At 47.3% G+C, this 138,559-nt stretch overlaps 9 protein-coding genes and 1 long non-coding RNA gene across 20 annotated transcripts; 6 read left to right on the forward strand and 4 right to left on the reverse strand.

Annotated features, from left to right (window-relative positions):
• The first annotated feature begins 4,751 nt into the window (after positions 1-4,751).
• loco (regulator of G protein signaling family member locomotion defects) lies at positions 4,752-17,465 on the forward strand. 2 transcript variants are annotated; one of them, XM_011150837.3, is made up of 15 exons: positions 4,752-5,815; positions 5,972-6,586; positions 7,085-7,202; positions 7,355-7,803; positions 11,746-11,856; positions 11,973-12,197; positions 12,461-12,681; positions 12,775-12,967; positions 13,602-13,811; positions 14,146-14,419; positions 14,546-14,694; positions 14,789-14,872; positions 14,972-15,119; positions 15,255-15,346; positions 15,487-15,656. In XM_011150837.3, the coding sequence occupies exons 1-15, from the start codon at positions 5,168-5,170 to the stop codon at positions 15,490-15,492; spliced, it is 3,543 nt and encodes a 1,180-aa protein (XP_011149139.1). In that variant the 5' UTR covers positions 4,752-5,167; the 3' UTR covers positions 15,493-15,656. The 2 variants fall into 2 exon arrangements, with proteins under 2 accessions (XP_011149139.1, XP_011148967.1); XM_011150665.3 differs by having other exon boundaries at positions 4,755-5,815; positions 15,506-17,465.
• Positions 8,206-9,930, reverse strand: LOC109504363 (uncharacterized). The gene is made up of 2 exons (XR_002163005.2): positions 9,169-9,930; positions 8,206-8,873 (listed from the first exon to the last, which is right to left on the reverse strand). It is a non-coding gene; the product is annotated as an uncharacterized LOC109504363 (long non-coding RNA).
• A 574-nt stretch (positions 17,466-18,039) lies between the features above and the next one.
• LOC105189068 (M-phase inducer phosphatase) lies at positions 18,040-71,099 on the forward strand. Of its 8 annotated transcripts, none has more exons than XM_011151129.3 (5): positions 18,040-18,724; positions 19,609-20,264; positions 33,483-33,528; positions 66,688-66,874; positions 68,824-71,099. In XM_011151129.3, the coding sequence occupies exons 2-5, from the start codon at positions 20,093-20,095 to the stop codon at positions 70,324-70,326; spliced, it is 1,908 nt and encodes a 635-aa protein (XP_011149431.1). In that variant the 5' UTR covers positions 18,040-18,724; positions 19,609-20,092; the 3' UTR covers positions 70,327-71,099. The 8 variants fall into 8 exon arrangements, with proteins under 8 accessions (XP_011149431.1, XP_011149588.1, XP_025161199.1 ...); XM_011151286.3 differs by having other exon boundaries at positions 19,896-20,264; XM_025305414.1 differs by lacking the exon at positions 18,040-18,724 and having other exon boundaries at positions 18,750-20,264.
• Positions 71,100-71,884: 785 nt separating this feature from the next.
• On the forward strand, positions 71,885-74,092 carry LOC105190106 (uncharacterized). The gene is made up of 3 exons (XM_025305411.1): positions 71,885-72,179; positions 72,439-72,720; positions 73,071-74,092. The coding sequence occupies exons 1-3, from the start codon at positions 71,885-71,887 to the stop codon at positions 73,517-73,519; spliced, it is 1,026 nt and encodes a 341-aa protein (XP_025161196.1). The 3' UTR covers positions 73,520-74,092.
• Positions 74,093-74,097: 5 nt separating this feature from the next.
• Positions 74,098-75,417, reverse strand: LOC109504333 (uncharacterized). Its single transcript, XM_019843783.2, has 2 exons — positions 74,494-75,417; positions 74,098-74,401 (listed from the first exon to the last, which is right to left on the reverse strand). The coding sequence occupies exons 1-2, from the start codon at positions 74,668-74,670 to the stop codon at positions 74,231-74,233; spliced, it is 348 nt and encodes a 115-aa protein (XP_019699342.1). The 5' UTR covers positions 74,671-75,417; the 3' UTR covers positions 74,098-74,230.
• Positions 75,418-75,456: 39 nt separating this feature from the next.
• Sou (required for meiotic nuclear division 5 protein souji) lies at positions 75,457-78,185 on the reverse strand. Of its 2 annotated transcripts, none has more exons than XM_011151637.3 (7): positions 77,888-78,185; positions 77,222-77,505; positions 76,966-77,103; positions 76,593-76,891; positions 76,398-76,500; positions 76,157-76,311; positions 75,457-76,078 (listed from the first exon to the last, which is right to left on the reverse strand). In XM_011151637.3, the coding sequence occupies exons 1-7, from the start codon at positions 78,021-78,023 to the stop codon at positions 76,015-76,017; spliced, it is 1,179 nt and encodes a 392-aa protein (XP_011149939.1). In that variant the 5' UTR covers positions 78,024-78,185; the 3' UTR covers positions 75,457-76,014. The 2 variants fall into 2 exon arrangements, with proteins under 2 accessions (XP_011149939.1, XP_011149860.1); XM_011151558.3 differs by having other exon boundaries at positions 75,457-76,096.
• Positions 78,186-79,243: 1,058 nt separating this feature from the next.
• Positions 79,244-80,692, reverse strand: LOC105189547 (V-type proton ATPase subunit e). Its single transcript, XM_011151770.3, has 4 exons — positions 80,429-80,692; positions 80,098-80,145; positions 79,929-80,016; positions 79,244-79,767 (listed from the first exon to the last, which is right to left on the reverse strand). The coding sequence occupies exons 1-4, from the start codon at positions 80,524-80,526 to the stop codon at positions 79,744-79,746; spliced, it is 258 nt and encodes an 85-aa protein (XP_011150072.1). The 5' UTR covers positions 80,527-80,692; the 3' UTR covers positions 79,244-79,743.
• Positions 80,693-81,125: 433 nt separating this feature from the next.
• RagA-B (Ras-related GTP binding A/B) lies at positions 81,126-83,959 on the forward strand. Of its 2 annotated transcripts, XM_011151880.2 has the most exons (7): positions 81,126-81,392; positions 81,656-81,815; positions 82,031-82,130; positions 82,405-82,789; positions 82,920-83,135; positions 83,212-83,327; positions 83,403-83,959. In XM_011151880.2, the coding sequence occupies exons 2-7, from the start codon at positions 81,804-81,806 to the stop codon at positions 83,492-83,494; spliced, it is 921 nt and encodes a 306-aa protein (XP_011150182.1). In that variant the 5' UTR covers positions 81,126-81,392; positions 81,656-81,803; the 3' UTR covers positions 83,495-83,959. The 2 variants fall into 2 exon arrangements, with proteins under 2 accessions (XP_011150182.1, XP_025161205.1); XM_025305420.1 differs by lacking the exon at positions 81,126-81,392 and having other exon boundaries at positions 81,540-81,815.
• A 305-nt stretch (positions 83,960-84,264) lies between these two features.
• CAHbeta (carbonic anhydrase beta) lies at positions 84,265-88,740 on the forward strand. The gene is made up of 5 exons (XM_011152079.3): positions 84,265-84,443; positions 85,620-85,704; positions 86,448-86,635; positions 86,788-86,979; positions 87,068-88,740. Exons 1-5 carry the CDS (start codon positions 84,351-84,353, stop codon positions 87,275-87,277), a joined length of 768 nt encoding a protein of 255 aa, XP_011150381.1. The 5' UTR covers positions 84,265-84,350; the 3' UTR covers positions 87,278-88,740.
• Positions 88,741-121,829: 33,089 nt separating this feature from the next.
• Positions 121,830-129,310, forward strand: ich (zinc finger protein ichor; the record flags this gene model as incomplete). Its single annotated transcript, XM_019843641.2, has 2 exons — positions 121,830-123,671; positions 123,752-129,310. Coding segments are annotated over 2 exons (3,984 nt in total), but the record flags the coding sequence as incomplete, so codon positions are not given.
• Between the last annotated feature and the right edge of the window lie 9,249 nt (positions 129,311-138,559).

The raw sequence follows: 138,559 nt of genomic DNA on the forward strand, positions 1-138,559 counted from the left end.
AAACAATGCGGGAGTATCGATATCTACGAGAATATTCGCGAATGCATGCGAGGGAAGATTAGATAATTAGAAACCGGTTACTCCGAGGGAGCATAAAGAGAGAGAGAGAGAGGGGGAGAGAGAGGGAGAGAGGGAGAGAGAGAGAGAGAGAGAGAAAGAGAGAGAGAGAGAGAAAGAGAGAGAGAGAGAGAGCGAGGCAAAATTTTCACGCATGATAATTCCATCACGACGAAGTTTGCTTTCGCGATACTTTGACGAAATGAGAATTTAAGCTTTCTTTGTTAGAAGCGCAGGTAAAAACGCATATATTGATAACTGCGGTCGCGATATTCAAAGGCACGCGAGCGAGGATACCTCAAGCTCGACGTGCGCTGGCGCAATTTCTGCGTGCATTATACGCTACTCGAGACAGTAGGGATCGTAATGAATGGACAATATTGCCAAATAATTGTACAGCCTGTTTTGGAAATAAAAGAAAAGTAACCAACGGTATCGTCATTTTTGCGTATGAATATATTTTACACGGTCAATTGAATATTGTCAAATAATTGTCGTTAAATAATTCTGCGGCCCGCTTGAAAAATGAAAATAAAGCAACTGATGACGGTATCGCGTTTGTAAACATGAATATCTCTTATTCAAATGAACATCAAAAAAGAATCATTCGGTATTTTAAATCTCGTATGCAATGCAGGCTATCGATCAAGTAATCCCCTGATTGTTTCGAGCAATGTATTTTATTCAACACAACACAGTCACAAACACACACATGCAAGAATCTATTTGCAATTTGCATTGACTCGAACGATATTTTTTAGTCCCACATCTGTCAGAATTTTGTTTCTCTTTTTATTTTGACTCACCGAAACGACTTGCAGTCAGAGCCGGCCACGTTCCGCTTCAACTCTGTAACAAAAAATTCACATTCGTTCATTAAATTTGACCAACGAGTGCGGGTGAGTAAAAAAGTAATTTACCCTCTGCGATCGTAATTCAAGTCTAGTCGGAAATTATATCCCAGCTCTAGATCACCAAGGGTCAAACAGAGGACTATAGTAAACTTGTAAACTTACCTTCAAGCCGACTCTGCTTGGCCCGAACCGGATCCTCCGGTACGGCATCCGCGTCCGCCGGATTGCTGTTGCTTTCCGCAATAACTGAAACAGAAAAATAATTTTCCCGGTTAATAACCTGCGGTAGAGAGAGAATATCTTTGATCGGGACGAATCGAAAATACGGAAACATTTTGATAAGGAATTTTTATCTTTATATTTTTGTTCCAACATTGAAAATTTAAATGAGACTTGAAGCTTTCAAGAGAGCTGATGAGGAACAAGTTGCAAAAGCAAAGATTTTAAAGGGTTTAACACAGATGTGTAAAAAATTTGTAAACTTTACCTTCCGGCCGACCCTGCTCTGTCCGAACCAAATCCTCCGGTGCGGCATCCGCGTCCACCGGACTTGCTTCCCGCAACGTCTGGAACAAAAATTTAGCGTTCCTGGTTGGTAAGCTGCGATAGAGAAAGAATGTTTGGTCGGGATGAGTGGAGAATATTCGCTACGATTGTTTTTCTTCATTGACATTGAAAGTCTAGATAGGAGCTCTTGAAAGAGCTGACGAAAAATAATGACAACAAGGAGCGGAGACAACAGTTGTGTGCTCTCGAAAATACTCTTTTACGAATGGACATTTAAATTTAGACCCGTAATGAGAGTAAACAGACTTGAAAGAAGCGCTGATCGAAAACAAAAAAGATCGCAGTCTAAGAAGCGGTATGACGTTGAATATTCTACACAAGACCGGTATATTCATACAGTTGGGAATTATTCAGAATGTTTGATTAAGAACATGATGAATTACAGATTCGCGGTCATGGACCGTTATCCGTCTCTGTCTGGATCAATATCTCTTGTATACAACAACGCAATAAATAGATAGACAGACAGAGATTAACGAGAGTAATTGCATATTCATAAAGTCATGGTTACTAGTCGGATGATGACGGATTGTGAGTTCGCGCCGAGCGCGAAATTCCGACTTCTTATTCCCGGAAAATTCGTCAAACGTCCGCTCTCGTTATCGAAGATCTCCCGCATAATATATAATTCCACATACCTGGAAACGTGACGTATTGCTACCAGCGTCCTACTTCCCAGCTGCTGGAGTCCTTCGGATTTCACTCGCTCACGTTAATGCCGATATTCGCGATTCGACCGTGTGGTTAATCAACGCGATGCCGACGCGATGCCGATTGAGTATCTCGAGGACCGACGAGATACATTTCTTTTAATTACACGAGACGGAAGTGATGAGTGCGTCCCGCACGGCTGCTGTTGATGGAATGAGGTCAAATACACGAGGTGCGCAAGTATTATACTACGAAGGGCAAAAAGTGTCGTCGCTCGTGAGTCGATCAACACAATCGGCGCGATGTAAACATTGCGAGCCTCGGTGGCGGTTGAAGCAAGAGAGACTTGCCCTTGAGCGTCTCTTCTTTTCTCGAAGGTTCCGGAACGACAAGGGGAATGCGAGGAGGCCTTTCAGCTGTACGCGACATTGATGCACTCTATTTATTGATTGCTGAAAATAAAAAAATTACTCTGTCGAAGCATCGGACATTTGTTAGCTTTATGTTAATTAAAGAGGAATATATACGATTAGAAAATGTGTTAGTAACTAATTGTATAGAGTGTAAGTTGTTGTGACGCCGTTTTCGGAGAATAATTAAAGGTCATGGTAGCGTTAAATAATGGAATTTCATCCCATGCGAATTTAGTCTCGTTCTTATTAAATGTTAGTCCTGCATAAAATGTCGTATTTAAAAGTATTGTTTCGCGTTCACGAGATTTTGTCGTGATTTCTACTTTGCGGGAATCTCAGATTGGATCACGGGCCAATACTTTTCAATGCGATGGGGAATAGAACGTGAAAATCTTGTATGCCTCTGAATCCGAAAACGGTTAGGAGAAGAAGTGAATATTTTTCAATATGAAAGTTCGCATTTCAAAATTATCGATTGCGATTGAATACAAGGCATATTTGAAACGAATTGAATCCTTATTAATGCGAAGCATTTACTACTGCCATCTCGCATTTAGCGCGGTGAAATTTAATGGGAACTAGTACTTTTTAGTCCCTTTCTTCGGATCAGAAAGCAGAATTCAGACGTATTCAAAATGTCAATACTTTTTAATATGTTTCAGTTCGACGTTTTATACAGAGAGATTATCCGCTGCGTACAATAACTCTTCTACTTTTCATCTAATATTCAATGATGATAAATAACATTTAATTGCATTCGTTTGACTTTTTTTATTTCAAAAATAAAAAATATACAGGGTGTCCGGAATGTGATCATTATTATTTTGTGTGCTGGTAGAACTCGTTAGAACAATTAAAAAAGTCCTGTGCCATTTTACAATTTTTTCAATATTTATTCCGTAATTAATTAAAATGTGTAAACGAATGAGCGTACGAGAAAGCGACAGAACGGGCTCTGTATATAAGAAGATGGCTTACCTCGCGCGGCGAGAGGCAACCGTAAGCGACAAGAGACGTGCGCGCGCGACGAGGAGCGAGTGAACGCGAACGACGCGAGCGAGCGCAAGCGACAAGAGGCGGCCGCCCAGCTCTCTCTACGCGCTCATTGGCTCATATGTTTCAATTAATAACTCGATAACTATTGCCAATTTGACAATAGGTCATTATTATGGTACATGACTTTTCTTCTCGGCTACACCCAATTTACCAGTACACAAAATATTAATAATCACATTCCGGACACCCTGTATACCAGGGTGAGATTTCACCCATGACAACATCAACGTGATTTTCTTTGATGCTTTTTTTAAAAATTCAAATATTTCGTCGACTCGCGGGATATTTATAATCGGAGTCTCGTCGCGTTAATTAACGTGCTCTTCCGAGCGGATCGAATGCTCACCGACGACCACTGTCAGTGCCACGAGCGAATGTCCGGAGCGGACGGGATGCTGAATTGAGAAACAGGACGAAGGGAACGGGGGACGCGGGCAACGATACATCATGCGTCTCCAGACATGTCAAATTGTTTATTATAGAGGAGATTTTGATACAGCAACATGTATTCGAAGATTTAACATTTAATACGTACTTTTATTTTCTCTGCTCCTTCCTTCTCCCTCCGCTCTTTTTAGACCATCAGGCATAGTCTGGCATAAAGATGGCAACTATAGTTGCAGCACGGACATAAACCGCCTGAAAATGGATGTAGCACGGACTTCCACCACATGAAAGTGAATGTACCATCGTAGTTCCCCTCTCAAAATGGATGCAAATGGCGTCCTTTCCCAGTGCGGAAAGTCGGTGTCGCAGAAAATGTCGTGTTGTCCGCTCTCAGGTTTCTCTTTGGTCAAACTCACTTAAATAAGGGGTCTACCGTATTCATTAGACCCGTTATTTAAAACCCCTTTTTTTAACGGGTCAATGAAGGATTTTCGCGGAATTATCAATAACGATTTTGTAATAACATCAAACAAACAACTGTCGTCAAGAAGATAATCAAGAGAAACATCATACGATAATCGATTTCGGCAGAAAAAAATAATCAATATCAAAATAATCAAGGCGACGTCCATCATATAATTACGTCCTTGAAAACATCAGCGGGAGAGCGCACCCTACAACGTGATCATCATTTCATAAACTTTCGAACCGTGGCTATTTAATGCAAGGTCGATCACCTTCTTCTCTAGCCTCCTCGATCGAAGCATTCCAAAACATTCGGTCGTCATAGAACTTACACAGAGTTTACTAGGTGCGAGGCGCTCCCGACTACGAGTGAGGGAAATCGGTCACGAATGTGTTTGAGACATCGCAGTCCGACGAACATTTCTATTATTTTACGTCGAATGGACCTGTGTTTGGTATTCAATACGGCCTACGAATGATCAGAAGAGGTGGGACTAGCAACCGCTACCACTCGGGAGCAATTTCGAGCGACTTGGGTCGTCGCGCTGGCGAGTCGTTGGACGAGGAATGCGCGCTGTAAATACGCGGAGCACGAATTATGGAGCCGGGGAATCGTCGTGGACGCGATCCCGGAAGTGTCTTCGGCAACGGTGGTAAGCGCACGTGTTTTCTCCACGAGGATCTCTCTTGACGAGCCGCGAGCACAGTGCGAGAAGCATGCACCAGAACCAGAGGAGGAAGAAGAAGCGAGTGAATTACGGCGTGCGGGCGGTCGAGGTGATTCGCGGTGCGAAAGGCTTCGGCTTCACGATATCGGGCCAACAGCCATGCATACTGAGCTGCATCGTGCAGGGCAGCCCAGCAGAGAACGCTGGCCTGCGTGCTGGCGACTACCTGGTGGCTGTCAACGGTCACAATGTCAGCAAAGTACCGCACGACGACGTGGTGCAGCTGATAGGCAACTCCAAGGGTGTGCTACGACTGCAAATAGCTGAGAATTACTATTCTGATTCATCCGATGAAGAAGGTCTGGCTACTGTGAGATCCAAGCCCAAGTATGCTCACAAACCTCGTGCCACTAACGCTGGTGCTCTGCAGTTGCAATGCAGAGTGGCAAAGGTAGTGAGGGATTTGCAGAGCGGAGCTATGTTTCATGCAGTTGGCTCTAGCACAATGTCGGAGAATAAGGATCATTATGGTTACTCTGGCCTACACTATCGCTGGAACATGACGAGTCCTTTGCCACCGCCACCTCCTCCGGTGTCGCACAAACGTGATTCTGAGAAAATCGTTCATAGAACAGTTGTTGGTTATCTCGGTACCATTGATATACCGAATCAGTTGCACTCGTCGTGTATGATGCAGGTATGTTTGTATTTAATTATTACAATTGCAAAATCTTTTAATTGTTTCCATTATGATTCTCTACTTATTGCAATTATTAAAATTCTTAAATTAAGTTATCTTATTTAATTCAATCAAGTACACAATGTGATCTTTCATCTGATGTTATTGTTGCAGGTTTTGAGAAAATGTATCAAAAGACTGAAGGCGGAAAAGAGAAACCCGACGACTGTTCTTCTCACAATTCATGTTGCCAATATCAAGCTCACTAATTCGGAGAATCGTGTCATCGCGGAATATCCCTCTTATCGAATAATATTTTGTAACTCTTTCTCCGAACAAGATAAGCAGTATTTTGGTATATTGACTAAATCCATGAGAGATACGGACGACATCGTCTCCAACTCGTGTCACGTCTTTACTATTTATTATAAGTTAATCGATCACCAAGTGCATTCTAGTGCGTGCAATGTGTTCGGATTTACGTGCACCAAGTCGTCCGAACTGAATGTTTGTCAAGAGTTCCCCGATAGCTGTACAAATCTTATCGGTGCCATACAAACATTGTACATATCGGATTGCACGAATGGCGAGACGAACCCTTACAACGAAGCGCGCATACGTTTGGACGCCGCTTCGCCTCAGCCAAGTAACGTTAGCACATCGACTGCTCATTCCAGCAACAGTGATTCCGGGATTGGTTTTAAGGATGATTATGGCAGCTGCTCAGGCAAGAACACGGCGAACGACTGCGGACGAAGAAGACAGTGCCCCTCCAATATGCAATATAGGGTAATTCTGGAATTTATGATTCCTATAAATTTACTATCTATGTAAAAAGAATGGGCAATGTTAACACACGATTGCCAATACATGTTTGATATATCATCTACGATACATTCATCACATGTAAAATAAACGTAAAATGTATCACCGGCCTTTACTCAATGAACAATTTTTATCTTTCTCCGGCTTCTCAGGAGAGATAAAGATTTTCTGCACTTATATGAGTCAGATTTCATTTCTGCTGTTTTGAACTACGCAGTCGCGTCTTAATATTTTTGGTAAAATTATTTGGAGTAAGCTGGTATATACGTACAGCTTTATAAATTAAAACAACTCTTATCGAGTATTTAATATAAAAAAAAAAGAAATAAATGATAGATAATAAATCTCCGGCTACTGAACGTTTTATTCTATTTGAATTAATCGAAACCAGCTCACTGCTCGTCCTGATTAATCCTGTCGCGCTACTGATTGTATTTTGCCTAACAAAAGATCGCTTTTCAGAACGTAACCGCGCGGACATCTCGGGAGTCCATCAGCGAGGCAGCGGGGCACCGGCTGGCGGTTCGCGCGACGTCGGAAGTACGGTGGAACAAGGAACTAAAATTCGACCCGGCTAAAGGTAAAGCCAGCATGACACACGCCGAAACGCGCGATGTGCGTTTCACGCCGCGTCGTAATTCGCGTCTCTTCACGTACTCGCTTTCGGCCGTCAGACGGTCACGAGTAACAATGGAGAACGGTGGGGAACTACTACGAGGGCACGCGTTTCAGAGATGCGGTTGACGGTGGGGAATAGTGGGGGCACGACCACCACCTGCGTCCCTGCGGGAACATCTGCCCCTGTAGCAGCGGCGGTAACGACGACGGCGGTACGAGGCTGCGCTTTGGCCAGTACGTCCGTTGGTTCCCTCGCGTCGGTTTGCACCACGGCGATGCTCGACGGTATCGAGGACGACACCGCCGAATCGTCCAGGACAACGTCATCCACGGAGAAGACGAAGCAGCGATTCACGGACGCGATCAACAACAAGCTCAGCCCGAAAGTGTACTGCGGTCAGGTGACCAAGTCGTTGGTGCACAGCCTGGAGGACGTGAACTCCAGCATGGAGTACGCGCGACCCTTCTGTCACTCGTACACTGGCAAGCAGGACAAGCCGCGGCCTTGGGGAAGCCTGCAGGAGATACGGAATCTCGGCAACAGCGTCTCGGACAATTGCATAGTGAGTCTTCAGCAGTCATCCTCTTCAGCTCTTGAACCACTTGTGTGTTTATTTTGTTTTCTAGCTATTACTGTTAATTCTAGTTTTGCTGTTAGTTCTTAGATTATTATGGGCTCGCGTCTCGGGCTTAAATTGCTTGACCTACGGGTAGCGTTACGATGAAGTGGCCTGTTCTTTTTGGAAAGATTAGGGTGCATTTTCGGAACTTGAAAAGAAACAGATATACGGTTGAGGCTTGATGAAAGAAAAAGGAAGAGGGGTGGCATCGTACGCAGCGAAGAGGAGCATATTAAAGATATTGAGACTTTTTTCATCTCCGCGCGCTTTTGGTGCATCGCTGTGCTAACTTTCGTTGAGAGAGAAACATTGAAACTAACTTAGAATCTTTCGAATATACTAATATTAACGATGGCAAAGTTTTATTGATTTTACGTTTATGCTTCTAAATATCTCCCCCTCCTTTTTCTCTCTTTAAGGAAAAACAATATCCTCTTTGAATCACTTCCAGAAGCATGCGTTGATAATGCTCTAACGTCCCACAGGATTTTTCGTCGCCTTTGAACGACTTCCGGTTTCTCTCGTGTACACATTATTCAAGCCGCGTCATCGTTTCCTGCCTCTGATTCGCGCGTACACAGGCGAGGGTCAGGCGAAAACGAAATAACCAGAAACCAGATCGGTGTGCGTGTGTGCCTCCGTGAACGCGTTCCCGCGTCGCAACACGTTACGCCACACGCTGTCCTCGCATACTCGTTTACTTTATTCGGCATGTACGTGCTTCTACGTGTCTCCTGCTTCTAGGAATGGAATTACAATAATAAGGTCGCGACGTGCTACGAACCCCCGTCGAGTCGTCGAAATCGCGCCGTAGAAATTCGTCGTTCGTACAGGAAGCCCCGATGTGGTCGCGTGTTTCCTCTCGCCTGCAGAATCTCGGACGAGTTCGAAGTCAGTGTCTTTTAGTAAGAGTCAACTGGTAAGCCACTGCTGCGGCCGTTCCCTTTCCAATTTTCTCCACGGAGCGTATCCCGATGCGAATGAGCCTCAACACGTGAAATCTTCTTTCAGACCTAACAGAAAAGTAAGAAAAGAGTAGGAAGAATGTTCGTAGAGGATAACAAGAGGATCGTAAACGTTGAAGTTCGATTTGCAACTGTCGTTACGTGGCCGCTGACACCGCTCGAGCCGTGAAACGCTTTTGCTTGAATTGCACCGACAATAACGGAGCCGAAAATAGCTCCCGACAACTGCGTCGCGAGCACGGTAACGTTCGTGATGATATTAAAAAGGAACGTTCCCGCGAGAGAGCTAAGGGGTTCATACGCACGGCGTATTCATACACTTAGGTGCACGAATAGATCTTACAACGATAGACGCAGGATCGGACGGTTCGCTGTCTTTTCTCGTTATGATGAGCTCATCCGTTCATTATTCGGTGGTCACTGTAGAATCCTGGGATGAGCCTTCAGAAGGCAGATAGATGTTGGTAGGATCGATTCTGTGTCAGCAGCACGTATCACTTAAGGTGCCGCAGATGTGACTGGCTGACACAGCCAGATTAGTCCAGCCTTCGTTTACCTGTCTTCTTCAGGCTCAATCCGGTATATTATAGAGCTCACTGGGGATACATTCAAGAAGCCCGAGGATCAGCTGTCGCGTCTCATCGGGCAACTCTCCGCATGCGGCCCTGCGTAGATGTTAAAACGAGGTTGAGTGGCAGAGTCTGGGGGAGACAGAGAGGGAAAGGCCGTGTGACGCGCTGGTGGATGGTAGTAGTGCGAACATCAGTGGTGGTGTGACTGTGGGAGCGGAAGAGGCGCGGGGGGGAAGTGGGGTCGGCGATGAGAATGAATCAGTCGCACAGCGAGCGAGGGAGAAGGACGGCAGGAGGAGAAGAGGAGGGGGAGGAGGAAGGGAAGTGGGCCTTGTTCGACGTAAAGTGGCCTAGCCTGGCGAGAACGCGGTAGTAGTAACTGTGCGAGGCGCACGTTGTGTATGCGGTCGCGTCACGATGATCACGAGCGGCGCGTTCGGAGTATTCGTGGCCGTCGTCGTCGTCGTCGTCGTCGTCGTCGTCGTCATCGTCAGCAGCTCGTAGAGCACGTTGGTGCGGGCACGTCACGTCATATCACACGTCACCTCGCATCGCGCCGCGTTCCGTCGCGCAGATCCTGTCAGCAGCGAATGTGATCGCTCGCTTTCATCGCTCGCGTCGTTGGGAAGCGCACAGCAACGGCGATGCCCGGCGGCCGTCTTGCTGGGCGGAGTCCTCGTTACCCGAGCGAATTGCCCGTTTAGCTCTTGCAGTCGTCGTCGTCGTCGTCATCGTCATCGTCATCTTCCTCCTTCTCCTCGTTGTCGTCCTTGCCGCCGTCCTCCTCCTTGCCGTTGTTGCTCGCGCGACTTTACCTATTTTGCGTCAAAGTATGCGAACGCGTTACGCACACAAACGCGCGTCCCAAGAGGCTGATAAATGACACCGCTGCCGCTGCCGCTGTGAGAACGTACTCGGGCCGCGCGAATCGTGACATGGAAGCGAAATCGGTAGGTAGAGAAGAAGAAACGGGAGGGTTTACTCGTGGAACGTTCTGCGCGCAGGATGTATATATATTTGCCCGCCGTCGTCGCGTCGGTTCCTCGATGAGACGCATTACCTCGGCGAATTCGGAGCAGATTTGTGCGCGCTTAAAGGGGTAAACTGTGTCGTCATTCGTCGCAATTACCGCACGTCGGCCTGGTGCGCTTTCGTCCGACGTAAACACCTTTCCTTCTTCCGCGGTTCTCCGAAAGGATTAGCATTCTATCAACCGCGCACAGGATGCCCTTGTTCTGCCGCATTAAATTCGACATCCCGCGTTATTAGATGAGCAAGTAGTAAAGTGAACACAGGAGAGGTCGATGTTAATCTAATTCAAGTGCGCGCGTCTCCCAATGAGCAGCCGCTTTATGAATCAGACGCAACGCAGGACGAAAGCGTCGCAAGTAAGTAGCGAGCGAAAAGGACGCGGAGCGCGATTTTAATTCAGCTAATTGACTCGGAATCGGCTTGATTCGATTGTTCATTCGGTGGTGCTTACGGCGCTTTGGGTGCTACAGTCATGACGTAGGCATTTCCTTAATTATTGGTAATTATGAGCTTCAAACCTCGTGAGATCATGAGACGACGAGTCATATTTATCATCGTTTAAACCGCATTCCCCGAATTGACTGATATACAGACAGTTTTCGACTTACTCTGGATTGTCCGGAAGAAGGAAAGAAAAAGAATAAGAGAGAGGGAGAGAGAGAGAGAGAGATTATTATTCCTACTTATTCTAATTTCTCGCCAATGATGTTCTCAAGTTTACTCGCTTCACTTACATAATATCAATTGAAAGAAAAAATCGTGCGTGAGAGGCTGAAATATTGCGCATTAGCTGGAAGAATATGAGGAAGGAGGATGGGAAAACGGAGCACGCGAAAGGTGAGCGATCCAAGAAAGCGTTTTCTCATAACGCGCACCTGTTGCGCGCGCGGCAGGTGTGGAACTGTAAAGGTTCGAGATAGAAATGCGCAGGAATAAATATCGGGATGTCGTTTGGTTGGAAGTTGGACTCAGTTTCACAAGTCGAACGATGGACAGATAACTTTGCGCACACGATGGAAACGTTGCTTGTTGTGTGCGTCAGAAAGGAAATTGAATTGAATATAAAACTGAATTAAAAATTAAAATAAAAATTAAATTGAATATAAAACGAAATTAGATTGAATGTAAAACTGAATATACAAGATAAGATTTCTCCCTCTTTTATTCGTTATTTCTACTTTTTCTATTGTCCTCTACTTTCCTCTTCTGTCTCCCATTTATGTACTTACTTGCAGCAATATATTCACTCACCTTGAGATAATCACGGCAGCATTTTTTGCTCAATCTAATCAGTTGAATGTATGTGTTTGTTGCAGCATGGTAGCACGGAGTCTTGCGACAAGAACAATGACTGCAAAGGGGTACACATGTGGGCGAATGGATTTGAAAAACTTTTGGACGATCCAAAGGGCTTGCAAACATTCGCTGTGAGTACTTTTATGCGGTCTCTTTTATATCAGTTAAATATTATATACATGTATATATAATATACATATCGTACGAGTATTATGCAACTATATTAAATTTATCGTTTTCATTCAAGGAGTTCCTCAAGAAGGAGTTTAGTCATGAAAACATATATTTTTGGGCTGCTTGTGAGAGATATAAAGATACTAAAGACGCTGCTACGCGGCATCGATTAGCCTGTCAGATATACCAACGTCATCTGTCGAGTACAGCCGCCGAGCCAGTAAACGTGGATAGTCATGCATCGGGACAGATTACTCAGGAACTGCTCGACGAAGCACCTGCGGATCTATTTTTACAAGTATGTGTCACTACACTAAAATCCTACGCACTACTATTAATTACGCGTATACTGTGTTAAGTCACATTGCATTTAGCGCTCATTTCTAACGAAAGCGTTATTATGTTACATTCTCAAGGCTTTTAAAATATTACTTGTTTCCAGTGAATCGATGATACTTTTTGAGGATATATTCTACTACTGTACTTTTTTATTATAAATTTTTATTATAAAGTTGAATCAACAAATAATTGTAATTCGACCAACGTTTTTTATCGTTCCAGGCCCAGAAACAAGTATTCAATTTGATGAAGTTCGACAGTTACCCGAGATTCCTACGATCGGAACTTTATCGTGCCTGCTTGGAGGCAGGTACCGCCATAGTTAATACGGAAGACTGTGATCTACATCTTACGAGTTCGCCTAGTGTAAAGTTGAAGAAAAGCCACTCCGATGCGGAAGATCGTTGTCGAAAGTCGATTCTTCCTTGGAACAGAAAGAACAGGTAAGCTATTTGCGAATTTGTATGTTTGTTCAGGAAAATACCCTCGAATATATTCAAGGAGAATAAAACGTATATTTCGTCTCATATTTTCAGATCTAAGTCGAAAGATCGCGGCGAAACCGAATACAACAAAGTCCCCAGTCGAAGTGAGACTATATATAAGAGCTTTACAGCTATTAAAAGAGAAACAGAAGGCAACAATAATGAAGACAGCGTGTCGATATCTAGCAGTCGATCATCGTTAGCGTCGTGGGATTTGGCACTGCGGCAGTCGTTCAACAAACATGTAAGCATCATTCAGCTATACATATATTTACGAAGATATTTAGTTTGACTAATTGCTAGAGTTTGCTTTACACATTAATAAAATTTCCTCTATCTATGTTTGAGAGTAAATTTCTATGATAAGTCTTCCTCATTATTTTTTGAGTTATTAGTTGTCAATGAGTGTGATGTGTGTCTGTAAAGTCTGCTACCGTAGAGAATGCGATTAGTCAGACTTACATATTTCTTGAGAAGGTTGTTATTGTTATTATACAATAATCGGGTGAAAGAGTAGTATATATGTCGCATTAATCCATAAACTATACATTAGCTGCTCTGTAGAGTATTATAATATTGGTAGATCCAATTTGTTGCTATAAAACTTTTTGGCTATGCATCTCTTGTTGAAGATATTCCAAAAATACATTATGTAGACGTTTAACAACAAGTTCTTCAGGAAAAAGAATGAAGATTCTATCAAATCTCTTCAGTCACATTGATTTCTTGATATTTTTAAAAAAATAATATATTGAGATCTTTTTTTATAATTGTCAAACGATAGTTGACAATCTTCTTGATCAGATCTTGATAGATCTTGAAGTGTACATGTCAATTTGAACATATATTTAAACGAGTGTGTGCGCGTGTGCTTGTAGTCTGTATCGTCCTGCGAAGGACAAGCGAACGATAAGAAAGAAGCTCGCAACAAATGTACGGGATTGTGTCGAGTAATATTGCCTGATGGGTCCACTACAGTAGTGACGACTAGCCAAACCGACAGCATTAAAGACGTCGTTACCCGTCTCCTTGATAAGAGAGCTCTACGATATATTAACTATGACGTACTGATACTAGCGACAGATGAGGTTTGTGCTGCCTGTTACTCGTTAAATGCATGCTGAAAGTAGAATTTTTACGGAATGTCGTAGAGATGCATTTGAATATGGCGAACTGTAGTGATTTTTACTTAACTTGGTGGAGGAAGAAACCAAAATTGTTTTTTCTTTGCATTATATTTACATTTTAAGTCAGAAATGTTACTTGCTATTTACATATATGCTATACTTTTAATTCGCTATTTAATCGTGAATTAATCTTTATATCATTTAATAGTAGTACACTAATATATCGATATTATGATATATATTAATGCTCTAAAATACAATAGTTATATAGTAAAGTAAATGTTGTTGTTTGCAGATGGTAGACACAAAATGTCCTTCATCAGTATTAGCAAGTCAAGAAGTGGAAGTCGTTCTCACGAAGGTTCTGAAGGTGGAATTACCTTCGCGAAGAATAATAAGCATTATCGCACATAAGGGTAAAACGCTGAAGGATGTCTTGAGGCCTCTTCTAAATAAATACGGTTTTAATTTAGATTTAATTAGTATTTGGAGCGAGGGTCATTGTGTTCCTATGGACGTTATGGCCATCAATGCTCCTACACGACTTATTATAATGGCGAATGAGGAAGGTTAGTGTATTTCATACACACATACACACATATAAATCAATAAAAATTCATTAGATAAACATACAATAGATAAAAATGCAAAACAAAGTCATAATTTAAGCTTCAATAAAAATTTTATTCTTACAGATTTTCAACGGGAGTTGCATACTGCCAAGTATCTGGACGAATTACCACACGCACAACCAACTTTGGATGAAATTACCAATAAAGTATTCGAAGAACTCTTGGTTGGAAAGAGTAGGAATAAATATCAGTATAGCGAAGGGTCATGTAAGGTAAGATAACCGAATACCGAAAGGATATAATAAAATGTGTGTACAATTTCATATATACTGTTATTTTTAATATCATTTATATTATTTCATGTAGTCTGATGATCAGCGCTCGGAAGGATCTTCCATATTGTCCAGTAAATTTTTCCTTCGCGATTCAACGATTCACGGAAAGAAGAAGGTAAGGCACGCACGTATATATCGAATATATATGTTTTTACAAATTAAAACTTTTGTGACCTTAATGTAACCATTTATTTTCAATTTTTCTTGATTCAAGGCAAAATCTAAATGTTGCAATACAAGCGAGAAAGGTAATACGAATGATTGCATACACGAGGGAGCGCCTGTTAAATCTCAGCCTCCATTGATCGCAAAGTGGCGTAACGGTGTGAAATTGCAGCTTCCAGGCAGATTCGACGGAGATGGTAAGAATAATATTTTTCTCTTCTGACTTTATCCAACAATCTTCATGAATCTAATCTAATCTTAAAAGTGTAAATAAATTATGGGATTCTCTTACTTAGTCTTACTAAAACAGTCATGATTACTTTTCTTTGCAGATTTATACGAGGGACTGAAAAGAGCACAAAGATCCAGACTGGAGGACCAGAGAGGAACGGAAATCAATTTCGAGTTACCGGACTTTTTAAAGGTACAATTGCACGTATATTATAATATGTGGTGTTTGGTCTATCTTAACATATTGAAAGTTGGTAGCAGTAGAGAGCATTACGTGTGCATAAACATAAAGTTCTTAAGATCTCTATATCATATACGTTTCGACTCTTAAAGCTATGAAATTACTGATCAGAACAAGGAGAATGGGAAACCGTCGGATTGTAACAAGATGCGAAGAAGTCGAGTAGTATCGGCCAATTGCGAGGGTACCACGAAGTTTTACGATTCTAACGAAGATAAGCAAAGCTGCAGCAGCGGATACGAGTATCCCGCGCACGTGACAAACGGAGGTGGTGTGAATGAACGATTCTCGGCCCTGGTTAATATTACGGAGCCTCTGAGTAAGTGCCTCGATAGCTCGTTCACCTTAGACGGCGATAGAACGTTAGTGGATGGAGATCAGACGGTCATAGAGAACGGTACGAGTCCCCAATCGAAGACTCTACACTCAGGAAGTTACGGTGCGGACGCGTCTCGCGCGAAATTACCCAAACCTCCGCCGTTACCGCCGAAGCCGAAAAATCTCGTCGTGAATGTAGTGAAGAGCGGTTACATCATGTCCCCGAAATCCTTACAGAGGTCTAATCATGTGATCGAATGAAGCAATGGAAGCTTGTAGTATTTCATTGTAGAAAGAAAGAGATATTTTTCGCTTAGTATTTCGCGCGATGTTGCACGATCGATCATTCATACGCCGTAACGTAAAGTATCGTCGTGCGAATCACATTTGCATCGTTCGACAGGCAGAGATGTCTATTTCATGGCGTGCAAGTTCACAACTTGAGCGAAAGATATGTTAGGAATGATTAGTCGCATTCTCTTCCATTACGCATTTATATTCACATTCCGCAATTTAGATTTTAACAGAAACATTCTGTCCTGTCTATGCCTTAAATATTAGGTGATACATTAACCGCGCGCGATATATATATATATATATATATTTTTTTTTTATATATATGCCGAATTTTTACTGTCAAGAGCCGTCTTGACTACAGAGAAACGAGAAATGTGTCCAGGTGACGACAATTCATGCGCTTATTAGAAGATTACATAGGAACAGATTTTAATAAAAAAGAAAGTTCCAAAAGTTGAAACGCAGTAGAATAGATTAAAAAGAAGAGGTATGTTTCCGCAGTATTCTAAATAACTTTATCGACATACACGAAATTTATCGTCCTGTAGAGTAATTTTCATTAAGTTATCGCATTATGCACGCCGGAGAGTTACGCGTGCATTGCTTTGTAACAACGAAGATATTCATTGCAGAAGATTACGCGAAGCAAATCATAACATGCTATTGTGACATGCTAATATATTGTATTACCTGATTACCTGAATTAAATTAACATATTTTATAAATTTTATGGAAAGAAAGGAACTTTATGACAATACTTCGACGTTGTGCTGTCTTTAATTATTTGGTGGAATTTGCTGTTGAGAGCGATCAAAGATGACAAACGTCTTTCTTGTGTTATTCCTTCCAATTTTACATGTACTATGTAACAAATACGATGATGTAACGAGATTCTAACAATTTTACGATGATGGACAATTTGCAACGCCAGTGATATTTAATGTACAAATATTATATACAAATATTGTACAGGTATTATACAAAAGAGATCACTAGTAAAAACGATTTTTCGCAGTGCTGCAAATATGGCATAGCCATTTTTTAACGTCACAGTAAAAACATAAAGTGCTCGTCGTTAGTGATTGCAAGTCATTGAGCAGCTACATGTAGAGACTTTGCAAACGAGAATATTAATATTTGGTGTCAGCATGTCGACAACTACAGGATTGTTTCTCTGGTAATACAATTGTTGAATCTTTCGTTATGTATTAAAAACTGATCACAGCATTGTAAATATATGACGTATTTATTACACACAGATATATAATATAAATATTAAATATATACTTATAATGCTGTGTGTTATATACATATTAAAAAGGAGCATTGTAACGTAGCTCCTGGTTGTAAGGGCGTTGACAACGAAGACAATGAATTTATAAATCTGCGACATAACATTCTTACTTCATATAAATCGATAAATAAATTATGTGAAAGTTTCGTTTTTTATAGAGTATATTTGTGTGATCAATCATATTGCGCTGCATTCGCTGAAAGTGTCACCAAAACTCACCTACTCTAATCTTTTTTAATTTAATCATATAGAACACAGTTTTATTTATAGTGCAGTGGCAAGCACAAAGTAAAGAGTCAGAAGTGTAGCAGCAGTTGTTCTCTTTATGTAATCATATGTACATACATATATATCATACATTCTTTTGACTTTGCTTTCTATTATTAATTTTCACACGTTTTTTAATCCTTAAAAGTCTGTTGAAGCTTGCGTCAGACTAGTTATTGGGAGCAGAGGGTTGTAATTTAAAGGCTATACAGAGAAAAAATATTTTATTGTTAAGAACAGTGACCATTTAGTTTACTTTTCTTCTTTTAAGCAATGATTATTTCCGACAAAGAATATTTTCTTAACAATAGTCATAAAATATACTCATTACAAAATTTATAGAAAAGCTCATTATTATATTCAAAAGAAAAATTTATTTATTTCTTTTTTCGAGAATATTATGAAACTTTTTATATAGGAAGCGAACCGAATTTGTGTTTTAATTTAATATCCTTGATTTCACTAGAATTGCACTGAATTTCACTAGAATTCAGAATATATTTTAATTGAATTTGACGCTATATGATGGACTTATGGTGGATATTGAAGTATATAAAATTACGAAATGCTTGTTTCAAGCAACACTTGGTTGTGCGTGTGCGAGTACGATGTATATTTTCCTATGTACAGACTTTGATGAATCAACAAATTGCACGCAACTACACGCAATCTTCAGTCTGCGAATACTTCATTGTCCGACACGGGACATTGAAGCAGAAGTAAATATTGTTTCTCCTATTCTCTCTCCTGTCGCGATCTGTTTATGTATACATTCCCCTTCTACCGATGTCCGTTGTCACAGCGCCACATATGATGCGCCCGCGCGATCTCCTTAATTCGCGCCATCTCGTCGTTGGCGGCAGTGCGGCTTGCGCTGTTCTTATCGCATTTGACTAACGAGATACACAACGGTCAGTCTGTATATCCGGGAGCGTCGGGCCGGCCGAGCTATATTTCTCGCGTCTTCTCGGGCTATTCGCAAACAAGTCGGTAGTGCTGTACAAACTCGCCGCTGACATTCGTCGACCGACATTTCTCGTCGAAAGTCTGTTGTGCCGCGGCGCGCGTTATCACTGACTCCGGATATGGTTACTGGACGCCGCGATATACCGCGAGTGCTACGCCGGTCAATTGTCGAGTGACGAGGATGCTGTGTAAGTCTGACGTGTTATGTTCATCGGTTAGGTGCTCAGGATCGTTCGCGTCGGCGATCGATAACCGCGCGTGAGAGACGCGCGGTTTTCCGAGCTTTCCTTCTCTCCGCGTGCTGCATCTCTCTCTCTCTCTTTCTCTCTCTCTCTCTCTCTCTCTCTCTCTCTCTCTCTCTCTCGTGCACGATGTGCATGAGAATTTGGCCGCCTGTATTCTTTCACGATCAACGAGCGCGGCCTGAAGCGTTCCGCAATTGACGTCTCCTCGAGCCGCCTGTCGGCAGGCGTAATTGCCGCTGTCGGCATGAAAGGTTATTCGTGCCGAATCGTAACACTGAATCACGCTCTCAATCATAACATCGGGTCTCGGTCACAATATTAGCCACGAGGGTATAAATAAACAAGCGGTCATTTCACACGACGGGTTTTGCTTTGACGGAATCTTATCTCGAGGCGCGGCTGGTTGAATATCCGTTCTCAGAAAAATTGGGATACTTTTTATTTGATCAATCATCAATATTTGAAACGGGGGAGAGAAACGTGTGTTGAGAAGCGGAGAGATTCTCCTCGTCGTTGAAATTGAAGTCGCGGTTTATGGCACATCCTGTGTACGATTCAAGTCGCGAAGTCCCACCGGAGCTTCCGGGAGACGTCATTCGGATCGACTTGTACGGCTTCCACGACGGGGAAACGCGTTCTTTCTACCCGCATGGTAGATGCACCGCGTCAACCTTGCTAAAAGACGAACGTGTGACGTGTCACAATGCTAACGCGAGGTGTACAACCCTTCGGTTGTACTCGTAATATTTATTCTACCCCCCTTTCGTTTGCTCTCCTCTCTGCGCGACACTCATCGGATCTCTTTGTCTTGTTCGGATCATTTTCAGAGAAACTGTGACTGCTTCCTGACAGTGATCGGAATTTGAATTCACGCATGTAAAAATCGATCGGATGCAATTTGCGACATCTTCCGTCGCTGTCAAATAACACCGTGGAAATTTTGCAAAAACTTCACGCGAGGTGTCACCGGCACCGGTGTTGAAGACAGCCGCGATTTGCCGGCGACTTCAAGTCGATCCTGCGATCGATCGATTAGGCTCCCGCTCGAGAGACAGCGGAGAGACATCGACTCATTAGCGCGCGCGCCATATCTTTCCGTCTGGATATCCCGCAGGCAAAGAAGGGAAGACTATTCTCTCTCTCGTCGAAGGGCCTGTCTGTCGACAATTGGCCGGAGGCACCAACGTTGCGCTCGTAAGAACGTTCGCGATCGAATCGAGACTTCGTCGCTTGATTTGCGCCGACACTCACTTCGCCGATACGTAGTGCGCGAACGTGGTTAAGAGACATCGGTGCCGTCGTCGCAAAGTAATGTCATTGTCGGACATCGCCGAGATGGACGAGAGATCGCCCGGGAGATTCGGCGAGGAATCATTAGCCGAGATGAGCGCGTCGCCGATGTCCAACATCGCCCACGATCTCTGCAAGTCGTCGCTCGATCCCGGCGGTAACGCCAAGAAGAAGCGGCCCCCTCAACGTTCATGTAAGTCTTATTTATTTATTCATGCTGGATACTTGGATCGATGTAAGAGACTCGTCGTGCGTCTCTGCAACAAATTTGAGAATAAAAATGTTGTCCCCAATCTCGGGATGAGTCTCGTTGACAAAGACAGACCTGGATACGTGCATTTGCCTCTACTTCGATAGAAGCCGCCTTTTTAGCCGCCATTTTGCAAAGCGGCTCGGGTCGCGCGGAGGTGGTATATTTTTGAAAACGCAACGCGATGAGAGGAGCGCGACGAAACTCTCTCGAGCGTCGACATAATATGTGTCGGATCGTTGAAGCCAAAGCTGGATCTAAGCGAGCGATTAGCTTAATAGCGCCGGTAATTAGCGCCGAGCGATTAGCTGATATTGGCGATATCAGCGGAATTTTTTTGGTAACGGTGGGCGGGATGGAGGACGTCAAGTTGATTACGGATAAAATGGATATTGATGAAGTGGAACGTGAGAGAGCCCGGCGCGCGCGGAGGCTTCAGAGAAAGGGGGAAGGGAAAGGGATTAAGTGGGATACGTGTTAGGGATTTCCCCGTCCTTCAGCGATTTGTTCGGTCCGAACCCCGCGAACCCGAGTTCGCAGTCTCAAATGTCAGTGTTTCTCATTTTCGCGGTCCGTTTTAGCGGCGCCCATGTTTTCTTTCAGCAGCGTCGAGCGTTAGCTTCGCTGCTAATCTCTTCAGATACGTATCCGCGATATTTTTATTATTATTGTCGCAATGTTATACCGGCGTCGCGCGTCATCGATTCAGGCATGGTTTTTAGTTGAGATGAAACACCGTAATATTGAGAGAAATATTATCGATAATGCCGTCAAACTTTTTTTCAACGATCTTTCGTCTCCCGCTAATTGTAAGGGAACTCCCATTTTTTTTCTTCCATGAAGTACAAAGGCTATTCCATTCGAATTGTTGCGCACGGTTGGCTAAGCCGTTTAAACCCCACGGTCTGCTAGCAACCCGCTGCACATAATGCGCCCTATTATTCAAATCTTCCATTATATTCGATCTGTGTACTGACCTGAGGATTCGCTAACTAAGCATCGCGAAGCTCGGTAATGAACATGGATAAAAAACTCTCCCCCCGATTGTTTTTCTCAGATAAGAAAACGGATAGTTAACTTTCTAGTCCCAACAGTGCCGTTTGCATTCCCCGATAATATCACTCGAATATCACTCGTGTATTTCGACCTATCGATTGACAGATAAGATAAGATGGATAGCCAAGACAACATACAACGGTTGTTGAAATTGAAAGCTTCCTTTATTTACTGCCTAGTTGATGAAGATAATTTTCTCCCTAATCGCTATATCTTCGAGGCTGCGATATAAGTATATCGACGAAGATGAATGTTCTCTCTCTCTCTCTCTCTCTCGCGATAAGCAATCCCAGGCATGCAGAGGAGATTACGGAAACCGCGAGGTAATCGACGATCATTGAGCACCTCTTCCTCAGCCATGAGGCAAGTAGCTCGTGCCGGGGTTACGGACGACCAGGTGCTCACCTGCTCCTTGTTGGGTGGCTGGTTAGTTTGGCGCCCCCTTTTATTCATACCTTCGGCAAAAGCCCCACGGAGGTTCGCAACGTGCGCCCGGCGAACGGTCGCGTCTCGGGCGCGAGAGGAGCGAGAGAGCGGGAACCGTGTGCTTCGGGGATGCTTACGGTACTTAAGCGCTATTGGGCTATCGATAGCCGGGGTTCCCTTCTCGACGAGTATCGATGCATGGGAAAGCGTCGCCAATCGTTTCCTCGTGGACACGTCATTTTCCTCTTTCCCTCTCTCCCTCTTTGCGATCCAACCGCGCGGCAAATATTCTCAACAGATATTCTCTATTATTAGCTTTTTTTAGATTTTTTTTCGATTTAGTTTAAAAGGAGAAAGAACTTCTGTAGAACTTCTCAAGTAGTTTTTACATCTTAAAAGTCACATTTGAAAGGTCCAAGTGATTCGGAATCAATCGCGTGCGGTTGAAAAGATATAACGCGAGCGGTTTTCAAAATTGGGGCACAGCTTTGTTGCCTCGTCATTACATACCTCAGCAATCGCCTCTTGCGCGCAAAACGAGGAGGATGTCAGTAATTATCCGCAGTGCGAATAAATGTGCGTTAATGTCCGGTCAAACTTGAGGTACACTCGCTCAACTACACTTTGCACGCATCGATACTGACCTACCCTCGTTGGTCGTCAACACACTGAGAGAGACCGTTAAGGATACAGCTGTCTCGCGCGAAAGACCGGGCTCCGGTATACCTGTCTCTCTTTAGCGCCGCGTTTAGCCAGAAAGGTCACTGTCCGCGACCGCGTTTTACTTACGTAATGCGATGATGATCGTATTCAATGTCACGGCGAGAGAGAAAGTAGACGTCCGCGCAAAGCACGCGGACGGAAGAAAGTCTATAAATTTTCTGCCGGTCTGATGCGACAAGATAAACAAGCGAGACAGCAATTGTACACAATTGTGGTGTGCAATGCGTGTGCGCGCACATCCGTGTATGTGTGTGTGTGTGTGTGTTCTAATGAACATACACGTGCGATGACGACTAATTAGAATTTCGTATTCAAATTAGACAAGACTGGACTAGGCTAGACTAGATTCTCACACGGACGACGGGACTAATCGATATAGAACAGAAACGAAGCTAATATTCGAGCAATTGAAACAACGCACGATGTATACCGGGTAACGATTGCTATTGATTCAACAGCTTTCTCTTCTCGTGTGGGATAACGTACGTTTACGTATTGTCGTCGTTCGACGCGATCTTCCGGCAAAACACGAAGCAAATTGAACGGTTCGGCGATTTTGTCGAAGCGCCGCGTCGTTTTCAGACTCAACTTCTCCAAAAGCCGCCGCTCTCGAGTCGCGCGTTCGCTCGGAAGGAGGTCGCATCCCCCCTTAGCCGATCACCTTGCCGGCATATAATTCGGCTAAAATAATACGGCATTTCCACAGGAGGCAGGGGCTCAGCCGGATCAAGCGGTATTATGCGTCATAGCGGGATTAACGTTTCGTCGGGCGACTGGTCGGCGCTCGCAACGGACCGCTCGCTTTTTCGCGCGCGCGCACGCGCTGATCTTTTTCGCGGTCTCTCCCCGATCGTCGAGAGACGTTATCGTTAGCTCGCCGTTGCAAATGTCATCGGACGGCGGGCGCATGCAGACCCGTGAAAGTGTTGTGCGCCGCCGCCGTCGCCGCCGCCACATGGCGTTCTCCGTTCTCGTCCGTTGCCTTGAAAGTACGTTGTGCGAGGGGTACGACGATGGGGCGAACGGGGCACCCCTATGTATGCGCCGTTCTAGTATTGAGCGTTATCCGAGACGCGTGTGCGCTCGATAGCTAGACACGGTCGACGCCATACGCCGAAGCGTGCCGTGCGCGTGCAAATTGGCTAATTAGATAGGCGTGCGCGCGCGCGCGCGCGTCTTCGACGTCGACGACACGTTGTCTGATCTTCAAGCCGTGCACTTGCAAGCGTGAGTCATTTAAAGTGCAACGGTTGCATAAGTCAGCAGTGACAATGCGTCGCACATTTCCAAAGGACGCGATTCGCACCGCATCGTCCGGACGTTCTCGCGCAAATTGGCAGCTGGAAACGTAAAATGTAACACGAGAGCTGAACAATCAATCAGGATATCGCTTTGGGTTTGTGTTCTCGAGGGAGGGAGATGAGATTGATAAATTTGATCGAAGGCCGAGGTGATTAGGACTAGGTTAGGTGGTTAAAATCCTAGTTGCACTCTTCCTAGTCGCGACTCTTCCGTTTTCTTCCAGGTAGAACTACGCGAAGCGATATTTTCTAATTAGTCGCTGATACGTCTTACGTTTACAGTCACGTGCGAGAATCTCTGGCCTCGTATTCTGAATTTTCTTTTATCGCTAAAAGTGACTCTGAAGGTGGCTGATAAGCCTCCTGATTGGCTGTAAGCCATTTTTAGAGTCACTTTTAGCGATGAAAGAGGCTTCAGAATATGGGCCTTTGTATCTCGTGAAAATTATGATAGCGAGCGCCTATTGTCCTTTCGACACTTTGAAGCGATTTTGATAATTGTTCATTAGGTCCAGATTTTCGACCGTTTTCTGTTTTAATTTCGCGGCAGAACGTGTCGCACACAGCGGACCGTGCGAATACGTACGGTAGAATGAATTAGAATAACTCTTTGGAGTTCTCGTCGCGCGATATTGTTACGTAACAGGAAGCTACATCTTAGAAAAGAACGCTTTGATCTCTCTCTCTCTCTCTCTCTCTCTTTCTCTCTCTCTCTCTCTCTCTCTCTCTCTCTCTCTCTCTCTGCATTCTAATGCTTCACCAACGCGCGTTAAAAGTCGCGCTGGGTTCCCACATTCTATAAAAAGCGTCCCGATGCTGGGAGAGACAGTAGCCGGCGGAATAAAAAGAGTAGCGCGGCAACCGTCTCGACGCGGAGAGAAGAACATTGAACGGCGCTCCTTTGACCAATGGCTTTCCTATCAAGATTTAATATTTAAATGCCCCGAAGTTTTATGCTAAGGCAGAGCAAAGCAGAAGAACAGCGAAGGGAGGAGCGGCGAGGGGAGGGGGGACGAGGGGAGACGACGAAAGCAGTAGGAGAATGAAAGAGGTTTGGATTCTCCTCAGGGTCCTCGGGGTCGCAGGTCATTAACATATCCTGTAAGGCCGGTAAGGCAGGTCTCGCGATATTTCAGAAGGCGAAGGTTGCACTTTGGCAACCTTAACCTTAACGGTCACCGAAGGCCGAATTGCGGATCCGCGCGAGTCTCGGGACGATGCATCGCTGCATCGCGAAGATACGAAAAAGCACGGCCGGAGGATGAGGATCGCAGCGTCGTCCCTCGCGAACCTGTCAACGACACCTTCCCCCTCGGTCGACACGTATCCGACCTCGTTGCTGTGTGTGTCAACCCGCTGTTTTCATTTCAACATTTCAAATGGCCTGTTCGCAAGGACGTTAATTGCAAGTCGCGCGAGCGCGCGGCAGATGCTTGTAATATCCGCTCGCATGTAAGTTGCACATCCGAAAAGCAAATGGCTGGCATGCTTAGCGCACCGTGGAACATATCGTGACGTCTGCCATCTGAGAATTCCAGTTTTCCCTCCTCGAGGTTGCACACCGAAGAAGCACCTTGGAGATCCGTTGGATGAAAAATTCGTTGAGCGCGTGCCGGCTGCACGACTCGTTGTACCCCTCGTCTTACCCTCGCGGGACTACCCTCGCCAATGCAGAAAGACGGAAGAAGCGAGTGAGATAGAAAAGAGTGAACACCACCCAGTTATCGAACAGGCCGACCGACCGACCGACCGACCGACCGACCAACCAATCAACCAACCAACCCCCCATTAGATGCTCTTTGCTCGTCGCGTTTCCTTATCTTGGTTTCTTGTGTGTCTCGTTCTGTCTGGTCCCATCCCCCGTCCCCCGTCCTCCGTCCCCCGTCCCGTCTCGCGACAGGGCGCACGCTTGAACTTTTATTCCGAACGACGACGACGTCTCTCCTCTCATCTGTTATTCAACGTTTCACTCCACTTTTCCTTTGTTTCACTCCACCTTTGAAGACGACGACGACGACCACGGCAACGATCGGTTACCGTAATCTCGGCGAACTCGATTCCCACAGATACGAAAAAATACAATGCCGTAAGAGTGAGAGAAAGTCACCTTCGCGCCCTTTCCCCGAGTATAGATTCCGATACGTTTCCTTACCTTTTACTGTATAGAAAACGGAATATTAATTTTACATTTTTTCATTCGCGCATCGAACTGTTGCGGTTGTTCTTGCGATACTCGCGCGATCGCGCGCGTCCCTTATCGCTTATCACCGCAAAAAAGTGGGACGGTTGGCATGGGGTTGGCCACCCCTTTTGGGGGACCTTTTGGGAAAGCACACGGTGGGGCACGACGGGACGGTACGACGGGATGATTCACGCACGCACATTAAGCACGGGGCGCCTAACAACCGAGCATGGAATCCGACTAACGAATCATTTTCAACCGGCATACATCGTTTTTTCGGCGAGCGGACAGCCACGCGAGGCGCGTCCGCCGCTCGGCGAGCACGAACAAAGCGAGATGCGCGCGGGTAAATTTGACTACATTAACAGTACACAGGTAGACGCGCGCGCGCAGGTAAATGTGACTATATTAACGGAGACAGCGGGGAGACGAATGACCGCGCGATCCGACCCCGCGGATGTTCGTGAAACGCTTGAATGTCGGGATGATACCTGCAACGATACCTGCGTCTGCAACGCATTCCGTCCGATTCGCGTGGTAACGTATCAGCCTCTTCGCTGACATGACAGACTGAACAATAACATCGCGAGGAGAGACTTCTGGTATCCGGCCGAGTGAACGATACGAAGGTCCTTTGAGAGACCGCGCGTAATGAAAATTTCAAAGTGAGAGGATCGCGAATTTACTTATCGCTCGACCGCTTGCGGTTTTGCACACGCCATCGGCATCCCCCGACTAGAAATTTTGATCAGGTTCACCTAACATTGATGAGGACCTAATAGAGTGAATGAAAGGTAATCCTAAGTAAGTTAGTCCTTATAATGTCCTAACGACAAATGAGTAAGGAAGACCTTTATAAGGTTATAATGATTGGGTCCACATTAGGACTTTAATGTACCAAACTAGTGTATGGTATAATATGCTTCAGTTAATCAGGTCCTTGTCAGGATCTTATTCATTGTATCTAATATAATTTGCATTATCAAGTTTTAACAAAACAATTTTTGGATATCATTTCCAAATATAAAGATTTGCATTGAAAAAACACTTCAGATCACTTAAATATATTTGTAAAATGCTGTAGAAATTATCCTTTTTTTAGCAGTCAATAAATAGTTGTAAAATTAACGTGACATGCAACTTTTCTCTTTAACACTACTTTATGTCTTGTCGCCTTGTGATACTTTATGATCTTATGATATTCATTTTATGTTTCTTTTCCGAAACATTTTACAAGTATGCTCAAGCGATCTAAAATATTATTTCATGCAAATATCTTTTTATTTGGAAATGACATGAAAGAATTCTCAGCGTGTCATCTCTTATTTCTAATGTCATCATCCAATATAGCCGTGGCGAGTAATCAGGAGCCATAATTTGAAAAAAAAACGTAATAAGGATTCCATAAGGTAACTCAATAAGGACCTGACTATGAATCCTTACTAAGGTCCTGATATCCACGCTGCATGACTTACTAGGACCCTCATTGGGACCTGATGTCCAAATGAAGTTAACCTGATCAGGATGGGATAAATTTCTAGTCGGGCCGATCGACACGATGTCTGCCCGCTCATAATACCGTCGACGATCCTCTCACGTCGTGTAAACACCTCTCGTCGCCGTGCGAGTTCTTACGCGAGTTTTTACGACTTTCCAAGATCATGACGAAGGTAAGGACCCGTTGCCGACGCGTATAATGAGGGCCGCGCCGCCTTCGACGGACACGGTGGGGTAGGTTACACCTGTGCAGGCATGTTAAAAATATGTGCGCACATGGTGCGCACGTTCTGTCTCGTTGCACCGCTGCACCGCTGCGTGTCTGGCGAGCCGCTGACGCCGCTCTGAGATGTCACGGAGGGAAGCCTTTCTCTCGCCTTTCTCTCTCTCTCTCTCTCTCTCTCTGCTGTCCTCGCGACGACGGCCAATTCGTTTGTTTATTCTCATTCTCTGCCGCGCTCGGACCTTTTCGCGAAAATTGTACAATTCCTCTCAGGCGGAGGGGGGGATCCCCTCGATCCGATGTAATTACACGCGTGCGCGCACGCGTATCGCTCGCGTCGGCGAATTCGTAGCGCAGTCTGTGACCGTGGCACGCGCCGGTTGAACCGGTCCGCCAATCGATATTGGATAGGCGAGTACGCCCCTTGGTAACGTAGACGAGGAGGAGACGTCTCTCCCATGCGACACTTACGAGAAACATTTTTCTGTGCGACCGCTTGCCTCGCCAACCGCCTCATTACTTTGCATTCGTTGTGTTCTCATGTTGAAAGCTGTTGGCATTTTGTAAGATAAATAGATTATACGCTGAATCTCTCGACAAGGAAAGCAGACTGTATATCAATTTTTTAAATTAGTTTAATTATTAGTCTGATACGTAGCAAAGTTAGGGTCGTTTGTTCCGATTCCTTGGTAAGTTAAACTGATAGTCAAATCATATGTTTATCTTGGTTTCTCCTTCAATTCAGACAAAGATTTGAGACAAGACAGACATATGATTTGACTATCAGTTAACTTACTATTATAAATTGGAAGAACCTGCCCTTAGTCGCGAAGAGATTCGCAATTCTAGCTCAGTTGCCCGGAAAAATTTGGGAAAGTTGTGTAGACTGTCAGATCCTGAGACGATTGGTGAACGTCTGAAGGTCAATTGACGAAATTCGCATGTTGAATTTCTCGAGTCCTCTCAGAGTCCACGACGCGCTTCTCGCTCCGACCGATCGCCTATAAAGGATCATAACAAGAATACACGAGGCGACGGCACGGCGCAAGGTTCGGCGGTTAACCGAGAAGGATCGCCGAACGGCGAGAACGGCGCGCCTAACGTGACGGCGTTTTCTGCTCTTGCATATTCGCTCGCGGCGCGGCGGGGCACATCGCGCGCCAGCGGCGAACTAACGCCACTTGGGGGGCAGACATATGAGCACACATGGGGCGGCAGTCACCACCTGGCACAGCGTAGTTGAATACCGAGCCACCCCTATACGCACGTAACTACATACGCACCCCGAACGCGCGGCGCGGCGCGCCGGTGCGACCCCAACCCCTCGACTTGGCTCGTGCCACCGTACATTGTCGTAGGATAGCGCGACGCTTCTCGCCGCTGTTCGGTCGTAAGGATGAAGGTGGTGGAAGAGAGAGAGAGAGAGAGAGAGAGAGAGAGAACGCGAGCGATCGAAGATGCGTGTCGCCGGCGAAATCGGGTTTCCTCCGCTCGTCCTTTGGATCCTTTCCCACGTGTCTACGTTCTCTCCGGCCTGCTCGGTCCGTTTGACGTTCGTTCGGCGCTCGAATTCCCAATTCGGCGTACGTCGTCGTCGAGCGTCGTCGAGCGATGTACGCCAGTGACAAGACAGAGACAGGAGTCAACGAACGCTAACCCAGCTCGATACGGTGATTGTGATATCGATTACTGCGAGCTGTGTATGCGCGCGCGCACGCACATATACACACGCACGGTACTTTTTCCTTTTCGTGCCCGATGGTGCATACCGGTGGCGAGTGAGGGTGATGACGGTGAGGGTGAGTACATATGAGCCGGTGAATACTTGTTTCCCAGCCCGACCAACGGCGAGATTGTATTGCGCATTGTCGAGGGTCGATAGGTTATCGGTTAACCGGCTCGTGGATGCCACGTGCGGGTACGTTATGTGCGAATGTATATATGTGCGCATGCGTGCACGCGTGCGTGTGTGTGTGTGTGTGCACGTGCGTGCGTGCGTCGTTTGTCGCGGGCAATGAGAAAGCGACAGTTGATCTTCCGATGTAGTGTGGCTTCGCTTCTCTCTCTGCGAGAACCTAACCGAGCCTAACATTTCCCCCCTCGCCCGTCTACATACGTGTATACTTTTCTTCGAAAGATATTTTCGAAAAAAAAAAATTATCCGTCGGCTTGACAAGTTCCAAACTGAGAGAGACGGGGAATCCGGAGAGATCGAATTTTTCCTACGAGGTGTGCATTTTCTCTTTCCGGCTCCCTTACAATTTACCCCTTTCATGAACGTTAATTAGAGTTAACTCGAATTTAATTTATTCTTCGTCAGTCCTTAGACACAAGAGTAGAGAGAAAGAGAGAGAGAGAGAGAGAGAGAGAGAGAGAGAGAGAGAGAGAGAGAGAGAGATAGGTAGGACTCTCAACTGAAAGCTTCGTTATAATTAATATTTAGCTGAACACTTGGTGTCTCTCTCTCTCTCTCTCTCTCTCTCTCGCTGCAAGAACCGTCGTATAATACACGGCACTACCACACCCGTTCGAGTCGAGACGCGAGTCAGCGATCAGCGCGCAGAGGTAACGAAATTTCTCCCTGCGTGGATCTCGCCGGGCACGCGGCCTGCGCAGGCAGGCTGCGCTTTATTTTTAACCGCACTCGCGGGATCTGTACCCTTAATCGTATGAGCCCCCTGCGCCGGAAAACGGCTGGCGTAGGTACGTGTTTCTGACGTGCTTGCGCGTCGGAAACGGATGTCGAGAGGCGTTAATCTAAAATTAGAAGTGTCCCTGATACGATTCTCCGTCTCCCTCTCTCTGTCCGTTCCTTTTCGCTCGCCCCCTCTTTCTATTCCCCCTCGCGGAGTATTAGTATTATGATTTGGCCCGCTTGGCGTACACGCGTTTCGTGGCTTCGCTCTAGGCGCCTGAGTCACGACCGTTGGAGCGTACTTGCACATGTTACACAGCCGCAGCCGCTGCTGCTCGGCTCGGAGCCGCTCGGTGGCCTGTCTGTCGGTGGAATGTCGCGTTAATTAGCAGGGGGCGACCGATGGGTGGTGTCGTTAATGTAGCTGACTTTACGCTGATACGAAATGGCGCTGCGTAATTTTTTGGCAATCAAGGACCAACATCCGACGTCGGTGCTCTCGCTGAGCACCTTTCATTCTTATCCCGTGTTTGTAGCATCGCTATTCGGTACCGCTTTCGTTATCCGCCGATTATCTTCAATCAGTCATACAGCTAGCTCTTCCCGCGAAGGTGAACAGCGTTAAAGGACTCGTTCTCCCGCCTCGTTCACCGTTCGGGTGAAGAGAGCGAGACGGAGAGAATGGGAGTGGGATGTAAGTATCGACGCGAGGGTAGCGGAGCGAGAAGGAACGTTGAAAACAACGATACGTTGAACCGCCGACCCTCTTCCACGAGGGCCAAGGTTCTCGACTTCGTAGGCTGCGTTGCGCCCGCCTGCAAACTCGCGTCGCCAATTCGTCCTCGGCGAGGCAGCGCCGGGCGGGAGTCGGGCGAGCGAGGAGACAATATTGCGTATTGCGAGGGTGCGCGTTACGGCGAATGCCTCGACTTCCTGCGGAAGTTTGTCACGGTGCGAGTAGATACAACACGAGGAAGAGGGAGATAGAGAAAGCCGGGGGGACAGGAATCGCGGTTGTTCCTCCTCTAATTCCGCTATTACGTTGCCCGCTGAGATTACGTCCTTAACCTTCCTGCTTGACCTCCTTGAGATCGACATTCCTTGAATATCCCTTCTTTGTTTGGTACTTTTTTTTCTCTCGCATCTTTCGTCTCGCCTCGGCGACTTGTATGAGGAGACTTCTAAGGGCTGCATTTTCTTGTGTCCACTGAACGGTAATGCGACTGTATTCTACCGAGGACTACATTCGCGAGAAAATAGCGCAGGAATATTGTGACCGGAATCCACGTCCTTTGTGGTCTTTTTCCTCGCTTTTGACGGGAGTCTTTCTTTCTCTCTCTCTCTCTCTCTCTCTCTCTCTCTCTCTCTCTCTCGCTCTCTCTCTCTCTCTCTTTCTCTTTCTCGAGTTGAGAAACGCAACGTGGGAGACACCTCCCACATTCCCGTTTAAGGGATATAAAATTGCTCGCTTCGCAGTAGGCGGCAAAAAGTAGGGAAAAGGAATAAGAAATAGCCTGGCCGAAAATAAATATTGCCTTTGCGGCGTACGCCTACAGAGAAGAAATGACGCTAAGAAGCGCCATTTTTATGGAACCTGTCACAACTGCAGAATATATCCTGATAGGCACATTTTATAGCGATAATTAATTGTTTTTGTCGCAAAGTCACATTAAAACGGTCCAAATGCGCGAGTACTTTCTCCGCCAGTTATTATGAGAGGTCTTTATGGTGAAAAATATTTCTACACCATTTGTCGTTATTCTGTCCGGATTTCGGACTGTGTGTACTTTCGTATTGTTGTATTTTTCGGGGGTGACACCGTGAGATAAATCGAAGCGAAAGATACACGATACGAGACACGCGGTGCCGTTGCTGGAGATGCTTAACGTGCCGACCGTTTCGTCCCCTCGTCGCCTCATTGGTGCGACATGAAACGATTAAACGACCGGTCCCTCTATGTCTCGTGTTCTTCCGGCCGACTGCAGACTGGTCTCGCATTATGCGGGAGATAGGGATGACTTTGTGCGCATTCTGCAACGCGACGCTCGTATTCGCGAGGAAAATATAAGAAGATGAAGAGAGGTGGATTTCCTTCCTTTCCAGCAGTTTGCTGAAACAGAGTTGCGCGTGTGATTGCACTCATCACATTTTTGTCAAGCCACCCGATTACTCCGTAAAGATCATGTCTCTTGCGCTCCACGCTCATCAATCAATGTGATCGATGTAACGATAATTTATCAATTATCTGGAGCTCTGTAGGGAAATTTTATACGATTAAAGATAAGTTTAGATAACGCAAGAAGGTTTGATCCAAGGTTCGAATTCGGGACATTCCGTGTCCTTTCATGTGGTCCGCATGTGTGACGTATTTTTCTCGAGTTTCGAGTCTTCAGCGATGTGGAGGCACTTGCCACGTGGAAATCGGCTCGATTGTAATTTAGCACGTGTCGCAGGGAGCGAGTGACAGATGCGAGGACATGTCTTATAGAAAGATACGCCGCTAACAATGCGATAATAATGCCGACGGCGTGATAGCTCTCCCCCTCCCCCCTCTCTCTCTCGCGGTGTGATCATTATCTCCCCGTAGTTTCGTCTGTAGGTAGTACGTCTGTTCGGGATCGAAGACGACTGATTATTATCGGGCCGGCAGGGGAGGAGGGGAGAGGGAGAGAAGAAAACGAGAAAGCCAACTCTGCGGCAAATAAAAAAATGACCGACCGACCGCGAGACACGGGTGATTTTCATTTTCAGGGCCGTTCCTCTTTATGATGACAGCATCCGTGCGCGCTGTCGCGCGGCGCGTCTTGCATGCGGTTAAGAGATTCGCGAGAAATCGGCATACGGCCGGCATAGGTCCCATGTGCGGCCCTATGAAAGAAAGACCATGTGTTCCCTTCTTTCGTTAATCACGGTTATACCGGTCGGGCCTTTTGTGCGGATATCCTCCGTCCTGCGGCTCCGTCGTGATTTCTGCGCTTATTCTGATTTCTCGCATCGCGCCTCGGCTAGCTTTGCGAGAAATTGAGGCGATTTCGGCGAGGCGCGTTTCGAACGCGAGCCGCACGGAACGTCATAGTTACCTAAACCTTCTTCAACCAAGTCCTCTCTTGCTTTTCAGATACCTTCGACACCTCTCGTCGAGTGAGCGGCCGCAGGAGCGAAGGGTGAGTCGCAATTATAATACATAAATTATGCATGTTATATTTATTTATATTGCTGGTATATCGTTATGAATTAGTAGTACCTATCGCGATATGTTGTTTCGACGCTTCGTCAAGCAACCTGCTCGACGTGTGGCTGCAACATAAAAAGATTCAGGGCTCTTGATCGATTACGTCAAAAGCGAGAAATACACGATAAATAAAAAGCAAAATAGCCCGAACGCCTGCCTTTTTTACTGTAACGATCAGTGCGACGAAAATTAACGTGACGTGGCATTTTTAATCCTTTTGCGTAATTCTTTCGCGTCGATTTTCGATTTTGTCATTTACCGACTGTCAGAGTAAAAGAAAAGTGCTCGGGCTATTTTCGAGATAGCTGCGGAGAACGCAGTCGAGGGGCTAAGAAGAAAGAGACGCGTCGGAGGTTTGATTAAAGCTCCGAAACGCCAATATTCACACGTCCGCCCCTAACGACGACACGATTTTATCTGCTATAATCCGCGAGGGCTTCTCGTCAGACGCCGATAAAAGCCTGTTAAGTCGCCGACTCGAGTCGAGCGCAGCTCTGTCGCCGTCACGGAACGTTCGCCGGACGCGCTCGAGACGCGTTATCCGGGCTGGCCGGCTGAAAAAAGCGCAGCTCCCCGCCGAACAGATCAGAAATTGTCCCGCGATTATTAATAAAAGTAGGAACACGTTTTATAGGGCGCGCCAGTTTCGTGAGAATTGACCCTTCGCTTTTCCACTCGTTACACCGCCGCGGAGGGCTTCATTCATGCCCGCGGCGGCTCATTCATCGGGTCTCCAGAGAGGTCCTTTCTCTCCTTAGACTCTCGCTCGTACTATCGCTCCTGCCGCCGTTCCCGACGAAGCGGAGATCTCAGACTGACCCGATGCTTAAACTCAACTTCGTGCTCAGACATAGATTTCGACCTTTCTACCTCCCTCCCCCCCCCATCTCTCTCTCTCTCTCTCTTTCTGTCTTTCTCTCTCGTTTTCGTTCTTTTTCCATCCTCCGGCGTCTTTTTGATCCGACTGGCGGGAAATGACGGCGCCCTTCTGGTCGCTAAGCCTTTGCGCCTCCCGCGCCTTCCCGACGCGTCGTATGCGTGTTCGTTAGCCATAGGACACATCCCGCTTTATCTCGTGATCTAGGCTATTGTGCACTTCTTCTTTGGCCCTTCCCGCGAGATGCACGTGCCACTCGCGCGCGCGCGTGCGCGCGTGCGCGCGATTGTCTCGATCGGAACACCGCGGGAACACTTTGCGCCCGGTCCTCGTGCCTGTGTGGTCCTGCGGATTTAATTACGCGTATTAGATCCTCGGTTGGAGCACACAGAATGTATAAAGTAACACGGGATATCTGAAACGCGCGCGACGATGGGCCAAGAGAGCCGGATGTACGTCTTTGAAGGTCGCCACACCTACACCCACCCTCATAGCCCTTTGTCCTCGACAGTTCACCAGACGATCGTGCATATCGCGTTCGTGCGAAAGTACGCTAAGCAGACAGAATAATCTTATCATGCATGGTTAGGTAAGATTGTTAGGATCTCTTGCTCGCACACGTTATTGACTGATTCTTTATCGATTGTCCAGAAGCGGGAACAATGTGATAACTATATGTATATGTTAATAAACATTATTGGAAACGAATAACGTGCATTGAGAGAAAAGGATGTAGAAAATAAGAAAAGATATTTATTTGGTAAATATTAATAACAAATTTGAATTAGATCTGAATGTCTTTGTTTCAAAGGAATTTAATTTGTTTAGAAAAAAAATTATTTTCACACATTGTTGATGACTGAAAAAATAATATATATTCTCCAATGACAAAATATGTTTCTTTTTTTTTTTTTTTTTGAAGCGTAGTTCTTCGCGAAAACAATTTTTTTTCTCTAAACAAATTAAATTTCTTTTAAACAAAAGAATTCAGATTTAATTCAAATTTGTCATTAATACCAAATAAATATCCTTTCTTATTTTTTAGATCTTTTTTTCCCAATGTGTATAAACATAGGTAAATGCATAATCAGTACCTACCGCATAGATCTTTTTTATATCTTTAAAGATATCTTTTCTTGGCGTACCTGCTTTGAAAATACTAGTCACTTTACTATAGTAAGTGCTAAGATTATTCTGCTGGTGTACGTCTTCAAAACATACCCACATCATTTGTTATTATACAAATGTTGCACAAGAATAAAAAAGCAGGTAGAGAAAGGCCGACTTATTCGTCAATTTCAATGACTTGTTGTTTCTTAATGCGATTGTGTGTTAAAACGCGTTAGATGCACTGAGATCAATCTCTCTTTGTGTCTTCATTACGGGCGCGAACACGCGGGAGCTTAAAAGAAAAAGAAAGAAAAATAATATCCGGTTGAACGAAGTGCGTAGAAAAGCCTGAGACTTCTTTGTTCCAAGACGAAGAATTTATGTCCTCCTCACAAGTGCCGTGCTTCTTTCAAGCCCTTTCTTGATAGATCTAACGTTCCCCGTCCCCGTTGCCCCTCCTGCGTTCCTTCTCTTTTACCGCCCCTCACATCACTTCTATTTATCTTGGAATGAAGAGAAGTATACGGCTGAACACAAAGTATACCTCAGTAGAACGTGTTCTACTACGAAGTATTTCGAAAGACGCAGTATACGCAGCAACGGTTAGAATCTTGACGACCATGCGTTAGGAATTCAAATGACTGTGGTTGCCAGTCATTTGATTCGTTGTTCCTAATTTACGAGACGTTACTTTATACTTTCCTATTGTAAGTTCCTCGTCCATTGACGTTGAGTTCAATGCACCACAGACATTATGTTATGCGGCTCCGTTGCAAAGATTGTAGCGCAAATATTTTTAAATCGAAATATTATCATTTCAAATCGAGTAATATCATTTTCAACCAAAATTTTGTTTTATATCCGAATAAATTAGTACGGGTGAAAATAATATTTTGCCACTAATTTTAATAGCAATTTTCGCCATCAGTTCAAAATGCCGTTGATCCAAGGAACTAATAATTGACGTGTACATTTTTTTTTTTTATTATTTCGTTAATGTAAACTCTTGAGATGAAATCTTGATTAGAAATGGAGTGTGTTTGTTATATCCTTCAAATCTGTATACATCAATAAGATAGTAATGAAATGATAAGTACGAATTTGTTGAGAACAGAAGTATCGATTCGCGCACGCCGGCAGAAGGTTGCACGCGGCTCGGTCATCATGAATTTTGGTCGACGGCACTTTTTTATCGAACAGTACCGCATATTGTACGATTCCCCGCTGGATCGCGAGGAAGCAGCTGATTCTACGCGCGCGCGCCATTCTTGTCGGTCGCATTAAAGAAGGGAAGACACCGACACGGAGAGAGGCGAGCTTTAAACTTTATCTTGGCGTTAAGATAACTTGACATGATATTTGAACTTCGCCCTTTCCACGAACTTATATCGTGAAAACGCACAATGTAGAGCGCTGATAACGATGTTTGCGCGTGCAAGCTAATCAGCCAAAATAAGTAGAGATCATCTACGAGGAGAACCCGATTGCCTCAGAAGGAAGAGAGTGGAAAGAGAGAGAGAGAGAGAGAGACAGAGAGAGAGAAAGAGAGAGAAACTAAATTGTGATTGTATGAAATGTTGAGAATATTGACGCTAAAGTGGCTAAAATGTAGCAAAATCATAAAAGTAGCTCTTCCCACGGAAATATAATATTTCTTTTATACAGATAAGATTTAAAGTTAAAAAATGGGCGGTTTGCAATTTCTTTTACAAATACCCAAATTTTACATAACATTTTATGCATTCAATGCATAATATTGCAAATGCATTTTATGTTTTCAATGTGTGAACATTGAACCAAAACTAAAATAAATAAAAATTTTCGCTCTTGTATAACATATTTTTTTTTTATTTTTTATTTTATTTTATTTTATTTTTATTTATTTTTTTTTTTTTAATTGTCATCTCGACCGTTTCGTTAGAAATAAGTCATCGTCCATGGCTTCAGTGTTAAAAGATTACGAATAATTCAAATCATAAAGTTCTCCCACCCCTGCTCTCTACCCGTCATTTGCCGATCAACCATCAAGCTGTTGAACAATACTCCCGTGTACAGTTCATACTTAAACACCGTTTTCGCAGCAGTGTTTTCAACAGCCTTGCGGAAATAAACATCACCGAGAGACACAGTCAAGGACGACAGAAAAGTGATCGTCTTCTCCCGCGAGATGAGAGCCCGTATAAGTCGATGAATTAAATTTCCAAAAGGACCGTCCCATTGCGATACCCCGGTACCCCCGTTCCTTATGAGTCCGAGAGAAAGAGCGGCAGAGAGGGGGAGGGGGAAGAAGAGCGTGATGTCGATGATAAGGCGCTCGAGGAGGAGAGGACGAACGAGCCGAGGTCAAAAACCGCGACGATCCCGCGCCGAGTGAGAGAGACTGTACGCACGAGCGTGTGCGACTACACGCGCGGAGAAACTTTAACGCGCGCATCTCTCTCGCGGTGAATGCAAATGCTCGCCGGTTCTCGTTCTGGGAAGCGTTGGTAGAGCTCTTTGCCGGACGCCGGCTCTCTCTCTCTCTCTCTCTCTCTCTCTCTCTCTCTCTCTCTCTCTCGTCTCCACATTCCAAACAGCGAACAGCAACAACGCTACACCATTGGCCGGTGTTTCCCGCCGAGACGTTCCGATACGGGAACCAGTTTCTCCGACGCGTCGCGTCGCCTCGCGCCTAGGGAACCTCAGCTGATCGCGCGGTCGCCCGACGCGGACAGCCCGGCGTTGCTACGTCGAGCAACGATACGATTTCCTCGTTCCCGCGTCCGGAGGGAAGGGAAACCCTGGTCGCTTTTCGGCGATGTCTTTAACCTCCCTCGACTCGCCCATATCGGTCTGTCAGAGACCGTCGATGTTCTTCGGAAAGCATAAACGTTATCGTGTGCGAGCATCTCGTAGCGTGGAAACCAATATTTATGTCGCAACGTGTAATGTATTCCGTCCGTATTATTGAAAACTTGGTCCCACTATTCGAGCATGAGTCGCTTTGTGCGGATGAAGAAAATACGGAAGGTTAAAGCTTATGTATAGGTGCTTATGTACACAATGCGTAAACGAGCGCGTGATAACTCTCTCTCTCTCTCTCTTTCTCTCTCTCTCTCTCTCTCTCTCTCTCTCTCTCTCTCTCTTTTCTCTTTCCCGTGGGATTTTATCGCCTCGCTATAAAATCCGCGTTATCAGCATTATCTTTACCAATAAGGACTTCCTCAGGTGTCGGACGGCACGTTCGGTAAAAAGAAGCGTCTTTTGTAACGTGTTACGTTAAACAGAGGCGCCTCGTCTGCGGCTGCGATCGCGAAAGTTCCCGCGCGTTTTCTCCCGCCTGCGGACCAAGCCAGATTCTCTTCTCCCCTCTTTAACTCTCGTCCTCTTCCTACTCCTTGTCGCGTCCTCCTCCCTCTAATCACTGCAGCTTTCTTTCATCCGAGCCGAGCCCGCCTTTTTCTCTCGGAGGGATCGATCCCGATCGGATACGGAGTCTGAAAAGTCTCAAGTTCAATCCTTGTGGGCAGATGTGTGGGAAGACGTTGGCGAGTTTGTGTGTAGTACCTGTGCATCGTCGGGGTTCATACTACGCCACCATGGCTCGCATATGCACTTACCTGCCCACCGTGCGTAGTAGGGCCCCATCGAGAGCGAGGGAGAGGGAGAGGGAGGGACCTGTTGCTGACTGGCATCCCTTTTACGCGCTACTCTCTCTCTCTCTCTCTCTCTCCCCCTCTCTCTGTATAGAACCTGCTGTCGTAGATTCCGCTCGATTTGTTTGCCGTATCCGCCCACATCTTCAGTCGCGATAGATTTTTGCCATCCCTTTAAATCGCGGTGACACTCATATGTTCGCGACGATGCGCATAGGCAGACGAGCGTTTTCCAAAAGTGACCTTCTCCACGTTGGGTCTTCTCCATCTGACGGCCTCTGATACGGCCGGATTATTGTCTATTGTATTATTGTCTGAATGCACAGAGTGTCGCAAATGTTATTTGCCGAGCATTATCCCGGTAGGAAACGAACTCTTATACTTTGCGCTTTTAACATTTCATTGCGCTCAACATTTCATATCTGTATTTTCGCGCTTGTCGTTGTTTCTTAACTTGAGCCTTCTGATGTCTTCGATTAAAGATCACACTTCCGATCGAATATTTCGACAAAATCGAATTAAGTCACGCGCGAAGGTCTGGAGAAGGCTCGATCGTCTGGAGACGTCTCGTTCGAGCAAACATCTCAAGAGGAAACAGCCAAGCGGCGACTCTAAAGAAAGCCTCTTTGGCATTTTTGGCGGGAAGGGAACTCAGACGTTGCACCCAGGCAAGCCTCTTAGGAGTCTTGTTACACACGAACAAACAGGTTCACACATCCGCCTACAATATTTATCGGCGAACACAGCGGTCGTTCTCTCGGGATCGGATAACCGATCTTTTCCAACGCGTGCTGACCTAGCGTACATGTGTCGTCTTAGCTGTGTGTATGAAAGATTTATCGGAAAAATTATCTAAAAAGGGAAAGAAACCTATGCGAATTCTACGATGACCTAAAACTTGTGGAAGGCTACTCGCTAGAAGCGGAAGCGATACTCGAGTGACTTCGAAGGGCGATCGAAATTCTCGTTACAATGTTAACACTTTGTCGTCCTGTCTTGTTGCTGAAGATGTCACTTTGACGAATGGCACTTCCTTTAGCAGCGCATCGGTCTCTCTCAGAGACCGTTAAGATCGACGCTTCTCCAGGCCCACAAACATTATCGTGTGCCAGCATTTCAGCTGAGAAGCAAAATTAAAGCCCGAAACCAGTTTTGGATATACATTTCTATTATTTAAAACTCGATCTCGCAGCCCGAGCACCAGTCTCCATGTGTTCCTGTGTAAATAATTTTCACGCGAGAGTCATTTTAAGATCAATTTTGACGCTATAAGAGCGTCACTTCCCTGTGAAAATGGCTTTCGCGCGAAAACTTCTCGAGTATTCCTCGCTCCGTCCGAAATCCGAGACAACTCGGGGAGAAATAAACATTCCGATTTTGTGCGCCCATCGCCGAGACCGATCGAGCTCTCCTCTTCACGCGCTCCCCCCTCCCCCTCCTCGACCCGGGGGATACCATTTCATTTATATTCTAAAATACCGAATGGAATAAGGTTTTTACGAAGATCCTTGGAGTCTTAACGTTTGGTGTGCCGTTCCTCTTTTTCTTAAGCCGCTGTCGAGGGCCAGAGGAAGGCGCACAACGGAAGATGAACCGTGAGACGACGAGTTACTCGCCGGTAGGGACGTGCGTTATAGTCCCTTCTTCCTTCCGCGGATGTGTAGATGTCTCGAACGTGAGACCCTTGGACTATGTGTACGAACGTACACAGCGGCGAGCAGGCGCTCCGTTCGCGTGTGTGTGTGGGCCCCCGAGGGAGAAACCAGCAAAAGGAAAAAGAAGTATCAAGGGCTGAGGCCGTGTAGTCGTCGCCGTCGCCGCCGCTGCCGCTGTCGTAGTAGTGGTAGTGCCGGGCTTTTAAATCGGCCCGTAGGAGAGTTTTAAAAATGGCCGTTTGCCCGGCCGGGTCTCCGTCAGCTGTGCGTGTGGAACACGTCAGCTGATTAGTTTTGGCGGGAAAACGGCGCGCCAGCACGTACGGGAGAAAAAGAGGCGCGCGATCCGTTTCTCTCTTTCTTTCTTTCTACCTTTTCTCCTTCTTTTCATTCTTTCATTTTCCGTCCCAACGACGAGCATCGCGATAATTAGTCGCGCTCGATAATCGCTCGTGAATCGGCGTGAAATCGCAATCTCTCTCTCTCTCTCTCTCTCTCTCTCTCTCTCTTTCCGGTAACTCGATAAATATTTATTGGGTATTACGCCGAAGAATATCTTGACAATATATCTCGTTGGCTGATTCTATTTCTAAATCCTGTGTAACTGACTGTGTAACTGACGAGTCTTTTTAAGTTACTTAGTCTTTTTAAGTTACTTAGGATAGATATACTTTCTCGAGTCTTAAAACACGAAACAAATTTGTTTTCGCATTTTTATATATTATTTGTGCTCTCGACTGTAAATCTTCGCGAGTGCATTCGGTGGGTGTTTTAGGTTTCGAATGAAATTCGTGGATAATTCGGATCATATTATATAAGAATTGAAGTAATTTATTACTTTGGCCGACTAGAGAAGTACGGTCGATAATTTATTACGATTTGAGCCGGTGTCCGTTAAACATCCGTTTCGGCCTCCGTCAGTCAACCTTTCTCGTCCTTTTGCTCAGTAGGTGGCTTTTGTGTGTGCTCACGTATATACTAAACGTATATACTAAACTATATTTTATTAACAATGAGAGAGTTGAGGTTAACTTCGAATTGTAACAATTAAGTGTTCTTTAGAAAAGCAATTTCGAAAATTCTTTTTCTGTAACGAGATAGGCTGGATCCGCTCGGCATAATGCAACTTTGACGGCCTTTGTATTTGAAAGTAGCCATTGTATTTGAAACTCAGGTACGAGCATATCTGCAAACCCGAATATAATTAAAAATTCGAACTGGAAAATTCAAATTATCAGGATTGTTGGACAGTCAGACAGTGACAAATGTCTTTTTTGTAACATTCAAGTGTAATTAAAGATGGGCAAAGTTAATGAGGTCGTAAAATTCGGTAAATGTGAAAATAATGACCGCTACGAAATATTTTAAAGATGAAGCCGAATATCAAACAATAAATTCGAAGAAACGTATACAAAACATATAAAGACAGATTTGTTTTGTTTCAAGGTTCGAGGAGATATTTTAAATAACTTACAAAGGATCTTTCACGCTCGATTGCTTAGTCTTAACGAACGAACTTGTTTGCTGCGGAGACCCTTCGCCCTTTTCAATACGATATCGGTCGAATCCGCATCCTCGTATCGTGAGGGTGTAGATGAAGAATCTCTGCCTGCACTCAACGTGTTCAAGCAAGTTTCGTTCCTATAAATTGGTCTCAGACTTTGCACTGCTTCATCGAATATTCGCCATATCGGGATTACGTCAGTCGTATTGATGTAATAATGATGATATCATTGTTCATATAATAACATAAATAGTAAAATCTAAATAGGAACGTAAAATTCCAGAGTACATGTTATGTCCGCGAAGTGTCAAATAGATTTATATTACAGTAGTATTGTATTGCTAAAAAACGCAATCTCAGTTTAAGAATGTCAAATCTCTAATTTTTTCAAATTTTGAATCTCCAAAGAGGATCGCAATTTTCGAATGGGGATTCTCGAGAATTTTACTTTATTGATCGGCCTCCAAAATATCTTTCACGCTGTACGTTTGTGTATTATCAAAGCGCGAATGTATTATAAAAATTGACTCGACGTTGCTTTTTTTTTTTTGAAGTTGCATATAGCTTGTCAGTTCGCTTGTTCGAGTCGTGTCGTTACCGTCTCGCGTCTGAAGCAGCTACCTTAATGGTAGCTGCACTTTTTCATATGGTTGATACAGCTACGTGCGTAAGTATATGGGAGAGCATTCCCGAGAACCGGTATTGACTCTCAAACCGGGCGAGAAAAATTATCGCTTCGTGCAATATATCGAAGATACACAGACCGATTGAACATCATGGCCGTTTCCGTTACGGTTTCTTTCTTATCGGAAATTTAAGGTCAGTATTTTAATCGCATGCGACGTTAGATATATCCCGGAAATTAAGTAACTGGAGCAAACAACGTGGCGCGTAAAAAATGTGCTGGTATTCGTCTTATTTTAGGATCTGGTATCTATGAGCGAAAAGAGTCGCGTTGTGTCCTAAAAACGTGTTTACGTTTCTTGTTGCCTTGTCCTCAGCGTTTAGAAGCGCAAAGAAGAAACGCCACTTTCATCACTTAAAGTTCCACCAAAGCAGATGAAAAAATGTCGAGACCTTGCTTAGACAGCATAAAATCCATTAATCCGAAGAAGCGAGTTATCGAGAAGGTATAGCTTAAACGATTATAGCCGGAAAAATGTATTTCCGACCTGTTCTTCGCGCCAAAACCGCACGCCTAGATTTTCTTTGTCTGTATTACACATATAGGCGAACACACATACAAGATAGCCAAGGAGCAAGGTGGTTCATGGGTTGGTAGAACTCGTTAAATCGAATAGAAAAATTCTCTCTAACAAATGGCGCGCCGCATCGTTAAGAAAACATCTTGAATGATGACATTTTCGCTTGAACAGCTGTCCGTCTCATCGCTCGCATTCATTTGTCACTTTCCTTTCATTAATATCTAAATAATCGCTGCGAGATAATTTATATATAAAATGGCAGAGGATCTTGTGCCATTCAGTTTCTACTTGTGCATGAGCGCTTGGCATGAGCCAAGTTTAGACAAAGCTACAGGATGAAATTTTCAGCGAAGACCAGCTTTTCAAGACATTAGCGATGACTCGATGGCGCTTTGTGTGGAAGGAAGACCTTCCTTCGCGTCTCGGTCGATTTTCGTCGAGAGATTTCAGGGCTCCCCTTGAATGTTACCCTCACTCACACTCACACACACACACACACACACGTAGCGAGAAGCCGCCACGTGATTATCATTAGCCATGTAAATGCATAACGAAAGGCATTGAGGCGGGGGGAGGGGGAGGGCAAGAAACGAGTTAGCGAGAGAAGCCGGCGATAGTCTCACGGTGGTGTAAGAGCGAACCGACATTTCAAGTTTGGCGACGAATCCTTTTCCTTCGGTGCGATTTCGCGGCCGGGCAGTCCAAGTAACCGAAATTCACCTTCCTCGGCGCAGGGAAGCGTGTATCCACAAAGGGCTGCCGGCTTTCGCGTTGTGTGAGAGGCCAATTGAGAACTCGCAGAGCCTTCGGGCTCTTAGCTCTCAGCTGATGGCCCCACCAGGCTCAACGTGGGACCTTGCGGAGAAGGGCGGGAGAATTTCTTTCGGGGAAAAGGGCGCCGACGTCGGCGTGTCCGGCGGAGAAGCCCTCCCGGGCCCCGGGTGATGAGGCAATTTCGATGGGAGGCCCGAATATGCACGGTGCGCATTTATTCTCCCGGCGTGTACTCTGCCTTCGTACACCGAATAATTCCACGGCTTGGCATGCGTGGTGCGCACGTGACGGTGACAACAACTCGTTCGCATATCCTTTCTCCCGTTCTTTCCGCGATACGTCGAGGCCGCTCGCAAATTCACGGGGCGAGCCGACGTCCCCGACGGCAATTTCGTTTACCTAGCCCGCTCTCTCACCGAGCAGTTTTCTTCTCAATTCGAGCAATTATCGTCGTCATATAATTGGAGCTGCACGTTGCACAGTTAGAGAGTTGCATTAAATATGAAAAATATGTCTCCTGAGGTACCAAAGTCCTCGAGGACTTGGCATGCGCGGAACGTTGAGCCAACGTTTCTTCGTCGCTTTGAAGTTCTGGGAAAGTTGGAAAAGTACGCAGAGTTGCCGAGGACACAAAAGGGAAGAATAACAGAAACCAGACGACTTCTTGTGAGCGGAGAGAATGGGTCCTCTTCGTATGAGTGACGTTCGTTCTCCTTCGTGCCGTTAGTCTCGTGCGAAAAAGAAAGAGAGAGAGAGAGAGAGAGAGAGAGAGAGCGAGACAGTCTTTTTCCCTTCCCGCAAGAACAATGCGCGCAGTTATCGGCGAATCCGCCCGAATTCGGTTTGAAAGAGGGCGAAAAGCCTGAGAGAGGATCTGCGCGCGGCGCGGACTCGAGAGAGGGCGAGATAAAAGAAGAGGAAGTAGCTTGCACGGCGACGCGATTCGCCGATACGCTTTGAATACGCATCGAGCACAATCGCGAGACACCGAGGCGTATTCCGATTCCGTCCGGGCTGAAATAATGGAACCTGTGGTCCTGCGCTTTTGCGCCACGACCAGGATCTGCTTTGTGAGCGGAGGGCGCGAGAGCCACCCCCTGCGCGCGCTTCCGGCGGCGGCAGGTACACGCGCACTCGCGTATCCGTGCGACTCCTTCGACGTTGTTGCTGCGGCCAGCCCCGGCTTCCGTTCGCGGCAGGTTGAAGGAATGTGCGCGCGCACGCGTATCGCGATGTCCTTCCACGGGAACAAGGACGCGGGATCATGCGCTCTTATGTAACGTTTCAACGCCGTGCCGATATCGCATCGCGACTGACGGTTTCATCGTTTGACTATACGTCCTTATTTATTTAAGAGGACAATTCTTTATTTCGCTGCTCTGTCCTTTGAATTTTTTCTTTTTTTTTTTCTTCTAAAATGGCCATTTGTCTCCGAAGAATATACTCTCCGTAATATATGGGTGACCGTATATATCTTTTTCGACAAAATAATACACCTTTATTTAAAAGGATATTCCTTTATCTCGCTGCTCTGCCATTTTTTTTCTTCTAAAATGGCCATTTTGTTCTTTGTTTTGTTTAGAAAATATACTCTCCGTAGTACGATGACCATATCTTTTTGTACGAAATAATGCGTCCTTTATTTAAGAGAATCCTTTATCTCGCTGCTGTGCCTTTTTTAGACTTTTTTTTTTTTTTTCTAAAATGGCCATTTCGTTCTTTATTTTGTCGAAAAATGTGGCCTCCGCAAGTACAGAGGTCCGCAAGTACAGAAATCGGTCGGAAACTATTGGCATTTCTTTGAAGCCGGTGTCTGCGATTTCCGGTCTCGCCTAAGCGTGTGCACGCGTCGAAGCGAAAGGAGCGCGCATTTCCATAAAATGTCTTATTCATTCGAAGTTGTATATGTTTATTATTTATTATCTCGAATCTTATTTGTACAGGGAGAAGGGGGAGGTGGATACACACGCGGTTCGTTGGTAGAGTACAGGGTCTCTCTCGCTTTGCAAGCAGTTTCTGCGGTAACTTTTGCAGTAGATGCTACACTAGTACACTTTTGCATTCTTTTGGTTCCCACTCGCTTGACTTATCAGACTTGTCAGACACGAAATAAGCGTACAATCTTAGTCGCGGCAAGGCGAGCTAGACGACAGCTTCTTCACACGATGCCTTATCGTAATTACCGTGATGCTGGTAATTAATCTGCGAACATTAATACAGCGAAACGATGAAATTGCGAGGAGAGATTTCATCTACCTAAACCGGTTCCTCGCGTGTCGGGCAATCTTTTGCACTCGGAAATGAGAATGCTGACATGTATAAGAAAAGACCACTTCACACATGCGGGTTGTACGTGTGCGTGAGGCTTTATCGAAATTCAAATTTTCTAGAAGTGTTCATAAATATATTAGTGACTGGTTCAGCATGTGGCGTCGACACATGCGCGCGCGCGCGCGCGCGCGTGTGTGTGTGTGTGTGTGTGTGCTGTGTGAGCCTCCGCGTCGATTCCCATGCTCGGGCGTACGGAGTTGCGCGAATTCTGGAGAAGCCGATCCCGCGACTCGCGAGTCCACATAGCCGAGGCTCCGATGCGAACGGTACACATTCGATATCGATGAATGGAAGCTTCCCTCGTGTATCCATTCGGGAGATTTTCATGGCGCCGTAAGCTATTCCGTGGAGAACAGCTCTAATCGCCCTGTTGACATCGTTTTATCGTGCAGCTCGTAGGTATCGGCGGCGGCAGCCGCGTGCGTGTTTACTCTTAGTCAGCGGACCAACGCGGCTTAACGAAAAGTCCCCGGTAAATTACCCGGGGAACTTTCACGCTCGATATCGATCAACCGGCTACATCCGCTCGGAGTGTCTCCGAAAGCTCTTGCGGTAGGAAAAAGAAAAAGAGACAGAAGGAAAAAAGAAGAAAAGAAGAGTGTATCGTACTGATTGCATCACAGTGCGAACATCCTCGGCTAATGCGCGCGAATCGCCGTTCGAGTCGCCCGACAAAAGAAACAAACAAAGAGGCCCGCTGTTGGAATGAGGTTTTCGGGACCATCCATACAGAATGCACGGAAAAGAATTCGAGCTCACGGAGCTCACGCGCGCGCGCGCGCGCGCGCGTGCTGTCGTGCAAAGCCGCCTATCGCCCGGACGTAGACCTCACAGGGCCACATGAATAAACAAATATCGCGTCGGCCGCACGCGGGTTCAATTAGTACGCGCTCTGAAATATTACAATGCGTGCCGCGCCGCGCCGCGCGCGCCACCCGACGACGGTTAAAAATTACGCAACGTCCTTCATCTCGCTCGCTCGCGTTTCCTCGCTCGCTCCTCGCCCGGCTCCTCCTTTCTTTCTCGCGTCTCGCTCTCCTCGGAGCTCGTCGCTGCTCCGGCATGCTGTCGGAGGAGATGCTCCTCTCTCGGCTGGACTAGCTAACTCGGCGACGTGGCGGGCTCTCGGGGGCCCCGGCAACAGAGCGGAGCAACTCTCGTCGTGTGTCGGACATGCCTTGGCGGGTAGTTCCGACTTTCTGTGCGTGCGCGGGAAGCGCGAAGAGAAGAAGCGGTCAAGTCGTCTCTCTTTCGCCGTCGCGCGCGCACGCACAGGCAGCAGGAGAGAGAGAGAGAGAGAGAGGGGAGGGGCAGAGAGAGGACGTCGTTAAATAATTACTAAGTTCGTCCTATCTCTCGTCTAGCAACGCGTGGACGAGCGAGTTCCTTTCTCTCTCCGCTGTCTCTCTTTCTTTCTCTCTCTCTCTCTCTCTCTCTCTCTCTCTCTCTCTCTCTCTCTCTCTCTCTCTCTCTCTTTGTCGAACGGACCGCGCGATATTGAATCGCCGCGCCTTATGTTATCCGAGCACCTTGCAAGGCGTACGTTACGGCTCGGATTACCCGCACCCTCCGCCGGCAGTCGTGCCACCTCCACGGTGCAACTATTCGCTATGCGAGACTCCTGACTCGAAAAATGAGTTGAACGCCGGCGAGATGTTGCGAGCTACGAAGATAGGAAAGAGGGCGAGCGAGCGAGAGAGAGAGAGAGAGCGAGCGAGAGAGAGAGGGAGAGAGAGAGAGAGAGAGAGAGAGAGAGAGAGAGAGAGAGAGAGGGAGGGAGGGAGGGAGGGAGTAAAATAAAATTCCATCGACAGTCAATGAGATAATTTGAAGAAGCGTTCGACCACGGGGGAGATGGGATCGGAGGATAAAATAGATGGGTGGTCCTTCGCCTCTGTCGGAGGACGACACACGGCGAACGTTCCTGACTCCTGTCTTGATTGATTAGAAGCGCGGGATTTCAAACGGACGTCCGTTCGCAACGAGTGCAAGGGCAGAGCAGCGTTCGTTGTAATTCGTGTCTGTTGCTTTTCTCGCGCACTTTCTCAAGGCCGCTCGCCTATCGCAAAAACGATAACGTGTAACGATAGTTACACAAGTTTGAGCGATAAGACTCCGCGAATGAGAGCGCAAATGGTGAGAGATGAATGAACGCCGCGTGCGTGAAAATGTTGCGACGCGTCGTCTTGCGGAGCAACATTTATCCTCCGTTATCCTACGGACAGTTGATATTCGGCGTCCTATAGAGCCGTATAGTAATCGGAGCGGCTCGATCTTCCACGGGCGGCTATCGAAGCGTGAACTTCCGTAGGTTTTCCAAACGATTACACCTGTAGCTGCGAGGAAGCCCGACGCGACACCCCTATCGTTCCACGCACATGCTGACGCGAGAACCGAGTTTCCTCCGCTTCCTCCTCTTGCTACCTCAACCGCGATTCCTTCTTCCGCGCGCGCACACATACACATACACATGCACACGCGCGTGCGGTTCTCCTTATGCGCACACAAGCGCACGACGTTCCTTCTTTTTCATTCATTGCTTCGGCGAGAACCGAACACGTTGGGCCTCTCAAGTGATCCGACTGAAGTTTTCCGAAAATCTAGAAAACATCTCACGGTTCGTGCCTGGGATGAAGTTAAGGTGGATTGTCGCAGAAGCGACTTCTAACAAGAAGACCCAGGAACTTCTGTGAGATAAAAGCGCTTTGTTCCCTGCAGACACTTGAAGCGCACCCGATGTGCTTGATCATGCGTCAGATTATGACTTGCGAATTTGCGGAAAGAACGAGCCGAGAAAGAAAACGGCTAAATTAGTTAGAAGCTAATCTCGATTTCCCGTTCGAAGGAAGGTTGCTCTCTAGCTGTGAATATTAACGAGACTGCGAACACGTACGATACGGTTTCTTCGTTCGCAGTTTTACGCCAAATCGGCGGAATCGGCATTTTTACTCGGGTGTAAGTGCCGGTGGGTCAAGCGGTGGGCTGCTCAAGCCAGGATCGCGAAGATGCGGATCAGCTTCAATTCCTAAGCGTTTCCATTCACACGCCCCCGCACACATCATTTATGTGTGACGAGAAAGAGAAAAATGACACGCTGATCTTTTACCTGAGCCCTTCCATTAATTGTGCGATTCTCATCTTTACGACATAGCTAGAAGCACGGGTTCACGGTTGCCTCCGTCGTCGCCGAAGTCCATCGCGAAAGGAACGGCGGTAGCGGTACATTAACCGTCTTTGCTTTCCACCCCTACCTCGCGCCCCCCCTTCTCGCCCCCACCGACCCTCGTCTTCTCCGGTCTTTTACCGTTCTTCTTTTTGCCGCGCCTTCTCCTTCTTCTTCCTTCTCCTCCTCTTCCTCCTCTCCCTCATCCTCCTCCCCTTCTTCTCGCCTCCCTTTCCTTCTTTCTCCTCTTCATCATCGTCTTCTTCTTCTTCTTCTTCTTCTTCTTCTTCTTCTTCTTCTTCTTCTTCTTCTTCTTCTCCTTCTTCTTCCTCTTCCTCCTTCGTACCCATGCCTCTTCGACCCTTCCACCCCCCCTCCCACAACCCCCCTTGACCAGACATGTAGAGAGAGGAATGCAATTCCGGAGAGACGCAACACCGCCATTTCGCTGGTGATGGAGCAACGGCCCTTTCGGATGACGTCCGCCTTACGAGCGTGGCATTGGCTCCGATGTGTACATGTGTATTATGCCTTCGACGTTAAGCAGAACGTCCTGCAAAAGGAAGAAAAGGGGAAAGTTATTCGGGATCTCGGAGCAAGACAAATCGCGCTTGCCTAATCGGCGGTGTGCTTTTGTTTCCTCTTCTTCGTACCGTTCCGCCTTTTCGCGCCGTTCCGCTTCGCGAAGAGTTCGCGAAATCTTTCGCGCTGGGATCGCGCGAACTCTCGCAGAATAGAAATAATAGTTGAATAAAATTGTCAGCGCAGCCGGGCGAGACCTGTCGCTTCGAGAGATATTCTCGCTGGAATAACAGCGAAAGGAGCGAATAAGTGGAATCGTCCCGGTCGCTTCCGGCAGAGTCTCGGCCGCTTCGGGCGGATTCCTGCTCGCCACCCTAAAACCAGATGTGATCGGGAGCGGCCATACATTATCAAATATAAAAGTGTATCATTACGGAACTCGTCTGAATATTCGCTCACTACCTGGGCCCGCCCTTGCTTCGGGTAACCTCCCAGATATCTTAGTCTCTGGTGAAATTACAAATAGTACATGTAACCAGAGGTGACAGGTCATTCGTTATCCCGCGGGTACCAATCGAAAGCCATCTCTCATGTATTTCATGTCTTTTCAAGTACTCTCCGAATACTTTTACGTCACCTCGTAACTTGCGTCTACTTTCGACAGTCGCGATCTTTTGCCTTCAGCAACGCGGATGACGTCAAGATTGTCAATTGACATGAATCTCGAGGAGTTGAACGACGCAGAGAGGAATGAAGTGTAGATATCGCGCGATGAAGACTGTCAATGATCGAGTCTGTTCAGGTCAGCCGTCGCGCGCGTCGCTCGGCCGGAGAGAAGTCGCAGCCGAAAGCAAAGAGTCGAAATGTCGGTTAGGATAGGGACGATATTGGTGCGCCGAGGCAACGGCTTTTCGGGTTCGTTACGACGAAGCCGAGACGTGGTGGGTGGAACCCTTTGGTGAACTTTTGGACTTATTATACATCCAGGGCGGCCTCGACAGAGACTTCTCGAAGTGCATGTAACGCCGCCGACCGATACCGCGGTCGGCCATCCGGTTTCGCGCCTTTCTCGACCGCTTTGTTAGCGAAAGGAGCGATAATTTGCAAGAAGAGGAAGCACCCTGCGGGTTAACGCTCTCGCCGCTTCACGAAGGCGTGCTCGAGGATGCAACGGTTACCCAAGGAGGGTTTTGCAAAAATCGAAGCGGATCGCGAACGATCTCGCCACTGGCTGATAAATTCTGCAGCCTGCAGAAATACGAAGAAGAATCGAAAACCTGGCGACCTGCGGGAGAGTTCATCAGGAGTCTAAAATTGCTGTCATGACGATGCAGCGACATGAAACAGCAGGAGATACTTGTCCGTTTCATCGGCAGAGCCGCGTTCTCATAGCCATCGATATGTGCGATTAAATTTTACGCCCAACGACGAGTTGCGGCAACCAATTAAACGGTCCATAGACACGATAACAGCTCTCAGTTCAGCAGTCAGTTGAGACATCGCAGACATGCCCTCGCCCGGTTGGTCTCTACTACGTGTTGATGTGACCCGCACGGAAGTACAACACGATCCGCGCGCTGTATGTTCAGATAAAGCAGCACGAGTCCTTCGTCCGATTACGTCGTAAAACTGAGAATTGTCACGCTGATAGTTCGACTTTTCGTCAAGCGGGAAATTGATTTCCATTCTCCGTTCTCGGCTGCCGTTCTCTTCGCGCGCGCGCGCACGTTCGCTCTTGGCGAACGCCTTTGTGCGCCGCGTTGTATATTTCTGCAAGCCAAGATTACGACCTCGGCGCGGTGGTCGCCCAGGCCGGAAATTTGCGGCGAAATCGGGCGACACGTCGGTAGACGTGTTCGCAATAAAACGCCGACCGAGATCGTAAAGCTGAAGTGAACGGCCCGCGGACGGAGATGTCGAAGAACGATCGGCGGCGCTTGGCGCTTGGTGCTTGGCGCGCGAATGATGAGGCCGTTGGCGCGGAATGCAATCGGCGGCCGGTACCGCCTCCGCTGTGGTGACCCACGCGGGTCCGATCTCGACTGAAGAATGAAATCCATCTTGTCCCCGGGGAGAAGAACTGGGAGGAGAACGATCGCGCGCGAGTCAATCGCGTGCATTTGTGTAACAAAGATCGGCGTGCTGCGAAGAACGTGCTCTCTCGCGGCCCTCGTGACATTTCACGCGTTGTTGCTGCGATGCCGAGCGAGAGCAAGCGCAGAGGCGGAGGAAAGGGGTCGAGGGGGGCACGGCAAGGCTCACGTGGCTTACGTCTACTTGAGCACTTTTCCTCGCGGTTTGTTGACGGTCCGGTGTTGCTATGCGAGGATACAGCGCCTTGGTCCAAGGGCATGGAGACCGAAGGAGGTAGGTAGGCGCCCGTTGCGGATTATGCGGCGGTGGTAAAGGACGGAGGAGGACGAGGGAGTGTTGGACTTCGCCGTAGTAGAAGCGTCGTCATCGGTGTCGACGCCGCCGCACTCCGCGAGCGAGCGGTGTCGATGGCGGTTGAAACGTCTCGTTGGATAGAGAAGGAGGTGGCTTTCGGGAGGAGACGATCCACGGTGAGCGCGGAGGAAGAGGGAAAAGAACGCGAACGAGTGAGAGCCGGGAGAGCGAGACAGCGGAAGAGAGAGAGAGAGAGAGAGAGAGAGAGAGAGAGAGAGAGAGAGAGAGAGAGAGAGAGAGAGGAGTGGCAGAGAAACGAATGAGAGGAGAGGAGAGAAAGAGCAAGAAAGAGAGAGAGAAAGGAAGAGAGAAGGAGAGAGATCGGGAGGCGCGGGTGCCGCAAACGCGGCGGGAGGGCGAAGGAGAGAAACGGAGGAACGCCTGGGATCGTCTACGAAGAAGAAAGGCTCGCGCGCGCGTTTTTACAACGGGACGTATCCACCGACGCCACGGACGAATGCAATGATCATCGAGCGGCGAGGAGGAAGAGGAGGAGGAGGAGGATGGAAACACGAGAGACAGAGAGAGAAATCAAGGGTGAAACGGACAACCTCTGTGGACAACGAGAGGAGAAGAGCCCTTTTCGTCTGGACTACTGGAATGTAGATAAAGCTTAAAAGACGGACGTTACCTGCAAATTAGTTACGTGCAACTTCATTAGAGATGGATGGGTTCTGCTTCCTTCTTTTTCTTTCTTTTCTTTTCTTGTTTGTTATTATTTCTACGTAGTCTCCCCTTTCTCCTTCGACCTGCGACAGCGTCGCATAAATCAGAAACGCTAATGGGCATGTTACCTTGCGCAGCGCGAATATCCTTATTTAATTTCGCCAGTACCAGAAAAAACAGAGAGAAACGAAGAAGAAGGAAGGCGTGGTGCAGCGTCCCCGTGCACATTGAAGATTAAAAAATATAGTAAAAGAGAAAAAGGGGAGAGAAGATGCCGGTGGGTAGGACCGGAAACCAAGCGACGGGATTCATGAAGTTATTGTTACGACGCCCACTTATCTCGAGTCCTCCAAGATAGCTGGAACTTGATCTTCTTCGCGAATTTCCGTTACAGTAACGTAACTGATATCAGTTATGCTGTTCTCTCTCTCTCTCTCTCTCTCCCTCTCTTTCATTTTCTTCTGATGCTGATGACATTACCGAAAGAAATTAGATGAACAGATCTCTCGAGATTTGTCGATACTCGCAAGCGAAAACGGATTAGCGCATCGGAGGATTCGAGATTGCGAAATTCCGCGAGAGAGACACTTCTCGCACGGACGCGTCCCGCCTCTCTGTTTACAAACAAGAAGGTCTCTCCTCTCTTTCCTCTTCTCTCATTCTGTCCCTTTCTCCCTCCCTCTCTCTCTCTCTCTCTCTCTCTCTCTCTCTCTCTCTCTCTTTCTTCCTTTCCTTTCCTCGTCTCGGTCGCCTTCACTTCCCTTCGCATTCCCTTCGGTCTGTGCGTCTCTCCGTCTTGCCTTTCCTTTCCGCTCCTCCCGACGCCTCCCTCGGACAGTCTTTTTCTCTCTTTCTCGCTTCTTGTTCCCTCCTCACGCCCTCGCCTCCCCATCGAGCGAAAAGAGGCCGCGGAGTCTCACCATGTCGTTCCTCCCCACCATCGCCCACTACCGGCGCGACCGTTGAGATTTAAATCCCCCTCCGGTGGGGAGGACGTGAACTTTACGGCATGGGAACACGAGCGACGGCGATGCCCACAACCGCGAAATGGAAAGAGGGCCGCGTATCGGCAAAGTTCGCTATGGGAATCCCTCGGAAAGGACCATAGAGCGGAGGAGCGGCTTAGTATCTCCTATTCATCCTGTCCGTCCGATCAATTTTGTAGCTCCGATTTTTGTCTCGGCAGATCGGACACAGTCTGCTCCTATCTGTCGTTAAATCGCACCGGCAGACGCGAGGTTGACGGACTAAATTGCAAACGCCGTCCGTCAGAGCGGCTCGAAGAGGAGGAAACGGATTCGTCGTCGTCGGGGAAGCGAATGTCGCGGTGGAATGCGATTAACACACGCCGACTAATCATTTCTAACGGAATACTCGAAATGACAAATCTTTTCTTCAAAAGATATACCTTACGTAATGGCGGAAACGTTTATTTACCTTCTTCGGTGTCTTAATCATACGGTTCATTAAAAATATGAGAGAGATGCATGATTCTACAAAAATTCGAGCAATTTTCATTTCGAAGAATTGTAAAACAGTCTCGTTTCTGACCGCGTTTGGAAGTCTCAGCGTTGAATGAATTTCCAACGTATTCTCTCCCCCTCCCCCTCCCCTCACTTTCTCTCCTCCTCGCTTCGCGAGAGACGGCGCGTAGAAAAGTACGCGCACGTCGCGCCTCCGTCCTCTTCTAGCCTGCTCCTTCGTTGTTTCCAGCTCGAGTTTCCAATCCGCCTTCACTGTTTGCGCGATGTCCCTCTGCGCTTCTTCATGTACATCGTCCCCCGCCCCGCCACTCCCCCTCTAATTCTCTCGATTCATGCGCCGTCATTCAGAATTCTTCGTAACTTTTTCACGCGTTCGTTTAACGACGATCTTGCACGGGGTTTAACGTGCAACGCGTCGCCGCTTATCCGTGCCGTTTCGTTGTATCATTAATTAATTAACGCCGATTAACGCACGTGTGATGTTACGACTTAAGGAGACTGGAGAGTCAAATTGCTGAAAAATCGTGCTTATTTTTGATAATATTTTGTGACGAACTTGTGAATAAATGTGCAAAAATGAAAATTTTAGATATATTTATACAATATATGAAGAGTAGAAAAATGTTGTTTATTAACAAATATTCATATAAATATACGATATATACAGCTGAAATATACTCTCCTTTTTTTTTCAAGTTGTCGCTTTTGCAGTAATATCTCGGCTCTCGATGGTCCAATCAGAGCGAATTTTAGCTAGAAATCTTGAGGAGGCTTATTATCCGGTGAATTACTACAAAAAAAAATCGAATGAAATTAACAAAATGGCAGCTATTATTAGGAAAAAATCCACATTTTTCAGTTCTTTTACAATAAAAAAAATTAATATCTCGAAATGAAATATTTTGACGTGATTGTCCATGGTTCATCTGGCAGCCAGATGAAGAAATATTATTGCTTTAAAATTTCAAATCGATACGAAGCTCAGTTTCGGAGAAATTATTGCGAAAAGTCGAACAACAAAATTTCGAGAAAAATGCGTTTAAAATTTAAGTGGACGTATATGAGTATTTGTTAATAAACCAAATTTTTCTACTCTTCATATGTTATATAAATATATGTAAAATTTTTATTCTTACACATTTATTCAATTCGTCACAAAATATTATCAAACAAGCACGATTTTTCAGTAATCTGACCCTCCAGTCCCTTAACGCGCGCACAATCAGGAAGCTGATAACGCGCACCTCGCACCGTGTAAATCATCGCGAGGCGACCGTCGATACGCCGACAGCACGATTTCGAGCAGCCTCGACGCAATCGCTCGTAACTCAAACAGACTTATATCTTCACGGAGAAGAAGCTGGACTTTCCAAAGTTAGGTTCTCCACGTGAAAGACGCCATGCTAGGTCCAGGGCAGCCTGCGCTTCCCGCGCGAAGAGCCCGCTCGAGGAGAGCTCGCAGAGCGCGGTGAAACGTGCTGGGCGAGTGAAAGAGAGAAACGGAGGAGAAGTGCCCTCCTCCATCGCGAGTCGAAGAATGTCGGCCTTGGACGGAAGATAATTTGGACCTTTGACCGTGATACATACGAAACGGCCGCGCCGTTATCGTTATCGCGCGTCGCTCGGTGTGCAAACTCGTCGGATCGATCAACCGGCGCGCCTGTCCTCTCTCTCTCTCTCTCTCTCTCTTTCTCTCTCCGTACTTGGAGCCTATTCTCTCGTGTACCCACGTACGCCCCCATGAACTTTGTTTTGCCCCCCTTCGGGGTAAGAGCCCCACGGTATTCTTCGCTGGCTATGACAGTACATACGGGTGCAGCTGTTACACAGGGCTGAGTTTCGCAGTTAATCAATAACCGGGCGCGAGCGATCGCCGGTGAATAGTAATGAATCACCAAATTCGCCGGCTTTCATCAACGGCCTGATAAACATCTGGCGGCTCTCTCTAGTAGATTCTGTCCGTAGAGCCCGGAGAGCTCGATGTTCTCCGGTCTCTGATCGAACACTCTGCGTACTCTATGAACCCTTATCCGGGCTGGGGCGGCCACTTCTCTCGTGCGTGAAATAAGATCCGTACTCTTGCGAAGCTTGTCGCGACTCTGCTGCGGTTTTGTACTCGAAATATCTCCGAGAAATATTCTCGGCAAGTGTGATGCGAAACGACTGTCTGAAATGATGAAAATTGACTTCTCGACAGTCTTCTGCCAAGCGCGACGGGGACTTCCCCCGCCGAGTCTCTTGGTATAATTAAAAGGAAGTCTGCGGCTCGACTGCGTTACCCGTTTTCAGTTTGCCCGGGAAAGGGTGAAAGGGTTGAGGGTAAATTAATTTCCAGTTTCCATCTTGCACCTCGCCGCGATCCTCATCAGCGGGAAAAGCTCCCCCACTGCAATATCTACAGATTCATCCTTCCAACTGTTTGCGTTTGTGAGAGGTTGTGATAGAATTAACTTCCCGCCGATTGCACCTTAGAGGGCACCGCCCCTCCACTTTTCGCGATCCCATGGATCAACGGCCGCACCGGCGCGCGCGCGGTGCTTTCTGGCGCACACGCGTCGGTGTGTGAAAATCTTTTTACGAGGATGTCATTTATAACGCATTGGCAGGTCGAGCGAGGTGGATTTTGTGCCTGTTATAACAGGTGAGAGTCGCTCGGCTCAAGTGAGCCGAGCTCGGAGAGCCGGCCGAGCATCTGCTTCTCTGCCTATTGTAGCTTCGCGGAAATTTTCGTCGGGATTCCTTCGCCTAGGAGACGGACGCAAAGTATGCGAGTTAAAGGCAATCCGAAGGAAACTCTCGAAGGAGCACAAGAACGAGAGGTCGCCGAGGAAACCTGAATGGCTGTGAATGGCCCCGAATTCTTAGGCAAGTTGCCGAATGCGATTGAGCTTCTCTTGTATCCACCATGTGGTGTGTACCTGATCCTCCGGCCGATTTCCCCTTTAATTATACGAAATTGGCGGGAGAAACATCCCGTGGCGTTATTTCGTCATTTCAAGCAATCGCCGCGTTGCTGCATCTCTTGGATCGGCCAGGCAAGGTAGAGTGGTCTCCTTTATCCTTCCTCATCTCGCGAAGGAAGTCCCTCCGATCGCTTTGAGAGGACAGCTCGAATCAAACTCTGCTCACGAGGCTGCTCTCGTCGCAAGCACGAGAATCACTCGAATCGTTATCGGTGCAACAGAGACGTCACAATAGGTCTTCTCTCCTCAGCGACCTTTCGCAGGAAGTTCTCGAGAGAGCCGTGTCCGCTCTCTGTGTTTCCGCTGTCCCAACCGCCCCGTCTCGGCTTGAGGCGGCGCCAACGAGTGTCCGCGCGGTAAAAATTACGAAATGAGACGCGTACCTTTTCGACCGGGCAGAAAATCAAGCTCCCTCTTGTGTGTACATAGCACCGGCGGTGCTGCGGACAATGCTTGCTCAACCGTCGCGTACCTGCTATCCTTTCGGCTGGAACAACAATATTTTACTTATCGCGCGCGAGCGCGTGCAGTTGCGCCGCGTGCGTCGCGTGCGTGCGTCGTGAGAGAGAGAGAGAGAGAGAGAGAGAGAGAGAGAGAGGAGACAGAGAGAGAGAGAAAGAGAGAGAGAGAGAGTGTGTGTGTGTATGTGCGTGTGCGTGCGCGCGCGCGCGTGTGTTTGATTGTGTGCGTGCGCGTCGCGAACACGTCGGGCCGAACAATGGGCAATCAGAGTTTTTTCAAAGCCAGGCGTGCGACAGGACTGTTCCGCAGTACTCTCAGAAAAGAAGCACGTCTGTGAGCGGAGCTGTCTCCGTCGAATTTGCAACACAGTCGCCTTTTTTTTTCAAGCGACTGCGACCGGACGCAGGGCTGCGCACGGATTGCAACGTCTTCGACGGCTTGATAGTCTTCGGCGGACGGAGAGGAGTTTCTACGAGAAAAGCGTTGCAAACACGCCGTCCACCACGCGATTTCGCGCTGCGTAGAACAAAAAGGCGTGTGTGTGTGTGTGTGTGAACCAGTTTTTGTTATTTAACAAAATGTTACCGGACGCGCTTTCGCTGAGATTGCAAACGAGCCGCTCTCGGCGAGAGGTGCAACGAAGCGACGGAGGTATCATGCGACATTTTATCGTCGCTCTTGCCGAAATTGCCATACGCGTGAATTTGTGTGATGTCTCCGGGAGGGGGAGGGAAAGGGGGGCGATATAATTTCGATGTCACGCCGGTATTGACGAGGAATGCGCGTTGCGTGAAATTAAATGGAGGACGTACCGGTGTTAACGCAGGACGACATAACGGCGAATAAAATACCGTTATCGAAACGCTGCGTGCATTTTGCGCGGCGATTTTCATCCCTCCGCGCATCTTCAAGCGAGACAAGCGAGAACGGCTCGTTTTGCGCGCATGAATGCAGCGCAGGTTGCCGCGCATTCGGAAACAATGACGACGCACCCAGTGCGAATGCACCGAGTAGACCGCTGCATCCCGGCTTGCCACTCGGTGCATCCGCACCGGGTGATGTCGTTGCACTCCGCTCCCCGAAGGAGGTGACGTGAAAAGCGAGACGCGCCCTCTTATTTCGATACGGCGACGTAACGATTAGCCCCGATCGGTTGTGGCATCTGGCGAAAATTTGCTCGAGACTTCCCACAGAATTCGGCCGAAATCTCGGTGACCTCTCTCTCTCTCTCTCTCTCTCTCTCTCTCTCTCTCTCTCTCTCTCCCCCCCCCCTCTCTCCCCCTCTCCCTCTTTTCTTCCTTTCTTCTTTCCATCTACTGTTCTACCGTTCGCGCCGGTGTCTCTCGACGTCCCCCGAGTAGGGGTTGAGATTTTTTCTTCCCCGGCTTTCTTCCCCATCGCGCGTTCCCGGCGTTCCTGTCTCGCTTCGACGTGCGGTATTGCGAATTCCGCTTACTTATGCGTTACATCTGCGACGCGGCGGCTGCGTACGTTCGGAAGAATGGTGAAATCGGCCGGGGTGAGAGCGTCTAAGGGTGAGACGGAGGAACAGATGATGATCCCGTTTAGGAAGCTGCAGAGACGTCCCGGACGTCGTCTGTAAACTTACGGTTACCGGGTCATCGTCGCCAGTGGTTCTTCGTCGATCGACCAGCTCGTAGCTCAGCTCTGCGCTCGCGCGAGCGCGTCGACGCGATGATGAGAGACTTCGCGTCGAGACCAGGTACTCTCCCGACGATGGAGAAAGAATCGCGATCCCCCGCGGTCGCGTTTCCTGTCCGCTCAGTCCTGCCTCCCCCCTCCCCCCCATCGCCGCTTCCTTGCTTCGTGTCTGTTCGCTTCGGTCTCAAGCGTCGTCTACAATGGCAGTAAACAGTAAGAAGCAAGCGTGAACAGTAAGAGATGGACCAAGCACTATTTTTGTCATAATCGACCGTGATTGGTTTATTTCTCACCGCTTACGCTTACTTCTTACCGCTTATTGCCATTGTAGACGACGCTTCACGAATCGATACCGACGATCAGCGTTTCCGCGATCGGCGCCGAAATCGCGATCGCGCGAGAAACTCGCGCCTTCTTCCGCGCCTACTTCGTTCGCTCCGCGGCAGCGCGCTTTGAGAACCTCGTGACAGGTATTACGTAAGTGGCTTCCCGCCGACGGCCGTGCATCGATCGGAAGCAACGTGCGCGCACGTACGCGTGTACGCGCGTACACGTGTACGCGTGTACGCGCGCGTACGTGTGTACGGTGCCGTGATACAACATGGGCTAGAACGCGTCGAGGAAGCATACATACCTGTCCTGTATGTGTGTGTGTGTGTGTGTGTGTGTGCGAATGCGTGAGTACGCGCGGTCGTGCACTTCGCAGTGCGCGCCGCTCGTCGCCGACACACGGGGATATCGAGACCGCGTGTCTCGTGTGGTACGCCGTCGTCGCCGACACCCTTGGCACGCGCCAACCCTCACAATGGATACGGCCATCTGCACTCTTTCTCACAGAAAAATCAAAGTCGATGGGCAGCATTGCCGCGACCGGTACTCGTCGATATTGGCCGGTACTTCGTCACGACCCCGATACATACACGTACGAACACACACACACACACACACGCGTACAAACACACACACGTACAAACACACACACACACGCGCGCACGCGCGCACGGGAACGCCCGTATGGCCGCATTAGTGTGCCCATGCGTCTCTCCGCCGCTATGCGTTTCTTTTCGACTAATGGCTCGCACGAGTCAATAGCCCGGAACGAGTCGTCGATCGCTAATCGAGTCGGCGAGGAAGCCGGCGGCTTCGACTACTCGACAGAGTCGCAGAGGAGTCGGGCCTTGAGTAATAATAAGTCATGCAATAGTCTTCAACGGAAATCCTTGATAATCGATAACCTCGGCGATTTTTTCGCGGCTTTCGTCTTTGACTTCAGAATTTCCCCCCGCATGCCTCGAAAAATGGACTCGTAACGAGTGTGAGATCTCCGTCACACTGTGGCGGTTTTCGGATCTTAAAACGGGATCTGCAATAGAAATCGTTAAGTCCTAAGTCATAAGGTTGTAAGAAAATTGGCTAATCGCACTCGATTATTCTCCTCGCGATCGAAAAGTAATCAATTGTGATTGGTCAATTTTCTCGCGACCTTACGATTTGAGACTTTGCGACTTCTATTGTAGACCTCTCTCGTTTAAGGGTTAATAACATCCATAATCAATAATAATAATATTTATTCAATAATAATAATAATATTTATCGGAAGCCACGAATATTACGGAATAGACATCTGCCGATACCTGGCCGATTTCGACATATTTTTGATGTGGGTGGCGATCGACAGGCGAAAGCAACAATTTTGCATTACCGATATTACCGCCCCTGAGCGTCTAATCAAGCAGGACGCGGGGGTGCGACGAGCAGCGAAATCTCGGGCGATCCGCGGATCGATAGGCGCGCGGAAACGATCGGTAAAAAGCTGTTACTGCATGCGTCATATATTAAATTGCGCGGAGGGGCGAGGTGGGGGTCCCGTGGAGTAACGAGGAGGAGAGGAGAGGAGAGGAGAGCGCGCATAGGGGGAGCGAAACGTCGAAGGTGTACGATCTCGCAGCTGTCCGCAAGGGGGTCTGCGACCCCCGATTCGCTGGTTTCACGGCAGAAAGCAGCTGAGCTACCCCCATGCGCCGGCGAGAGGCGCTCCCCGCCCGTCGCTCTTTGCGGCGAAACGCTCACTCGCGCAATGCACACCGCACGCCACCGTCGTCGTCGTCGTCGTCGTCGTTGACGTCGTCGTCGACGTCGTCGACGTCGTTGACGTTGCATGTCCACCACCAGAGGTCTGCGATGGGGGGTATTTTGGGCCTGTCTGCCTTTCGCGCAGGCATTGTAGGAGTACGCGCTCCTCCCCCCTCGCTCGCGCGACCTGGAACAATCGTACGTGCGAAGAAACCACCCCTTGTGCTTACCTCAAAGGAACTCACGTGCTGGCACGATCAAGTCAAACGACAGCTGATCCTGCGCCAAGGATATAAGTCAATAAATACGTTGGATTCGCCGGCGCCGCTACGTCGAGCCCTCGATGATTCGCTAGCAATGATCGGTCCGCGTTTTCGCATTCTCGTGGGTTTCTTCAAGGTGCCCTTTCAAGGACGGCTGCTTCGAGGCAGGCATGATGAACTTGGGAAACTTGGCATTTTTTGGGGCTTTGTCACAGCAGTTTTTTCTCGCTTTTGTGAACTCCTTTGTTGGATCCTTTCTTATCCCTTTTCTTTCAATGTCCCTCATTAGTAACGCTATAATAATGTAATATATAATATATATATATATATATATATATAGAATTTCCTGAGGTCTCTCGGAAACAAATTTTCTCATTGACCGTCAGCTGACTTTCTAAAAATTGTTAACCTTCTCCTGATGCCTCATGACGATGGCACGTATTGTGAAAAGGTGATAAACCGAGAGGATAAGAAAGAATTCAAACAAATATGATAATCTGACTTTTATCGTATATATACATATATGTTTTAGACATCGAACGAATGTCTCATGACAAAAGTTTTTTATTTTTCGTCTCAATCTTTCTTATCCTCTCGGCTTATCTCTTCTTCACAATACGTGCCAACGTCGTGAGATATTAGGAGAAGGTTAACATATTTTTAGAAAGTCAGCTGACGATCAATGAGAAAATTTGTTTCCGAGAAATCTCAGGGAATTCTAACTTTTAGAAAGTTAGTCAACGTGTCAATGAGAAAATTTGTCTCCGAGAATTCTTGTGACTTTCCTTACTCCTCAATGTAGATTCCACCCCTCGTCGTGAGCCTTCGATTGTATCCTTCCGCGTCGACGTATCCTTCCGCGATACGAACGTCGCATGCGGCGAATGACGACGAGTCCATCGCGGCGGCGAAATCCTCGGAGGATCGATCGCGTCTCAATAACGTTACAGATCCGACAAATGGCGTCTAAATAGCGCGGGTGTACACAACTCGGGCTTGAGCTCGAGTCACGCATTCATCGGGCGACGATCGGCGGAAATCCACATGCGCTCATTTTTCTAAGACCTCAGCTCGACTCTGCTTGAGCCGCGTGTGTGTACATACAAAGTGTGTGCACGGCGAAAGGTGAATACGCGACGGTCTCGCCACGATTCTCCGCAGTCTTCTGAGGACGTATACCTGTCGCGTGTATGTACGTGTATACATGTGAAAATCCCCGAAGAATGCGAGGGTGGTCCGACTGATCAGGTGAGGCATTGTGATTCGGCGAATGGAAAAAAGCGGCCCGAGGAGAGAAGACCTGTCGCGTTGCATCTTCCAAGATCTCTCTGATCCTGCAAGAAGAAACACGCGCGCCTGAATGGTGAAAATGCTGAAAACGATGGTCGTCTCTCATAGGTCTTCTCTTCGGCCGTTCCGAAACTTTTTATTAACGTGAAGAGTGCCCCGGGGTAGCCGAGTCGAGGGTACCGCGGCTCGACCAAATGGCTTTCCCGCGCATTTGTTCCTGTCGACTTAATTGCTCTGCATTATACGTATGTGTACTACTCTTCTTCTACATTCCACACTGTACATTTTTGCGTACTGTTCATACGCGGTGCATAGATGTACCTGTATATAGGTCGCTCGAAACTTTCTTCTCCGCGGTGCATCTTTCTCAGTGCAGCTTTCACGCGCAGGATCCAGTTCGAGCGCATTCTGTCCTGCGAACAGAAACAACTCGCAAACTTGACCGCACCAAGCCCCCGAATTTGACGCGACTCGCTACTCAGAAACGGATTCGCCCCTCCCCCTTGACTCAGAACCAACATCGAGCGTAACCGACGATGACAAAAGACCGACAGCGACAGAGCGTCGGCGTCGACAAGGACAACCGTAACGTTATAACGAACGACAGGCGCGGCCGAACCCCGGATTAAAGATGCGGGGGGGTCAATTAAGGTCCAGTACTCGCGAGAGAGCCGACATATCGACAGAGAGAGAGAGAGAGAGAGAGAGAGAGAGAGAGAGAGAGAGAGAGAGAGAGGATGAGAGGGGGGAGGGAGCCGGTACCCTTTCGCACGAGAAAAAAAGGACTCGCACGAGAGTCGACTGGCGACGCGGTGCGATGGGGGGAGGGCCGGGAACGAGGGCGAGGGCGATCAACGAGGATCGAATCCACATCGCGTGCACATGTGTGCGAGGACGCGCATATGTGCACTTGCGCACGGAAATCCAACAGTGCATACGCGGCCACGCGGCCCCCCACAGCGGTTATCCTGTAAAGAGGTTACCGCGCGCGCTCCCGCTCTCTCTCTCTCTCTCTCTCTCTCTCTCTCTCTCTCTCTCTCTCTCTCTCTCTCTCTCTCGCCCCTGCCGGTGCGCCCTACGGTTTAGGCGGGCCCTTTCGCGACTGGCCATTGGCGGCCGCCTATCCCCACCAGCGCCCTGCTCACTGTATAAAAGTAACAGTCGGCAGCGCGCGGCAGCATTTGGCGTTCGACCGGCGCATTGTCGTTTTAGGGAGTGTCGTCGTCTGTTCGTTCGCTCGGCCGCGCGGGATCTTCGCCTTGACCGTTGGTGTCCACGTGTGTCTTCCGTTAGAAGGAAGAAAGAACACGCAAATCAGGAAGAGAGATCTCTGTCTCCCTCTTTCTCTTTCTTCCTTTCCTTCTACCTCTCTTTCTCTGTCTTCTTTTTCTTTTTTCTCCTTTCCCCTCTCTCTCTCTCTCTCTTTCTCTCTCTCTCTCTCTCTCTCTTTCTCTCTCTCTCTCTCTGCTTCCCTCGAAAAGTGCATTCCGAGTGGCCGACGTGTTAGTCGCGAGTGCGCTGATTAGAAAACATGGTTTTTCATGCTTCCCAATCGACTAGCGTGCCCTGTGTGACAAAGCGAAACAACTCCACCGTACCATGGTTTCACGATCCGAGGTAGGTGCATCACGTCGTGCACCGGCTCGCTTTCCGATCGGGTTCCGCGGGTTAGTCGTTGGGGTTTGCGATGTCAGCATATCGGCGAGGTAGACGCGCGAGCGGAATCTGCCGACGAGTACGGTTTCCGCGCAGTGCAGTGTGTAAGTTGTGGAATGCGTGCAGTCCCGTCCATCGTGTTTCCGGTTGCTTAGGCCTGGTTACTTCGAACGGACGAGTCCTGACGGTTTCACCAACGAAATGTACAGTTCGCGCCCGGGCGGCAGCACAAATTTGTCAGAGATATTTTTCAAAAGTCCATAGTCCGATCTCATGCTTGAGATCGTCACGAGTTCGTCTCCAGGTGTTGTGTGCGGATCGTTTCATCGATCGCTACGGAGAAGCACCTGAAGATAAAAACTCCAGGTAATCTCAAGTATCAGTTCCGACTCCGTGAAAGTGTTGCTCCTAAAGATATCGTAGAGACAATTTTTCGACAGTAATGAGAAGAGGACAAGATTGTCCACGCACATTTCCTAAAATCCTAAATTTCCTAAAAATTTCTTCAGACACATTTCCTCGACACATGTTTGTACTACCTGAACGGCCTCGCGCTCATCTTGCGTGCATTTTGGAACGTGTTCGTCACGGGTTCTCGTCCCTGTGCCAAGAGAAATGTGAAAAGCGAACGTCGTTAGAAGCACGGATACAATAGATCAATGTATCGTGCGATAACGAGAACGGACGGATTTTGTGTCGGTACAAATGAGGAAACAAACGTACACGCGCGCGAGCGCGCCGGGCGGCGCATGCGCAGTGAGACCCTCATTTTGATGTGGCGCGCGTCGAAGACCCGCGCTAATCGCGCGCCAACAGAGATCGCGAGTAAGCTGCGCGAGAAGAGTGGCTTTCGCGCGGTGTCGGGATTTTCGCGGGATTGTACGTCAATTAGATCTCGAGAGTGACGCGATCGGGTGCGGTTCTCGGCGAAACGGAGGACACGGTTTTCTCTAAATGAGGACTCGGCTCGGCTCGCCATGGAAATGTTAGTGCGAAGCTGCCTCGGTTTCCTCTCGGCTCGACGTGTGTCGTGCGTGGCGTAGATAAAGATATTCGCGAAAGACACGGGTCGACCGTGCGAAGAGTCGAGAGTGCGCGAAGGACGAGGAGAGACCACGGGGTCTCGTCTATGCCGGATCGTCGCTCGCTTTTACCATCGACGGCGGAGTACCTCGCGTCCCGCCAATTTCGCGAAATTCTTGAGGTTAAGTCATACGTGTCATGTCCGACGACCCGGCGCGCGCGCCAACACGTGCGCGACACGCTCGATCTCGCGAGCGAGTCGTTTGATTCCCCGCACACAGTCTGGTTTACTGAACTGACGAGATCCGTTTTGGTTTTCTTACAGCATGCACCAAATGTTGTCATGCGGCGTTCAGAGCAGAAGCACAAACGAAGCCGTGCAAAATACTAAGCTGCTGTTCTGCTCCAACTGGGTACAGTCTCCATACAGGAGCCAGATGTTGGACAAGTACAACGACAAGGAAAACGACAGCGCCCCCTGCAGCTACCAGTCATTCAGTCCTCCTCAGAAGGTAAAGGCAATCTTCGGCAGAGGTTCAATCTTACTGTGACATTTTTCGTCCTCGCTGACTCCCGACGGCTGTTCTCCGTTACCGAGACTCCGTTACTGTCAATGAGATGATTGTTGTATGTACCGAACAAATTTCTGTGTGTAACGAGTTGATATTATTATTATATTGGCATTAAACAATATATACAAGGTTGCATTCGCAAAGTTTCTGTTCGCTCTTCAATTTGAAGCCATCCGCGGCAATCTGAATTCCAATTTCCAGCCTTGGCAGCAATTTTCCTTTGTTACACGACATCGAAATATTTTTTCGCCGCGAGATACTGTAGAAACGTATTGTAAAGAGACGAAATATACGAGAGAAATATTTCCGCATGAACGATAGTCGCAAGGCGGCGGACTTCCTCTTCCGACGTCTCGCAACAGACGAAACGCCGTTTAACGACGAGACGTTGCTTACGAGACTTACATCAGGACGCAATGTCGGTAGATTCCATCGCAGATTGGACGACCGCGCCACGCACATCCGCGACCGCGAGACCAGTCGGGATTTTCACGCATTCCATGCATATTCAATTCGAGCGGACGTTTGACTCGAGGGTGGCTGATGTCTTTTCCGCGATTAGAGCCAACGAAAATCCGGCCCGCGCGCACAGCTGCTGCTCTTTTCATTATCACGAAGCGAAGAGAGACGCTCGATCGGCTCTCGAACGACGAAAGTCGCTTCGATTTACATGGCTCGATCGCAGATAGCGCGGCGTAGCTTCCGCGCGGCGCCTTCCGCCACGGGAAAATTATCTCCGCTCTCGTCGGTCTCGGATTTTTTCTTTTTCTTTCTTTTTTTTTTTTTTTTTTTTTTTTAATACATGCGCGACACCTTGCGCGTCCGGTTGACGTCGACGAGCGCGATCGACGGTAACCTGCTGCGACGTGTTCTTCGTTTCTGTCTCGCTTGTTCCTCCACGATAATTACGCCGATGATCCGTTTCCCCGACTCGCCTCCTCGTGATCCTCCGTTGATACCTTCGATCGATAAACCTCGCCGGAAACATCTATTTCCCCGCGCGAGAACGACTCGTCAAAGTTCGATTTCGACTTGGACTTTACGCGTAACGTCGACTCACGAGACACATACTCGCGTGAAGATTTTTCCTTCTCGGAATATTCTCGACTGCACTAGGAAAAATGTATTGTTGCATGAGCTAAAATTTTGTTGTAACAAAATAATTTGGTTAAAATATGCCCAACAAAACTGTTTAGTTCCTGCAAACAAATATCTTGTTTTATTACGATTTGTTCGTAATCGTGTATCGTGTTATCGTGTAATCGTGTTATCGTGTAATACTTTTGTTATAGCAACTAAAAAGCTTTAACTATGTGAATTTTGTTAAAAATACTGTAATTTTTTCTTAATATATAAAATCTAAATTTTAGCGCACAGAAGGACAAACTAATATCCATTGGGCATTATTTTAGTTTATGTAAAATAATATTTCGTTATTATGTAATTTTTATAGATAAAATAACTAAAGTACTTAATTATATAAATGAAGTCTAAGAACAAACTCATTTGGTCCAGAGAACAAAGCAGAAAAATATATTTAGTTGAGACAACTAAATATTTTGTTATATAAAACAAGATATTTGGTTGCATATTAAAAAATGCCTCAACTAAACAATTTTGTTAGAGATACTCAATGTTTTTTCCTAGTGTGTAGTCGCGGCTTTTCCAAGTTCGTCGCAGATGGCTCGAGTTTCCGTACGCGTGCGATATCGAGTTCGGTCGTATCATCGTTCTTATCGTTTTATGTTAGAAATTGAGAAGTCCAATTTACGATCCGTTGACACGCGAGTCTCACAATCAATTGTTGTAACAAAGTTGAGCAAGCAAGCAGTAACGAGTGAAGAGAATGTACGAGCGTGCCCTAATCGAGCTTCTTTTCCGAAATCTAGCCTCCCACTGTATACTCACTGCCGTGCTTCTATCCTGTTCAGAGCGCGAAAAAGATACGATGGCCTCTGGAAGATTGCTGGGATCCCAACAGCCAGGACAGCGGTTACGGAGCGAACGACAACAAGGAGGAGAAACGGCAGTGCGATGGCTTCCAGTTCGCAGAGCCGTCCGGCGTGGCACCGCGGCGTATGTCCGTGGATTCGCGCAGTCCGGTGCAATCGCCAATGCGATCCTCGCCGCAGCAGCTGAGGGTCGCACGATCGTCCTTGATGCGTCAGTCGTCAGGATACGAGAGCATGGTGGACGATGGCTTCACCGAGCTCATCGACATGGAGACCCTGGACGACACGACGCACCTCCCGAGCGGGATCTCGTCGCTGCTGTCCGGCAACCTCGTCGCGCCCGGGTCGTCGTCGATGGAGTACGACGTCTCGACGACTCCCGAGTTCTCTCGCACCGTCTCCAGCCGACTGAGACGGTCGCTATCGCTGTGCGACCAGAATATGCTCTCGCAGTCGTTGTCGAAGGTGCGTACCTGCCTGTTCCGCTCGCCCGGCGCGACCTCCTCGACGGCGGCGCTGCTGGAAGCATGGAAGGATAACGGACCGATGACTCCCCGGAAGATTCCCTTCTCGAAAATATCCTACGATGAGACACAGTCACCGCAGTCCAGCAGGTCTTGCAAACGACCGTCGGAGCAGTCGGCGGTGGACAACAGTCCCAAGTACACGTCCAAGAAGTTCCGCACGTCGAAGAGCCTATGCCTCGACGTGGCCGAGCGTCGTAGCGCGACGACGATGCCGTATCCAAAGATCCCGCTTCTGCAGAGAAGCATGTCCGAGACCGAGGCGAACATCAAGTCGGCGGTGCACCGTAGCGTCACCGACGCCGACCTCACCGGCGACTTCAGCAAGCCCTGCATACTGCCGCTCGCCACGGGCTACCACCAGGATCTCAAGTCCATCTCATCCACCACGTTGGCGGCGCTGTTACGCGGCGAATTCGACGATCGCGTGCGATCCTACAAGATCGTCGACTGCCGTTATCCGTACGAGTACGACGGGGGCCACATCGGGGGAGCCATGAACCTTTACAACAAGGATCTCATCGAGCAGAACCTGTTCGACCCCTTGACCACGATTCCCACGATCCGGCCCGACACCGACAAGCGCGACATACTCGTGTTCCACTGCGAGTTCTCGTGCGAACGCGGACCGAATCTCTCGCGCTTCCTGCGCAGCTTGGACCGCCAGCGCAACAAGGAGCATTACCCGGCGCTGCACTATCCGGAGGTCTACCTGCTACACGGCGGCTATGAGCAATTCTACAAGGACCAGAAGGAGTTCTGCTCGCCGCAGGACTACAGACCGATGAAACATCCCGATCACGAGGCGGACCTCCGGCAGTTTCGCAGCAAGAGCAAGAGCTGGCAGGGTGACAACAAGTCAAGAGTGAACAACAGCCAGGCAATACGAACGAATCTCAAACGTTTAGGCTTCTAGCAGACGCGGACGTAGTCGTTGTCTCCGGCCTTTCGCGGCTCGCTGGACGCGCGCGCCGTCGATCGTCCGTCAGTCGGCCGCGCTTCAGCCGTAGATGTTTTTCGTCGCATTGTTTCACGTCGAACCTTCTCCCACACAGGCCGTCGGGGTAAAAAAACGCGTGCACCCAGTGCGCGTCAATAAAGTGCAAACGGTGTAAAGAGATTCGTCCTCTATAGATATCAATATTTTTGTTTTCCTTTCGGATGCTCTTTGCGCTCACATGACTGACTCGGGGGACTCTCCCCCGGTTCTCTTGTACATAAATATGTCGTTCGCGCGAGCACATTTAGATTTTAATTGATTTCTTAGTACAAGGAGAGAGAGAGAGAGAGAGAGAGAGAGGGGAAGTTCGGGGATGCACTTGAGATACAAATCTCGTAATACCTTGGACGAAGACAACGAAGATGTAGGCTATGATGACAATGATATTTCGTCGGGCCGCGGCGCATCACGCTCGGAACCGAAATTTTGTACATAGAGAAGAAAGGTAGAAATTATAAATTTTTAGATCGTACAGTTCGTGGTCGCTCTTTAATTAAGTACGACAAGTACAATTGAACATGCAATATCTCCGTGAGAACCCGAAGGAGGGCGAGGGACGTAGTTTCGCGAGTCCTCTCGGGCCACATTGTGTACATACGACCTCAACGAGCGACCTCAATCACGTCGATCTCTCGGTATCGATATTGCTTCGTCGAAGCGGTCTTCGAAGCAAGTGCTTAAAAAAAAAACGATCGATGCTGTGAATAACGTAAAAAAAAATTATAACTTGTTGCAATCTCGTGATCAATATATATATATATATTAATTAATATATACGCGGCAGATTAACCCTCTTAAGTATTCGCGCTCGCACAAAGGATCAATCGTCAAAGGCGATTTTTCTTTCGTTTTGTACATTTTTCTTTCACAAGAAAGATCGGGCCTGCTGCGGGGCTTCTTTTCGTGTGAAATCTCACCGTTAAATCCTTAAGCCTTAAGGATTTGGGCGTACGGTTTTTGCCTGCTGGGAAGGTATCCAGGCTCGCTAATACGTGTCTGCATAACTTTCCAGCACGCGCGAGCACTTGAGGTTAATCTCGGCAGTGTGTATTAGTAAGATGAAGATTTATCGAGTAGAAGTGATAAATATTACTAAGTGCAAATCTTTTGTTATTACACTGTCTAAAATTATTATAACGTTACATAGATAAATATATACGTCCAATATATACACCTGCGACGCGACTTTCCTCCGATTCGCCAGTTCCTTCTCGTTTTCTCTGCTTATTTATTATCATATCCTGCCCACTCGATACTGACCGACGAGCGCTGTTCAGTTTCGGCTAAATTCAAGTCACCGCCATTGCGATCGCGTCGGTATGCGGTTCAGTTCGCGAAGAACCGGAACAAGAACGCGAGACTTGCTCCCGGGATCAATTCATCGGGACGAGTAACAGTGCGAATTCCACCAGTCGGCGAGATCCTCTCTTTCGCGTGGTTGTTCGAACGCATTTCGAAAACGAGATCAACGGCTATGGACGACGAGGCTGTCTCTTCGTCAGAGGTGACACCTGTCACGTCGAGCGACGGCACGCTGCGAGATTTGAAGTCGCCAAACTGCGAAATTCTCAAATGTCGCGAGGAAGGCACGCGTAACGCGATCGATCTTGAAGATGTATCCACGACCGAGACGTCGGATGGCGAGGAGGAAGAGGAGGAGGAGGAGGAGGAGAAGGAGAACGAGAACACATTCGAGCAACCGGCGACTCGTCTCGGACTCGTCACGGATGCTGGATCGTCCGTCGACTGCGAGAGAGAATTGGCGTACGGTTCAACATTCTCGGCGTCAATCATTAGGTTGGTGCGAGAAGAAATCATTAGGTTTGTCGCGCTCATGACAAAATGGAAGACAAAACTATCCGACTCAAAATCATCCTTACGCGTAAAATAAGCAACCGTTGACTCGCGCCGCCGTTTTAGATGTCCAACGAGCACTTGTTTCTCCATGAGTACCCAAATTTCCTACGAAAATTTGATTTCGAGAAATAACGAATCTTCTCCGCATCAACCTAATATACGTCTTCGAAGGCACAGCCTCGCCTCCAGAGTCGATTTCGCGGCTTCGTTCTGAGATGAAAAATCTACCACTCGGCAGATCTGCCCTTTATGAGCGTATCCGAAGACTCCGCTCGGAGATGACGAGTCTTCGCAAGGAACTCAGCCGGGAGATGGCTCTTTGGCGAAGAGAGAAGGAGGAATACCAGTCCTTGCGCGAGCGAAGCGATGCTCTCGCGTTCGAGGAGGCAACGGCAGCCGCGCGCGCTGCGGCCGCAGCTTACACCATCGAGTCGCCGCTCTCGAATGATCCAAGTAACGATTCCCGCCTATTGTTGCACCGGCATAATTCACCTCGATGTTGCGAAATCGACAGCCGAATGCTGCCCCAGCGTCCCAGCACCATAACGTTGAAATGGTCGATGAACCGACGTCCCGGTCAGAGTCATAACGTTGACTCGACGTCGAGTGAGGGTTGAATGAACGTTGGATTCTACGGTTCATCGACCATTTCAACGTCAAATCAACGTTATGGTTCTGACTGGGGGGGGGGGTGAATTCAACCCTCATCGACGTCGAGTCGACCTTGAGTCAACGCTGTGATTCTGACTGGTGATGACCTGGTGTGAACCTGACGGGCCACTCATCCTATGGCGAAGGCGCAGGTCAACCTGTGGACGTCACGGCCGAGCAGAGCGTCCGGGAGCTCACGATACTCGAGTACGAGAAGAACCTCGCCAAGTACCAAGACCCATACTCCATGGAGCAAGCCGAGTGGCGTTACAACGCGTACAAGCGCTCGCTCGTCGACGCCTACAGGCAGAGGCTGTTGGAAGTCGAGCGTCTCTGCAACGAGGAGCTGGAGAAGATACGCGAGAGCGCGGGCTACCTGCAGTCCTTCAAGGAGATCGCGTCGCAGTGGTCGCTGGATGAGAACGATCGCGGCGACTCGAGCCGCAAATGCAGCGAGCAAGCCGACGCCGAGCAGTCGAAGATCCTTGAGACGAGCTTCGACAGGAGCAACTGGTGTCCCAGACTCGGTACGGTCGGCAACGAGGTCGATATGTCCGCGGGGATCTTGTCCGCTTGCTTGAGACGAGAGGACACCACTTAATCGCACGATCGCTTTTGTTACGCGATATTATTATATTATCGAATCCGAAACAATTCGATCGCTGTATCTCTCTCGGTGGTTGTTATGATTTTTGCTTGGGCGCGTCGGTCGAGCTGCAATATATATTACGATTTTTTATTTTGCATTCCTCGTGCACAAATCAAACAGGTGCTCCTCTCTCTCTCTCTTCGTGGTCGGATAAGCCAGTAGTCGGATCTCGCCTCGCGACGGCAATTACACCCAATTAAGCCCAATTCTCCGTGAATCTCGCACATGCGCCAGAGAAGCGAATATTCTCGAACCGTGACTTTGTCATCTTTACTCGACAGTATACATGAAGAGGGGGGTCACTATACTTGTCTCTCGTGTAAGCGCGAGTGAGACGAATTTCAATCGAGCCGAGTCGTTGGTAAATTGTGTTTTATTTACGCGATACACAAGCTGTCGTGGAATATATTTATATGACAAATAAAAAAGCTTATCTTTGAGCATTATTAAGAGTATAGAACACAAAAGTTTTTTTTTTCTATTTTATTTATTTATCAAACAAATAAATAGGAAAACTTTTGATCTTTTGAGAGGAAGAGAGTCATCATCGATTTAGATTTATCGCTTTGCCTTCGCATTTACAAGATCGAAACTGCTCAAGGCTGCTGCTCTAGCGTTTCCTGAAGCAATGAAGAGATTGGCTTTGTACTTAATAATTATGTATTAATCGCGGTACTTTTGACTTTGATACTCAAGCACGCGCGTGCCTGATGAATGCTGCGGCATCGCGGCGTCTCGTTTGACACGCAGATGTATCTCATTGACGCGAGATTTGGCTTCCTCCAACAAGGCTCTGCTCGATTCGATGCGCTTCGCCACAGCGGCCAGTTGCATCTTAATTAAAAACGTAAAAGTGCGATGAGGTTACACTCACACACGGTAATATAAATTTGTTCGCGATTCCGCGTGATTCCGCGGCGGCTTACGTCAATTTCCGTAGGCTTCGCCGCCTCCGCCGTCAATCTTTCGTCGTTGAATATCTCGCAGATATCCGCCAGGAACGAAAACGGCTGTCGGGGGCTTTCTTTAATTTCACGTAGGGAAACTTGCAGGTCTCGGCAGGATATCTCGTCGACATCGTACGACATCGCGAGAATAGCCATCCTCTTGGGCTTGTGTACAGATTTTGTGACGTCCTTTCGAGTTTCTAATTTATTTGCGACATCACGATTTGTATTCTCACCGACCACTTGGGATAACGTTTCAACGGCATCGCTCTTCTTCTCGCGAATAAGTTTATTCTCGACAGACGGTGAGACAGACGTCGATGCCTTGGATTCCGCTTGTTAATTAAAATTATAGAAGTAAAACAAAGTTTACTCCCAATACTCCCGATATTGCATCTCTTTCTTTGTTTTATCTTTAATAATAATATAATTATTGAATCGGCTCGAAAATGCGGATAACTACTCACCCATATAGAATCGTTTATAAGAAAATTCTACGTATCGAAGAAATGTTATCGTGTGTCAAAGTTGAGGAAACAAACAATATATGGTTACTGTCGTTACTGTTTGATCGATGTCGCAAGAAGCGCATGCCGCGGCAAATATGCGCGGCTAATTCGGAGCTGCCTCTTCGCTCACAGGGGGATAAGTGGAAGTATCTCTCGGAATATCCCTCGTCGATCTTGCTGAGTTTCGGACACGTCGTAAAAGCAGCTAAGTATATAGAACGCACATTTTGTTTTTCTCATATACTTTCGCTGTTTGGAGATACATGAAAAAATGTTTCAGACAAAAACGAACAATACTGCGCTTAAATTTTCCGAAGGTGTGAACATGAGGAAGTTGAAATATAAAAGGTAAAAAACAGCATATTTGACGTATTTAAATACACACCTCGTCGCAAGATTGCAGTGTGGGACACGTCGAGTAAATAAAAAGGCATATTTATAAAATGATTTTCATTTACCAAGCTGGTACAATTGAAATGAAAAATGAACAATTATACGGAAAGAATCTCATAACAAATTTGTTAGGCGTCTTAGACATACATTTATGGCTCTTAACTTGTCAATCGCATGGATAGCTGAAATCTCCTCTTAATCTAGGATAATATAAATTGTCTACCTACGATACAATTGCACAATTACATCTACCTCACAAATATTAAAGCTATCACAGTTCCTCCTTTTTTTTTCTTCTTATCTATGTCCCGATATCAAAGAACTGATCTTAAAATGACTGTGAAGCTAATACTAGTTAACGGTCTTACGTCTGCATCTTGTGGAAAAGATGGAATCAATTTCAATATTGTAACAAACAAAAGCGCCCATTAGAACGATACAATTATTGACGATGAGTGTAGAGTATGGAGCTCTGTTACGATCTGTCGATTATTACCTGTTGTGTTATGTATTGTTGTTCCTCTTTTAATATATAATCCATTATACAAAGAAACTGCAAAACTAGCTTTTTACACATGTATATAATATATATCACAGCCTAAAAATAAATAAGTCTCGCGTCTTCAGGATTCTGTTCCACTGGGCAGTAGGGACATTTCAACCTTGAAACAAATTGATTTCTTTTAAAAAGTGACTTCACTGCTAATGCGCTCTAATTTCACCATATATGAAGAACTTACTTATTCGCGTTGGTGAGTTTATTTAATGCGTCACGTGATATAACGTGCCCGCAAACTAGCTTCATCGGTGGATTGCTTTCTGTACTCTGCTGTCTAAGAATAGGACAGGCGAAAACAGAATGATAGCGGCCTTGCTTACCCAAGTCTATTTCGATCTGCACAGAAAGAGCACGACGTTTTCAACCATATGAATTTCATCAAATGAAAATATAAAAAAGCAAAAAGATATGAAAACTCTTACAGGTAACTCGTCTTTACCATTCCAAATGCCGGTTACTTGTCTTTGCTGCATGACTTGTTTGATATTTAACAACGCGGGTAATGCGGTACATCCTGCGTTGATACTGCAATTAAACAGCACAATCAAACAAATGTAACAGTGCTTTGTTTTTGGTCGCAATTCCCACGGTTGATTTTCAAGGGCGAAAAAACATACCAAACAGAGAGTGGACTGTCAACGCTTAAGCCTAATAACATGCATGCTTCCCTGGTGAAAACGTCGTGTATCTCGAGCCATAAAGTTGGATTCAACAAGTGACTGTAAGGAGATGATTGGATTCCATGTGGTAAATAAAGTAAAGTGCCCATCAAAGATTGTACTTCCTTCTCGTGACGTCCAACGAATCGTGTGAGATTTTGACGAGCATACAATATAGCCTCTGTCTGTTTACAGGGGCCTTGTTGAACTAGTCTTATAAACTGTAATCGGTGCAGTTTGAACTCAAGAGAAGAATTCTGCAATAAGATACAAAACTGAAGGCATTATGCTAATGCAAAATAAATTGCATGTGTGAACAGGAAATATCTACCTGTGCCATTAGTGCTTCTCTGTGTTTCTTAGCCCATTCTAGCGCTGGTTCAAGATTTCTCTGTTTTAAACAGTCTAATATAAAATTTAATTCTGTGAATGGCTCTTTTCTACCTTCATCGGTTTTAATTCCAGCCTCCTGAAACAAATATTACTGATCATTACTACATATAATTAAGTTGATACAATTTTGCGCTAGGTAGTGTGTATGTATGTGTGTGTACGCGTGATATACAAAATCTGATTAAGAGACTTACTGCTGCTAATTCATCAGCAATATCTAACATTCCTTGGCGATAAAAGTGTTGACAGATTACTTGATTTAGAAGATGAGACTTCTCCGGCCCACAGAATACATCTTCTCTGCTAGTACTGGCAAAGTCAGCAATGAAATTTCTGTCTATAGCCTTACCCACTTTGGAGACTGTACTATGCAAGTCGCGATGATCTGTTGCCAACTTTATCACAGTATCACGTACTTTTGTCATTGCTTGTTTTAATACCTGTACTTGATCGGGTGTCACTTCATTTCCGGATGGTGCTATAATAAGTAACATTTGTATGAGTTATTTGTCAAAATTAATTGCAAATTATCTTCCTCGCATTAGCTATAAATTGTACTATTGGAGAAATGCATTAAATGATACCTGTGATAGAAATAAATAATAAGCAATCTATCTAATAAGACAATATTAACTCTGTTTAGAGGTTAGAATTCTTTAAAGTAACACAACATACCATACACATATACATTAATAAATAAAGACCGACCAATCAAAAAATAAATTCAATATATTAATAGCCAGAGATTGTGAGCTTTATAAAACGCAAAATTTAGTTACCAAATGATCATTGACTCTCACTGACATAAGGACAAAGATGTCAGACAAAGAATTTAGGTAACTGCCACCAAAGTATCTTACCTGCTTCTAAATCTCTTTTAAGGGATTCGATGTGACTTATCAGATCGTGTAACACTGTTTCTGCATGTTCGTTAATAGCACCGAATTTCAACAGAACCTTATCCACTTCGCGCTCAACAGCATTACATGCCTCCATTATTATTGCTTCTCACGATTGACGTTTGCGTATAGAGAAGAGTATGAACTTACAGCTGATGCAAAAACACGTAGCAATGGCGCGATGTCAGAAGGAGAATTGGAAATAACGTTGCCTTTACTAGCGAGAACAGAAAAGCAGCAGGCTCATAACCTGTAGGATACAATAATATTCGCCGGTAGTTTAAATAACTGAAAGATAATAAGTTCTCAGGGTAACAGGTTTCTCTTTTTATTCGAAAGATATTAAGTTCAAAATAGGTCTGTTCTTTTCCTCTGCACCGCTGCACTAGTGCAATAAGTTCGAGTGAGACAAGTATATATTTGTCTCACTTTAACATATTGCACCAGTGCAGCGATGCAGAAGAAAAGAACAGACCAAGTAATGGGTCTCCTTTTTTAGCAACACACACACACACACACTGAGATCGAAACGGAATTGGAGAAGGCAAGGACAGCGCGAATTTTTACGGGTATACAAAAATGTAAAAAGAAATAAAAAGGAATATTTTTTTTACAGAGTTATTTAATTTTGATATAAAGAATGCTCCTTTGGTTTTAATCATTTATAGATGATGAACAAATTGGTGTATAACGTTTGTTCGGAAGTAAATAGTAAGTCTAATATGTTCTCCTTAAAATACATCTATTAAATTTGTGATATAAATAAATTGCCGATATAATAACTCGATTAAAAGATGATGTTGGAAATTAACTGGTAGCCGCTTTTAATTTAATTTGATACACATTAATGACAAACAACGGTACTTGCACCACGACCTAAGGCCCAGTTCCACAACTTGCTTTAAATGGAGTTTAAAGCTAAACCAATGGTTAAAAGCAATAGTATACGCGCATATACTATTGCTTTTAACCATTGGTTTAGCTTTAAACTCCGTTTAAAGCAAATTGTGGAACTGGGCCTAAATCCCTCAACAAATATGGTGGCGACTCATAGCGGAGACTTTGGAACTAAATATCAACGTCACATATCTAAGATTCAAACCTTTTTAATCATCAGCTATCAGTTATTTAGCTGAGACTCAAACCGCTCTAGCGAGTCACGAACTTCAATTTCAATAACTTGAAAATCAAAATAAATGAAGTTCATTTTTTATTGTTGAAGAAAATTGTCTTTTAATTTTTACATATTGTGTGTTTATATTTGTTATACTTCCTTTCTTAAAAAATGTAGGTAAGAACAAACCTAGTCTGAGAATATTTTCAATTGCTAAGTTTTTATTTTAACAATTTGTTACAATTATATACACAGGTATGGATAATAATAATAATATTGTTTAAAATCTTCTGAACTTTCTATTATACTGAATTATATAAGAAATAACAATATATTATATTATCATTATCATGTCATACGTGATTTTATACAACAATGAATATCGCTGTATGTATAATGAACATATAACTATATAATACAATCAAAATAAAAATTACATTAATTACATTAATCTTCAGGCATCTCTAAGTAATGGATGTTTCGCAGATAAATTAGGTTTTAAATAGTCATAATTAATCATATTTCAAATAATATATGCTTTCAATATACTAATGACCAATGTACTAACATTTCATTTGATGTTTTTTTTCTGTAATTATACAGCTTTATCAAAAACATTATTTGCACATATACGTCAGAGAGGACAGAGAAAGATAAAGAATAAATGCATATATTTAAGATTAAAAGTTTCTATATGCGTTATCTAACCTTCCATGATAAGATTACCCTGCAACAAATATTTACATATTTATTCGCTAAGAAATAATATTTATGAGAGGAAATTATCCATTTTAATTTTCTTTTACAACAGTAACAAGATCTCAAGAAGAACTATACTGAACAATACAGTTACAAAGCGATTATAGTTATTTATATTTTCAACGTTACCCATTCTCGTGCCAGCATTTTTATCGTTGCACTATCTAGTTTTGGCCCAATTAATGGATTCATTTGTGCCATATAACAACACAGCCAACTATATACAGATAATTTGCATTGACAGATTAATATTTAATATATAAATTACATTGAAGTGCTATAGAAACATTGTACTTACAATAACCAACATGTGAAAGCTGTCATTACCAGTATCACTTGAAGTATTCTAGAAGCATACATCAATATACTTAAAAAATATGTAAAGGATATAGATAATATTCAATCAGAACAGTAACTTGTCTCAGATATGCCTTAAAGCTGATCAAAGTTTCGGAATTACTTTCCAGCTGAACTCAAAATGTTAGTTTTATCGTTGACAAGTGCAAGAGTTGTTGCTTTATAGCAGAATGACGTTTGGGTAAAAAAAAACAATTACATGTTCTTCGATCTATATGTAGGGGAAAAATGCAACAGACAATAGACAAATAAAGACAGATTAATTTATTTACCCGCGGTTTGGTCCTTTAGGGACGAAGAATGGTAAACCTATCCCTACAATACCCCATATGATCGTAAAAGCCAATATAGGTATGGCAGTCGCTCCCATTTTCCTTCTTTCTTGATTATCCGATTATGAGATTTCACGGAACTTGTAGTCTGGAAGCCGGAGAACGTATAATGTACAAACCCCTCAGTCTATCGAAAACGGGAAGGATCACATGAGAGATCTTCACGTGATATATCGATTCGACCAAAGACTTGCGCAAAACGCAGGTGCAGTACAGAAATTTGACATATGTAAACCAGGGCACTTTTATTATGGTCGATTCATTTTGGTCGTGCGCATTTTATATTGTATTTTTCTTTATTTTTTATTTTGATTTTAAGCAAGACTTAAATATATATGTATCGGTCTTTATTTATTTAGGAAAAGAGATAAAGATAGATTTAAACATAAATCTTGCTTAAATAAACTAAAATAATGTCGGTGTAACCTAGCCTAAGTTTAATGCATCTACGACTTGTCGAACGTTCGGATTGGCTCGTTCGGATCAAATAGAGAATTTCTAGGGTTCTTAGAGAAAAAGTTAGGCGCTCTAGAAATTCAGCCACGTGGAATGTCTGACAAATTTGTCGTACACTACGTATGCTATATTAGCCTGATAAAACTGTTACTTTAACGAGCTAATAGGGGTTTGTTAAAATAATATTAAGGACTCGTTAATTAGAATTGACAAACGCGCTAGATCAATTCCTATGGAATAACCAGCCAGTTAAATTTGCCACAGTTGGTAGAAGCGGGCATATCCTGTAAATGTATTCATCTGCACGTAAACATCATTTGCTTTTACGTTAATTATTAAAAAAAGTTTGTGTCAAAGATTCTATATTGGAGTACGAAACACAGTTATTATTGCTAAAACGAAGAGAAAGCAAACGCTTAAAGAAATTAATCGACAAGCTGAGATTAATGTAAGCAATTTGTGTCTCTGTGAGATAAAAATGTGAGCAGGAATGACACTGTTCATCTGAAATGATCTGAAAGTTTCAACCACAGTTTTAATGTTAGCTTAATTTTTGCAATATAATCTATGATTCTGTTTTAAATGGAACATATATATATACATATATATATATAGTAGATTCTTAATGCGTTTCTTGCGTTTGATTATGTCGATTAACCTCGAAATAGTATGTGACATGTAACGAACACATTGTGTACTTTGATGCGATAGTCTGTGACAAACGATCGTAGCGAGTTGAGAGTATTGTGCGCGACCCTTGCTCTGGGGCGGAACAGCTGATAAGTCAGGCACAGTGAAAGCAGACTCTGTTGAAATATTTTTTATTGAGTACTATTGGAAAAAGCATTATTTATTCAAGATGAAGAAAAAGGTAGGGGAAGGAAAAAAATGTATACATACACATCTAGAAAAAAAATATATATATATATCTTTTTAATTTCTTTTTATATTTTATTTTATCTCGTGTTTTTATCTGTATGATGCAACATGGACTTTCTTGTATCTTTTGTTTCACATAGAACTTTGTCGGATATTTTTTCTGCGCCATGTACAACTCATTCTATATAATTGTGTATTACTTTTAAGGTTTTGTTAATGGGGAAAAGTGGTTCGGGTAAGACAAGTATGCGTAGCATCATATTTGCAAACTATATTGCCCGTGACACTCATCGTCTAGGAGCAACAAGTAAGTTGTATCAACAATAAATGAGACAAATATTGCACATATATTTTTGAAGATGAATTTATATTAAGAATAATATAAATTAAAATTATACAAAAAGGATAAGCTACTTGATATACAATGACATAAATATTCATTTTATTTACTATATATTATGATAAATATTCATACTCTCTGTAGAGTTTAATGTAATAATATAATGCAATATCAATAATATAATATTAGTATCATGTAATAGTATGATGCAATAATATTAATACAATGTAATTTGTTACAGTTGATGTGGAGCATTCCCATGTTCGTTTTCTTGGCAATCTGGTGTTAAATTTATGGGACTGCGGAGGCCAAGAAGCGTTTATGGAGAATTATTTTGCGTCACAGCGGGACAACATATTCAGGAATGTAGAGGTGTTAATTTATGTCTTTGATGTGGAATCAAGGGAATTGGACAAGGACATGCATTATTATCAAAGCTGTTTGGAGGCGATATTGCAAAATAGTCCAGAAGCAAAGATATTTTGTCTTGTTCATAAAATGGACCTTGTACAAGAAGACCAACGCGATTTTATATTTAGAGAGAGAGAGGAAGATTTGAAAAGACTGAGTTTGCCACTAGAATGTACTTGCTTCAGAACTAGTATATGGGATGAAACATTATACAGGTCAGTATTCTATAATAATAGTCAACCATCATTTCTATATTGAACTGACATGTAACGCGCAATTTCCCTGATAGATATATAATTATATTATATAGATAGATAGTAGTAGTGTTATTATATATTATTACAGGGCATGGTCTTCCATTGTATATATGTTGATTCCCAATGTGAAGGAACTTGAACAAAGCCTGAACCAATTCGCCAACATTATCGATGCTGATGAAGTTCTTTTGTTTGAGAGGGCAACTTTTTTGGTAATAAGCCATTGTCAACGGCAATTTCACAGGGATGTTCACCGTTTTGAGAAGGTTTCTAATATAATAAAGCAATTCAAACTGAGTTGCAGGTAAATATAGCGCTCAGAGAAAAGACTATGTGTTCATCAGGATGTAGATATATGAGCACTATGATTATCTTTTCAGTAAGTTAGCGGCGCAGTTTCAGAGTATGGAAGTTAGAAACACCAATTTCGCGGCCTTTATCGACATATTTACCTCGAACACGTACGTCATGGTTATCATGTCCGACCCGACTATACGTAAGTACATCCAGAATTTTTACCTTTTAGTATGTGCGTCCGGAAGATGTTCAACATCTGTGATCTTTTCCACAGCATCCGCGGCGACGTTGATTAATATACGCAATGCCCGAAAGCACTTTGAAAAGTTGGAACGTGCCAGTCAAAGTTCAGCATTGAGCAGATAGAAGTCGGCGCGACCCAGGCGCCTCGTCACCCGGGTCCAACCTGTTAATAACTGTTGAATTTACCACAAACGGAAGCTCTATACCCCGCGTCGTTGAAATGATGATGACAACGAGGGTGTGATCTTTCGTTGACGAAACTGGGTCACAAAGTAACTTTTAATACACGGCTTTCAGCGTGAGCGTTTATGACAACCTAACTGTATGACATCTGGAAAGGAAGACTATCGATATCTGACGTTGTTTATTAGAACCGTAATAATGCAAAAAGCGTTCGTATTATATGTATATATGCATGTTGCGTGATCATAATGCATTTGTAATTTATCGATGTGTACAATGACTGCGTATACGTGACTGGTATTGTTCCATGCTGTATTCTGACTTGCTCGTGATGCGACTCCTTGATGGCGGCAACACTCAACTGATGTTAGACGTAAAGAAATTAATAAATAAACAATTTCTCGACTACCGTCTTGTGTCCGTTTTGAAGAGACAGAAGCCTTTTGACCTGCTATTGAGTCCCACCAGGTGAAGATACGAGAAATGTTTAAATGAAATGAAAATGTTTAAATGTTTCGTTTCTGTTTAAATAATATTAAACTGGAAAAGAAAGTTATCTCGACTTCAGAATTATTGATCGCATTTGAAAAGATGCAGAGAAGACAATCGTGGTCTTTCGGTAAATCAATGAAAACAAAACCAAGACTCGTCGGCGCAATCGCCTATCGCTCCTCAACGAATCAAAGTTTTAAATTTCCCGCTGTTAGCTCTGGAAATGGTGGAATTGTGTACTGTGATATCTACAGATCTCCGGAAAAGTAAGTTTTCAACGGTATAGTATTATCCGAATGCCGCGATGGACAGGATACTTAAAGGGATCATGAAGTACAGGAAGTGCCATCGGGAAGGAATGGTGAAGCAGTTTCAGAAAGTTCGGGATCATCCCGAGGTATGTTCATCCATGTGCAAAATTTTCCTTCGGAAGTATGTCTCGCGTCATCTTTTAACACGCAAGTATAGTCGCAGGTGGTCGCGACGCGTCATCGGGCGCGAGGCCGCGTGTTCCTTTTTTTGTTGATAACAATCTCCCAACAAAAATCGTCACGGACTATGCGAGTGGACTCAATTGATCTCACGCAATTATTTTACCTCGAGTTCGATGACTCTTTCCGTCGTTCGGTTAAATGCAATCCGAAATATGTCCTTGAGAGATCGATCTAACGATAATAATTAGTAAGAATGTTTGACGATTAACACACAGTGGTGTTTGATGTTACCGACAGAGGCCTGCTCGTTCTCGTAGAACTTCTGAACCAGAGCACGCTAGCGTAAGCTGAGGTAAAGTGAGAGAAAATACGCGTGTTTTACTCGGAATTATGGCACCAGTTCAAAAGTTCTTCAAAAACGAGCGAACCTGATGTCACAATTTATCCATTTGTAGAAATCTGTATTATCGACAGTGGTACAATGCGAACGTCTAGATTAGTGCAAAAGACCACGATTGTCTTCTTTGGATCTTTTCAGTGCGATCAGTAATTCTGAAGTCGAGATAGCTTTCTTTTCCAATTTAATATTATTTAAACAGAAACGAAACACTTAAACATTTCTATCTTCAGCTGGTGGCAACTCGATAGCAGGTCAAAAAAAGGCTTCTGTGTTTTCAAAACGGACTCAACGATAGTCGAGAAATTGGTTATTACCTAGTGATTAGTGTTCTAGATCTATGTTACCGTTATTGAGTAAGTTGTTACTTTCGAGATATTTCCTGACAACAGATGGCAGCACTCTTCGCGCGGTGTTCCTCCTCTGATATGAATCAAATGTAGGCTCTTGACGTTTAGGATACTTTATATATATATATATATATATATATGTATATATATATTTTTCGTAATAAACAGAAAGTGCGCCTCCGAGACGAGTAACGTTCTTCCTCGTTCTGGAAGAATTATTTTACCTGTATTACTTGATGTTTGATCTTTTATCATTTCAGAAATTGCTTCCCAAATAAATATAGAAAATGTATATTTTGAACGTAACAACTTGTCTCTCCCGTAACAATCGAATCTCGTCTCCCTTATCACAAATACTCGTAATTTGATATCTATTGTTGCTCTTATCACAGCCAAAGGCAGTGTTCTTTACCTGCATGGACTCCCGGATGATACCAACTAGATTTACGGAAACAAACGTTGGGGACATGTTTGTCGGTACGACAATCTAATATGGCATTATCGTGTCTATTATTAATTTCTTTTATTGCATTAATTGCGTGACGCATTATTTCTCGTTCTTTTCGATCCGAATGCATCTTCCGACGCTGCATCTCCCGAAATAGAATTTTGTTTCATACGAGCTAACATATCGTTCTTTCAAATCGAGTCGATAATGTCACTCCTGCATACGTAACATTTTTTCGTTCATTAAAGTCCTTGCATTTCCGAGTCGGAGAAAAATCAAAGAAACCGCACGTCATACGTCCGAATTTTCTTTTCAGTCAAACAAATCCTCGTTCCTTGTCTTTTTATTATTTGCAATTTTCTCTACGTCTATCTCGAAGAGAAGAAAGTAATGTAAAATTCTCTGAAATATTTCGCTCTTCTTGTGAGCGTCATATCTTCATATATTATTCCTCCTAGAGAGGTTTATTGTGCATTCTTGAATGCTTCTTTATAAAAGGATAAAAAAAGATATTTGTCTCAAGGGTGGAATTTACGGTAGAAAAAGGGTAGTGTTTGTATCAAAGGTAGAAAAAGATCGATTTGCATCGATTAAAAGGGCGGAGAAAGATATCGTACGTAAGAATCTCCAGGGATCTCTTCTGGAACATTCGTTTCGCCCGACAGGGTTTCCGAATTTTCTCCGACTTATATCGCGATGTGGTGGAAGCGAGCGATCGTCGACGCGGCTCCGCATTTAACGGGCGGGGGGGGGGGGGAGTTTGCTCTTTCAGTGCGGAATCCCGGCAATGTCGTCCCGCACTCGCAGCATTTCGTGGACGAATTCACCATGTGCGAGTCAGCGGCGCTGGAGCTCGGCTGCGTGGTGAACGACATCAGGCACGTTATAGTCTGCGGCCACAGCGATTGCAAAGCGATGAACTTGCTGTACGCGCTGCGGGACGAGGAATTTGCGTCTCAAGTGCGTTCACTCCTGTCGCCGCGTATTTCTCATGAAAATGTATCGATAACGAGACCCGATAACGAGATGCGCATTTCCTTTGCATCTCGTTGTCGAGCGCGCGCTCGCGCTCGCGTGCCGTACGTGTGTGTATAATGCCGGGCGAATTTTAGATGAACAGGAGGATCTCGCCGCTGAGAGCGTGGCTGTGCGCGCACGCCAGCAGCAGTTTGGCGAAGTTTCAGCACCTCGAAGTAGCCGGTTTCCACGAGCCGATTATTTTTCAGGCCGAGACGCCGCTGCGAAAATTCGTCGCCTACATCGATCCGGAGGATAAGTTCGCTATCGAGGACAAGCTGTCGCAAGTTAGTACGCGTGTGAAAAAGAGAAAGAGAAAAAGCAGGAAAGAACGGAACACGGACGACCTCATCGAGTCTCGCCACCTTGTTGCAGATCAACACGCTGCAGCAGCTTCAGAACGTCGCGTCCTACGGCTTCCTGAAGAAACGCCTGGAGAGGCACGACCTGCACATCCACGCCCTGTGGTTCGATATTTACACCGGGGATATCTATTACTTCAGCCGCGCCAACAAAAGATTCGTCGAGATCAACGAGGCGACCGAGCCTGCTCTGCTTAAGGAAATCAAGAAATATTACTCGTAGACCGTCTTTCTCGCGGCGGATGGCGCGTTTCCGCGTCGGCGACGGCGACGGATCGCCAGCGTGGTGTTGCCGAAACGCGCAAAGTAGGCCGCGGGGGCATAGTCGCATATTTTTATACTACTCGAAGAGACTCGTTCCCCCTTCGCAGATTTCTGCCGATATCCGCGCACGGAGGATCACGCCGATCGCGCTACAAATTAAAAATTCTCCGATGCGTCGCCGACGTGATGTGCTCGATACATTGTGACACATTGTGTTCACTATACTATTTTCTTCTTATTTAACATTTTTTTATTTACACACTATTGTCTGTAAAATATAGCGAACTGCCGCGGCAAAAGGGGAACATTCGTCGCGCTCGCACCGGTCAGCTCGGTCAACATTCGGCGTGATGCGCGATAGAACTGATCAGCGGATTTACAGGATTGATTAACATTGTTACCCCGGTTCTGTCTGGAGAGATATCCGTCGCTTACACGAGTCGCTCTTTGACTGATGACTTCCGCCGGGTGTGAGGACGACTGATCGATCGGGACGCGAATCAAGTTCTGGGTGGCGCAAATGTGTATCAGATCCCTCCGAGATAGAATCTAATTTAACGAGCCATGACAAGCTATGCTCGTATAGAATTTATTTATATATTCAGACAAGTTCCTCCAGGGACATGCATTGCCCTGAAAAGAAAAAAGAAACGTGCCGTTCTTCATTTATCGGCGTCTGCCTAAGACATGTGCGCGATCCTTCTTTCTTTTCGTGTTGCGCCAGATGGGTGGTAAAATTAAATAAATATCGTCCGAATTTCGGCGTTATTTGACTCTCCGGGGAACCGCCACACCGGTTACCGGTTATCGAATTTCGAGACTTTGATTTCTCGGGGCAGCGCGTGTCCGGCAATTTCTCGAGCTATTTACGTGGAGATCTGCGTGTGAGTTACACTCGTTACACTCGTGCATATACGCGCACGAACAATGTGACGTATGCATACGCGGAGGCCCGCACAATACGTTACGAACCGTTAAAGGTACAGACAGCGAGATATTTAACTATATATATATATATATCTATATATATATATATATATATATCGGGGACGCAAAACTGGGTAAACGCGGGCTCTCCGTCCGTGTCTCCGTCGCGTTTCTTTCGGTTTTGCGGTTCGCTCGCCGTTCCGACGCGATCGTATTGAGAAAAGAGCGCCGGAGCCGCGCGAACCAATGGCAAGTGCTACCGATAGATAGATGGGACGGCTTCGGACGAACTAGAGCATGCCAGTTCCGAAAGAGAAAGCAAAACAACGAAAGAAGTCGTAGGTATCGTCGTTAGGACTGCGCGCGACTGCGCGCTTACGCGATGCCCACCAACTGTAAACTGCAACGTATGCGCGATGCACCGTTCTGTCGCTTGAGGTCGCTCGATGTAAGCTTCCACGTGTGGGTTGCAAATAAACGCAAATGTCGCTTGTTTCACCGCTTGTAACTTTCCTACCAACTTTCCCGGGATGCTGAAAACTTCTTCAGCTCTGACTGCTTAAGCTACACTAAGCTTCATCTCATCGAGGAATGTTATTTTATAATAAAAATGCAGAGACACACGCATTCGTGCCGAGGTGCGCATGCGTAATGTATGTAATTTGCAGCGATCAAAAATGTCTCGAGGAATTTAGCCGCGAGGTGAGTCGGATATCGCGAAGTGCGTACGTAAATACGAGATTACGAGCCCGACGTTCTTGCGGCTTCGGCTACGTAACTGCGCGTGAAAAAAACTGCACCGCGCGCGTAGCTCGCACTTTTCCGTCCGTCGCTGCGCGGTAAAAGTGAAGAGAATTCCTCCGGTTTCCAGAAGAATCGTCCAGTTAGGCAGGTTGAATCAGGTCGATATGTCGAACCTACGCTTCTTGAGGAGAGAAAGAAGATGATAACGGACTTTTTTTGTTCAGAATAACCTAATCTACAATTATGTGATCGCTATTGTTCTAACAGGCTCAAAATTCAGGGTACAAAGTTCAATACGCCCATATCTATCGCTAGACACAATAGTCGTCGTATAATTGTTGCATGACTTTTCTTCTCAGTTTCATCTGATTAATTATCCTCACAATTTTTCGTTTCCAAAAGATCCCGGATATCCTGTATAAATGTAAATATAAAAATATATATATACCAAGTTTTCCAAAAGTAACGGACCCCCCTCCCCTCCTATCTCAGAATCTATGCATTATAGGAAAAAATGATCCGAACAAAAGTTTTAGGGTTCATAAAGTTCTGTATTTTTGCGACTTCAAATTTAACCTTGATCTCGACCTTGAAGGTCATTTGAAAGTCAACTTGCGTTTTTTAAATGGGAACTCCTATTTTTTTACACTGTTTATTTCTACCAATTAATTTGAATAACTGTTGTCTAAAATATTTTTTTACTTGTCTAATATTTTTTTGAGATATTTGAGGAAAACTTGATAACTCTTTCAATATTTAACTTGCGATATCTCGCTAACTATTTGTCGGAAGAAAAAGTAGTACTAGACTTTCTTGCTTTATTTAGTCTCAAGAATATATTGTTACAATAGCGCCCTGACTTTTGTTAATTTACTGACTTTTGGAAATTTCAAAATCATCAAATTAACAAACATCAGGGCACTAACTGTAACAATATATTTTTGAGACTAAATAAAGCAAGAAGGTCTAATACCACTTTTCCTCCCGACAAATAATTAGCGAGATATCGTAAGTTAAATATTGAAAAAGGTGTCGAGTTTTCCTCAAATATCTCAAAAAATATTAGGCAAATAAGAAAACGTTCTAGACAAAAGTTGTTCATATTAATTGGTAAAAGAAAAGAAAAACAGTGTAAAAAAATAGGGGTTCCCATTTAAAAAACGCAAGTTGATCTCCAAATGACCTTGAAAATAGAGGTCAAGGTCAAAGTTAAGGTCATCATAAGATAGCTCACTTAAATCCCTACAACTTTTATTGAAATCATTTTCCTTGAAACTTCACTGCTGAAGAGTTATTAGAGTGGTCCGTTACTTTTGGGACTCCCCGTATATTAGCTTCATTGAAAATAAACGGACTTTAAAGCGGCGAAAGGACGAATGAAATTGTTAAACATAAAGGACAAAATGGTCGGTTTACCTTCCATTTCTCCGTTCTACGCAAAACTCTACAAACTCCGCTTCCCAGTGAATCCTTTCGCTCTAGGAGGTCCTTTTGCCAGGACCATTAACCGCCGGGGCTTCAACATGCGTTTCAGCCTGAAAATTAAGAGTTCATTTTTTTGTCTACGGTTCAAGCGGTCAAAGTGAACAATCTTCAATTGCCCTGTCGAATGAATGTCACGGTAGCGTTTTTGCTTACCTTCGATGAAAGTTTCACCTTCAATGGTGTCACATTTCTATACCTTCCCTTTTGTTCGTTTTTTCATGATGTTTGCCCAGCACACTGTTTCGGTCACGACACGAAAGCGACCCTTATAATTGTCGCTACAAGCGTCGTTACATGTGCTTGGGAGTGTTAATAGAGCGCTGCGCGCACAGCTTGCACGCCATTTATTTACGTCCCAAATATTTTTCAGCTTCATCCAAACTTGACTCACACACTTTGCAGCTCATCAGGTTCGTTACTTTGCCATTTTGTTTTAGCACGGTTCGAGGACTTCTTTCTCAACGCAGCTGGACACACGGCCGATGGTTTCAGCAGAGAATTTGCTTCCCAGTCAAAAGCGCAAATATTGAGTCGACTCGAAATCGAGTCGAATCAACGTTCATTCAAACCTCATCGACGTCGAATTAACATCGATGGCGTTCTGACTCGGCTCTAATTTCCCTAAAAAGATTAAGAAAGATTAAGGATCGCAAATCGGAGCACGAAAACTAGGAGTCTAGTTTGCCTCTTGTCCTCGTCCTTGTCATCCTTATACTCTTATATTTCGATCTTTTGTATCTCCTTTCACACAGGATAAGAGCAACCTCGCGGCGCGGAGGGACGACAATGGCGAATGCAAACGTACATCCTTCGTTCAGCAACGAGTGAGCGCCTCCAGCCGTTCCTGCGATTTATGAAACGAAATGTTCCAGCGTCCGCTAAGATTTTAATGCTCGCCGCGACGACGAGCCGCGGGTAGGAACGATGTCACGATTTTGCACGATCTCTTTTTTCGCGTTACACTCGTCCGAGAAAAAGAGTGCGTGGCCAGTGGTGCGTGCCGAAGCATAACGCGTTCTGCAGCCACCGCGCGATGGCATTACCACTTCGTTACGCTCGTATCTTTCCGAAACTTTATGCCTCGATCGTGGCGTTATTTCGCGTTGCGCCGATGGCGGCGAGGGAAGGGCAGGTAAGACTGCCACGGACTGTAATTAACGAAGGTGCGCACTGCGCTCGCGTAATTAATTAGCAGGCCGAATACCGCGGTAGGTCGTCCAATGCGAATTCGTCTGCCGAGCTGCACGTGAAAGGTGCGCGCGCGCGTACGAGAGTGTGCATAGGAGGAGTGTGCGTACGTCGCATGCAGATAAATTCAGTCGAGACCCACCGGTCGTGTCGCGAACGGAGTCCGAGACGGAGATGGTTGACCAAGGAGGAAATCCTGAGAAGGAGAGAATATCCGAGCTGAAGTCTCGAAGTCGTATCGTAATCCGCGCCGGTTTGCGCGTTTCCAACGACGCTTCGTGGACTGCAAGTTCCATCATGCATCGCCACGTTGAGGTCTATTTTTCTCTCGAAGGCTCTTAAAATATTTTCTCACGCAATCTGCAAGTCGGGATTTGCGAGCTGCGTCCGCAGTGAGAAATATAAGAAACTCTTTTCTTCCTTCGTTCTCGATAAGACCGCCCACCTATTTTCCAGCCAGCGACTTCTTCTAGGTCTGGCCGCTCGGACATTCTCGCGAGGCCGCGAGGAGTTTACGAATTTTCGCTCGCTCGAAACGGCGCGGCGGAGGCATGAAATTCCGTGTCCCCGCGGCTTAATTCGGCAGCCAATTTCCGACGTTTTCGGCCCGCCGCGTTTCCAGCCGAATTTAGGTCGAGGAAGTCACGATACGTTTGACACGATTTTCTCTATTCGTCGGTCGAATGTCAAGGTGTAGGTCCCGGCATACACTGTACTTACTTACTACGTGCTTGGCCCCTTCTACATGCTCGCTCTGGCGGCGCCCGAAATTTCCAGCGGAACCGTTAGAGCTTAGCATTTAATCGCGCAGTCATGACGCAACGCTTGTAGACAAGCTTCACCTGCTGCCACCCGACCCGTCAGTCGGCCGTTATCTCGCGAGGCGAGCCTCTTCATCTGCTATCAGTCGCTTGACGAAGTCAGACCGTCAGACTTCAACGATATCTTTGCGCGTTACAAATTTGCGACGTACCGCCCTCCATGTTTCCTCATTAAGAACAATCGGAGAACGTGATTGAAGGTAAAATTGTCGTCGCTTTCATACATATTCGATTACTTCTAAAGAGACTTTAGATTGTACGTGCAATATCGATGTTTCAAACACGATGTGTATAACCTGCGATGGAATGCGTGTAAAACAAGAAATACAATGCTTTATTTAGTTTCGAGTTGGTGCCAGCCCGATCCGTCTGTTTCCGACGCTTCGTGACCGAACATTTCAAGTGTCGACTTCTTCAGGCGGTGCAAGTTTTCCTGGAAGTTTCTAGAAAATATTTCTCTACACCGCGAGAGCCTAAAGTATCTATCACGTAAAAGACAAGATTGCCAGCAGATTTGATATAACGTATTGTCATTGGGCATTGCGCAATTTACACGATTAAAATTTGTACCGACATCCTAAAGTCACATCCTAAAGTCTCCGTGAATCCCGGTGGAGAGGTGCTCGTCGAGATAGGCACTTGCCAGGCTAATCCTGGAGATTTCGCGTCAAATGCGCGACCGCTCGAAGTCGCGTGGGTCAGGCATGTCGGCAAAAATATCGTCATGTCCGTTGGACTTATTAGGCAACTCCGTCCGCCACGGTGTGTCGAATGTCCACCAATGATATCGCGCATTTTTGCACGGTGTTCGCAGAACGTAACGGCGTCGGTGGCGGTCATAATTATAAAATGTCGCAAAGGAGTGCAACGAACTCGCGAGGCGGTCGCTGCAGCGCGGTGTGATTCCGCTAAAGACCAGACGACTTCTTGCAAAATCGGTTATGTTACGTTGCACAAGTACGTTCGCGCGGTACTTGATCATTTTTTTCCGTCGGTATCAATGCGACAGAGCGGCGCATCGGCGTTGATCGACAATGAAAATTAAGGTGCTGCGGAAGATACCATTTTGGAAATTACACCGTTATCCGCGGAGGGTTCCAGGACAAAGCAACACGTTCGAATTAACGAGCAAGAAGTACACTGATAGAAAAATATCGTTGAATTAACTATAATCTCACTATATTTTATAGTTCTTTTTGGCGTCAACCATATTTTTATAGTTCGTGGAACCTGCAAAATATGGTAGAATAAACACAAATATATATATAGTCTTATGATTGATATGATATAGTCAATGATTGTCTTAAATAATTGTTTAGTTACTTTGACCACATATATACGGTAATTTCTCACTCACAAATATAGTGAGATTTAATATTCATACAGTTACATCTGTCATCATTTAGCAAATGTTCAGGTAATATTGACTATATAAAACAGTTACTTTACCTACCATTTTATATCCATATCCATACAATAATTTTCGTTTAACTTGCTATAATTCTTAGCAGAAATATTATATGGTTGGTTATACTATGCCTATATCGTAATTATTACCGATAGATTATGATAATACTTACTATAAATATGATATTTCGGGCTATAATTTAGTTACTATATCATTATAGTTCCAAATATCATATACTTTTCTCTCAGTGTAGAAGAATCGTCAGAAGTGTCGTGATGACGGGTGAATTTTGATCACGGAATATCAACCTCTGAAAGAGATAAGAAGAGTCGAGACGCGATTACGAGGTTGACACACGTAAAGAAATGAATAAATGAAAGAACATCTCGACCGCGCAGCGAAGTCTCTTATCTTCCAGCGGAAGTCACAGCCGCTTCAAGGCGTCAGTTGATCTTGAAGAACACAATTTCGATGAAGCACCGCCGACAGATTCCGCCGCAGACGGAATGAGTCACCGTCCCTTTCGCGCGCGTCTCGCGCTGCGCAACGGTCGTGGCGACATCGATGCCTCGAATTCGCCCCGAATGCGGATATTATAGACGCGATCCGCCCCGGCCGTGCGTAGATCATTCATGCGTGAGCGCACAGGCACAGGTTCAAGAACAATGCCGGTGCGCCCGGCGATCTATATAACGTAAGGTACGGTTTTACCAAGCCGCGAGAGACGCGGAGAGCCGCGAACGCGCCGCGCCGGCGACGGCTCATTGTGACTGCGATGGTGGCGAACAGCTCTTGTGCCACTGACCCACAAGCACACTTACCTATGTTATACTATGCTGCTATATTCGCCGTTCCGTTGTCGCGCCGCCGCCTGTGCGCCTTAATGTCCATACACACCGCGCAGAACGCCGCGCCGTCGTGCGCGTCCTCGTCGAAGATTCGTTTCACCGTGACGTGTCTCGGTGGACGCGCGCGCGGGCCCGATCGAGGTTTAATCGAGCCTCGAGCGGGATTAGCGGAGCGAGCTAATCGTCGCTCGCGATGAAAGGATCGCGCCTTCGCGAACCTCGCGCCGCGCCGGCGTCACGTGAGCGAGCGCGCCCAGGATCGATCCTGAATAATTGGGATTCCTCAGCGAACGGGAGGAGACGCGCGAGTTCCTGCGAGGCAATTGTGTTACGTCGCGCTCGCAATACACTCGGTATCTATCTCTCTCTCTCTCTCTCTCTCTCTCTCTCTCTCTCTCTCTCGATCTCTGTCGATAGTTTAGCGCTCGACAGAACGCTGCTACGGCCTTCTCATTGCCTTTCCCGCCGAGATCTCGTCGCCTCGGTGTCAGTTGACAGGGAAAATTAAACATTGGCATTTTTTTCCGAGCCACTTTGCTCGTGAGGTTACCGGCAAAGTGGCGCCTTTACGTCGGCGAAAGAATGACTGAGGGGCGTTATTTGTGATCTCGCAGATTAATATCGCTCGCGGAATTGCAAACGATATGACAGAGTGGACAGAGTTGTACAAGATGTATAAAAGAAATTGAACAACAAGCTGATACGATGCGCTAAATAAAACGTTGCGCATTTATCGCTCTTTAGGCGAATTAATGTTTTACTTGTATATCCTTTACTTGCGAGATGTTAATACTTTTAACATAATAAAAATAGATGTCGAGCCTAGTAAATGTTCCACATCCTTCACTTCAGATGTCAACGGAGAGATGGCTGTGACATGGAACATAACAATTTCAAGTGTACGTTTTACTCATATTTCACGCGAGAAGGATCGCTCTTCGACACATACGACCGAAGCGGATCATCAATAACACGGGTGCCACCATTATTTTCACAGGCTAAAAATATTTCACCTAATGCGTTCCACTCTTTTTTGCTTCTCCTTAATGGTCTTAGTTTCCTAGGGTCACAGCCTAGCGAGAGGTATCATTTTTTGCCTTTAGTGGGCAAAAAGAGCTATTGTGTAATCACGTACGAGAGTCCCTTCAGTCGGTTACGCTTGTAACCGAGCGCTGAGATCTGCCTGCGTCGGCGTTGAAGTCTCCAGCTGTATTGAAGTTCCCGCCTGCGCGCGCGTTAAAGTCTCCGAGCTTGTGGCCTTCGGCCTCACCACGCCTGGCGATTCGGGCGATTGAACTTTGCCATGTTATTTTGGTGCCCTTGTGCCCGCACAAGGGCACCAAAATAATCCTCTCGACGTATTACTGTGTATATTATGTCAAAAGGCGATGAATATCGAGAGAGAGAGAGAGAGAGAGAGAGAGAGAGAGAGACATTAATGTCAACGCGATAGATTTTATTCACGAGTCGCTTAACACGCGGCAGTTCTGACGATTGAGACGAAGCTTCGCTGTGATTCTCGGACACCTTGTGCACATGCATTCGCACATGAGACTGGTGTTTTGGCATTCTAGAGTCGCTATCATCGGCCGTTTGGTTATCGTCGTGAATGCGAATGTCCAACTAATCTATCATCGCAGTGAGAGTTACGGCCGGTTCTTATATGTGTCGTTTTCTATTTAAGACTGTAAATATGCCAACAATATTGCGAATTTGATAAGCGCGGCTTGATAAGCAAGACACGGTCTTGATAAGTGTCTGAATTCTTTCAGAACACTCATACATGCAAATATGACGAATGTAATTCGTATCCAAAAAGTCTGTACGCTCATTCCATCTTTTTCTGCATCTTCTTCACAGAAATCGGCCAGTTTATCGTCCGATAAAACCGAGAGAATTAAACCACTCTGTTGACCGATACCGACGACTATCGAATAGCATACAAAGCACGAGATAAAGAAGAAGATAAGAAACTTGAAAAGAGATATAAAAGGAACGAGATGTAAAAAGTTTCTTATCCTTACTGAATATTATCGGTAGGAAACGATGGGATTTTTGCTGATTTAGCGGCGTGATTTATTAAATTAAAGATATCTGCGGCGTAGTTTGCGCAGATATAAGTTTTCGAATGTCACGAATAAATATTCGTTGTTATCGCGCTAAAACTACCGTTATTCACGTTTTAACGGCGCGCGAGATGTGTCAGCGGGCTGGACGAGAAGGTATACGAAGACCGGGTGACGAGACGTCCGGATTCATCCCGCATCCTGCTGCACCGAACTACGAGCTAAGAGCGACACGGGCGTCGAGGAAACGCGTGCTCGCGCGCGTAACACGCGCGGCGCGGCGCGGCGCGGCGCGGCGTGGCGCGGCGTGGCGTCTCCTTCGGCGCATGGGCATGCACGAGCTGGCTCGTCTCGCAATTTACTCTCCATCTCGATTGGCCCACTTGTTAAACAGGACAAAGCCGGAAGAGTGACGGCGGCCCTGCGCGCTGCGACTAGAAGGGAGGAGCGGAGGAGAGGATACGCTCGACTTCTTTTTTTTATCACGGAGCAGCGAGGCCGCGCGCGAGAGAGAAAAGGATCGTCGACGTGGCTGCTGCGGCCGGGAGGCTGTCGGCAGAGAAGACGCGGAACGGGAAGCCCACAACGCTGTCGTGCTGCTGAGGTCGACTGGCAAAAAACGAGGCGCTGAAAAAGGTTAATTTCGCGAGATTAACTATCTCTCTTCTCTCTTCTGTCTGTGTCTCCACTTCGAAATCTTCGACCAAGCGTGCTTCGAATTTTGACTGGCGGTTCGAGTAGCTCGAAGATCACGGCGGGACTATAGGAAAAGAGGGGCAGGGAGGGTAAATTGCCTTAGTTAGCGCGATTTATTATTATTATTGTTTTCGATTTTTCTCCAGACTTTGTGAATACGCAACGCGCACATCTTGTCGGCCAAGTTCAACCTCTTGACACACAAAGATATCTGGAAGATATCTTTTATTTTGTGTGTCATCCTAAGCTAAGGGTCTACAGTCGTAAAGTCCTAAACCCTAGGATCGTAAGAAAACTAGATAATCGCAGTCGATTATTTTTCGACTGCGAGAAAAAGGAATAATCGGCTGCGATTGTTCAATCTGCTTACAACCTTACGATACTTAGGATTTACGACTTTGTACGTAGAGCCCGCATTAGACGTTGACGTCTCCGAGACGAAAAAGAATTATATGCTGATTATTGTATTCATTTTTAGTGCCTGTTTTACTTGTGTGTTAAGAGGTTAATAATGCGCATTGAGTTTCCAAGCGTTTAAATCCAAGCTTCTTTTTGTGCAGTTTAGGACGCGGCTAATCGTGAGAGAACTTGTCGATAAAAATTCTCAGAAATATTGTAACTTCTCTCATTCGCTGCGTTTCGAAAGAAGACAGAAAGATTACACAAAGTGTAGCTGCAAAAAAGAACATACATCGATTGAAAATATTTTATTTGCTTAAAATATTTTATTTGCTTTTTCCACAGTCCACAGACCAATTGGCCCTTTTACATCTGACTGATTGTTCATCGAAAGAGGCTCCAGGTTTATTTATAACGCCTAACGCGAGCGCCAGGCTCATGGCCCACTCTTGGTTTCGGATAAGACGAGAAAAGCCTGGGAACGGCCTCTTCTCTCGCATTCTATTCTCGTTTCCGCGTCGACGCCACTGGTCTCGACTTGCTCCAATTGTCTCGCTCGCTGGCTGAGAGGAAGAAGCGTCGCGCTGTTACCGCGGGCTCCTGAGAGCAGACTCGAACGGTGTTTAGTCGTCGCTGGGATAAAAGCGACTCGGTGCGAATTGGGACGTGGGGGAGACCGTGATACTTTTCACTTTTCATCTCTCGCACTCTGCTATTTATTATGGCGTTCTTGCGGCACCTGCGCGATAGCGTTATGCATTAGCACCGCGGCCTTGTTGAGGCAGCCTTGCTTGTCTCCCGGCTTTTGTCGTCGAAACGACGGACGTCGTTATCATGTGGAGCATTATGATCCGCGATCTGCGAACGGTCTGGAACAAACCGAGCGACAAGCGCAGTTGAGACGAACTTTTCCGCTTTTCGTCTTGCAATTATCATTCGCGTCGTTTCGCGATTATTTCTAATTCGCCGAGATTCAATTCTCCGAGGTGTTCCTCTCATCTCGGCCGGCGAGAGTGTAATCATAAATTTGGAGAGTTAGAGAGAGAGAGAGAGAGAGAGAGAGAGAGAGAAAGAGAGAGAGAGAGAAAGGGAAACACGAGAATTTCTTCCTCCTCTTCTTACGATCCTCTAACGATCCTCCACGAGTGTATCTTTTAATGACCCAGAAAAAGCGCCGATGAGATCCCGGCGTAGTCGTGATAATCACGACTGCTGCCTGCTCGTGTCGCATTTTCACAGCAGGACCGCACCTTCTCGGAGGATCGAAGGCGCTTTGAACAGCCGAGAAAGAGCGAAGTCGCGCGACTTCCTTCGCCGGGTCGACATTAAAAATTCACATGCCGGTAATGTCGGGATAATTAGACGGCGAGTCATCGCGTTTCTTTCCAGCAACGTAACTGGGGCGTAATTTTTCCCCGCCGCGCGCCCGCGCACGCCGTTCTCGGTAAAAAGATTTTACGAGTGAGGCAAGAGTACCGAGCGCGCGAGCGCCACTATGGTCCATTTCTACGAGATCCGCGCCGGGCGTCGTACAGCCGCGCGAATTAAGCCAGTCATCCGCTTCTTCGGCTTCGCGTCGCGTCGCGTTGCGCCGCGTCGCGCGGCCCAGTCCCGCAACTGGGTCACATCTTTTTCATCGAGCGCTACATAATTGACAAATGAGAGTTTACCTAGTTACGCTTTCGAAAATAGGGCTTCGAGCCCCCTTCCCTCCCCCTCCCACCGCCGCCACTACCGTGAGCGCCACCCCACCTCGTTGGCGCGCGCGTTCTACCGCCGAAATCTCACCTCGTCCGCCGCGACCTACCGCGGGGCCTTCCTCGTTATACGCGAAGCCGGAACTTCGTTCGAGCACACATTCGGCCGGACCTCACGATTCTTCGGAATGTCCCCGTTTTTTCGAGGTCTCGTGGTCCCCGTGTGGACTTCCTGAGAATAACGATGCCGCCGCCGATCGGCCGCCGCCGCGTGCGGCCGCAGTTAACTTAACGACTCTCGGCTTACCCCTTTCATCCCTTTTCCGAACCCTTTATCGTCGCGCGATGATTTTGCTTCATTGCCCGAGCTGGGCAATGAAATTTCTTCTCTTTTGTCGCGTCTACTAACAGTGACGCGTTATTCTCGGCAGTTTCCTCTTCCCTCCTGAGAAATTTGGCTTCGTACTTATCTCAGCAATGATCGTATTCGCAGAAAACAGCACGCTGCAAATCGCTACGCTGCCAAATGCGCGCGCTCGTCTATCTTTTGTTTGCACACTGAGAAAAAATTGTATTAAAATCAAACAAATATTTGTTCGAATACGACTGTGAATGCATTTACTTAAATCAAGCAATTATTTTCTAAAATTCAAGAAAAAAGGTTTACATTCAGAGAGAGAACCTCTGCATTTCATTTTAGAAATTAACCGCTTAATTCGAATAAATTCGAATTCACAGTCGTATTCGAACAAATATTTCTTTGATTTTAATGTTTCCTCCGTGTAATTTGCGATAAATCGCTTCGTTCATGACCCGACATCAATTTTCGTATGTTGCGGCCGATCGCCGGCTTATTGCTGAGAATAATAATCCTTGCTGCAGATTAGCCGCGCGAGGAGCGAAATATTTAATCAAACGCTGGTTATTGTTATTATTTAAGTATACCGTGCGCACGTAACGCCGTTGCTTTCGACCGTGCGCGCACTCGGCGCGCTTCTTAAATTGCTCTCGCGCGACTTACTACGCGGCGAACCGTTCACCGGCCGTCTCGGGGTGATAAACAATTACGAAACGGATTGTTAAAAAAGGCAGCAACGCGCATATTTATGTAACGACTGGCGCGAGCCGGCGCTGCGCGGCCGCGTCCGCATGTGTTTGTGTGTGTGTGTGTGTGCACGCAACTCCGACTCGAATAGGTTTCCTCGTAACTTTTACGTGTAACGGTAAGGTTTTGTGCGTGCGTATGTATTTAATCGGCCCTTTCTTCGCATTCTGTGTCGTTCCTTACGTAACATTAATTTCGACGACGGTCGACATTTAAATGCGCTTGAGCAATTGCAACGACCGATTGCCGCAAGCTCGACCGTTTCTCGATAATCAATTCGTGTCGGTAAACAGCAATCAGGAAACAATCGAATGTGTGTCAAACGTGTAGCAGCAAACGGGAGACTTTCGACTCTTTCAAGCCGAAAACTCAAAATCACGTTACTCTGATAATTTGGACGAGCCGAATCAGACTCGGTTTAACTATAAAACTATAAAAAAAAAGTGATGCATATCCAAAACCGAGATTCGACGGCGAATTTCGAGCGGAATTGAATTAAAAACAAAAACAGATAAATAAGACGTATTTAACGCAACAAGATTATTGCCGAAATCATTGTTACTCAAATATACGAGCAGGCGCGGTCGCGTCAGGCCGCAGTTCGTTGAGTTGCAGCTAAAAGTACCGATTGTCGCATTCTCGAGAGGAATCTGAATTCCCGCTGAATATCTGCTCGGCCGATTCCGCGACGAGCTTAAATCCGGATTCCGGATAACCCGGATTTGAAACGTCACGTTTGTCCGAATAATCGGCCGCTCAGACAGCGTAAAACCCGGACGAGTGTCGAGAAGCTAGTGATTACCTTTACGTTACTTCGCGCGCGGGGAAGGTACAGTCGCGTACACTATACGCTGGATTATATTCTATTATAATAACACGCGAAAACGACAATGCGCCGCGAAGCCAAGGAAATCGTCTCTTTCTAGTTCTCCGGTTCACTTCGTGCACGGTAACGATCGAGCTCGAGCGCCTCATAGGAGTTTCGCTCATTGTTCCACTGAACGACTTGATACACGATCACATGTAGACATCACCCTGGCGTGCATGCGTGCGTGCGTGCGTGCGTGCGTGCGTGTGTGCGTGTGTGTGCGCGCACACGTAGACGCGCGGGTGTTTCTTCACCGGAGAACGGCCGGACCTTGGCAAGGCCGGAGCACAGCGTAATATTTTTCCGGCTATCTTTCTTTCAATTAGCGAGCTTTCGATAATCGCCTTTCGGATTTCGCGACGGGTTACGCGTCGGCAACGCGGCCCGCGGCGAGACGGGTTGTGGGTCGTCCACCCAGAGTCGTGCTTTATCTACTAGACGCGCGTCACGGCGCGTCGCGCTGCGGTCTCCTCCGAGGAGATTCAACCTCGCGCGGAGAATTCAATCTAAGCTCAAGTAAGTAAACAAGATACAGTCACAATTTCGGCGCTGCTGATTTTCTCAAAGGAGTCAAGCTTTTGAAAGAAATGTTGTAAACGAGATATTAATATAAGATTCAGAGGTACTCATCTTTCTCACTCACCCTGTATAATTTTGTCTCTCAAGTTTGTTAGACCCGTGAGCTAACGAAGCAGGCGTTGTTTCTGCGAAAGTTCGTGGGAATTTTTAAATAAAATAAATAAAATTTCTCACGACGCGTAAATAATCGTAAATAATCGCCGGTCTTGAGAAAACTCGTATTGGCGTGCCTACCTAACCCAAAACGTAACTGATAACAATAGGACTCCCCGCTGGGTAAGGTGTTTGCCAGGTGTATCACATCAAAGAAATGCACGCCGCCCGTTCGGCCTTTTTGGCACTTGACAAAATCCAAATGAGGTGTATCGTTCCAGGTGTGACCAATTCGAGTGGCAAAGACACTGCTATTCGGAAAATAGCGGACGGACTTCCGCATTACCTTCTACCTGATCTAATCAGCGTGTCGAAAGTATGCGCTACGTGATGTTAGCCCAAAAGTTTACCTCAGTGTTTGGTAAAATCCTAAAAATTCTCCAACGACGACCTGTGCCGACTCTGCGATAATATTCGACTTTCCTCTCGATATCCTGTTGTATATTTTTCCTTCTTGGGGTCACACGCAAAATCAAGTGAGTATATCTGCATATCCCCGGAAAATTCTTCTTGTGGTACAAAGTATTTTGAGAAAAATTACCCGGGAGAATTGTGTCTGCATCGGAAGATTTATCGTCCTCTTCCGACGCAAAAGTGACAGTCAAAGAAAGGACCATTGTGGTGGAAGGAGATTACTCGTTGCGTAGCAGGATGTCTCTTTGTAAACTCCTGAAGTCTCTACAAGGCAGAGCGGCAGAGATACAAGGCAACTACAGGATATCTGAAGTATACCTGTATAAATATTTTCGTCCCACAGACAGAAGTATGCCACATCGGGATTCCCACCGAAGAATAGGCCAGCGATACAAATTTTGCACGCTCTAAACGGCTAAAAAAATGAAACTTCGACGCTTCAGCGTACGGTGTTTCCGTGACCAAAGTTTCAGGGCTTTCAGATGTTTAAATTTGCATTTTCCTCCTCCCTCAAGCGCGATACTCCCTATCTCGTACGATACCATTGCAGTTGCAATTAAATATCCAACGAATTTTCGAGGTTCAATTATACCTGGAAAAATTGTACTCGGGTTGGGATTGGAAATCAGCAGTTTTCTTTCTTTTCTTTCGTACTTTACTATACAGATCAACTTTGGCTTCGTTTCCTGCCTACGTTTCAATCGTTGGGTGTGTGCGTCGTCGCGACGCGCGGGCTTTCGGACAGCAACAGGATCAGAACAATCATCGCGAGCTCACTCTTTGAATAAAATTGCCCGCAATTACCCTTTACGTTCTATTTAACGAACATGCTCGCGAAAATAAGAAGACGGTCGCCGCCCCGCGGTAATGAAAGCGCCACTTGCTCCTTCGCGTTTAATCACCGCGTTTCCTAGTTCACCGCGGCGGCCTACGGCGGAGAGGCACGATCGTAAAGAGGCAACTTGGAAACGAACAGACTGAGAAAATGTGCTAGATAGACAAGTGTCTCGGTGACTTTTATTACTTGTACCTTGAAACGTTAATTGGCGAACTGATCTTCGAGGGTCACGTTCTGTAGACTCCCTGAGCCTGACAGTCGTAAATTACTTGCTTGTTCTCCGCAACAAGGAGAGACCGAAAGAATAGCATTAAGCGCGTGTTAAGCAGGAGATAATAAAGCGGGATAAGGGCCTGGCGCGCATCGTTGTTTCAGAACGTATGCGTCACATGGACGCCAATACCACATGGACTACGAACACTATGTAAACGTGAGTTGAACGTAACACTGACGACGGATCTTCGGCTTCATTGTTCTACAACCTTGGTGAGCGAGCTCTCATTAGAATTGCTCAGGAATTCTATTAAAATCCGATGTTCTGCGTAGTTAATAGTAAGGAACCACGTGTAACATCCTTCGCAGATGCCGGCCCAGCGGATAATTCGCCATGAATGCGTAAAAATTCTCAAATACTCGGGCTCCACGCGCTCCTTGGTGGCACTTGCACCTTTCTGGACACGACCCTCGTCGGTAGAGTATTTATCTTATTTGCCTTCGATGAGTACGTGCCGTTTTCGTTAGCGATTTCGTTCAAGCGAGATACGGAGAAAATCTTAAAACAAAGTCTCTCACAAACCACTCGCTTCGGAAGTGTTCTTCACAGGTCCTGCGCTGATCATGGCCGACTTTAGGTTACACGTCGCAGAGCAGCGGAATTATTAGAACCACGATCTTTTAACGCGTTCTTATCTCGGCACCTAGAAGCTCGAGAATAGCAGGGTATGTAATTTAATGTTTTGATCAATTTAATGTAAAATGTAAATTTAATGTAAATTATGATAAATGACACAAGTCGTAACGTAAGTTACATGCAATTTAGAGCCGCACATTCCAAGTCAGGGGTCAGATCGATGTAGACGTAGCGAGGCTGTAAATTACACGTCCATTTGACACGCTCGCTGTCCTGCAGGCGTAATAAACGCGGTGGTCGCAGGAATGGCACTAATATTTTGACGATTCCTCGAAGCTACCAGTCTTGATCAATTTATGGAGGAGCAACAGGCTTCCGCAACAATAGGATACATCTCGAGGATCCTCGAAGAACTTGTAAACCTGCCGCTATTTTCTAAGCCCGGGGGTACCGTAAGGATACCGTGAAAAATGGCCAACGTGCCAGGAAGCAGCGTGCTACCTGAAATCCCCGAAACCCGCTTCTCGGCGCGTTCGCCGGGCTGTGCTTTAATTGAGCTCGCGATAATTGAGCGGGACAATTAATTTTCATAACGCCGCGGATGTAACGACGTCTCACCGCGCGATGACCCACCTGTCTGCCCTCGCCGTCTGTTCTCACGTAGGAAGAAGGTGGTCGGGTGGTACCACTAGTCGCAGCAACGAAAGTGTAACCGACTGTTTCGCCAGAAGTGGGGCTTCGGTTCTTTCGAGACGTCGGAAAAAGGGGGGCTCGCGCCGGCGGACATGCCATGTAACTCATCGCTTTACACCGCGCCGAGCGCAGAAAGAAAAACAAAAGAGCACCCACCGACGCTCCCGCCGCGATCGGAGGGCGAAGCGGGCGAATCGACGCCCAAATCGAAAGTTGTACAGCGATTAGCGGTGACGCAAATGATTGCGATATCGAGGCGAGCGCGCGCCGGCTATTCCACTGCGCATCCACGTTGCGATATCGTGACGAGTTAATGAGCTAACGCTCTAATGTATTCTTTATATATATATATATATTTATTTATTTATGTATTAAAATATATATCAGTGTATTGAGATACACACAGGTCCTTCGCGGTGTGGCTTACGCTGAACCTTTCCCTCCAGGGACCGTTTTCCTTCTCTTCAACGCGACATGTAGTCATAATTTTAACCACGTCATCAGCCTTATCTTGTGATGAAAAAAAGATAATGAGAGAAGGTTTCATTGAATTATTTATGGCACGATACGGTGTGGAATTTTTTTATCTTTTGTTCAAGGTTTATTTGGTCGCGCAAATTAAGACGGTAACCTTTTTTTTACATTTCACATTTTTTCCTCTTTTCTCGAAACCCTTCTGCATTCTATTTGAAAAAAAAGGGTAACTCAGCAAAAAACAGTACCGTTATACGTTAAGATACGTTAAAATACGTTAAAATGCGTTAAAAAGAAGAACGTTGTACGAAAGATAAAACAGTGGAGTTCATTCTTATTTGTGCAGTGCGTGTGTGTATTTAATCTGACTTTAGGCTCCCGGTTGAAGTCGATTCGAGCTTCTTCGATCTGTCGTGTAAAGTACAAATTGCCGGAGGAAAGGACGAGCGCGCCCCTCATTGAAGATAAGCGCAACGGACGATCGTCGACGACACAAGATAACGTCGTCGACGAACGTGCGATGTGTCGCGATCAGATCCGACTCATTCCGTCCGTCGAGCTAGCTGGTGAACGCGCGAGCGCACGAGCGGCGAAAAGAACATAATTACCTATATGCATCATACGCAACGTATCCTCGGTGCGAGTGATCCGCCTTAGCGGCGCGTTCAGTGGTTGCAATAAGAGACCATGACGAGGAATGTGCTGAAAGCGTAAGAGCATCCCTCTACCTGCGGCCTTTTATGTCTCCTAGCATGGCTGCCAGGATCCATCATAGCGATGCCGACGAACCACTCCCACTTTGTGTCTCACAGCTTAGTCAAAGCAGAAGCATTTTTATCGCCTACGAAATTCGCTGGAATTTTGTGAAGAATGGAAACAAAGGAGAATAATTCTGTCCTATTTCATGAACTAATCTTGACCTATTTTAATAATCTGAAGGAAAAGAGAGAGGGAGAGAGAGAGAGATTTTTCATGCAGATGTCAAGACGCAAGACGCGATTACATTTATTATTTAGCCGTTAAAAAGCCATGTAATTTTCTGTGCACAATTTTCCTATTTTCTGGTGAACTGGTCAAATTCGCGATATCGGAAGATGATTGCAAGATTTTGTGCATTTTTTGACATGCACGTTTTACTGCGAAATACAAAATGTCTCTCAAAAAGAGCGTTCTCTTTATACGCTGTCTGCTACGCTTGTCTCTCCTCTTTTTTCTCTCTTTTTCTCCTGTTTGTTCTCTCTCTCTCTCTCTCTCTCTCTCTCTCTCTCTCTCTCTCTCTCTCTCTCTCTCTCTCTTTCATCGTGCGGGTTATTAGTGAAGGTAACTGTGCAACATTTCGAAATCTCGTTTCTGCCAATTAAACTCAAAACTCGAACGCGCCGCAAGAAAGATGAATTCTCCGGTTGGTCAATACGAATTCGCAGTGCTACGTATGTATCACATTGTTGCTTCTTGAAAAATGCGCCAGTGTGCAGTGTGTGTTACCGGCTTTTTTCTTCGGTATCATAAGTCTGAAATCTTAACGCGGCCTCCTCTCGTCCGCTCCCGCAAATATTAACTTACAGTTACAGTTTATCGTTTAACGTGGAATAACGTTCGAAGCAACGAGGAAACTTCCTTCGTTGAAAGTGAATCGATCCGCTCGAATCGTCATCGGCCACGTTTGAACGCTTGTTTGCGAAGCGGCATTTTTCCCAATTAAGTTAGGAGCGCGTCGAATGGTCACAGTTATTTTTCTTTCTAACAAATATACCATTCTGCCTATTAATAATTATAAAAATATTTCATAATTTTCGCTTTACAGCCAGGATAACAAACAGAAGCCCGAACGGAAAATTCAGGGTGGGTTAAAACGGTGACCTACATGATTCTGACAACGAGTAATTAAACGCAAAAGATACATTAACGCAGCCGACAACGAGATGATTGCAATGTTTCGTAAAATGTTTAATAAAATTGCGCTTTGGAAGGATATAATTTTGCGGTACGCGGGAGTTAAGCGTCGAGCGCCTATTTAGTGGCTATTTGTTATAAAATGTCGAATAATTTTTAAACTACGTTAAAGATACGTTGTACGTATTTAAATTAATCTTGCGTGACTTCGACGGACGATTTTTGACGATTCAATCAGTGTTTTTGTTCGATCAATTCCGATTTTCTTTTAAGATAATTTTTATCATAATTCTTCTAACGCAATTCTTCTAACGTAGTTTTTTTTTATTTTTTACATGGATTTATATACTTGTTGCTTTTATTTATTGTTTATATAAGTCAGAATATTTTTTATAATTTTATTAATCTCTTGCTTGCTTGTCAACACAAATAGTTTTATAATTAATCATAAATGAGCATTCCACCATCTTTATTCTTCTGCCCTTTGCGACTTAAGCTAAGTTTAACCTTGAAGAACACATTGTATTAACTGACGTGCCAGTCCGTGAAGAGCTGTAAATTAGGGTACAATTTATGGCTCACCCTTACGGCAGTCCAATTCGACGCAGTTTAGACACGATAGAACTACCAATAAAATTGTTAGTTAGGCTGAAGTTGGTTCAAATTTAAACAATATCGTGGGTTGTGGCTGTGGCACGTACAACTCCCTTATCCTAGACAAGGGCGCACCAATGAAGGTTCGGGGAGTTCGAGCCCCTAGCAGGGGTCAAGGGACGAAAGGTCGGTAAATCGACGACTATTGGATAGTGAAAAATGCAAGAGTGGTCGAGGAAGAAGCACGATACGAGTACAGCGAAGGAGTTTACAAGAAAGGAGAGTAGGGAGGGGGGAGGCCCACAGTCACTGTGGCACGGGACTGTGGAAGGGGACCGACAGCGTGCTACGGCTGCCTGCAGCCAGAGTCCATTCAGTCGAGTCTTCCTACTTTTGGAAGTTAGACACATCTTTCGCGAACGCGAAGAGTATCTATTCCAGTGTGGTTTCGTGACTTGGAGAGGAGACGGTACACAGTACGTCGCAGGTAAAGGTGGCACGTACGGAGCACAACACAGTACGGACACAGAGTAGTCGCAGGCTACTTCAACGTGAGGAGAAAACGAGGAAGAGGGAAGAAGAAGAAGAAGAAGAAGAAGAAGAAGAAGAAGAAAAAGAAGGCGGCTGTGCATGTATATAAGATTTGCACGCGACTTGGAAGTTTCCCCGTGACAAGTGATCGGTATTGTCTCTGGCCGTTGTGCGTTGTGCATTCGACGTTGTGCATTGACCGACCGGGAGTGATCGAGTCGATCCTCGTCACCGAGGAGCTTGATGGACCACCTTGCCGCACCGGCAACGAAAAGCTACGTTGTTCACGGCGCGTTGAAGCTTTCGTCGGGAGTAATCGCATCGTGCGTACTTGAGACTCGTCTGAAGACCGATGAACGATCGGCGGACTTCGACGTGGAGTAGGTGGAGAAACTGTGCTAGGTCAAGGATCGTCTCGGACTTGAGTTCTTGAGTTCGCGAGTGGGAAGAATGAACGTTTGCGAGGAGCTTGCCGCCTTCGTCGGATTCTGGTGAACGCGCGACATTCCACCCCCTCCCCCCCCCGCCCGTCGCCCACGCGAGGACGTTGAGAGGTAGATCTTGTGGTAGATTTTGTGGTAGTTGCGCACAAGCGGGCCGTTTAGTCGCGTACAAGTGGACTTTGCGGATTTCTGCGAAAGTGCGTCTATCATCCGTTCTTCGGCGACACGGTCCAACACGTGATACATAGTGCATCTTTGGATAGATTCTCGTATAAAGGGAAACTTCTCAGGCAAGAGCTTGCAGTGGGTACCAAGCTGCTTGAAAGGGTAAGTCACCTTCACGTAACGCCGATTATCGCATCTCATTTTCACCATTGCACTGATAATGATTCAAAAGGAAGAAGCAAAGTCGTTGCACCTCTCACCTGCTTATTTCTAACAATTCTGATCTGATTTATCTTTTCGCTTTCATTCCTGCAGCTCTGTTCAATTCGCACGGTGATTGTAAATAATATGAACTATTATATCGTTGTTACGATAATGTCAATGTTGTAAATACGTTGTAAACACACGCAGACGCCGCCGCTTTTAGTAACAATATTGGTAAATACTATCGTAAATAATATCGGGCATAAATAGCTTCGAATGGGTGGAGGCTTCTAGAATTAATTGTAAATACGCAGATGAGATAATTATGATGCTCTTATCGAGCGCCGCGCGATGTTGCCGCGGAGTTGCCGCGGGCCGCGAAAAATGCATCAAGCGACGCGATTAAGTTTGCGGTACGAATATATATTCTCCGTCGTTACACCCAGGATTTTGCAAATCGGCCGTTGTCCAGTACTTCTTGTACTACCACACACGTCACTCGAATTATTACGCTTTCTAGCGGTAGAACTTTGTTCGCCGCTCACGGATAGGTATAATATTCACTCGGACGTGAGCATCGTGTCGATCGAAGCGCGTTGCGCTTTCCGATGCCGACGGAAAAAAAGAAATATTATCTAGTAGATCTCAAGTCGCTGGAAATGTTCAGCCACGGCTTTCTGATTCTTCGCGTATCATGATTGTCAGAGACGTATCTTCGATGTGACTCGGGAAAAAAAATGATCGCTGTTTGACCGATGAAGATTTACGAATAATTCGTCTCGGCGACGCCTCAAAGCGACGCGTTTAAAATTAAAAGAAGAAAAAAAGAACAGAGTACATTACTCTTTGATTAGTTGTTAGATATCCGACTGCCGACGCAGCACGCCGGTAAAAACAATCGTTAACAAGCGTTGCAGACTTGCGGAGTCGCAAAAAGTTACAAGGTAAAATGTTTTGGTCAGCGGTAAAAAGTATTCCTGCTAGTAGTAAAAAGACTATACTGTGGGGGAGATTTTGCATAAATTTGGTCAATCAGGTTTACAACGACGGTCGAATATCGCGCGAGAAACGTCAACTAAGCCGTTTGTCGAATCTACTTTTTCATATTTGGAACGTTTCGGTTGACAAAGTTTACTCTTGATCGCTCATAGATTCGGGATCAGATATTTGATCAGATTTTTAGAGAAATTTGCAGATCGAATGTCCGTGCTTTACGACGCCTCAAAATTTTTCTGTCGGAAGAAGAGTCGCGTACTTTCTGATTTTCTTTTCTCCCCAAGACGGCGGAGATTTTGCGAAGCTCGTTTAATCGTTAGTCAGATATTACAAAAGACGTGGAAAACATACTTTGGGAATGACAATCAGAATATTGAGCATCTTCAAAATCTCGGCCTCGGCGGTCTGAGAAATGTCTCGAGAGGCGGTACAATGTCTTCGTTAGGATCCATCCTAATGTGTCCCCGATCGAGACCGCGAAGTAAACCCGACGTAAGTTTGACTACGCAGTCGGGTGCATTTTGAAGAGATCTCACTCATCGCGTTCGCGCGAGTTGGCGCGTATCGCGCGCCGAACAAAATCCCGCGATACGTCGTGCGTTCTTATCGGGTCGTCGGGTGTTCGATTCATGTTCGAGGATTTCTCAAGCTTTCGCTGGACAGCTCTCTATACATCTTCGCGCGGCATACCTTTACATTTCCCGAGTGAGTCTTTGACATTTAGCCAACGTAAGCCAACTTGGCCATTAGGTATTCGGCCACCGGTGATCGACGACGACGACGACGACGACGACGACGACGACGGCGGCGACGGCGGCGAAGACGATGACGATGTAAACTACCTAAACTGTGGCGGCGTTAGAGACGCGGAGGCTGTTAAGTTTGCGGTGAAATTTCTCCGGTACGACTTCCTCGGCTGGTGTTCGCTAGTGGGGGTCCGACCTGTTGGCTCGAGGTTGTAGACATCTTGCAAAGCGGTTCGTTGCTCTTCGATGCCAATCCGCGATTGGCACGGGACAGTCTCAGTGTCAGGTCGTCGATTTCTAGTGGCGCGTGCTTTTTATGCGGCAGGCTCTTCTTACGGCTCGTTTTCGAGCGGAACGTCGATTCCCCCCGCCCGGCGGAAATCGCTTAATTAAATCGTACGATCGACAATCTCGGGATCATACCCGCGAGCGCGTCCTCGAAATTAAATAATCCGCGGCCTCGAGTCCCGATAGATTGCTGAGGCTGCGCCTCGAAATTCTCCCGGCCTAATGACTGGACGATGAAAGCGCCCCTCCGCCCCCTCCCCCCCTTCTTCGCGTCAAGAACGTTCACACAAGTGAATCACATAATCTTCGCGGAGCTGCCCCAGCAATTTTTGCCATCGGCTTCTGCTCCCTCGGCTCTCATGAGTGACTCTTACAGGTGGATCGACCTAAACATCCGCGATGTTTCGTCATTATACGCCGCAATAGCCGATATTCCGTCGGGACGGTGGGGTTTATTACGATATATAGTCCCGTCTGATTCGCTTTTGTAAGGAGATTGCGTTTCTCATGGCACGCTGGCGTTAAACATCGAAGACTCACTCGGGGGGAATGTAAAGGTACGTCTTGAAGATAAACAATGTAGCAAAACTAGGTCTCCGTCTCTGCTCCGCCTCAACGGCGAACAATACCACTCGCGTCGACTCGAATGCGTGCGTGTGTGTGTGTGTGTGTGTGTGTGTGTGTGTGCGTGTGTGCAAGGAGTTTCATATCTATTAAAATATCTTCGCGCAAATGTTGTTGCCAATTAAAGCGTCGAAGTGTGAGCAGCGCCAGTAACGTATAATGATGGCCCACGTGATGGCGGTAATGGGGTGTCGATGATGAGAAATAGTTTCTACCAGAGTGGCAATTATTAATAACCCATTCGGGTGATTATCTTTGATTAGACGATTACGCGAAATCCGTACGGAGCGCTCGCCGATCGGAGACACGAGGAGGACAGACACACTCGACAAGTATATATATATATATATATCTTTGCGCATTTTCTTACGCGCGGCATACGCGCGAGAGAAAATGCTCGAAAGGTTCGACACGAGAGGTGCAACGACGATCGCTGCTGTCACAGATGAGCGGTCGAGCCACTGCAAGTGAACACATCTAGGAGAGCAGATGTGAAAGCTGTTCCTTCCTTTCTTCTCTTTTCCTTTTTTCCCGAAATTTCTACGCGCAACGTGGAAATGTAGATTCGCGACGTGGAAGTGTAGATTGATTCGCACGGATCGAGGGTAGCGAGCCTTTGCGGTCGCGCGAGAATACGCGCGGAATACGCGAGTTGTGGGGGGAAACGAAAAGACACACACAGAGAGATACGCAAAGAGGAGACGAAGAGGACGAGAGAGATAGAGAACAGAGCGGAGCGGAGAGACACGGCGCGGCGGCGGCGGCGGCGGGAAGAAATCGCGAGAGAAATAGAAGCGGAAAGGGAATGCGGGAGAGACAAGGAAAGAGAGAGGAAAGGCGAGAGAGAGAAAAAGTAGCCGGTTAGCGAGAGAAGGACGACGCAACAACAGTGTGGTGGGGCGATCTCGCTGGTGCCGCGGTGGCTAGAGAGTAGGTCAGTGTACCACATTAACCGGTATTCCAACCGGGGAGTAGGGGGGGGTCTTCCGACTCGCGTTGGTTCCGTAGAGCCTATAGATATCATGAGTCGCCTCCACGGTCGCCCATGGCCGTCCACGGACGTGTCTACGGGATCCTGCGGCGCGCGCGCGCGCGCGCGGCCGCCTCCTGACGACGCTCGCTCGCTCGCTGAGGTTTCTCACGAAGCTCCGTGGTGTGCTCGCGCTGCTGATGATGATGGCCATGCAGCCGCGCACCACCACCAATGTCCCGATGCGGACTTTGAGACTCGCCAGACCGCCGAGCGAGCAATTTCATGCTCGGCGCACCGCCGATTTTTCCGATCTCGAGGGATGCTCTCGCGTATGGGAGAGCAGCGAAAGTGCGCCATCGGGAGCCACCAGGTGTCATGATGAGCCACCACCACTGTTGATTGCGCAGCGGTGTGTACTCGTACTCTCTGTCTCGTCCTCTTCATCGATCTTGTCGTCTTCTGCTGGGGCTTTCGTTTCGCGCCGCCTTCGGCCGTTGTTGATGTTATCCCCTTGGCGCAGCCACGGACATTCGGCCCTCGTGGTTCAGCCACGTGGTTCAGCGCGATGTATGTACCTCGATTAATATTCTTATTCCCCTTTATCACAAGGATTTCGGCGAGAAATTGTTAGAGAACCAGCAGTCGGAGAATATGCAGCGTGGAACGGGACGACAAACGAGAAAGGTAGAAGGGAAAGAAAAGTCGCTCGAGAGAGAGATGGACGAGGTAACGAGATTACGATCCTACCTTCAACAACAGCTGGCCTCAGACAATATTGTATCGGTTTGTAACAACCCGCAACAACCTTCCTACAATAATCAGACGATAAGTGGTAAGCAAAAGACTCGAGTGTTGCTAGTTTTTTGTTTTCCTTTTTTTGTTTCCTGTGTCCGTCCGTGTTCTCGTCTGTCTCGTGTGATGAATTTGGCCGGAAGATAAAATAACGAGAAATTCTTGCAGTATCGTCATGGCCGAATTAGTAGAATTTTGAATGAAAAAGAGAGAGAGAGAGAGGGAGAGAGCGTATTTTATATGTGTCCATCGAGAGAGGGAGGGAGAGAGAGAGAGAGAGAGAGAGAGAGAGAGAAAACTCTTTTAGTAGTGGAATTTAATTACTGATACGTCAATGATAGGAATCGAAAATTAACGAAACCCGGTAACCTGCAGCCGTGGCTCAGGACGGAGCAGAAATTCGTTATGGAACTCTTGAAACAATGTCATGAGGTAGGAAAGAGTACGATAAGCGTGTTTGCATGTGCTTACGTACAGCCTCTGTAAACACGAGACTCGTTTGTAACGCGTAAATTTAGTAGGGAGGACTTCGTCGCATATTGGCGTAATACTGATAATTCGTAAGAGGCTTCTCTCACGAGAGAACAAAATACAAAAATACGAAAAAATTATTGATATACTGTTGAGAGACTGAAGTTCATCAACAGTATGCCAGTAATTTTTTCGTATTCTTGTAGTTTCTTCTCGTAAGGCTTGAAACGTCAGCTTTCAAAGTCGACGAGCAAATTGCCAGTATTGCGCGCGAAATGACGAAAGAATCAAATTCAGGCTTGAACGGGTGACTCTCTTTTGCATGAACAATGCTTTCTCGTTGTATCCGACAGGTGCATGTGTGCCTTAATGTATATACAATGTGTGTGTGTGTGTGTGTGTGTGTATATGTGTCGCTTGGTTTGTACGATGCCGAAGTCACGGCTTCGGCAGATTTCCTGCCAATTTAGCCGAGAAGTCGAAGAGACCGATGCGTTTTATAGTGTCTCACTCGCTCGACGTTCCCAAATATCCCCGCGGATCTTTCTCGCGCTGATCCCGCGAGTCGCTTTTCACCGCATCTCCCCGACGAATCACCGACGAGATCCTTCAGCTCGACGTAATAAAAAAAATCTCTACGACGAAAGTAAATGTCAATGGTCAGAGATACGCGGCGGTGCGAAAAGAAAGAGGCCGGACTTTCTAGGATTAATTATGTTAAACGTATGATTATAACGGCCGGCAACCTGCCTTCGCCTGTCTGTGATCGCGGCGCGATTAATTCGCTGTTAAATCGAGATTCCTTGTCGCGAGATCGAGCGGACGTCCGGATGGGACGCGCGCAGCGAATACGCAGCGTGTGCGCGATGCTTTTATTTACATTTAACCAGAAGAGGCCACGCACGTGAACACGTGTATTTGTCGTAGTTGATTAACGTGTTGATTAACGTGTTGATTAACCGGGGGGGGGGGATCCGAGCCTCCTTGAGTAGTCGCCCAAGTCGCCCGTGCAACTTTAAAGTCGCTCAAGTCGCTTTATTATCAGCCTCGCGTTATTATTAATTGACACGAGCTGCGCGTGCAAAGTTTAATGCGACGTCTCTCTCTCTCTCTCTCGCTCATTCGGCGCCAGGACCCGACGTCAAATTAGCGGCGAGTTCAGCTCGAGTTGCGACCCTGTCTTCCGAATTCGAGTACGTTTCGCGGCGAGGGTGAGACGTGGCGTTTCGAAAAAGCGTAGCGCATCGATCTACGGCCAAATTGATAAGGGACACCGGCGTTATCTCGCATGCCCACATAGCGACAAATAGCGGCCATTTATGCGGCTGCTAAGTGACAACGTGCTCAAGTATACCGCTATGATAGATAACGAACAGTACCCTCATTTGGTGCATCCGCCATCCTGCACTTCTGCGCGAAGGCATTTCTCGAGCTTGGACTCTCATCTCTGCGATGATTCCCAGCGGATCGGCCGTAGGGCGCGAGGAGCATCTGTGGAATTCGTGATGCATACAGCTCTCGTCCGCCGCGTTCGATGCCTGGCTGCGTCTGACCCGTGCGTCCTATTTCTACTTGACGCCAGAACTCCCGCGACGCGATCAACTGTTTCTATCGAAGCGACAGGTTTCTGTCGCGAAGTGCGCGGCGCGACGGCGCGGCGAGAGCGCCTCTTGTTCCCTTTCGCTTCGCTCGGAGAATTTTTATTATTCGTAGCAGTGATATTTATTAAACGTTCTCTTTCGAGATCTCTTGGAGAAACTGAAGACGTAAAACGCTATTGTTGAATAAATTTGAGCAACTTTTAGAATAATTTTTAGTAATTACTTAGACAATTTCAGAGACGATACAAACCGGTCGTCTCTTAAAACTGTCAACTTGGTAGCTTCAGTCCGTCAATATTTTGTGAGCCGCTTTCCCGCTCCGACGCCGAGACAGATCGCTCGCCTTGCTCGCCGTGTTCATCTCCAACCGTGAAAATCGCGAGCTTCGCATCTTTCCGATGACCGCGGTCCGATTCCAGCAAAATCGGCCGGAAAAGCGCGACGCGCGCAACTCTTCGTCCAAGTCTCGAGTCTCGCGCAGAAAGAGAAAACTACCCTTCCGTTGACACGCGCGCAACGCGTCGGTCGCGTTCGGTTCCCGCTTACGCGACCGAAGCAATGCGAGGACCGTGGAGGACGAGGGCAAAAAAGGGGCAGAACGAAAGGGGTGCTGATGAGTCAGGTGTCGGTCGAGGGTGACGCGTTGTTTGCGTCGCCGCCGCGTAACGAGGCGAAAAGAGATCCCGCGCGGCCGCGGACACGGAAGTATGGAAATGAATTTCACGTTTGATCGCGTCTGGTTCTCTCCGCTCGTGTGCCACGCTGTGGGTCACGGGTATATCGGAGTGCCCCCCCCCCGCCCCCCTCACCCGCGGCCACCGCGGGCACCCACCGCCGCGGCCGAGCGTCCACGCGCGGACGTCGAAGACGCGCTCGCGAGCGTGACTCGTTTCGCCGATGTGGGTCATTCACGGGGAACCGCGTTTCGCACGCGCCATTTTTCGTAACGAAAAGGAAAGCCGTGGCTCTGCCTCTGGCCAAGCCGGCCGGCTGGCCGGCTGGCCGGCTGACTGGCTGGCTGGCTGGCTGGCTGGCTGTGGACGACCGGCGGAAGAACGCTTGGCAAAATCTGACTAGTTTTGCGTAGGCCTCCCCGAGCTCTTCGGGTACCTGGTAACGGTGCCTCGACCTACTTCCGTTCTCCAGTACATACGTGTCGATATAGTTTAACCGGGCATCACAGTCGAACAAGTGCGCCCCGCGTTTCCTCCGGCTAGTTCCGGGATCGCGCGGATGGCTCCGCCATCGCGCTCGCTCGGGGATTGAATTTCGCATTTGCAGAGACGGGCGGCGTCAGAGGGGAAGAGAGGAGGCTCTTTAAAGCGCGCGCGCGCGCGCGCGAACGGAACGTTGAATTACGCGCGAGTAGCCGGCCGATTGAAAGCAAGCATCGAATTAAATTCAGCGGACACGCGTGTGCACGAAGGGGTCTCCAACAGAGAGAGAGAGAGAGAGGGGGGGGGGAGAACGAGGGCATCAAGTGGAATCGTGGCGCTCGTGGATGGTGAGGCGTTAATCGCAACAAGTCCGAGGGCGCGTGCGGGAATCGCGAGGAAAATCGCACGCATGGTCGCTCGCGCAGAAGTGGGTCGCCGCGGAAACCGCGGCTCGCACGCGCCATTTTTCACAACGAAAAGGAAAGCCATTCGGGCAAAATCTAGTCGATTTGCGTAGGCTTCGGCCGTGCAGCCGGCTGTAACGGTGCTCCGGCCTACTTCGGCCGCCCCACCGCGTGCGGTCCGAAGCGTGAATGCGGTATGGTTTCGGCGTGTAGTCACGGCACGGATATTCGCGAACGATGCGGCGATGCGGCGGCGGCGGCGGCAGCGACGGCGGCGGAGAACGAATGGACGACGACGGGCTCCGCTGGCCGCGCGTGCCCCGCCGCGCGCCTCCAAAACAACTCCCGGGGAGCACCACCTCTGTCTCGAGGGAGACTTTATTTACCAAACGTTCTCGCTTCGGGTTTCAATTTCCCGAAAATGGCCCTCGGGTTTGTGTTCGTCGTGTACGCAAACCCGCGATCGATTCGCCCGTCCCGTTACCACTCGTCAGGGTGCGTATTGGGATTTCGTGTTTTGCGAGGCTACATTCAGTCCACACAGCGCGAGATTTAGCGCAAATTTGGTTACGAACACTTCGGCTTTTGTCGGCCGAGAATCGGCCTCCGCTTCACAGCGCGTGTGTGTGATTAAGGTTTCTCGGATGATCATACACTCGCGAGTGTCAGATTCCGCTAAGCGCGGGTAGTCCCCTCGCTGAAGAATCTATGCAACGGCTATTCTATTTATTTGTCACATTATTTACCCGCCGGAAGATACTTTTGTTTGCATCACATGCTGTGAGCGGCGGGTGTGTGTGGGTGTGTGTATGTGTGTGTGTGTGTGTGTGTGTGTGTGTGTACGGACACACGCAGAGTTTGCGTGTGTACACGAGTGTTTAGCAGCGCTAAGAGACCCGATGGAGGTCGGTTAGGTGCTAAAGTGGCAAGCGCTATATGATCCGTCGCTTGTTCCTTTTTTTTTTCTTTCGTCTCCTTTGGACACCCCAGGAGTCTCCTAAAGTTTCTGCGCTCTTCGACACAGAGAATTATCATTTTCACGCTGAGAACGAATCCCGCGACAATAGGCGGCGGTAAATAGAACAATGGCGTCGATGAGGAGAGACGGAAGTATCGGGCGGCGCTCGGTGCTCGGCCTAATGACGCTTCTTAAAGCTGCGAAACCCAAGAGAGAGAGAGAGAGAGAGAGAGAGAGAGAGAGAGAGAGAGAAAAAACACATGTTTGGGGCCCATTAATACGGGCCCGTCGTAAACACCGGATGACTGCGAGCAAATCGCTACGGCCGAATTCGTCGCGGCGCACGGATACCCGGTGATCCCATTGATAAGTGGCTCACCGCGACATTGTCGTAGAGCTGAAAAAGCGGGGCCCGAGGCCCGATCGATCATCGCGCGCTGGCCCCCGCGCGTTCGCGCCCGCGCCATTGGATAACGGTACCCGGCGAACGCGTCACGGCTTGACAGGGCTTCCCCTTCCGCGCGAGCGACCGCCGCCCCACCGCCACCGCCATCCCTTGAGTCCCAGGGGGCCCGGGCGCCGTTGGTGGGAGGGAAAGCAGCTCCGCGGCGTTTACCATCGACCGTCATCCGACAAGGACGGAGTTTAACCGACGACAAGGACGGACTCGCCGTGACGCGAGTCAGTCTGGCAGGGCGCGAAGAGCGACTCTGAGCAACGCGAGAGGAGGAGGAGGAGGAGGAGGAGGAGAGGGGGAGGGGGGGACAGGCAGTAGGAGAAGGAGGAGGGAGGGCAAGGAGGGACAAGAGGAGGAAGAGGTGGATGATGACGACGACGATGACGACGACGACGACGACGACGACGACGACGACGACGATGATGAACGCTTACGGGAGCGACAGGTACCACCAAGGCGCACGAAGACGACTGGCGACCGATTTGCATGTTTCTCATGACGCCTGAGTTCCTGCGGATCCGCCACGCGGATACGTCAATCGGAACGGAGAAAGAAAGAAAGAAAGAAAGAAAGACCCAATTCAGGCTGTTGCGAGCGGCAGGATGCCGGCGATGAAGAGCGCTTATGCCGCTGCTTCGGGTTGAGGTTGAGCCTGCCCGGAGTGAATAGCAGTGGCCGATGAGTGAGCGCGCGGGCCTCAGCGGCATGCCGATTCGGAAGTGCGTCATGCGACGGACCCGGAAGAGTCGAGCCGGTTATTTATTGCTCCACTTGCAGCGCTCTCGCTAGCGGCTCCACGTCGAGATCTTTCCTCCTCCTCCTCCTCCTCCTCCTCGGGACCTGTCGATGCCGATGCATGATGATCGGCCGCGAGATCCTCGCCGATTCGCCAATTCGCCGCCATTATGCCATGAGATCGAGCAAGGAGGACGCTGTCTGAAAACGTAATCACTCGAAATCGCCGGCGAAATTTAGTCCCGTGTACTCTCGTTGAGCTGAAATCTTCCCTTCCCGCTCCATCCCCCGTCGGACCGGCGCGCGTGTATTGTTCGTCCTTCTCCACCACCACCACCACCACCATCATCATCATCATCACCATCCCCGCCGCCGCCGTCGCCGCCATCGCCGGCGGCGGTCCCTCCGGCGCGTGCGTCCACGCTACAAAAATATATTTTTAAACGCGGCAATTTGGTCGGCCGAGTGTACTCGGCCGTGGCTGGCTAACGTGCCACTAACCTAGTTAGCCGGAGCAAGTCTTTCTTCTCGAGAGAAGTAGGATCTGCCTACTCGACGTCACGCGCCCGTACGCGCGCGTGTATACTCGCGCGGGCTCGCTTATGCGCGGAATATGTATACTAACGACAGCTCTGTCAGATGCGACGTTAGCAAGGAAAATGCAAAGGTTCGCGCAACAGAGGGCGCTGGGGGAGGATGCGTACAAAGGGTAAGGCAGGATAAAATGGGGCGTTGTTGGGGGGCGTGTATAGCGAAAGAAGAAACAAGTAGGTTTCCCCGTAATTAAAATAATATTTCAATTACGCAATTAAATTACGTAATTAAGTTACGTAATTGAAAATATTCGTAAAAACACGTACAGAGTTCATTCGCACAATAACAAGCGAGAGATCGCGATCGCGCAGTCGCGATACAATAAAGTAATATGTAATTCGCGTAACAAGGCACGGAATTCCCGCTTATGATACATCATTTTCGCCTGTCCCGAGTCCGTGTTGCTTTCCGGGCCGACGTCGACATGTGTCTCATAAATTTGCTCATAACGCGCGATCATAATTGAGCCAATCAGACGCGAGCCAATCACGCGCCGCGGGGTGTCGGTGAGAGACCAGGAAAAAGGTGTCTTCGCGCGTTCGCAATCATCCTCGTTTTACATCGCTGTTTCTTCCAACCGGGTTTTCCACGTCAATGATTTTCCCGTCGGGGTTGGCGTGGCGAACAGACGCAACTCGAACTCGCGATAAGTTGGGAGGCTCACGACGCGGACGGCCGTCGCGAGAAAGAAAGGGGGATGCTCGCGAAGGTAAGAAGTTGAAGTATTTAGCCGAGGAATAGGAGAAAGCAGCACGAAATTGTACGCGTGCGCGTGTATAGGAGCGTGTGTAGCTATGCGCGCACGCACGCACGCACGCACGCACGCACACACACACACACACACGTGCGTGCGCGCGTGCGTGTACGTGTACGATACATCCGTGAGGCAGCGCGTATGTGTGTGTACATAAACGAACACGTATAAGCATACATGCTCGGCGGATCATACCAGTCGGACAACCTACCTGCCTATCTACCGTACGAACATCGACCACGGGTGTGCTGCGAAGCCGTACGACATGGCTCGTTTGCCTCACGGATTTTACAGTTTTGCTCTTGTTCGTTTATTTCTTTCTTTTTTCTCTTTAATGGCACGAGAAGGTGGATCCGTCTCGACGCGCGAGGAGACGCGCCGGCATTCCCTCCGCCACTCCTCCGAGGATTTCTTCCTCGGCTTACCACACCTCGTGAGCTTGTATGTTCTTAGTGCGTTTGGCATTAGTGTGTGTGTGTGTGTGTGTGTGTGTGTGTGTGTGTGTGTGTCTCTCTTACTCTTGAGACAATATAACGCTCGCTTGGACGCTTCTTTCATCGCCGGGTACCGGGCGATACCCGGGGCTCTGTTCTTATCAGCTGAACTAGCTCCTTGCAACCTGCTGCGACTCGCGCCTTTAACGCGAAACGAGCATGCAACGTAACGTTCGAAAGAGAAGAAACAATCTCGCGATCCAGGGCGCAGCGCTTAGTTGAGCTGGAAAGGACAGTCGTCCGTCGCTTCGCATGTGTGTTTTCGTCCGCTCGCTACGCGATTTATTTACAAATACAGGAAAGGAGTAGAGAGAGAGAGAGAGAGAGAGAGAGAGAGAGAGAGAGAGAGAGACGCTCGTCATCTACACCGTCTCTACCTAACGCCGATGTTTGTTGCGTGTTTCAGATTTGCCCGTTAACCCCTGGTCGATAAGTCAGTCGCAAAGTGAAACCGCCGCGACAGGTCCGATACAAAGTGCGAGTCGACCACAAGATCATCATTTCGGTGGTCCGATAAGAAAGAATAGCGCGTTCGGTTATCAGGCCGATTTCCGCAACCGTAGCCAACCGTATGCGCGGTCGAGTTCGCACGGCTCACCTGCTTGCAATCTTCCATACGCGGCGTGTCAAGCCGGGACTCCGGCGAACAACCTAAGAGACCTACGTCAGAGTCTCTACGCCGCGACCAATAGTCCAGGTGGAGTCTTCGGCCAGTCCGTTTCCCACGGCCCACAGCACTTTCCTGCGCGGGGAGGACAGCCAAGTTTATCCTCCCAGCCAGCCTCGTGCTCTCTCACTGCCGGCCCGGCGCAAAACCCGGCGCAAATAAGTCTCGTCCAGACTGCGCCGCACATCTCCAACTACATCACTAATATCAGTCTAAGTGCGCCAGTCAGCAACGCGAGTCAGTCGGGTCCCAGCGCCAACACCTGCGCTGCGACTACATCGGCCGGCAGGTGCATTCCTCAGCGAGTCCACCGCCAGAATCAGCAACGGGCTCAGCCGTATCCGCAGGCCGTTTTGCAGGGCGCTCAACGAAGCCCCCGACAAGCAACCGCTCAACGGGGCCCTCAAGATTCGATAAGGAGTCGCCTGAATGCTGCGACGCGACTCGTGAGCCAACAGTTCGGGCCGAACAGCTTGGTGCCCGTTAACGACGCGTTTTGGGAATTCATCGGCAATCCCAATTCCTCGAATCCTTCGTGGAGTTCGCCGTCGACGTTGCAACAAGCCTCGCCGCGACGACACACGTCTGCGGAGATTCTGAACTCGCTGGAAAATCATCTCGAGGCTGCGGTGAAGAACGTGTGCGGAAGAAACACCGCCAGCCAAAATCAGGCCTTTCCCGAGCGATCGTCTCGCAATCGGGAGGCGACGGTCGGTGCGAGTTCTGCGCTGGGTGTCGCTGACAACAACTGCTTTAAGACTCCTCAAGCTGTTGTCCGGCCGCACACACAGCCACGCTTGTCTCCCGTGGAAGGCGCGATCTCTGCGGATGCGCCGAGGGCTTCGCTGAAAAGTCGAATCCGGCCTGCGCTGCACAACATCCTGAACAGAAATCCGCCGTTCAACACCGCCGGTGCCAACACCGCCAGCTGTCGATACGCAGCTCAGCCTGCTCAGAGTACCATTCAGTCGCGATCGGCCCCCGGACAAGGTGCGACCACCACTGCGAGTGCTCTGACTTGCTCGAGCTCGAGAGATCGAGTCCAGGCAGCGGCGAGGAACGTCGTGTACAGGCCCGTGAGCGTAAATGCGCCGCTGGCCCGCGGCCGGCAGTGTCGCTACAGCAACAACGCCGCTCTCCACAAGAGCACCGCGACGAGAAGCAGCGGTAGCAGCGGTTACCACGCTGTTGGCCAGCAGGTAGTAGCCCCCTGTGGTGGTGTTCGGCGGTCGCAGCAGCGGGCAACTTTGCCCCTCGCGCAGGGCGGCTCGTTCGCTGCCGATGCTGTGAACGCGTCGGGAAGTTGCCAAGTCCAGACCAGTGCGGCGACGGGCAACAATAGCGGCGACAACGTAAATGTGCCGGCCAGCCAGGTACATCCGAAGAACCGGAGTCTCGGCACAGAAGTCTCGAAGGCAGAAGTCCCACCGACCCCCACGGCAGCCAGCAATAGCGACGACTCCGGCGTTCACAACAGCTACACGTCCTCGCCGGAACAGTACAGTCTCGACGAGTTGTCGGACGTCCTGAAAGATTTGAAAGAGATCATCGACTCACCGGTGGGTATCAATGACGGTATAACGGACGACCTCTGGCATCGCATCGAACGTTAACGACTACGGAAATTTGTTTGTGCCAGGTGGAGGACAACCTGGCCGTGAACAACAACCTGGCACTAACCACGGGGAACAACGACGCGCAGTTGTTGCAGCAGTACTCGAGGAACATCGCCAGCTACGTGCCGCGGAGCGCAGCGCGAGTGACGCAACAGCAGGGCAGCAGGGCCCAGCCGGCCGCTGAAGGCAGCGGCGTGGCGATCGAGACGGAACAGTTCTTCGACGCGCGCTCCGTAGCGGAGCGACGGTCGTCAGCCGCGGCGGTGCAGCCTACGTCGTTGCCCGTCGCGCAGTCGGCGGTAGCGAGCTTCAACGCCACCCTTCAGCCGAGCGCCGTGGGATTCAACGTGTCAACGTCGTCGCGCGTCCCGACAAACTGCATCGGGGGGGGGCCGAGCGGGGGCCCCAGCTACGGCAACGTCGCCGGTGACGGTAACGACGAGCTCTCCCGGCAAATCCTGCTCAAGCTCAACCCCTCGGCGAGCTTGCCTGGCCGCACGAGTCAGGAACAACAGCAATTCAGCCAGCAGGCGTCGCCAGTGTTGGAGAACATCGAGGTGAACTACAGCCTCGGTGACGATATCCTGGGCGCCGGCGCGGCGAGCGAGCAATTGAGCAACACGTCGCCGTACAACATCATCGCCGGGAACAGCGGCGAGCCGCACGTCGGCCCGACGTCGGACATCGCGTCCGACATGAAGTACGAGACGCAATCGGGCCCACCGACCGCGCAGCCGCACATGACCACCTCGGGGGTCGAGCCTCCGCACAGCAGCCAGGGCTCCGGCATGATGGTGGATCGTTCGCCGGCGGACGCCGAGGGCGTCACCGTGATGTTGTCCTCGTGGAACGGCGTGGCTTCCGACTATCTGGATCAGTCGGACATCAAGCAGACGGGCCCAGGCCTGTCGGACACGTGGGACTCGATCCTGATGGACCAGTCGCTCGACGTGCCGCAGTCGATAGCGGCGGACAGGAGGCCGTTGCCGTCCTTCATCGGGTACACCAGTCACCTGAGCATCAACGGCATCCCGGGCCACCATTACCACACGATAGCCTCGTCCGCTCAGAGATCGGCGATCCCCTCCGGCTCGCCCACGCAGTCGACCAACCAAGAGTATTACGCTGGGGTCGCCTCCGACACGCAGGAGTATCAGGAGTCGTCCGTGGTGTCTTCTAGCACTCCGTGCCAGCAGGGCAGTCAAAAGCAACAGCAGCAACAGCAGCAGCAGCAGCAGCAGCAATCGCACGCCAACAATCAACACCACCTGAACCAGCACCAACACCACCATCACAACCACCACCACCACCAGCAGCAGCAGCAGCAGCAACAGCAGCAGCAGCAGCAGTTGCCGCAGTCAACGCAGCCGCTCGAGTACGTCGACATCGAGGCGGACATTGCGCAGCTGATCGGCCATGCGATCGCGGCGGACACGACGGTGTCGAGCGGCGGCAGCAACGGTAATGGCGGCAACAACGGTAACGCCGCCAACGCCGGCAACGGCAGCAACGGCGGCAGCTCCAGCCTGGTGCAGGATCAGGACACCGCCTCGAGGGACGCGTCGTCTTGGAACGAGATCGTCGATTGGTTCGACACCGCTTGCTCCACCAACAAACCCCAGGAGCCGAACCCGTACACGGTCTACCACGGGGCGAACGCACCCGCGCAGGCGCAGCAGCAGCAGCAGCAGCAGCAGCACAGCTCCGCTCTTCAGAACCTGCTCTCTTACTCACCTCTGCTGCAAGCGAGATTGCAAGCGGGCAACACGGAGGCTCCTTCGTCGACCAGCGCCTATCCACCAGTCAGCCCGCCGGGGAGGGTCTCGACGTCGGGCAGCCCGGACCAGAACCTGCACTCGTCGTCTTACGTGGCCCCGTCGCACTCCCGGAAAAGGTCGCGAGGTAACCAGGGCTCGCAGAATCCTGCGAAGAAGGCCGCGATATCTTACGGTAATGACGCCAGCATGGCAGGAGGGAAAGAAAAGCCGGTACATCGGTGTCAAGTATGTAACCGTGGTTTTTTAAATAAGAGCAATATCAAGGTGCACTTACGGACTCATACCGGCGAAAAGCCCTTCAAGTGTGAAGTTTGTGACAAGGCGTTCAGGCAGAAAGCGCACTTGATCAAACACCAGCAAATTCACAAGAGGAGCAGCAGAGATTAGGAGGATTCCTCCGCGCCGCGCCGCGCCGCGGAGGGAGACGTACCCTCCTTGTACAAATTGCTTTGTGTACCTATATTAATTAGTAATTGTAAATATAAATACAGTAAATGTGAATTTACGGCAATTTTAACGTAACTTTTAATAATTTATAGTAACGCGGTAGATTGTCCCCCGCCCCCCCCCCCAACAGACGATCGCTCGCGCAATCGGGACGCGCGGTGTTCGACACGCGGGACACTCAAGTCCAACTAGTTCGCTAATCACATCGTTGTAAAATACTAAGATTAATCTTACGGGTGGTAACTCGACGAGACAAAAAAAGGTTAAAAATAGTAAAGCATCAATTGTCGGGATTTGCGAAGAGGGGACTTTTCGACAGCTGGTCCGCCGCGCAACTCACGCAGGATCTCAGTTTTCCTTTTTTATTTATTTTTTTTTTCTATACTTTGTTAGCGTTGCTTGAACTCGACGTTGCCGACTATTAATTATCGTTACTGCATGTTCCGAAAGTGTTCAGGTGGCTTATGACGAATTTCACGACACCGCGAAAAAAGGAGTTGCAGCATAGATGATGAGTTTTAGGCTCCGCAGGTTACTTCTGATGTGCTGCAACATCCGAGCTCCGTAGATCCGCGTTATCGCAACGCGATAACGCGGTCGTCGTTCATTTTTAGCGGCGGAACCTGATGAAAATCGGCGCGTAATGGAGAGAGATGCATCGATTGTGTTGGCCCAGTTAAAATTAATCCCGATTAGTAGATTCACGTGCCGTCCAAACGTTTTCGCGTTTCCTTGCGGTGACGATGCCAAAATGGCAGGAGGAAAAGAAAAGCCTGACACCATCGGTGTCAAGTACGTAATAGAGGGTTTTTACATAAAAGGGGTCAAGTACGTAATAGAGGGTTTTCACATTAAAATTTTCTCGGGCGAATTTTAATTGCTTTAATAGCGATCTTCTTCCGGATGCAAATATTTATAGAGTCGTTTGGCTCAAGTGAATGATGAACTTGAAGAATCTCAGTAAGGTGGAGGCGATCGTTAAGATACCTCGGATGAGCTCAACATGTGCACCCCACGCGCTCTTCTGATACATGTAGATTCTTAATTTTTCAGAAAATTAAAAACACATGTACGGAAAGTTTGCGAGGAAATTTCTATAAGTGTCTGGCTATCTTGTTTGCTAAAAATAAAACAGTACACATTTATATTAGACCTACTATATAAAATGTGAAATCTACCATATATAGATCTAATGAACGATATATGAGATGTGCAAGAAGAAGCCAATACTTATCCATCAACGTGACATTTTGACGATCACTGTTACTTTCGTCAGAGTTCGTCGTTCACTTTGGCATCTTTCGAAGCTTGTTTTACGTTCCGTGTTTTTCTAAAGTGTTCGACGAGAAGAGAGAAACGAGATGAGAATGAACAAGGACGCAAAAGTGAGTGGGTCAGCATCTTTTAACTTCAAGTTGTCGAGGAATGATTGTGACGATCGAGAACAGCAAGAAGACAAAGAAAGACATGTGGATCACAATGGTACAATGATTTTCGATGTTATTTAATTTCTAGGATTTTATTTATTTAGTTATTTAATTTCTAGGATTATGCCAAATTTCTAGGATTAATTTTTGGAATTTTAAAATTGTGAAAATTTTAAAGCGAGTAAAAAGAGGAGAGAAAATGTTATGTACATATAATGTTAATATGATATAATGTATTCGTGAAGAAATAAATATTGTACGGAAAATAATTACGTTGATAATTTGTCCATAGTCCATTTATATAAAAGATATACTTTTAAAATTATTAAAATTTTGAAGGAGGGAAATTTTGCAAGGAGGGTTAGAGCAAAAGAGAGAACAGGGATACAAAAAGGGGCTTCCGTAATTTTGTATTGGGTTGCAATTTTATTTAAAATTAGAACTATATATCGCGTTGTGCAATTTTATCATAAAATATATGTGAAGATCGTGAAGAATTTTAGAGCAAGTGGATAAGAGAGATAAAATTTTAAAGCTCGTAGGGAGGAGGAAGACTCAGGGGAGAAGGATAAGAAATATCAGTGAAGAAAGGGGAAGAAAGGGGGGGAGGAAGGGATCGATCATAAGTAAGAGAACAATAAGTGATACAAGTAAAAGAGGAGTAGCTCTGCATCTCTCTTTGCGCTGCCGGTTCACGCATACAGTTGTGTGTAATTGAATTCAGGTCTGCAACTTCCACGAGCATCACAATGTAATATTTTAAACCTTACTTGCGGAACATGCATTAATGATTGGCCTATCAAAACGACTGTCCCGACTGTCTTGTTATCCTGGACTCTAAGCGTCGGTCTACGATACTTCGGCGCGCGCGCGCGCGTACATCGAAATGTAGGCCACAATTTAAGAGTGAGTGAAACCCGTAGATGATATCGCGGTATATACGTATATAAATCGACTCATAAATCCGTTTACATGTCAAATTGTTTCCTTGAGATTTTCACACGGGACGAGAGAGGGAACGCGGTGCCCGTCCGCGCCGCGACTTGGCGATTGAATGCATGAGAGAGATATCGCGCAATCATTCATTTCAAAAGTATCGCGCGAACCAGGTGTACGAGTCATTATGTATCTGAAAAAAATGGGTGCGCGGTGTGCATAGATAGAAAATCCGGTAATGGTATATCGAGTGAATTCAGTCTTCTATTCCGAAACGAGGCGCTGCGCGGCGCGCCTCGTTTGGGTGGACGCGCGGATGGACAATTACTTTCGCGCGACCTTCTTCTCTGTTCGTACGTTCACGAAAGAAATTCACGAAATCTCTCAGGATCTGCGGTCGATCGGAGATCGACGGTAGCGGCGGAGAGCGATGAAACTGCGAGTGCGGGAAAATTTGCGAGAAATGCGCTCTGAGAGTGTGTACACGTGTGTAGATAGACGACTTTTACATTTCGACGCCGTCTTTGTTTTCTTGTCCTTGTTTCTTTTTTTTTTCTCTTTTTTTTTCTCTCCTTTGTATAAGCCACTCTATATCCTGGCGATATAGTAGCGTAAGACGTTCTGTACGATATTGCCTCATGATGTATTCGCGATTAGGTAGCAGCGTTTGAGTAAAGTAGAATTAAGCGAATGTCCTCTCTCTCTCTCTCTCTCTGCGTATTTATAGCTTTCACGGAGCCGCGCGATTAACCGGCGAAAGAAAATTGTATTACTGCATTACCTGTCGAACGAGACACGAGCCGTTTGGCCAGCCAGATCAGCTTCGACCGGGTTGATCGTCTCAGTGCAGAAATCTGAAGCGTCCTCACAGCGGTCCTCCAGCCGGTCGATAGACGAGTTCACGACACACGTCACGTGCGTCTCTCTCGTTGTCAGATTGTCGCAGGATCGCCTCTGCAAAGTCTGCGTCCGTCGTCAGCTCGTACTATTTCGGCGGCTGCAGCGTGCGATTTGTATAAAGTCGGAATACATCAATTATTTATATGTAAACACATGTTTAATAAAATGAATTGTTACCGAGTTGCGGTATACTGCATTCGTGTTCGTGTGTGCGTGTGCATGTGTAGGTGTTTCTTCTTATCACGAATCCTTCTCATCCAAGTGGTATGTGACGAATTCTCCCAGAACTCGTCGTCGTCGTCGTCGAGTAATAATTTGTCTCGAATATCGTCGGAATCGCGTGAAAATTTACAAAGTCACCACCTTTGTCCTTTGCTACGCTTTTTCAGACGTGCCTTCGAGTCGGGTCTTCGAACGGAATTTTGTTCGCGTTCCACACAGGCCGGATTTTCCGGCAGAAATGGAATCGCCGTGGAGAAGAACATGCATATGTTGATACAATCGAATTTCAATTGCGACAACCTTTCGTTCCTCAGGAGTCAACTTCGCTTATAACAAGAAAAAGTTTCCGTTAGGAAAGATTTCTATTGTCCCAGAAATGTATTCGACTACCTGAGCCAAACATTAATGTTGTCAAGGGCACAAGTTTCGTTCCTCACACGGATAAACAGAGCGTCTCTCGCCCCCCCTCCCCCCCCCCGTGTACGTAAATGGAAGAGGACAACCGAGCTCAAAATTGTATTATTGACCGCGTTATTCAACTTTTTTAAGCAAATCCTCCGCGATCGCGATGAATTCGCACTTGTCGAGATTTCGTTTCTCTTTATATATACACGATATGATCGTCGAGACGGAAAATTTTAGTTTCTTCAATCGAAAGCAGACGGACGATTCTCTCGGTTTGCAAGATGGAATTTCCTGTCACACAGAGACTTATACAACGGAAAATCTCTAGTCTAGTCACAAAAAAGATTTTTCTGCAAAGTTTTGATGCTGATGAAAGTCACCGCTGACAGCAGCCGATTAATTTTCTCGCGAGATTAAGCGGTTGATGAAGTACCGATCGGCTCCTCGGGGTGTCGTTCACTTTCGGTGACCACCTTACGACTTTACACTTGCAGTCACTCCGAATGACGACGACGACGACGACGACGACGACGAGCAAATTACGGTCGGACTCCGACAAAGGACGGCGTTAAAAAAAGGATCCGGGACAGCTCGCGTGGCAGAATATGTCCCGATGTTTGTACATGGACCGTGGGTTATTGTTGAATATAATGATATAACGGAGTTATGGTCTCGGGGGTTACACGGTGTCGTCTCGCTGTGAGACGAGGAGACACGCGGATTCAGATACAGAGGCCGAGGAAGAGGCGGAGGAGAGAGAGAGAGAGAGAGAGAGAGGGAGGTGGATCTTTTATTTTCGTCCGACAATGAGAAGCTCTCTCGCGAATGGCAAATGCATGCGCGGCCACCGTACCGTCTAACTGTACCGTTGATTAATCCAACAACTAACATATATGAGTCATATCAACTAACATCAACTAACATATATGAGGATATCAACGCCGGCGATTAAAATCCAATGGTAAAGGGAAACGCTGCGGAAGAGCCGCGAGGTGGATAACTGGGGGGAGTATAACGAGATTACAATAAGAGACACAAACAGGATCCAAGAGGAGCTGAAGCATCATCAATCGCCAGAGGTCGATCTGGGTTGACCAAGGACGCGCGACTTGGAGAAACAAAAGAATAAACGGATGGACGCGTGAAGCGCGACAAAGATGAAGAAGTAAAACAATGCAGGAAGAAGAACGTGCTGTCGAGTCTCAAGAGGATTTACAACTTCGTCGCTGCGTCGACCAATTCTATCGCACTGAGAGAAAAGTGTATATGATATTTGGAACTGTATAATGATATACAGTAACTAAATTATAGCCCGAAATATCATATTTATAGTAAGTATTACCATAATATCGATGATAATTACGATTACAAGGCATAGTATAACCAACCATATAATATCTTTTACTAAGAATTATTAGTAAGTTAAACTGAAATTATTGTATGGATACAAATATAAAATGGTAGGTAAAGTAACTCTTTTATACAGTCAATATTACCTGAATACCTGCTAGATGATGACAGATGTAACTATATGAATATTAAATCTCACTGTATTTGCGAATGAGAAATTACCGTATATGTGGTAAAAGTAACCAAACAATTATTATTTAGGACAATCACTGACTATATATATTTGTGTTTATTCTACCATATCTTGCAGGTTCCGCGGACTATAAAAGTATGGTTGACGCCAAAATGAGCTATAAAATATAGTGGGATTATAGTTAATTCAACGATATTTTTCCATCAGTGCGATTCCTTCATCAGTGTCTTTCCTTTGGACGTCACTTCTTCACGTGCTGTACCGTGATCACTATCGATCGGGGACCGGAGAGGCAGGGAGGGGGAAGGAGAGTGACAAAGGTGGGATAACAGCAGGATGACGGAACCGATGTCGCTGGCTCGGACGGTTAGAGGCTAAACCGTCACGGAGGAGGCGAGAGATCCACGGGGCACCGCGGTTCTCATGACGGTTCACCGGTATCCAGTTGGACCAGTGACCTAAATTTTTCGGGCTCGTTCGCCCAGCCAGGGCTTCTTACTCACGATCCTCGCGTCTTCTCTACTTCCTTGCCCTCCTCTCGTCCGCTCGTCCTCGCGCGAATACCGCGCGGACGCGTAAAGGGCTTCGCCGTAGTCGCGACGGATTGAGTCACCTTGCGGCCTAACCACGTCGAATCGTTCACCCGGAAAGAGGGGGAGGAAGGAAGAGTGAATTTCGCGATTTGTCGCGATTTGTCGCGATTTGTCCGACGAAAACGACGTCGAGGTGCGCTCGAGGGTCAGGAGCGCCATTACGCGCGCGCGCGCGCGCGCGTTCAATTAACGTCCTCCATTAATCGCGATGATTGCGTGCTTTACTCGTGAAACGAATAATTTCCTCGCACGCGCTGGCGGCCATCTGTTAGTTTAGTAGCCCAGATATACTCGAGACGCGTGCACGATACGTGTACGAGCGACTGAACGTCGGTCGTGGAACTCGCAGCGAGACAATCTCGCCAATTTCGGCGCGGCGATCTGGCCAGAAACTCTGGATGTTTCCTTTCTCTCTCCTTCTCGCACGCTCGGTTCCCGCAAATTTCCTCCCAGGGGTGGTTCCCAACCCCCGAGACACAGCTGCGAAAGGATACACGTATCTCTCGTCGCTCCACAACTTATCCAGAGTCCAGTCCAGTCTCGGTGAGGGCCACTTCCATGTTTCTTGTTAGACGAGAATCCCCCCCTCTGCAGTCCCCTGCCCCCCTCCCCTTTCTCCGTATCTCGCGCGCGTCTTCACGTACGTGTCCTTATATTTTCATAATGAGCTAATGAGACGCTTCGCTCGACTCGGTCGGTCGCGATGTCCTCCCCTTCGCGGTGACCTTCCTCCCCCTTTCGCTAATAAGACTATAACCGGTACAAAAGATTTCTGTCGCGTCCTTTCTTCGGCCGCACGAAACTCCGCGGGCCCGTTATGCCCGTAATACTTTTCTCGGATCCTCGCGCGCGAGAGAAAGAGAGAGAGAGAGAGAGAGGAGAGTCGTCATCTCGCATCCTCCGCGGTGCGACGTGCCCACGGCTTTTCGGCGGTTCAAGAGGACGGGGTGTCGCCGAGGAGCACGGCTTTATCCTGCGCGGCAGGTATCGGCGGGAGGATATCGCAAAGACGCAACCGGATGCAACGTGCAGGATCGACTTCAATTATGGTCGTCAAAGGAGACAATGGACAATTTTTTCTCCCTCTCTCTCTCTCTCTCTCTCTCTCTCTCTCTCTCTCTCTATCTCTTTCGCCGGTGAAGAAGGCGCGCAGTCAGCAGGCGGCAGGCAGCAGACGGTGCAGTTCTCACTGTGGAGCCCCCTTAAAGAAAGTCTTTCACCGTGTACGCGAAGGAGGAGTGCCGGAGTCGTTGGTCTCTCCAGCGGAGGAGGTGGCGCGGCGGCGGGCGGTGGAGGCAGAGACGACGGCGGTGAGGCTCGAGGGAGGAGGAGGAGGAGGAGGAGGAGGGAGAAGGGCAAAGAGGAACGACGAAGGAGGAGGACCATGTTATACTACTTTGGTATACTTCGTCGTCGTCGGTACCAGGCAGCGATGTTCCACTTACACGGCACACTTTGCAACTCGCTTCGCTTCAGGATCCTGAAGAGTGGGTCTATCCTACGGTTCCGATCGCGTCGTTAGCCGCGCGCATACTCGCGCGCGTATACATCGCCTCCCTCCCCCCCTCCCCGCCCCGCCCCGCCGCCCACCGCCGCGTGTATAACCGGCTACCACGACACGAAATTCGTGCGATAAAACTGCGCCGCGGCGACGTGCGTCCGCCGGAGTGCTTCCTTTTAGGACGTCGTCGTCGTCGTCGTCGTCGTCGTCGTCGTCGTCGGCGAGCCGCCTCGCTCAGTCTCTCACACGGCCGACCCGGACGGCTCCGACGTCCGAGTCGGAATACATTAATCGGAGGCATCCGGATGCCATATGCTACGAGATGATTTTTACGGTTGAACCAGGTCAATATGTGTCAAGGTTGGCGACGCCGTAAAAAGGCTATATCGGGGCCGTGTCGCTTCTTTTTTCCTTCCTCCTGCGACGTATTTTTTTCGCCGTCTCTCTCTCTCTCTCTCTCACGTGACGAGTCGTCGATTCGTCGTCACAGCGGCAGCGGGGCGGTCAGACACGTAACACGAGCCGTCGTCACACGTCGAGAGCGACGTGGACGATCGATTCGCGGCTCTCGAGATCGCGCGAATATTCTGTGCTGTAATAATCACCTGTTTTCCTGCAAATCAAGCGCGGAGAGCGGGGTGTGGGCTCCCTCCCCCTCCCCTCACCCCCCCCGCCCCCGCCCCACTCTTTTTCCCTGTCGGTATCTGATTGCGGTATCAGTTCGAGCAAATAAGTAGATGCTTCCGTTTGATCTAGGACACGAGATCCCGGGATGGGACGAGCAGGCGTACGATTAAGTACGCTTCAGCCGTGAAGATTAAGATAGAGGCGGCGGCGGCGGCGGAGTCGAGGTGTCGTGCAGATCGCGCTTTTATTTACACGTCCAGCATTGAAATGTGAAGCGCGCTGAGACGCGATAATCGTCCGCGGCGTCGATTCCGACCGCGACTTGCGATCGCACGCGCGACTGTCGGTCACGCTTGTCGTCGGGAGGCTGCGGGAAAATCGCGGCAAATGGCGGCGGCCGCGCGCGACCCTCCAACGCGCGAAAATCCAACAGCTGTTTGGCTGCTTCGGCGAGAGACCGAGAGAGCTTCGCGGCGGCCGAGCGCGCGATGTCGCGCGATGAGACGGCAGGAATTTTCGGATTCCCGTTGAGAAATCGAAATGACGCCGAGTCGGCCGCAGTTCTTGAGTTCGACACGCTTTCGAGAGTCCGAGGAAAGTCCCGGAGACATGAAATCCGCGTATCCATGCGTGCGCGAGAATTACGGGGCCGAAGGCGGAGGGATAATGGCGGCGCGAGGATATCACGACGTTGCGCTCGCCCGAGCTCGAATCTCCGGCGGGACGCGCGACGCGTGAATTTTTCCTCGGCGTCGTCCTCGGCGTTCAACAACAGCCGGGCGCGTTGATGAAGCGAGAACACGGGAGATCACACACCGCCGCGCCGCCGTCTTTATCAGCGTACTTGTTTCTCTCCGCCCGAGAGATCCTTTTTACTTTCTCCGTCGTTCCGTCATCGACGCTCGCTCGCTCGCTCGCTCGAGCTCCTCTTCTGGGGATGTCGGCGGCTCCCGTCTGACCGTCTCAATCGGACAATCGATTCCGAATCAATCGCGGGGAAACACAGCCACTCGAACTGCGAGCGTCAACTACAAGCGGGGTCTACAATGGGAGTCGTAAAGTCCCACGTCGCGGGGTCGTAAAAGAATTTAACAATCACTATTGAGCATTCTTCGAGCGACCAGGTAGGACAATCGGCTGGGATTGGTCAATTTTCCTACGACCTTGCAACCTTAACAATTACCATCCTAGACCCCGCTTTAGTCTCCGCTCACGTCGAGGTAGCCGCGACAACGCAGGAGACTGTGCGGGATTCATTTCGGCGCGGGACCATCGCGAGCGAGATCTCTCTCTCTCTCTCTCTCTCTCCTCGTCTCTCTTCCTTCCCCTTTCGCCCCGTCGCCGCTTACCGAAGAGAAGACGGGAACGCGGGAGCGCGGACGGTTCGCGAGGGTTACGCGAGGGCGGGCGGGGGAGGGAGGGCCTGAATATGGAGGGGGAGAATTTCGCAAACGGACGAATAATTAAAGGCGATTCGGATCATGTGAGTGGTACAGTTCACACACAATTACATTTGGAGCTCCTTCTCAATGGACGCCGCGCCGTGGTGGGTTATGCCTGGAGGAGACGGAGAGCGAGCTGCCACATACGCACATACGCACGTAGGTGTGCGCGCGCGCATCATACGCGCGTCTGACTGGCTAATGGGATTCTCCATTCCCGTGGTAAAGTTCCCATCGTCCCGCGGCGTGTATCGCTCGCTTCGCTCCTCACGCGACGCAATGCAACTTCGCGCCGTGAGATCGTGTCAAAAGATACGCGACACACCACCGCGACGCAACGTCGACGCGGCAAATGGGCCCTGACGCGTGTCCTCTTTAATGCGCCTTAAGTCCCAATTAACGGCGATTCGCGCGACGCGCGATCCTGCGACGCCGCGCCGGCGCGCGGCTCTTTTATAGAGCGCAGGAGCGCGCGGCCGGCCGCCGCCGCGGAGAAAGACACTAATGCGAGAGATCGCGGGAAAGCCGCGACGCGCGATCGGCGAAAACAAACATGCATTGTGCGCGCGGGCGCGGGCGCGCTCTCTCGGCTCTCATCGGCGCGGCTGCACCCTTTTTTCCTTCGAGATTCATGTATCAGTGTCGTCGAGGATTGATTCAGGCCGATTCGCCGCTCTGGCCGCGGCACTGCTTGCGCTCGCGTCGCCGCCTGTCGGCGATCTCGCCCGGAGGTTGCCAGATGTCGAGGCTATTAAGAATAAATGTGTCAATAAACATAAGAGGTATATAGGTATATAGTAATTATTTCTTTTTCAATATTCTCATCTATCGCTAGGCGCGATAACCGCGTCGTACAGTAGGAAAAAGAATTTAGTATCTCTGACAAAACTGTTTAGGCATCTTTTAATAGCGACCAAGTGATCTTGTTTTGTATAAGAAAATATTTAGTTGTCTCGACTGAATATATTTTTCTGCTTTGTTCTCTCTGGACCAAATGATTTTGTTCTTGGACTTCACTTATAAGAATTAAGCATTTTTTAGTTATCTTGTTCATAAAAATTACATAATAACGAAATATTCTTTTACATAAACTAAAATAATAATGCCCAATGGATACTATACGTATTTCATCTTTCTGTGCACCCCAAAATTTAGATTTTATATATTAAGAAAAGATTATAGTATTTTTAACAAAATTCATATAGTTGAAGCTTTTTGGTTGCTATAACAAAAGCTATTATTTAGTTATACGAACAAACCGTAATCAAACAAGATATTTGTTTACGGAAACTAAACAGTTTTGTCGGGCGTATTTTGACCAAATTATTTTGTTGTTGCAACAAAATTTTGGTTCACGCAACAATACATTTTTCCTAGTATACAATCGCGAATTCTGGTCATTCTGAACAACGAGAAAGTCCTTCGCCATTTTGCAATTAGGTATAGGCAAATTTTCAAGTTATCGAGCGAAAAAGAAAAGGAAAAAAGAAAAGATGCGGTCACTCTCGATCGTCATCAACAACTTGACAACTGTTGCGATTTTTGCAAAATGGCGCTTGACTTTTCTCCTCGGTTTGATCCAATTAATTTTCACAATTTTTCGTTTCTCCCTCGGACACTCCGTATGGACAAAAGATTAATAACTGCCGACGAAAAGTCCGAGATTCTCCTCAAGCCTCGATGGACATCATTATCCTGCCGTATAGAGGAGAGACTTACTCGCCATCGCAAAGTATCCTCGCGCGGGCATCTTATTGGCTCAGGCCGATTCTCAGCGACTCAATGGCCGAGAGTCGTGTAACACCACAGTTCTTGCCGCATCAATTGGTCCCTTCTTCGCGAGGGAGAGACTCCGTAGAGTGACCTGATGCGCGCATCTCTGCTCAAATATCACGGCGAATCACCTCCCGAGGCCATTCCGCGTGCAATTGGCGGCCATATGGTGATCATGACGCGCCGCGTTAGAACGAGCACGAAGCGAGAAAAACGTATCGTGTGCCTTCGGAAACAGTTAGGAAACGCGTATCGCCTGTCGGTTACGACTATTACGAACAACTATTATGAATTATTAATCGTGTATAGCAACTTAAGACGCGTTCATTACGCCGGTTCGTTATCCGTCGTCGGTTTACCGTTCGCGACGGCCGCGGCGCATCGCGCGTCAAGTCATCCCGAAATAAATTGGCACATTCAATCGGTGGTGAATGGACACTGCGATTTTTTCCGCACGCAGTTCCTCGCGAACGGTCCTGATAATAGCGAGGAGAGGCAAGACAGCGAGAGAGACAGACAGAGAGAGAGAGAGAGAGAGAGAGAGAGAGAGAGAGAGAGGGGAAGAAAGAGGGGGAAGGGAGGAGGGGGAGGAGCCATATCGACACGAGAGAGAAGTACAGTTAAGAATTCGTCGCACGTGCAACTGCTATATCTAGCTGTTCTTGCTTTTATCTGATGTTCTATTTAAACAGGAATTCCTAATTGTCATTGTATACGCCATCCTCCCAGTCGCGTTTCTCACCGATCGACGTGCGGACCGATATATGCGCCAAGTACATTTTTTCGGGTGTACCAGACGTCCCGTATGGCTGAACGCATTTGCATCCGCAAGCGGAATAATCCGCGCGCAACGGTTCGTCGCTAATCACCAGCCGCGGAATATTTCGCGAGCCACGACGTTCACTTTTATCGCCAACCGAACGAAATAATACGTTCGTGACGTTCAGTTCTCGCGAATGATGCGCGGTGATCACAGCCACTGAAAAGAAAAAAAAAAAAAAGAAAGTGATTTCAGAACAAGCGGAATCGTCTAAGTTTTGGAGGATTTTATTCTTACATTATATTATATTAATATTCCTATATTAATATATGGCCTCAAGAGGATTCCTCTAAGATTGAGATTGTAAACACTTTGTTCTTAAATTTCGAGGGATTATACGTCCTATATGTACGATGCAAATCTTACTGATTTTAATATAAATTTCCTCTTACACGCGCAGATCATTCAATCCTTTTT

This window comes from Harpegnathos saltator, unplaced genomic scaffold, assembly GCF_003227715.2.
Source record: "Harpegnathos saltator strain DR-91 unplaced genomic scaffold, Hsal_v8.6 scaffold695, whole genome shotgun sequence".
Classification (NCBI taxonomy): Eukaryota; Metazoa; Arthropoda; class Insecta; order Hymenoptera; family Formicidae; genus Harpegnathos; species Harpegnathos saltator.

Coding starts and splice junctions, on each gene's coding strand:
- LOC105190106 (XM_025305411.1), top strand. CDS start 71,885: ATGGACGACGAGGCTGTCTCTTCGTCAGAGGTGACACCTGTCACGTCG. Junction 72,180..72,438: donor CGAGAGAGAATTGGCGTACG/GTTCAACATTCT, acceptor ACGTCTTCGAAG/GCACAGCCTCGCCTCCAGAG. Junction 72,721..73,070: donor GCCGCTCTCGAATGATCCAA/GTAACGATTCCC, acceptor GCGAAGGCGCAG/GTCAACCTGTGGACGTCACG.
- CAHbeta (XM_011152079.3), top strand. CDS start 84,351: ATGGACAGGATACTTAAAGGGATCATGAAGTACAGGAAGTGCCATCGG. Junction 86,636..86,787: donor ACGAGGAATTTGCGTCTCAA/GTGCGTTCACTC, acceptor GGCGAATTTTAG/ATGAACAGGAGGATCTCGCC. Junction 86,980..87,067: donor TCGAGGACAAGCTGTCGCAA/GTTAGTACGCGT, acceptor ACCTTGTTGCAG/ATCAACACGCTGCAGCAGCT.
- LOC105189547 (XM_011151770.3), bottom strand. CDS start 80,526: ATGGGAGCGACTGCCATACCTATATTGGCTTTTACGATCATATGGGGT. Junction 80,017..80,097: donor GCTTTCACATGTTGGTTATT/GTAAGTACAATG, acceptor ATCTGTATATAG/TTGGCTGTGTTGTTATATGG. Junction 79,768..79,928: donor AAATGCTGGCACGAGAATGG/GTAACGTTGAAA, acceptor TATTTGTTGCAG/GGTAATCTTATCATGGAAGG.
- loco (XM_011150665.3), top strand. CDS start 5,168: ATGCACCAGAACCAGAGGAGGAAGAAGAAGCGAGTGAATTACGGCGTG. Junction 14,420..14,545: donor TATAATGGCGAATGAGGAAG/GTTAGTGTATTT, acceptor TTATTCTTACAG/ATTTTCAACGGGAGTTGCAT. Junction 14,873..14,971: donor CGATTCACGGAAAGAAGAAG/GTAAGGCACGCA, acceptor TCTTGATTCAAG/GCAAAATCTAAATGTTGCAA.
- Sou (XM_011151558.3), bottom strand. CDS start 78,023: ATGGAGGCATGTAATGCTGTTGAGCGCGAAGTGGATAAGGTTCTGTTG. Junction 77,506..77,887: donor TAAAAGAGATTTAGAAGCAG/GTAAGATACTTT, acceptor TACTTATTATAG/CACCATCCGGAAATGAAGTG. Junction 76,501..76,592: donor GACAGTCCACTCTCTGTTTG/GTATGTTTTTTC, acceptor GTTTAATTGCAG/TATCAACGCAGGATGTACCG.
- LOC109504333 (XM_019843783.2), bottom strand. CDS start 74,670: ATGGCTATTCTCGCGATGTCGTACGATGTCGACGAGATATCCTGCCGA. Junction 74,402..74,493: donor CGAAGCCTACGGAAATTGAC/GTAAGCCGCCGC, acceptor TTTTTAATTAAG/ATGCAACTGGCCGCTGTGGC.
- RagA-B (XM_011151880.2), top strand. Junction 82,131..82,404: donor TCATCGTCTAGGAGCAACAA/GTAAGTTGTATC, acceptor AATTTGTTACAG/TTGATGTGGAGCATTCCCAT. Junction 83,136..83,211: donor CAATTCAAACTGAGTTGCAG/GTAAATATAGCG, acceptor TTATCTTTTCAG/TAAGTTAGCGGCGCAGTTTC.
- LOC105189068 (XM_025305412.1), top strand. CDS start 65,371: ATGTCAGCATATCGGCGAGGTAGACGCGCGAGCGGAATCTGCCGACGA. Junction 65,706..66,687: donor CCTGAAGATAAAAACTCCAG/GTAATCTCAAGT, acceptor GTTTTCTTACAG/CATGCACCAAATGTTGTCAT. Junction 66,875..68,823: donor CATTCAGTCCTCCTCAGAAG/GTAAAGGCAATC, acceptor TCCGAAATCTAG/CCTCCCACTGTATACTCACT.